The sequence below is a fragment of the Vigna unguiculata genome, chromosome 11 (assembly GCF_004118075.2).
Source record: "Vigna unguiculata cultivar IT97K-499-35 chromosome 11, ASM411807v1, whole genome shotgun sequence".
In the NCBI taxonomy this organism is placed as follows: Eukaryota; Viridiplantae; Streptophyta; class Magnoliopsida; order Fabales; family Fabaceae; genus Vigna; species Vigna unguiculata.
Genome location: NC_040289.1, coordinates 5,791,227 through 5,900,595, shown reverse-complemented (window position 1 = coordinate 5,900,595; position 109,369 = coordinate 5,791,227). Strand labels below are relative to the sequence as shown.

The following is a 109,369-nucleotide window of genomic DNA, read 5'->3' as shown; positions in this document are numbered from 1 at the left end:
TTATCCAACACATAAATTATTTTGTATTTTTTTTTAATTAAGTGAACCCGTGAGCCAACCCTTTTAACCTGCCAACCCGTGGTGGGCCGGGCCAAGTTCGAATTTTTTTGGCTCGCTAAAAAGTGAGCCGGGTTGGGTTGGCTCACTAAATCATCAACCCGTGATGGGTCGAGCCGGGTCGGGCCAGGTTACCCGTTTTGACAACTATAGGTTTAATTACTTTTTTGTCTTTGTTTTTATTCAAAAGTGTCAAATTGGTTTTCTAGTTTTTTTAAGTTTCAATTTGATCCCAATATTAAAAAAAATGGTGCAATTTGATCCTTTTCGTTAAATTTCTTGAAATGGATAAATAATTTTTCATTAAAATTAAAGTTGTCAATAAGGATGTTTTGCTTTATTGATGTAATTAGCATAATCATAATGCTAATTTTGATAAAAAAAAACATTGAATCGCTTCAAGTAATTTAAAAATTAACAAAAAAGGAATAAAAAAATTATTTGTAAATATATTTTAGGGATAAATATGTTTTTTGTCCTCAAACTTTTAATGGATTTTGAAATAGTCCATGTGTGAAATTGTAGCCAATAATCCTCCAACTTCTGTAATGTTTGGTTTTAGTCCTTTATCTGTAACAACGTTAGTAGCTTGTTAACCTGTACAACAACGTTCCATGTTGTACTCTAATTTTTTACACGTCATACACATGTGTTGGAATTATAATTTGCGTTTATTTAATTAAAATCTCAATTTGAAAAACCTAATAACCCTAAAAATAGAATTAGAATTAGAATTTAGAATTAAAATAACAAAAGCGAAGGGTATTGACGAAAGGCCATTGTTGTGAAAGAGTGTGTTGGTGAAGAATAGTGGTCAAAATACTACAATCCCTTGAAATCGTGATTACTGTCCAAGTAAGATTTGGCTTTCTATCTTTATTTTGATTGAAAGTTGTAGGGTTTTTATCGGTGAACAAAATCATATCCCTTGAAATCGTATCTTGATCTTTTGTGTGCTTTAGAATATGATTCCATGTTTCGTTCCCATTAAGGATTGTTCATGACTATAGAGGCGTCAATTTGGCTCCTAGCCCATGGGCCAACCTTGACCCACTCTTCATAAAATCCCCTTTTAGGGGGGTCCCAAATGAAGGGGTCAAAAAAAAGCCTTAGCCCCCAAATCCCCCTCTCTAGTGGGTTAGGGCTAGGGCTAAGGTGGGTTAGGCCCCCCCAAACAATAGTACATCAAATCAAAGTCAAAGATCAAGTCAAGCGAGCCGGACGGGTTCGAAGACACAAACAGGCCCGATGAGCCAAACATGTCCAATCACCCGGAGGTCCGAAGCCCCAGACGGGCTCACCGACCTGGACGGGCCCTAAGGCTCGAAGACCCAAATCAGCCCAACAAACTAGACGAGTTTGAAGACCTAGACGTGTCTGACGACCTAGATGGGCCTGACTACCAAGACGACTCAAAGACCTCGACGGGCCTAACGACTAGGACGGGCCCGACGACCAGAACGAGCCCGATGATCCAGACGGGCTCGACTACCCAAACGAGCTCATCGACCCGGACAAGCCCGACGACTCGGATGGACCCGATCACCCAAACGGACCGACAACCCAGACGGGCCCGACGACCAGAACGAGCCTGATGATCCAGACGGGCTCGACTACCCAAACGGGCCCATCGACCCAGACAAGCCCGACGACTCGGATGGGCCCGATCACCCAAACGGACCGACAACCCAGACGGGCCCAACAACCCAAACGGACCCAACGACCTGGACGGGCCCGACGACCTGGACAGGTCTGACGACCTAGATGGGCACAAAACCCAAGACGTGCCCAACTACCTAAACAAGCCTAATGACCCCGATGAACCCGATGATTGAGACTAGCTCAATGACCTGAACAGGCTTGACCACTCGAACGGTCCCAACGAACCAGACGACTCGGATGACCCAATGACCCAAACAAACCCGACGACTAAGACGGGCTCGACGACCTAGACGGTAAGACTACCCAAACAGGCCCGACGACCCAGACGAATACGATGACCTATCTTGGTCATCGGGTTCGTCTGAATCATCGGTCCATCCTGGTTTTTGGGTCTGTCCGGGTCGTCGGGCCCGTCTTGGTTGTCGGGCTCATCCAGGTCAGCTACTCCGTTCAGGTAGTCAGGTACATTCAGGTCATTGGGCCCGTCAGGTTCGTCGGGCCCGTCCAGATCATTGGGCCCGTCTAGGTAGTCAGGACCGTCTGGGTCATCGGGCCCGTTCGGGTCGTTGGGTCTGTCCAGATCGTTGTATCCATTTGGATGTTTGGGCCCATTTGGGTCATCGAGTTCGTCCAGGTCGTTGGGTTCGTCTAGGTCATGGGGCTCGTCCTGGTCGTCAGGCTGGTCCCGGTCATCGAGTCTGTTTGGGTTGTTGGGCCTGTTCGGGCTGTTAGGTTCATTCGGCTCGTGTGGTCTGTCCAGGTTGTCAGCCTATTTTGGTCGTCGGGCCCGTCCGGGTCGTCAGGTCCGTCCAGGTCGTCGAACTCGTCTGGGTAGTCAGGCCCTTCTGGGTCGTCAGGTACGTCTGGGTCGTTAGGCTCGTCCTGGTCGTCGGACCCGTTTGAGTCGTCGGGCCCGTTTGGGTCATCGGGCCCGTCTTAGTCATTTGCTCGTCCAGGTCATCGGGCCCATCTGATTCTTCTGGCCCGTTCGAGTCGTCTGGCCTATTTGGGTCGTTGTGCTTGTCTAGTTCGTTGGGCCTGTCCCACAGATAATAATATATTTTAAAAAATAATATATTTTTTGTGTTGAAGATGAAAGCCCATGGGTTGGCCCTAACCCATAGGGCTTTTGTGGAGTTTTTGGCCTTTTGGGCTTCTTTGAGGGGGGCTTTTTTTCATTGTGGGCTTTTTTAGCCCTAGCCCACATGGGTCAGGGCCAAGCCCTGTGGGTTGGGCCAAATTGACATCTCTACATGACCATGAACAATTTGTGTATAAAAATATAGGGCATGGGTTTCAGTGTTCTCTTCCATCACATGGGGAACTTCGTAAAGATTAAGGGGCGGAAGGTTGAGAGAAGCATTTGGTGAGCGGTATAGATCCAAATATGTGATCTTATTTTGAAGCTTTGGGGATAGTTCAAGAGTTTAAATATGTGGGTGAAGTGAAGCTTTGGTGGAAGCCAATTAAGAAGATAGGAAGTACAGATAAAATACTGAAGCCTTTGATTTTAAATAGTCATGCAATGGAGTTGGCTATGTATGCAGAAAATACTAAAGAGGAGGTTGACATTTATGTTGACCATGTTGTTAATTCTGTACAGGTAGTTGAATTGATTGAAGGCTCCACTAGTGAAGGAGTAAATGTGGATGTGCAGGATTAGGGTACTGAGGCTATTATGAATGAAGAACATGTTGTTGAGACTGGTGGGAATGAAAAAGGGGATGTTGAGGATGGTTATGTGAATGAAGAAGAAGAGGGTGTTCAAGGAGATGGTGAGAATGAACATGAAGAATAGGGTTTTTAGGGTAGTGGTGAGAATGAAGATATACTTCTAAAAGATAGTGAAGAAGAGAGATTTAAATGATGATGATGGATTTAGAGTGCATACTACCCCTCGTAGAAATTTTGCAAATGTGTTAAAGAGGTGGGAAAATTGGAAGAATAAAGGAAAGAAAAAAGTTTCTAAAGATGTTGGTACTGGTTGTTTTGAGATAGACATTGGTGTTGATAACCATATCATGGATGACAATTACAATAGTGATGAGCTTGATTCTGATATGGACATTGATGTGATAATGGTTGTCATAGAGGGCAGAAATTTCCAAGGTTCAAAGCTGAAGATATGTGTAAGGAATTTAAGTTCACATTAGGTATGGAGTTTTGTTCATTGAAGGACTTTAAACAATCTATCATGGAGCATTCTATTTTAAATGGGAGAGAAATTAAGTTTGTCAAGAACGCAACATGTAAAATCAAGTTGAATCAACCTTGTCCAACTTTGTAGCCACATTTTGGAAGTTTCTATGTGTCTGGATGGGTGCAAGAAAGGGTTTTTGAATGGATGTAGACCCTTTATATGATTGGATAGCTGCCACCTAAAAACAAGTTATGGTAGGCAGTTGTTAGTGGCAGTCGCAAGAGATCCAAATGACCAACATGCCTTCTGCCCAGCCAAATGGGAAGTTGTCAGCTTCTTCAAAAGTCGCAAGGAAAACAACACTAAATAGAGGAGGAAATACATGTAAGAAGCCAACTGACCCTAAATTAGTGAGAGGAACACAACCTTAATGCTCTCAAGGGAGTTCCAACCATCCTACAAGCGAATAACCCATATGAATGAAACAAGACTTTCTCTTTATGTTAATTTAATGGTTGGCATTGCTTTAGGTTACTTTATTAAAGGGCATGATTAATTTATTAAGTGTATATGGTATTGATTTGTGTGCTATGGAAAGCCAACACGAGCTTCAAGTATTTTAAATTTGGTAGGTTGAATTGCCTTTTTATTTTTTGTCAACAGCTAAGGTAAGATTGGTTTTTGTGTAGAACTTGAGTGGCGGTGGTGATTGTATATTTTGTGTAGAACTTTTGACTAGTTTTCACAAAAGGGAATAATTAAAATGTAGTGTTCTAGAACTTCTTCTGTGCAATGATACTTTTGATTGGTTTTTAGTTTGAAACAAAAATGGAGATTATGCATATATTTTCCCTGTCCAATTATGAACAATGATTCATTTTGTTTCTCTCTTTTGGTTTCAATTATGCAGACATATGATACACCTTTCATTCAAAAATGGATAGATGCTAGAAGCAACACTTGCCTTGCCCTCGAACGCATAAAGTTATTTCACACATTGTTCTTACATCAAATCATCTAATAAGAATTTGGCATATGTGGTGTGAGACATGTTAGTCTACTATAATGCCCATTAATGTAGAAGAAACCCATAGTACATGCCAAAGTAATGATTATCACGTACATGCCAAACTAAATGCATATGTATTTAATGAAATTTTAAATCCAAACTTAAACTACATAAAAAAAATACCTTCAAATTTCATACAGTTAAATAGATGCAAATTAATTTGTATTGGGTCTTATAATGTGCATTGCATATTAGAGGAGTATTATACAATTTAACCAATACTAAAAATTTGCACTAGGATAAGTCATATGATTACAACAAATAAATTCGTTTAGGATATTGGCTATATTCAATGTTTTATTCGCAGTTCATCATTAGCTAATTCACAAATAGTGTATGATGGATTCCCTTGACAGTTTCAAACAATAGAGTCTTTCTGAATACAAAAAACTTCTCAATAAAAAGTATAAAATCCTTCAAAAAAAGTATTGGATTCATAATGTGCAGTGCATATTGGAGGATTATTCTACATAAACGATCAAATGGAAATCAGGAAAGGATGGCTACAGACAACAAATACAACTTAGTTCCACTGAGATTAGGCGCACATTATCCCTTACGATTTCTTTGTAGCACAAATATGGCACAAACCATGAATGTAAATGCCCGGGACAAAATGAAAAGAAACATTTTAATTTGTCCAACTTTTCTTTCTATAGTTAATTTTCTCTTCAGCTTTGCATTCTTTTTCAACAACTCATCCACTCTTGTGTCCAATTTCTTCTTATGTTCCTGCCTTTTCTTCAAATTCATGTCCTACTTCATCTATCCCTTGGAAAAAGTTATAGCGTCCTTCGATCTACAATGAAAAACAATACACAAATAACACAAACAAACCACACACAAACGAAACATTTCGCATACATACTTCCGAGTTCTGACATCTCCAAAACTTTCTCTCATTATTCTTCACAGTGCTTGCTTTGAGAAGTAACAACTTTTACCCACAACCACAAATCTTACTTCCCATATGTGAGGATGCAGAAGATGTTTATGAAAATGTAGATTCACTATTCTTTCTCCTAGCTCCAACAAATCCTATTGGACAACCATGGCATTTCATCTCACCTAAGAACATGGCCAAATGTTAAACTCTAAAACACATAAATCTCCAATTCAATAACACTACCCACCTTTCAAATCACCTACACCCGATCGCGTAAACAAACCACCTCTCACAAGCCCACCTTCGTGTGAGTTTTCGCAAAATGACCACCAAAGCTGTTGCGGCAAGTTTTCTTTCTCCACGTCTTTGGCCATCTTCGAAAGCACCATCAAAGACTCCCGTTATGCTCCACTCTAAGTTCTTTTATTTAATTTTTTATTAAAAATAAAGTATATTATTTTCAATTGACACATGTTTCATGACGTGTCAAAAAATAAATGGTCATTCTGAAACACCGTTAAACATATTAACAAGCTGATAACGTCGTCACATATAAAGGACTAAAACCAAACATTACAAAAGTTGGGAGACTAAAATAGGCTCCAGTTACACAGGGATTGATTACAAAATCCATTAAAAGTTTGAGGACAAAAAACATATTTATCCCTATATTTTAATATCATGAACATCACATTCTCATGTTGATGGTATCTCTATTTCGTGAGGATGACTAGAAATATTACTGAAGAAAAGAAAAAAATTTATTTTTTCTAAAATAATAATTAATTTATGGAAAAAATTATAACATACCTATTTTATTTTTAACACTTTAAATTTCAACAATTTATTTGTGACATTTTTAAAAAGCTTAAAATTTTAGTAATTAATTTATTAATTTTCATTGTAATATTTAGTTTCTTTTCTTTTCTTATTTATTTTTCATAATCATTTTCATTTTTTGCTCTCTATTCCCCGCAATCAATTATAATCTCTTATGGACTTCTCATACTTTGCATCTTGAATTTATTATTAAGCTCTTTGTTACTTTTAATCTCATGAGGAAAAGTGGTATTTTATTTTACTATGGAAACTTAGGATTAGGTTTAAAATCACTCTTATCATAGTTTTTGTAAGAGAAGATACAAGTAATATAAATATTTTATTCAACATAAAAATGTTAGTAAACTTAGTGTAAATTATTAGGCAATTAAAAAATAAACTTAATGCTAGTAGTGTTAAGGAAGAAATAAAAGATTTTCCAGCTTAGATATGGTACTTGCTAACAATATGGCAGATTTCAAGTCTAGTAGTGGAAAGAGTTGACCAGGAATATTAGTCATCCAATTGTCTTAATTTACTCTAGTTGCAAAAAGAGAACGCATATTATTGTAGACCCATTTTTTTGAAAAATGCATTAGACCCAAATGTTAATAAGTTTAGAACTTTCAAGTAGGGGTGGCAAAACGGGCCAACCCAGCCCGTTTTGACCCGGCCCGTTGGTGACCCGTTTTTTTCGGGGCAGGCCGAGCTGGCCCGTAAGGTAAAAACGGGTTCTGTTGGTGAACCCGGCTCGTGGGCTGGCGGGTTCGCGGGCTGACGGGCCAGTCCGCCAGCTTTTTCCCAAATGTATCATTGGAGGTCCAAAATCAGATTTGAAGGATTTTTATTCCAGAATTAGTTCAGTGAACAATATCCCAATAGATAACCAAATAAAATTCTCCTTTAATGAAGAAGACAACAATGACCTGTTATAAAGGAAATTAAATTATCACAACACAAAATACCAACCCTTTCAAAAGGGATTTGTTTCTGTTCCTCCACCCTGAACTCTATAATTAATCACAAAACTTCAAAGTAAAATTAAACAGAGAATGTTAACCTATAGAGTGAAAAGATAACTGAACAGTGCAGTTTTGACACAACCACAAACCAATGGGGGAGCTAACTCGTACACAGAGAAGCAAAACATCAAATTTTTAGGCTTATATAAAATCGGGTTCAAAAATTAGCATACAAAAGACGAAGGAACAATAATTGAATAGAAAGCACTGCAGTCACATTTGTAAATCAAATCTGCAAAGAAAAAAATGAGGAAGGAAGCAACATTACCTAATCGGGCAGTGAATGGAGTTCCTTCGTTGTAGAGGTGAAGTATGACAGAATTAGGGGGCAACATTGTAATTCCTTCGTTGCAGAGGTGAAGTATGACAAAATCACGGGGTTGCGCGGTTTGGGTTGGGAAAAAATTGAAGTGTGCAAACCCTAGAAAGGGTAGAGGAGGAAAACGCGAAGACGTAGGGAGGCGACGTGGTGGATGTCACGGTGGAGGAGAAACGTGACGTGGTGAATGAGCTTCGTGCTCCTGGCCAGTGACAGTGGAGGAGAAACGTGTGCAGGGAGCACTAATTTCGAGCGAGAGAGAAACTGGGCAGTGGATGGAGAATGGAATGGAACTGTGTGCGGGAGGAGAGCACCAAAATTAAAACACAAGAGCTGCATTGCACGTGTTGTTTTAGAGTAAGTTAAACGGGCTTCAGGCTGGCCCATTTTGGCTTGCGGGCTGGCCCGACGGGCCAACGGGCTTGGCGGGCCGGGTTGTTTCGGGCTGACAAGTTGATTTTCTTGACCCGGCCCATGAGTTTTTTGTCGAGTTGGCGGACCGGCCCGTCGGGCCCGACCCATTTTGACACCCTTAGGGGTGAGCAAAATATCTTAGCCCAACTACACCTGAAGAGACTGAAAAAAAATATTGATGACAAGTTGGGTTTTCATGAATGCGGGTATAAGTGGATAAATAAAAGTGGGTAAAACAGGTATTACTGGTCGGGTATGGATTTGAAAAAAAAAATAAAAAATACATGACTCATAACATTATATTATTTTCTACGAGTTAAAACACTCATTTTCTAACCCTAGTAATACCATCGTCGCTACCCTTTTTCTTTTCTCTTCACAGCAAAGCAATCTCTCCTCTTCATTTCACAAAGAACAAAAACCCCAGTTCGTTGGTGGTTGTTGTGGATTTCATGGTTGATTGAAGGTGCCTTTTGTAACATCCATACCGAATATTACGGATTTAAATAATAAAATAAAATAAGAAATTAAAATCTCATTAATTGTAAATCCATTTCCCAAAAACACGGGAAATTTCAAAATTTTATTTACTTCAATAATAATTCCAAAATCCCTGAATATAATTACTATTACCATTATCAAATAGTCTAGTAATATTAATAATTACAACTTATTTGAAATCATAAAGACAATGTAAAAACTCTGAGAAAATCGCCCCAAGACTAGCCCCACTCTGGCTCTACGCCTCACTAGATCCACCTGCAACACCATCTGTTCACGTATACCGCGTATACGATCATCGCCAAACACAAGCAGATAGGGTGAGCTAACAAAATAAACATATAAATATAAACACACACACACACACACACATATATATATATATATATATATATATATATATATATCACACAAACACACCAAAGGAATCCCTTCCCTTGATTCCACACCACATGGCCACAACCATGTCAATCATGTTCTACATCTTCTAGTGAGTACCCCAAGGTGTCTTGCTGTCATACCTATCGGCCACAACCGATAGAACACGTGCGGGAAACCATTATTATGGATCATACACTGTAACGCAGGTGGAGTTCCCAAATACGAACATAGTTCGTAACATCCTAAGACTACCAAACTCGTTAGCTAACTACTGAGGAGGGCAATCTATCTGGACCCATCCGTACTGGCCACAACCAGCACACTCACATCGGCCACACTCGCCAACCTGAGATCAACTCAAGGGTTCCTCGTGTTCATCCGCCATCCCGAGCTCAACTCGAGGAATGTCACGTGCTTAACCCCTATCTCGAGCTCAACTCAAGGGATACGTTTCGAGGCACAACTCAAGGAACAACAACAAACCCACATTTGAGGTATCAAAGAAGCCTTGTAGACCATGCAAACAAATACCAGTAAAGACACATCATTCTGTTGCCACCAGATCTCTTGGCGCTGCTCACGAGGCGTCAAGCGCTGTTGCTTCCAGATCGCCTAGCGGGTGAGATGTATCGCTAAGCGCAAACACGCCTCTAATGCCCATGCCTGCAGTTATCGCCTAGCGGGACACATCTCATCGCTAGGTGCCACGCATTCCAATAGCCACTGGTTTTGAAACTACCGCATGGCGGTTCCAAAACTTCCGCCAGGCGATACATCAGTACAACGAGTTGTACTGGTTATCCCTCTGTAGCCTGATTTTTCCCAAGTTCGTGTAAGTGCTACAACAAAATTTCCACCTCTTTTCCCATAAAAATTCCTTGTACCCATGTGCTACTTTCATATACATGTAAGGGTATCCCCAACTCCAACCATATTATTTCAGCCATTTGCCACAAAGTTATTCCCTTCCAAGGGCTCTAAAACAATTAGGTAACATTCATGTGTTCCCCACCTCAAACCAATACATGTATATATTCATTTATGGTTCTGGCAGCATTTTAATATTTACATTATCTATGATATCTCCCTGTAGTACCCCTTAACGTTCCATAACTCTTTTATACGCACATATGATCAATTCGCTTACAAGATAAACTATGAAACCAACAATCGTGCATAACATATATCTCTCGCTAATGACCTCGAAATAAAATCTCCACCGTTCAAAGTGAAGAACTACATGTTATGGACCACCTGTCAAAATTTCACCTAAATCGGACGGTTAACGAACCGGAAAATGCAGTTTTATGAAAATTGCACAAACTAGAAAAAATGGTGACGCCTAGCGCCCAACAATTAGGAGCCTTGCGCTTGGCGGTACAAAGCCAGCGTCGGGCGGTTTCTGTTCCACAAAAATACAAAAAACAACGTTTTTTTGTGAATCAGAACACCACACATCTCTGGTATGGCGCCTAGCGACCAATTGGGCGCCGCTAGGCGATTCCTGTTGTTCTAGGAACCCAAAAATCCTCCCTTTGCACCTGCAAAGCCCCAACACTCCTTGGTCTTCCTCCATTGCAGATTTCACCAAATCCTCACTCGAATTCACTTATATTTATAAGGATTCTCATCCCAAACCCATCCATTCGCTCTTTCCAATACAATTGAACCATCAATTTCCTTAGGACATCAAGAACCCAATTTCCAACCCTAACATCATCTTCCCACTGTTCCATTCAATTACACCTCCAATTACATGAATTTAAATGCCGCTTGACATCAAATCATCCTTTAACAATTAAAATTGGCTTTCCCTCTAATTAGAGTTATCCCAAAACATCAAGAACATCAAAATCTAACCAAAATTGGTTTGCGTCGCTTGGCGGGTGTTCATCACTGACAGGCAGTTCATCAAAAACCCAGAAATTAGGTTGGTCAGCTTGTGTCGCCTACGACACATGGCTTCACCGCCAGGCGATTCCTCATAGGAACCCAGAAAACCACAAAAACCAGCATGCATCGCCTGGCGGCTATGAATACTCGTCAGGCGTTTCTGAAATTTTTCCAAAAACCCAGAAAATTAAACGTAGCAGGGGGAATCATGCAATATCATGTTATATGTATATCAGGCAATATAAATTCAACCACAATACTAACGAGTTCTAGCTCCCATAACCTGGTTTCCTTAGCTTATTTGGAATTGTTGTGAGTTCCCCTTTGATCTTCCTTTGACTCTCTCAATGCAGCTCCTTACCTTACTCAATCCTCACTAAACTCTCAATTTTCGTACTCTATTTTCTAAGCACAATGACAGCCTTGCAAAACCCTTCTTCTAACCTAGAATTGGTCTTTTAATGGTGTCTTAATGCTAGGTTAAGGACCAAAAACGAAAATGAGGCTTAATGGTAATGTTAATTACCATTCAATGGTTCATTATAGTGAGAAGGGTGTGGATGGTGTGGGTGTGGAAAGTGACATCGTATAGGTTGTGGGTGTCATAGGTGAGGCAGTGATCCACCACGCTTATATTTACAACTGACCCAAACCTAAATGGCAAATAATATCCCAGCACAACATATAGCTCATGAAATTTCCCATCATAGTTTATATATCAAAACTAAATCGATTAACACAATGTAACTATTAACACTAAAACTATCAAAACTAAAACTATTAACACAACTAAAATTTTCATAATCAAAATCTTGTCCTAGATAATTTTCAATCAAAGTAACTAATGTTATAGCAGGTCCTAACTCAATTGTTCCAGTAGATATGGTGTCCACTCTTATTTTATTTTCTTCATTGTGTCATTTGTTATGGGTGATGGATTCTTGAATCGTTGAAAAAAACAACACAACTTTATTATGTATGGATATTAATATTTAAAGTTTGATATGATTTCTAATATGTGAAAGGTATATATTATTACATTTGTCCAATCGTCTCCAATTCTTGCTCGAATGATGATTTTCATCCAAGACATGACATAATAGCCGCATTTTCATGAATCTTTCTGCTTGACAAAGAAAATAATCACACATTTTTTTAAGATCATTCATTGACATGACAAAATGAATAACTTATAAATGAAAATAGTTGTAACCACTACAACAAAATAAGCCTTTTAAGTCTGTTTTAGAAAAGACTTAGATTCAACATACTTAAATTTTAGGTTTGTTATGGACCAACAAACTTAAATTTTAAATTTGTTGTTGACCAATAGACTTAAATGTTAAGTCTATTGTTGTCTAAAAAACTTAAATCTTAACATATTTCTAAATAAAAAAACCTACGAATTTAAGTTTGTTGTGACCATAAATAACTTAAATTTGATGCTTTTTTTGTTAATTATTTTTGCTTTGGCACGGCTTACCTATCAACCATAGCTATTAGATTGTCCCAAGAAGGATTTTAACATTTTCATCCAACATTGATCACCATACTTTGTAGTAAAATAAAATGGTGATCAACTTTCGGGACTCCAATTTCAATCATTTTATAAGTGGAATGTATCTTCTTATCAGATCGCACACATCATATATAACAATTAAGATGAAAGAATACATGAAATAATCAGACATGTCAATTGTTACATTATATTGGGTCACATAAAATCACATAATACATATTTTGGCCTATTGTTTAGTTTCTAGTCACAATGACAACCTATCCTCTAATGAACATACTAGGTGCCTAAACCATGTGATATCTTCTAAGAGGAATCCAACGAAATAGTGTTAACACATAAATTAGGAACATATCAAGTGCATAATCAATTTTTTCCAATAACAATTACTTATTTCCCTTTCGCTCATGATCTTTTGTATTTTCCTCGTCCTATAAAAACATAAACCTTAATGCATAAGTTGAGTTTTTTTAACAAAGAAAAAGTTTTGCGATGCATTAGTGGGTAAAAAAGATGAGAGAAAAACCAACATATATTTGTATCTAATAACAATCTACCTAAAAAACAATGACAAATGATTCAAAAAGGGAATTATTATGTTACTAAAACAAAAGTAATTATTTTGCTATGCAGATAAAATAACTATCAATCTTAAATAAAAGACATCAAATAGCCAAATATAGGAATATGGTTGATAGGTAAAGCAACAAAAATTATACCATTTTCCTTTTTATTATTGCTTTGAGTTTAGGAATACCTTCATCATTACCATATCAACTAACTACAGGATTAGATATAAGTTCTTCCACCTTTTCCTAAGCCTACTCGGGAGGTTGCCAATGAACCACTATCTATAATAGATAATCTTAAAAAAATTCATCTACAAATTGCAACTAAGGAGCAAATAGTAATACATCAATCAAAAGAATTCCACCAATCAAAGCAACAACATTTAAAAGTTGATGGATGATAAGTGTCTGTGTAAAGTTTTCATATAAACATGACACTTATCATGCTTTAATTGATCATATTTTTTAAGTAAACAATCCATTGTAGCTTATAATTATAGAATGAGGTATTAAAAAGAAGGAAAATAAGAAATTGATGAATTTTTGATGATTTTGCAGCAATTTCTTGAAGAATTAAAAATGGTGCAGTTGAGCCCCAAAATTCATGACTAAGCTCCTGTAAGGCAATCAAGGAAGAATCCAGAATATAACTTTGGGAGCTTAGCCACAAAAAAATGGTCCTTAATGTAAGACCCGGGAAAATTAAATAGTTATTTAATTAATTATTTAATTAGGACGGGTAATGAGAATATTTAAAGTAATAAACGTGGAGAACTATGACGTGGAAAAGTACTAGCTCAAGTGGTTGAGAGTACCTTCTTGTGTGTGAGGACTTGGGTTCAAGTCCTATGTGTGCCACTTGGGTGTTATTTAAATTATGCATTTTTGTGTGTTTATATATTGAATGCGTATGGATGATGATAAATCCTTAAAATTGTGGGAGTCATCATGAAACATGTGTTGGTTGAGTGGTTTGGCCTTGGCTTGGTATGTGCATGAGAGTGGGTTCAAACCTTGTTGAGAACTAAATAGTTTCCTTTTTGCTAAATTTCTTTTGAGCATGAATATGAAAGGATTGGGAAACCTAGCAGATATTGGAGAGGCAATGTGGGGGGGGGGCTGAAAAATTAATGGGTGATAACCATTGAATGGCCTTAACCATATTTTTATTTAATAAAATTCGTTTTAGTAAAATAGAGAATAATTAGGGTACATTAGGCGTGGGAGAGAAGAGAGAAGGAGAGGAAAAATCAGTCTGTGAAAGGTGCAAATAGTTCTGAGAGTGAGAAGGGACAATTCTGGTGCGTGAAGGAGGCCAGCGAGAGAAGAATTAGAGTGGTTCTTTTAGCAAAGGGAAAAGGTGTGCAAGGAGAGTGGGAATCTCAATTTGGAGCGCGAATTCCAGGTAAGGGGAGTTGTTTTCGCGTGCCTTTTATTACATTCATCATAATATACCTTGTAGGATCATAAGAGTATGGATTTTGCCTTGAATGTATCGTTTTGTTGCGTTTTCTGGGTTCTGCCCAGAAATCGCCTGGCGGGCTTGCATGTGCCGCCAGGCGGTTCATCAATTTATGTGTGGTTGTGGCTTCTGCTAACTTAAACCGCCTGGCAGGGATGAATATCCGCCAGGCGGCTTGACAGTGCTTGTAGTGCTTGACTGATTTTGATGTTGTTGGGGAGAAAAGTCATTGCAATTTCTGAAATTCCAACTTGCTGACTTTATTGCGTGTGATGTTGATATGAAAACTGATTAGAATTGCATGATAGTGGAATTTAGACCCAATTGGGATGGGTCGCTCATGATGGTACGTATGAGGGTAGAGGTTAAGAACATGTATGAATTGAGTTACAAACTGAAGTGGAGCCATTGTATGTGTATTGTTGTATTTGAGTGTCGTAGACATAGGTCTGGACCTTGGTGATGGCGGAAAAGATTGCAGATAGAGAGAGAAACCTAGTCTTCGACTGGTTCTGATGCACCGCCCGGCGGTGGTAAGCCTACCGCCAGGCGGTGACAAGGCACATGGGCTGTCTATAATACTTGACATTGTAAAATGAAGAGAGGGTTTTAGTTATGTGAGTAATACTGGAAAATCATGGACGAAATAGTAGAAACGATATATTGGTACTAATGTGTGTAGTGAATTGGAACAAAGGTGGAGGTGAACGTAGCATGATAGAATTGAGGGAACATGCGTTGCAAGTAGGGAGTATAACTATTATGAATCAGCTGCAGGGTTGAAATACATCGGCTTATTGATGGAATAAAGAGGAGACAGGGGCTAGCGCGTTATCATGAGATACGGGGTGAGATAGAGATTATCAAATATGAATTTTAGGCCAAAGGAATAGAAGTAGTAAATTTTGGGGCAACGTAGCTTGGGTTGGTATGGTGTTGTAAGGTACTGTGTAACGACCTCAGTTTGAGATAAATTGGATCATTTGTTAATGATGGAGTAACTTGTTAAATTATAAATTTTATAGAGTGATTGAGAGGGAAGATTCAGAGGTAATGGGTTTACTACGAAAGTGCCAACGAGGCGAAAAGGTTGATTAACTTGATTGAGGCATGATCGTGTAGTTTTGCATTGAGTCATGAGGATTGAGAAAAGTGAGGCTTGTGGTAGTGTGCTGGTCTAGAATCAATTAGGGAGTATGCCAAATCAGTTGCAGACTGCTTCTGGTATGGCGCCTGGCGGCCCACTACAGACCGCCAGGCGATAGCCTTTGTGAGAGAGAGCGCTGTACAGAGGGGCGCCTGGCGGCAAGACGTGCTCCGCCAGGCAGTAGCGGTAAAACAGTGACGCTGGGAGGTCTCTGGCCCCTGGCGGTGAGCTGGTACCGCCAGGCGGTCTGGAACAGTTTCGCCTGGCGGCGTGTGGGCTGAGCCAGGCGGAAATGCTGTTGTTCTTTGCTTTCTGGTGTGTTGTTTTTAACTGACAACGATGCTTTGCTTGGATCGGGAGATGTTGTGCCATGAGCGGGTAGGTTCATGGATGGTGTTTGACATGTGATGATATGAACGGGGAGGTTCATATTCAGTTACTCTCACGTGGGGATACGAGCGAGGTAGGTTCGTATGTTCTGTGCTCACGTTGAGAGATGCCACGTGCGGGGAGGTACGAGGGCTGGTGGATCACATGTGTTGGACTACGGGCGGGCAGGTCCGTAGAGTAGGACTACGAGCGGGGAGGTTCGTAGAGCAGGACTACGAGCGGGGAGGTTCGTAGAGGCAGGACCACGAGCGGGTAGGTTCGTGTGAGCATCAGATTCCCGAGTTCAAGGCTAACAAATTGTATGATTTGAAGACTGATAAGTCTTGGGGTTAAGGTCTTGGCCAAGAATTATAGATAATGAATAAAATGTGTATATGATTTATCTTGTGTAGTATATGCTTGTTATTTTATTTTCTCGGCTCACCCTTTCTGTTTGTGTGTGGCGATGATCGTGTAATTCGTTACACGGGAGCAGATGTTGATACAGGTGATGCTGAGGATGCTCAGATGGCGGAGTGAGGGCTAGCATGAGATTAGAGCTAGGATTTTGCTAATTTGTAATTTATGCCTTTAAATACAAATTTTGGTAACTTGTAACCTTTTATGGATTTAGTTATGAGTTATGGCGCACTATTTTAATGAGTTTAAACTTTTCCCGCGTTGGGATTTTTATCGAGATGACTATTAATGTAATTATTTCTTTTATTATTTATTTTTAAGTAATATTCCCTAGGGATGTTACACTTAACATTTAAGGCGATGCATGGCTGAGCCACGAGAGATGTGCTTAACACTTAAGGCGATACATGGATGAGCCACAAGAAAATATGCTCAACACTTAAGATGGTACATGATTGAGCTACGAAAGAATGGGCTCAGCACTTAAGGCAGTACATGGATGAGCCATAAGAAAATTTGCCCAACACTTAAGGCGGTACATGGTTGAGCTAGGAAAGAATGGGGTCAGCACTTAAGGCAGTGCATGGACGAGCCACAAAAGAATATGCTTAGAACTTAAGGCGGTGCATGGCTGAGTGCCAAAAGTTGGGCTGATCACCGCCCAAAAATTTCTACAAATAAAGACCTTGGGTTCTCATTTCAAGCATTGAATGGAGGTTCCATAATGTAGTAGTATGATAGAATAGGGTTTGTGAGGCATAAAGGAGATGCTCTTAGTGTAGATCTTATGTGTAGATACTGTTGGAATTGCATTATAATATTCTATGAGTAACTGAACTCACTCGTGTCCAAATTTGATGTAATCAGTTCTGATTCTATTCACTTCTTATTCTTGGGTATTTATCTTTGCTTTCATTCAATTGTTTGTGGTTTGATTTATGCTTAATGATAACTTGATCACTCATCTTATTTCACGGGTTTGATTTGAGTTGGAAGATTGGTCTCAACTTGTGTGGATGAATTGACGACTCATCCTATTTCACTGGTTGGGATTGAGTTGAAAAAATGATATCAAAATAAGGTCTAATCAATCATCATAAATGTATTGAATGCTTCATGGCATACTAGAGTGGATGTTGGAGGAGAAAGAGTCTTGCACATTAAAGTAAGGATTCATTCTACTAGGAGTTGATGAATCACACTAGGGTTTGGAGTCCTTAGGTTCTAATGTATTAGAGATGAACCTAGATCTACATAGAAAGAGTACTCTTAGGACATTGAATGATTTGAAAAGTAAGTAAACAAGATGGTAATGGTGTAGTAGAAGAAGATGAGAAGAAATCGATTCATAGCCCCTACTCCACTCAATCTATCTAATAAACTACTATTTATTTTTACTTACATTCTCAATCAACCAACAACCCAAAAATTAAACTACCAATATACTTGCTAAATCTCTGTGGATACGACACTTGTTGATACTACTACGTACCAGTACACTTGCTAAGAAATGGTTGTTGAGAAACAATCATCAATGGACAAACTTTAGTTAATTATTAAATGCATTAGACCAAAATTAAATTCAAAACCACATGGTCTACACTTTAGCTCACAATTCTATAAATGTAAGCTACTTCACATAAATGAGACCTTAAATTCAACTTGAAATCCACCTTTGAAAATTGTGGTCGCGATTAACCTTCAGAAATAAAACAACACAACCAAAACTATAATTTTGTTCACATCATTCCTCTTTCTCATGAAAAATATTGTGACCTTGCCATTTTGTAGATCAAGAAGCAAGTAGATTTATAAAACAATCTCCCAAGTGTTAGTGTTATGGTGCTTGATTTAGTCTCACATCGCTTAGAATTATGAGATGTGGTTCTCTATTTTACTATATAAGAGATCCTATGTAAAGCTTGAGATACACCAAAAATAAAAATACTTCCTAGTGTAGTCGTGGACGTAGCCATACACATTGTATGCCGAACCACGTTAAATTTTTTGTGTCTATTTTTCTCTCATTTATTCTTTCCTTTATTGTCTTGTTCCTAACACCAAGCATTTTAAGGTTGTGCCTATAATCAACATTTTACTAAAAGGAACAAACCCATCTAATTTGCACCAAAAGAAGTCCCAATTCTTAAATAGTAAGAAATAAAATTGTTTTCATTTCTCAATCTCTCCCTAAAGGGCACCAAACTCCCAAGCAAGTTAAACTAATGTATAATAAAGTATTGAAAACCCCATTCGCTTCTCCGAATTCCTCACAAAAATCACCAAGGAGTTAGATTAATTACTATAAACAATAATTAATTAGAGAGACAAAAAAAATACATGGGTCAAAATAACAAGTAAGTAATTATAGACATAAGTAATGAAATCAAACAATAAATCCAAAGATACACTAGGTCAAGCCATAATCAAGAGTAAGTAACAGATAGATAGTGGGAAGAGCGATAATGATGGGGTTCGATTGCCGATGGTAGCAGACGTGCAACGCTAGCAGTCTAAGCTAGTGCTCCGATCGGACTTGAACGCAAAGGCGATGAAGATCTCTCCACTCGAAGGTGAAGGTGGAGGGCGCTGCTAGTGCCAATGTTAGAAACAATGTGTGATGACGAGCAATGGCATGGATAGGAGCAAGAATGGAGGGAGGAAGAAATTCCTCACGTCTAAGAGAAAATGGAGAAAGCCTTTAAGGCTTTGTGTTTTGAGATGAGATGAAAAAGGAGAACCACTGCTTGTTCTGTTAAGGGAAGAAATTTAGAATTTAGGTTAAAAAATATAGGTCTGTTGAAAAAATGAACAAATGCAAAATTTAAGTCTATTTGTAATTGAGCAGGCTTAAAATATAAATTTAAGCATGTTATAAGATTAACAAATTTAAAGTATTGTCTTTTATTTACAAAAATATCACTGCATATTTTTTAAATTTATTTCTTTGTGAACAAACTTAAATTCAAAGACTTAAAAGGTCATTTTTTTTACTAGTGAAACTTTGGATAAATTACTTAAATTTGCATTGATTTGGGCTTAACCATAACTCTAATTAAATTGGAAATGTATGTTAGTAGCAATATATAATAAGTAAATGATATGAAGAAAGTAAAACTTACGTTTGTAGTAAGGATTTCAAATCATTTTTCATCTTCCTATGCAGAGAACAAAACCAGAAAACTATACATTCTCTTGATTTGATAACCATTAGTTGCCAATGGGACATATGATGAATCAAAAATAGTTACACGAATAATTAGCATTACTTCATAAAATATTGCACTCAATATGACTTACCCATCAATGTAGGGCAAGAAGTACATCTCTCTTTATCACTCAGACATCCATGTTTTCAAATATGTTTGCATATACTCAACTGTGTTTTCAAAATTTTGAATGGTCTAAAGTTCAATAAATTCATACATGGAAGTCCAACCTTGGTGTGAGATCCAAGAAATTTATGAAAAATTAATAATTAATGGAATAAAGAAACGAGGGGTTGAGACTACCTTAGGAGAATTCTTTGATAAAACCTAGACAAGAAATAATGGGAACCTAAGCGGTTTGGAGCACTTAACTATGTTGAAGGGACTTGGGTTGTGCAGTAATAAAAAATAATGGTCATAAAACCTTGAATTTAAATTAATTTCGTTTTATTATGTGTATTATTTATTTTGGGCTGAAGTTGGGGGGAGAGAGAGAAGAGTGAGTGGGGAAAATAAAGAGTCATAGTGTGTGTGTCAAGTGAGGGCTGAGAATTGCAATCCAGAGAGGAAATTGGAGTGGAGGCAAGGAGGGGAGCTTTGGGAACAAGGAAGAATTCATTGGAAATTGTTTGAAGCTAAGAAACCGGGTAAGGGGAGTTGATTTTTTTTAAAATTCTTTTCTATTTGGAGATATCTTGGAGTTGATGTTTCTTTGATTGCGCCTCTATTTCCTTGTTACCGATATATATATATATATATATATATATATATATATATATATATATATATATATATATATATATTTTATATACAGGGGTGTGTGTGGTGAAATTATTTTGTTTGGTTGTCGCGTTTCATGAGTTTAACTAATAATATGGAGTTGTATAATTTTTTGTTATATTTGGTGAGGCAGAAGTCGATTTTTAACGTGCTGGCTTGGTATACTATTTAGCAGAAGAATTGTGGGGGTGCTGGGTTTTCATTACATTTTCTTATGAAAGGAAATTGTTTGGTTTAAGGGTTGTCAGTGGCAAAGGTAGATTCAAGTGACACGTTTGGGTAGTGATGTTACGCAATGTACATAATTTTGTTATTTATTTGCTGATAGGAGTTCTTTACCTTATAAAGGTAGAAGGTTTTAAGGGGTTGAAAGATTTTAACATGATATTTTGTTTTATTAGCACAAGTAGACGACGGTGTAAGACTTTCAGTCTAATTAATTAGGCAACTGTGGATGTGTTTTCATAAGCGTGAATTAGAGGTGGCATTAGGTTATTTTGGTTTCGGCATGAATATAGGGAATGGAAGTTTTCCGATTTTGTTAGAATAATATATATAATGTAGGTTATAAAATTTTATAATAGTATTAGAATATTATATAGCTTATAGTTGATAATGATTTATATAATATTCCATTAAAATGTCAGTACGGGTTGGTGTACAAAAAACTAATAAAATTGAAACCAATATATTATAATATATGGGTTGCATATTAAATATATAATCAATGATATTTTTACATGGTATGAAACATTAGAGTTACGTTGGTGATAGTCTTGCTTTATCTTAAGGGTAATATGATGGGAATAATTAAAAGTATACGGTGGTCATGGGTTGGACTATTTTATATATGGATTATGATTCTTGTTTTATTATGGTGTTAATTTTATGTCTTTGGTTGTTTCTTTTATTTACGTAAATGAATGGTTGCAATTATTAGTTAGGATTCTTGTTTTTTTTTTACACGACAACAATTCTAATTGGTGATGCTAAAATGATGTGCCCATGTGATGCAGTACTAAGGAATGATTTCGTATATATATAAGTAGCCAGTTTCTTTTATTAGATGAATTAGTAGAGTTCTGTTTTTTTCTATAACAGTTGCAGCATTTTATTATTATGCGTTACAATACCGACAAAAAGAAATTGTGAGGAGCTTTAATAGTGTGGTTTTTCTTTAGGGCAGCAACGAACTAATTTGAGAGGTTTATTATTTTCAATTGAAGATTCTTTTATTAATTGAGTTGATTTTAAAATGTTGTTCCTGCTGCTGGAGTTAGATTGATGTTGTTGTCTTTTTAGTTCATATGTGCAATGTGTGTTACTAACCAAACTCAAGTGATGCCATGAGTTAAATTGTGAAGGTACGAGTGTTTCTTCATGTTTATGCTTGTGATTTGTGGAGGTGCAATATGATTTTGAACCAAATTGAGTGAATACTCAATTGGGTGTTTTAAGGAGTGCATAGGATGATTTGAGAGGGTGTTACAATTTCACCTGGTGGCGCTCAGGCATCACCAGGCGATAGTGCATGGGCATGGATCCATTGCAGATGGATTTGCATGGATTGGTTTGATAGCTTGGTCAGGGTTATGCTGGATTAGTTACGAGCGGGGAGGTTCGTAATGGAGATTTGAGATGCGTGATTGATACGGGCGGGGAGGTCTGTATCTGTTGTACTCTTGTGTGGGGATACGAACGGGGAGGTTCGTATGTTCCGTGCTCACACTTGAGGCTACTATGAGCAGGGAGGTTCATAGTAGGTGTTCACGCATGTTGGACTACGAGCGGGCAGGTTCGTAGAGTTGGACTACGGGCGGGAAGGTCCGTAGAGTTGGACCACAAGCGAGTAGGTTCGTGGGAGCATGATAATCCCTAAGGACCAAGGTTGTGAATGGATCTTTCTCATATAGGTTATGAGATTGGGGGTATAATGTTATAACAAGATTACCAAACTAAAATTAACTAAGTTATATTGGGTAAGGGACAGTTTTTATTATCTTATGATTATATTGTTTTCTTCTCAGCTCACCCTTTCTTGTTTGTGTGTTTGTGTTTGGCGATGATCACGTGACTTGTTACGTGGGAGCATATGTGAATTTAGGTGGTAATACTGATGCTTAGCGACAGAGTGGGGCTACCGATGGGGGATTTTCATTATATTATGTTTTCCTACATTTTGTAATAGACATTATGATGTTTTATCTATTATGGACATGTAATAAAGATGGGACCATAGAATGGATTATAGCGAGAAAAGTTTTAAATTTTCCCACGCTTGGGAACTTATTATAATGTCTGAATTTCTTAAAGAAAATTTTATGAGAATAAGCTTTATCTAGTAATATCCATCTGGGGTGTTACACTTGGTCCACAATGACTATGTCTTTATACCTATAACAAGACAACAAAATATAAATTAAAAAGTACCAATTCCAAGATTTAAATATGGAAGACAATGAAACATGCACCATAGTTGTATGATTGAAATATTTATCATCATGTCTCCCGAAAATCACCTTTATTGGATCATTTAACGAAATGTACAATGAGATATGACACTGGAGACCAAATACTTTTAACTCCTACTATAGCTCTATTTGTCCTTTATTCAACCTGATTAATTTTGTCATGACCTTTGATAGAGCATCACCCTATACTTCTTCCATGTCATCATATTCATGGATAATAGGTTGACACATGACATGCTTTTTAGGACAAGAGAAGATTATCACACTTTCTTCCATCAATGTGCCATTATACATTCCCTATATCTTCTTTAATGGCAAACAATTGTTTCAACCTAGGTATTATAGACAAGTATCGCACCACCTTAGCAGGGGGACCATATGTGTCTTCATCACCACTATTTCCATCAATTTTCTTATCAAACCACGATTAACCACATGTTGGACACGCCTTTAGTGAAGCAAACTTGTCTTTGTACAATACATAATCATTAGGGCATGCATGTATCTTTTTGTACTCCAAACTCATTGGACATAGAATTTTCTTCGTCTCGTAATTACAGACAGGTAAGTTGTTATTTTCTTGAAGCATCTCCTTGAGTAACTTCAAGAATTCTGTGAAACTTTTTTGGTTCATCCATTTCTTGATTTTAAACTGAACAATTTCAAAGTTGTTGACAATCGTGTAAAGTTAGCGCATCTTGGGTACAACTCTTCTTCTGAATCGAACTTAAAAGAATCATATAAATGAGCTCTTCCAAAATTTTATTCACCAACATCACATACCATGTCCTCTAAATGATAATTCATTCATCCACAAAATTTGTTCCTCGTGACGTTGTAGGCTTGTGTAATAACTTTTCATTCCAAGTCCAAATTGTATAACTTCTCACTATACTGAAGATGATAGATGATCACACATTGTATCTGTGTGCTGACATATTTGATTAAGACAACAAACCCAAGGACAAAAGTATGTCATGTTCACAGAGATTGCGTGTTCTTTAGCATATTACAAGAATTCAGAAACTCCCTTTTCACACTCTTCACCGATGCGACATTTTCATCCAACTTTGATCCATACTATGATTGTAACAAACTCCATCGATCTTAAATTCTTAAGTCTCAAAGTCTAACATCATAAATTTGATAAAATTTCGGTAACATTTCACATTGGTTTCGAAGTACATGAAATAAAAGTGATCACTCATGGCACAATCGAGTATGCATCTAGAGAACAACACAAAATGGTATCAACCAAATTTATCAAATTTATGCATAAACTTCAATGTACGTGTTATAGTGAATTATGAAAAATAATTTTTTCAAACTATCTAATTGGACAATTCAAGATTTAATACAAACAATTAAAAGTTTAATTATTTGTACCAAGATTTGCTCAATGTTTAACTAAAATTATAATAAATCTTAATAAACCTAAAATTATTTAAACATACAACTTCTAATAACACTAAAATTAATCAAATATCTAAAATAAATTAAAAATAAAATTTAATCAATCCCCTATTAAATCTTAAAATAAACTAACAATGAACCTAATAATTAATCAAACACCTAAAATATTTCTTACCTAAATATCTATTTTAAGACTCAAATAAAACTAAATTTGATATTACAAATATTCTAAAAATTTAAATTAAAAAAAGTGCCAACAACACCTACTAAAAAAAGTTGGTGAAAACACCTTTTTATCTAAAAATGTTGTTAAGTATAAGGAAACATAATCAAAATCACATCTAACAATAACCAATCAACATACAAAGTGCAATGTATATGGAAACCAGAATAACTTTGTATCCAACCAACAACCTTGAAAAAAGTTGGAGGGTGGCCTTAAGATATCGTTATTGCAGCTAAAAAATGCAGAAGAGTCGTCATCGTTGTTGGAGAGTGTAGGAGAGTTGTCGTTGCTACCGTTGGAAGGGGTGGAGCTTCAAAACGCACTCCCTGCACAAAAACAATAAGTCAAAATGCAAAAAAAGGAAAATCCTCAACCAAGGCAGTGAAAGAACTTGCATTTGAGGTAATGAACAAAAAATCACCTTTTTTTGTCATCGCACACGTCATCGCAACTGTTATTTCACTTGGAAAGGGAGAGCACAAAGAAATAGTGAAGGTAAATGGGCTGGCACTTTTTTTTCTTTTAATATTTTGAAATACTTTTAACGTTGAAGGAAGGGATGGTCAACATCCTTTGACGTCAGATTTGGGGTAAGGCCGATGTCAAATTCAATATGGACGTTTGTTACATAAGTGTCAATATTGGCATTTTAACTTACAAAATTGCCTCCGATCATTTTTTATGTTGGATTTTTGGTGGTCTTATGTTGAATGGATGACATTATAAGTCCTTTTTGTGTTAGTTTCTATTGATAGCTTAAGGCCATACACAATCAATTGGGATTGATTTTTTAAAACTTTATCACCAATGGCTAAACTTACTTTTGTAAGGGTTTTATTAGTTCTTATTGGTGCGAAAATTTGGAGCTTGAACAATTAAATATCAATAATACATTCTTAAATGGTGAGTTATTTGAGGAAGTATGCATTGATATTCTCTAGGGTTACAAAACAAGAACAAAAGGTTTAGTTTGCTAGTTGAACAAATCTATATATGGACTAAGACAAGCATCTTACAAGTTTTCTTCAACCTTATTGCAACATGGTTTCGCACCGTCTATAAATGATTACTATGTGTTTACTCATGGTTCCAATTTTTCATTGGTCATTTTGTTGGTTTATGTGGACAACATCATCCTAGCAAGCCTTGATTATTCATGTGCCGATAAATTACAATTGACATGGAGTTCTTTGTTCAAACTAAAGATTCTTGGTTCTCTCCAATCCTTCTTTTAGGCTTTGAAATTGCTTAACCCAGTAAAGATATCTTCGAGTAAGAGAAAATATACTTTATCTTTGCTTAGTGATATTGGAATTTTAGGTAGAAAACCAGCTACATTACATATAGATCACAACTTAAAACTTAGCCGGTAATCCTATCCAGGATCCCTTTTGTATTGAAGATTAATTGAAACATTTATTTTCTTGATCATTACCAGATCAAACATCACTTTTGTTGTTCACAAGCTTTGTGAGTACATGCAGAATCCATTAACCACACATCTCACCGCAATTCACCACCATTACCAGTTAAGGTCTCTTTTTTCTCACCAACAACAAACTTCATCTTTCAACAGAAGCCGATCCAGACTGGACTAGCTATTTTGATACCAAAAAAAACCATGGACTTTTGTGGTTTTCTTAGTGATTCTCTAATTTCCTATAAGTTTGTCAAACAAGCTATTGTGTGTAAGTGTTCATCAGAATTAAAATATTATGCTTTATCTTCACTGGCCAACGAAGTAGCTTGGTAACAATGATATCAAATATTTTTATGTTTCAATTGACACAAATATGCTCTTGCGATAAGAAACTAGCCACGCAATTTGCTTTTAATCAATATCACCATGAGAGGTTCAAACATATAAATATTGATTACAATGTTAGAGTAGAACATCAAATACCTAATATATTCACAAAGACCATTCATGCTACTGATTTCAATCATTTCATCGAAGAATCATCGATATTTATTCTCCAACTTAAGTAAATATTAAAATAAAATATAATTAAAATATTATCAATATGATACATAATCAATTATTTAGTTTTCAAGCATTCTAGATATTATATCTAATCAATTTTTCTTTTTTCTTTTTTTAGCTTACTAGTATGTTTTATTATTATATATAACTATCACTTTGTTTTAAACGACACATTATAGTTCTGTTGCACGACGAAGGGTTGCTTTGTTGCTTAAGCGAATGCTAGTTTTGGTGGCATCAAGGCAAAAAAAGATACCACATTATAGTTCTACTAGAACTCATGTAAAAATTTATTATAAATTCTATTCATTTCAAAATTATAACATATGTATGAATATATATAATTAAGATCTTTACAGATATACTCAGTATCAAAATCAATATATCAATGTCGTTAACTCAAAAGAAACATAATAACAAGTAACCTATTAAATGATGGAGAAAAAAAAAAAAAAAAAAGAAGCTGAAGTTTTGTTGAAGATATGAGATTCAATGGAGTCCATCATCAACTTTATTCAACCCCTTACTGATACAAGGGTACGTACGTAGCTAGCCATGCATGCCCATTTTTCTGCACTCCAATAACAGTAATATTAATATAGTAACCTAAGAACTAACATGACCACAGAGACTCTCCCATGTTTGGCTGATCAACGACCATGTCCATGGCAAAAAGGGTTTTGGCAAGTTTACTGGATGGAGACAAGTTCTCTGAGGATGAATTGGATGGTGCAGGAAGTGCTTTGAGTTGTTCAAAGGAAGTTGAAACTTGGCTCAGTTTCATGTGCACAACCTCTGCTTGTGCAAGTGCCAACTGGGTTTGTAACACATCAACTTGTTGCTGCAGAGAAGATATGGCTCCCACACATCCATACACTGGATCCCTCACCCTTGCATTCGCTTCGTATACCATTGAACTAACAGCATCACTTCGTTGGTACTCTGGTAGTTCCTGCCAATGTTATATATAATCCATCAAACCAACTACTAAACGTTCACTCATAAATTAATGTTAACACTAAAGGAGTTATGCAGAATTTTCACAATTTTATTTTTAAAGTCATCATCAATTCACGTGACTTATCCACTAGTAATATTCTTTGGACTTATCATTTTTGTAATATGATAAACTTGTTCCATATATGTAAAAAAAAAAAATCTTAAACCGTCAAAACTGGCGTGAGGTATAATCTTTGGACACTTGATCACCATGTACCTTATGTGTTATTTCATTTGTAAGGTTAAGTTGGAGTTAAATTCCATTCCTGTACTATTTGGGTATTTCGTGATATTGGCTAATATGGTTGATGTTTACACGACAATTCATGATGTTGGTTAATGTTAGAGATTTATCTTACTAAAGATATTATGATTAAATATGTTTTTAGTTTCTTAATTTTGGACACAAAATTGGAATTCGTCAATGTCCCAAATTTTGATATGGTTTGGTCCTCAAACTTTAAAAATTAATAAATATAGTCGTTCTAACCCAACTGTATGAAATTTTTTTAACGTGTTAAATAAAAGGTTAAGTTGATGTTTGAGCTACCATTTGACATGTTCTAGTTCAAATGTCAATTTGAAATACTATTTAACATGTAAAAAAATATTAATATGATGGAGTTAAAAGAATTATATTTATTCACTTAAAGGGATGAATTCTAATTTCGTGTCCACGTTTGAAAAAATGGATTTCATAATGGTGTTGTTGTGGTGTTAGAATCCTAATGAATTCGATGGTAGGATTGAAAGTAATGTCCCACTTTGTTTTTGTCTTTGTTGAACAGGTCTGGTGCAGTATGTGTAGAGTCTAGTGCAACAAGACAAACAGGAAAAAAAAAGAAGAAAAAACTTTAACTTAAAGAACTCTTCCACGATTGGATTGAAGATTCTAAGTGACGTGTCTGAGATACAGTGCATATAATATATGTAACAGGACTTTATTATATAATGATTATTTTGAACAAATTGTGTGGTGAATGTGGAAGTTAGGTTGCTTACAAAAAGTTACATATCACACTCAACATTATCATGACATGTGTGAATATGTGTAAAAAAAAGTAAAGTTAGCCGTAACTTGAGTACAAGTAAAAGGAATATTCAGGTGGAAGCTCTATCGCTATGAGATGTTGTTGACCTAGATTCATGAGTGATATGATGAAAACCTTTTGAATAGAAATATATAGATCATGGTTAGTCAAAAAAGAGTTGCATGTATAATAAGGTGTATGTTGAAACTATGTGCTTCATAGAAAACAAAACAAGAAGTTGTTGACCTAAGAGAATATATAATAGTATGAAAATCATAACCCTAGTTTTAAACAAGGATTATAGAGTAGGACAATAATACACCATGTGATATCATAACGTGTATGAAAATTCAGCTAACAATTTTATCTTCATTCTACATATTCGTGTCTCAAAAGTTAACCTGCAATTATTTCTCTTGGCTTCTAGTAGGAATTTAAAATCATGGTTAATACTATATATTGTTTAGGGTTTATTGTTTATTTATGAATTTCTTGTCTTACTCATGTATGTGAGAGTTTTGACTTCATATATACTTAAATTCTTCATAAATATTGTTAGGTTTACATGGGTTTCACTGGAGCGACACAAACACCAATGAAACCTGAGTTCAACCGCATCAGACATTGACACCACTCTCAACTCAAAATCTTAAGACAATAAGTTTATGGGTTTTTATTTTTATATAATGCTCTACTTTCTCATTTCTAATCAATGTGGGACTTAGACTCACACTTGAATTCCTAACAAATATAAGTATTGCAAAATTTTAATAAAAAAAAAATATACATGTTACTATTTAACTAAAAAGCTAAATGAAAATGATATCATGGACATGACCCAGGTTTTCTTTTTCGATTGCTTCATTTGGTACATGAATATAATGAACATAAGTAAGTTCAAATATGTCATCAATGTGTCATGCTTACAAAAGAACATTTCATATATATATCATTAATTTAATCACCAATTGAAAAATATCTTGATCTGGGAAATCAACATCACTTTCAACATGCATAAGCAGTCTCCATCAATGTAACCCATGATTTTAAAGAGAAAAGAGAAAAAGATGAACTCTATAAGCTTTTTTTTCTTCTTCTTTCTTAAATAACATTGATTAACCAACGAACCCAAGACTTAAAAAAAAAAAAAAGCTAACTGGTCATAAAGTAAGAAAGGAATACAAATTGCCATACATGGCCAATAATAATTACGTACCTAGCTTCATATATCTTTTTTAACTTTATCTTCTTGACATGGGTGTAGCTTCTCAGCACTAAAGCTAATTTATATATACTCGATCCTTTGTCTTCTTTATATGTGCTAAGGAATCATACTTACCTCTCACTTTAATAAAGAAGAACGATTATTGTAGACTTGGTCATATTTTTTCCATTTTCAAGAAAGAAAAAGAAAAGGTTTCTTCATAATAAATTAAAATTAGTTAAATTTAGGTAAGACAACTTTTACAAAGTAGTCTATGTATAAATTAATAGAGAAATTTTTTATTTATTTTAAAAGTATTCATAAAAGAAATTGTATAAATAAAATCTATATATTATTAAAGTTATATAGCTTGGGACATCAACTGTAATTAACTACTACAACGGAAGTAAAAGTGGGAAAAAACAAAGAACAAGTAACCCCTTTAAACTTTTTTGGAAGACTACTTTCTTCTTCTACAATTAATAGCTATATATTTGAAAGGTTAACATCTCTAGTAAGTAATTATATAAGGAAAATATAGCCAATTTTTTTCTTGATAGTGTGATCTTGTCCCTATTTAAGTAAGCAGCAGCAGATACTATTAGAAAACCCTAGAGCAACTAATGCTTTTATGATATAATAGAATGTATAGCATAAAATACATGAATATTTTATATATATATATATATATATATATATATATTCATTTCTTTTTATCTGATCAGCATGTGATACTCTGTGTATGTTATGTTAACCTTGTTGATCAGATTCTTCTCAGCATAAATAAGCAACTTTTGACAAAGCTGCTATAAGATCTAGCAAGTGGGTCTTGTATTTCATCAGTTTCCTTGCTTAAATTCATCTCTCTCTCACACACAGTGCTTAATACATCAGTTTCCTTGCTAAATCACCTTTCAAATCACAGAATGTAAATCCAAGTAAACTATGTATATAGAATACACATCATACATATACATATATATATATATATATATATATATAGATATAGATATAGATATGTGTGTGTGTGTGTGTTTTTTAGGTTAAACTGCAATGGTGGTTTACTATAACCATTAGTATACTATACAGTTTGAGGCAAAAGTAGCTGCAGCTTCTTTGTGTAATACTTTCTTTATGTTGAACCTAAGCTATCAACTTTACCATATATTGCAGAAGTTTTGATCTCTGCTTTAAAAAAGTGCAACCTATCTTCCTAACAAAAGCAGAGAACTTGTAAGAAGGTTCAGACAAAAATCAAAGTAGACCAACCCTAATGAAAGTGATTGAGAAGTTTTTTTAACAGTATTTGACTGGTATATATATCAATGAAATGATAAATATATATATGATGATCAGAAGATAGTGAAGGGGTGGCTGAGAATTGAAAACCTGTAACATTTTGTTGACATTGCTAGCTCCAAAAACCTTGTGAACACTGGCAAACTTGTGTGGCTCATCTGCAGGAAAATAAGGAGCAAACACACAATCCTGTGCACATCTCCTTCGAAGAAGCTTGCATGCTGCACATGGTGACATTGCACCTTGTTTTCTGCCACCATCTTTCATTTCTTCAACCAGAACAAGAAGATGAAGAAGAAGAAGAAGAAGAAGAAGTCAATATGACAAGCACTTTGAGCTGAAAGATTTAGATGAAGCTTGGGTAGGGTAAGTTATTGTTGGAGTTGAAAATAATGAGCAGAGGAAAATTTGATCGATGGGAAGGGAGAGGGGGGTCTTAAGGAGTGTGGACATGATGTTATATAGAGACGTTTTGGGACAGAAAATCTTGGAAGGGTCCCATGAAAGACGAAACTCTAGATTTTGCTAGACAAAATCATGGATGTTGATAAGATCTTTTGCCCCACATGTACATTATTTATTTTTTTTTCACACTTTTTTTCTTTTGTTTTTCATGCTTAACATATATATCCTCATGCTTTCAACAGTCTACAGATTTTCATTCAAAAGGGACACATAGAATTTCCTTTTCTCTTCATCTTTTTCGTTGTTTACAAGGTAAACATAGAATGAATCAGTTTGTAGAACATCACTGTTGTTGCAGTTTCTTGTTTGGAGTTATGGTCGGATACAAGAGTTATTGGAAGGGCAATTAGTCATAGGAATGTACTTTACTTTGTTTTTTTGTGGAGAGTTTGAGCACAATATGAAGATGTTTAGCTTTGTATATAGGGTTGAGTACCCTACTTAGATTTCATCAATATATTTATTTCTTACAAAAATGAAAAAATAAAAGTTACCCCAAGTGATAGAAACAAGAGAAAAAGTGCATACAAAACAACGTGTTCGTTGCACGATCGATTTATAAATGTTGCAATAATGATAAAAAGTAATATGCAAATTGATCTTTGATACCGAGTTTCTTTTAAACAATTAACCACATGATCATTGTTTTTTAATAATAAATAGTAATGTGAATTGAGTCAACAAGCGTAATTCATAATTGAGAAAAAAAATCTTTGAAATTTAAGGATAGTGTGTAGTGGTTGAAGAGGAGAACCAGAAGCTTACTGGAAGATGAAACTTGTTGAAGTTATTATAATGAGCGAGGTAAACCAAAGTATAAAAGCTGAAGATTTTTTTTTTCAATATCAGATCAAGAGAGACATAAATACTTAGTTGGATGATGATGGATTATTATTTCCTCCTACGTGAAAAAAAAAATATATATATATATATATATACAAAATTTTTTGGAATTTTTTTAATATATATTTATATATATATTTTAAATTATAATTATATATTATTTATATTAAGTTTATATTATGGAAACTAATAATAATAAATAAAATAAAAATGTAATGAAAATATTAATTTATAAAAGAGATTAGGGTTTTGTTTTTGTTATAAAAATTTTCTACCATGTAAGTTATTATAAAAGTGTGTGAGAAGAAAAAATTACAAAAAAATAGATTAGAAACGGAGATTAGAATATAATCTTTAATTATGAAATTTAAGAATTTTGTGTTTTTCTACCTAAATTTTGCAAAGTTTTGAATTTATATAGGAGAGATGATAAATTTATATTAGAATAATTATGATAAATAGTAAAAGAATTAATTCTTTCTTTGAAGGAGGAAAGTTTGTGATAAACATGTAAAAAAATTGCATCTACGTTACATATCTCTAAAGTTTCTAGAGTTACATATAATGAATTTAAAAATTCATTAGAACGCGATTCAGAAAAAGTGTCATCAAATTTCACAATACTCACCAAATCAGATTGATGAGGTACGAAAGGTTTATCTAAAATGGTATTCATGGTTTGGTATCATATATAATAATGAATGATAATCATATTTGTCTGAATTATACTATTATGTGTGCTTGTTTTAAGTAGAAGAAATGAAGAGAGAATGAAGAGTTTTTTCTTAACTAAAAAAATAAAAAATATAATTTGGCATCCCCAAATTTTTTGTCCAAATTCTGCCAAAATATATATATATATATATATATATATATATATATATATATATATATATATATATATATTACACTAATACAATATTTTACACCGGTTTAATTAAAAACGTTTTAAAAAATCAGTGGTGACAATTTTGTATCTAAAGAGAGATATATTATATTAATTCATACTAAAATCCGAATAAAATATATAATGAAGTTAAATATTACATCGGAAAAAAACCGATATAAAATCTACTCAAGTTTGGTCTATTTTAGATGAGTTGTTTTCCAAGTTGTTATTGCTCTGGTTGTTGTCGCTTTTGGTTTGCTCACTGCTAGTACTATTCTCAAGAAAACACCTATGATTAATAATGAGTATTACTTTTTCCAAACACCTTTGATTAATTAATAATGACTATCATCATTTTCAAGTTACATAAATTTTAACTTTTTTAGGTAAGTCTATATAAATCTCTATAGCTTACACTCAGTATCAAAGTCTCCATATACACGGATATGTTGTTATGCTTTTTGTATTAATTGGTTGTCAACTTGGATGAATTGTGGAATAAAATTCGTATACTGTAAAAATATTCGTACCATGGGTATTTACAGATAAAACCCGCAATAGGTAGAGAATGTATATTGTAAATGGATACTCACGGATTATGGGTACATATAATTTGTATACTCACTTATTAACAGGATGGGTACGAATATCATAGTATCTATATTTGTGGATATCCATACCCGTTATACTCTAATTTAAATTAAAAAAAAAAACATGATTAAAATACTAACACATTGATTTTTGGGTTGTTTTTTATCAATTGGTTTTAAAATACAATCTCTTTTTCTTTGTAAATTGTCATTCAACACTATTTAAATGGATTATTTAAACTTTGTTTGAAATTTATGAATGTTATGTATTATATTTTATTTGAATTTATGGTTGTTGTTAAATATTTTAACTTTTTATTTTATAAATATCTGCGTGTACCTGCGAATATCCGTGAATATTAAAAAATATACGGGTACCCGTATAACGGATAATTTAAACAATTTTCAACATATATTTATATATTTATATTTGTATACAATGACATGTTCTTATTTATGAGCCAAATAGGTAAATCTAGGCTTTTTTGTAATTGAGAGTCTATTGTAATTCGAATTTGTAAAATAAGATTTTTTGAATTTTTTTTTTGCGAAACAGGATCAAGTCATCATGAGAAAAGACGATGTCGTCCTTCTCTCAACTGGTTTCATTTTTTTTTAAAAAAGAAACGATATTATTATGATAGAAACCGGTTTCTGCACATCTAAAATTAAAGTCGTGATGATGGATGCCGGTTTTAGTTTTGATGATAATCCGTTCCGATCTTTAATTAATATTTAATAGTAAATGATGTATTATGAGTCAGTGGCAGACTTAAAGGACATTACATCCAACTCAATTCATCAAATAGCAAGTTTTTTTAAATAGATAATGACAACAATAGAAACTCTGCACACGCATCACTAACGTAGAAATTCTAAAACCATGACTTTCTAAACATTATTAAGGATTTGTTCTGATGAAAAAAAAACAAACTAAAAGTAAAACCGTTCTTTACTCGGACGACTTCTCTCGTGCCGGCATCCATCATCACGACTTCTATTTTAGATGTGCAGAAACCGTTTTTTATGACGACATCACTTTTTCAGAAAAAAAAAATGAAATCGGTTTGGGGAGAACGACTTCACCTTTAATGTTGTCCTCTTCCATAACGATTTAATCTAATTTTGAAAAAAAAATTCAACGGACCCTGTTTTACAAATTGATGATATAAAAACCCAGAAATACAAAAATATCGTAAATCTACAACATAAAAATACAATTACTTGAAGATTAAAAGGTCTAAAATTTAAATTTTTCGCATATTAGATATTTTGTTTGTTTGTATTTTGATGTTCTTTAAATTAATCTTTAATTTTTGCTTTGTATTTATTGGTTTTAAATTACAAAAACATATGATTTTAATATTCTTAATGATATCAAATATTTAATTTTATAATTTAATATATTTACCAAATTTTAGTAACATATTTTTATCATTAAATTTTAATTTTAAAGATGAAAAAAAATCTTTAATAAAAAGAAAAATATTAAAAATTAAAAATTAAAAATTAAAAACAGCAAAAATAATCAAACAAAATCTTAAAAGTGGGTTTGGTTTAAAATTCTTTCTTTTAAATCAAACCAAATTGAACCAAACTTATTCATCAAATTTAATACAAATTTAACCTTTTATCACATTTAACATCAAATTTAATACAAATTTAGCATAAAAATGTATTAATTCATTAATACAAATTTAATTAAGTCAATTTACATTACATATTTAGGTACAAATCACACTTTACAAGTCAATTTTATAGGATCAAGTTAAGTTTAAAGTTTATTTTTTAATATAATATTAGAGTCATGGATTAACCTATCATAACGAAGTTTGTTGTTTGTTGGATATATTGTTCTACTCGTTCTATATTGGACAACCATTAGACCATCTATAAATATTTAGTCTTATATTTAAAATGTATATGCCTCACATTTTATCTTACATAAATTAAAAATAAAGTCAATTTATAATATAAAAATAGATGAATACCTTGTAAACTAATTTTATAAAATATACTTAAAAGTTAAGTTAAAACTAAATAGAAGTGTCTGATAAAATATTGAATGATACCCGTATTATGATTTAGTTGGAATTTATTTTAGGAAGAAATAACTTGTGGAGTGTAATCAAAGCACAACTACTACGTAGTTTCTCACACTTCTTTTCTTCTTCAGTCACTTCAATACTTTTTCAGCTACACTTAAATAACGACCCCAGTGCTTTACACTAGTCGGCAGGTACACAAGATTATTTTTATTTTTCTACAAAATATCACACTTTATTTATTTTTTTCTTCTTATTTTTATACCATAAATATTTTTGTGGAAAAGTTTGATGTTGTATATTTCGGCCATTAGATGATAACAAAAGAACGAAAAAATGAAGTGCTAGGAAATTTCCTTCTTTGCATTTGACAAAATAGGAATTTATTAGACTAACCTAAACCAATCTTAAACAATATTTGTTATTCCTTATAAATTTAACAGATATTAATGATTGAAGTATGAATTAAAAAGTTGGTGTCGAAATTTATATATAGACAATTTATATTTTAATAATTATAAATTTTCGTAATCTATAACCGAAAAAAGACCAAACAACCATCAATAAAGATATCTTAAAAAAAATATATTCCTAACATTTACTATATATATATACAATCTATTAGAAAAATATTTTTTTTTAAATATTGAAAAATATGTTTATTTTAATTTATCATTTTTTATTATCAATTAAAACAATATTAAAAAATAAACATTATTTAATACAAATGAATAAAATTATTAATAACAACTAAAATTATTACTTTTTTACTCATTTTTTCCATTTTTCAAATATGTAAAGGAGGATAACAACATCTTTCAATTCCAAATCTCAAAAACCTAGTTTAAGAGGTGTAGTTTTATTCTTATATCTTACTCTAAGTTTTTTTATTTTTGTTTAATATAACACTTTCAACTCATATTTTATTTATTTTTTATTAATTTTTTTCTCCTTTTCTCTTCCTTATTTTTTTTTGTTTAATTAGTCGAATGATACCTATTTTCGTTCAGATTGTCAATTGAGTTTCAACTTTTGAAAAAATGTAAATCCCTTCCGGAAAAAAATTATTAATACCGTTAACGATATTGATATTTAAAATGACTTACAAAATTAAGTATTGATATTTGTATTAAAATTTAGTTGTGAAAGTCATGAATACAATTAACAAGGTTAATAATTTTTGTCTAATTGAGACATTTAAAAAAAAAATGGAACTAGATTAACATATCTTTAAAAATTGACACATCTAAATAAAATAGATATTATTTGACTAATTAATCCTGTGTTTTTTCCTTTACAAAACTAATTGAAATTTATAGTTTTGGAGAATTTGAAATGGTTGAACACAAATTTTAAGTTCAGAAAAAAAAAAAAAAAGAGAATGATTGATGTGATTTGCACATGAATGGAGGAATTAATGTGGAGTTTGGTGTTAAAAGGGCTTCCATAATTAAAGCGTTGGCTTTGGCTTTGGCTTGGTTAGGGCTAACACACGCAAGCGACCTATGGTGGAGATTCAAGTGGAATAAAAGAACGTGGTAAACCAAAAAGCAAAAAGCAAAGGTGCATGAATGAAACCACAAATCTACTTTTAATAATGCTATATATTTTTTTTATTTTCATTTTTATTTTTACAATAAATTATTTAACAAATAAATATATAACTTCATCTAATGAAAATGAAAATAAAATATAAATTGTTGAATTCTCGTGGGTAGTATGAGAAGATGCGGTAACAAGAGTGGTGGAGAATCCAAATATAAATATAAGTTTAACACTAAGTAAAATTAAAAAATAAATCATAAACTTATTATCTTAAAAATTTTGAGTTGAAAATTGTATTGATTTTTTATAAATTATACTGATGTTTCTTTAATAGCATATCTCTCTCCTACGAATTCTCTTCATGGTATCATCGTAAGTTTAATGTTTATTAAGTATTGGAAATAAAAATAACCATATATATATATATATATATATATATATATATATATATATATATTATGTGTTTTTAGAGATAAGAGAAAGATATATACTTACTTAACTTATACCGATTAGAGTGTTTTTAACCAAATTGATTGAAGGAAATAAAGATGGATGATGGTGACCTAATAACCTCTGCTTCAACATGATCATGTATGTTTTCGTGATTATGATTTTGTTGTGTGTGGTGATTAAAAAAAATGATTTTGTTATTTGTATATTTGGCAATTGAAAATAAAGGAATAGGATAGGTGCATGAACAATATCTTTGTGAATTTGATCTTTTATTTTGCCACTTTTTTGGGTTGTTTAAGCTCATACATATACGATTAATAGGATTTTATTAGATTCTCTCCAATTAATTAATAAAAACAACTTTTGTTTGATAAATTTGTCTCATTAATGACTTTATTATTTAATGTACACTACTGAAATATAACACCTACCTTCAATTGAGTTTTTTTTTTTTTTTTTTATGATAACATAATGAATGATTATATTTATTAAACAATACCTGTCCCATTTATTAGGAGAGATTAAGTTTGATCTGATATTCAAATCTTGCAATTAATATGCATTTATAGGATGAATTATCATATGAATAATGGCAACAGGTGCCTTTCAGTAATGAATATTGAATTTTTGTAAAGTTTATAAATAACCGTAATATTAAATGAATTCTGATTTTAATAATTATTAGTATATTTTCATCTAGAGGAGAAAAATATCTATAAGTGTTATACATATATAATTCATAATTATTTGTTAAAGAAATGCCCAAAACTCTCTAATTTTAATTTTTTGTTAATTTAAGTTTTTCTATGTTTAATTATATTTTAATTTTTAACAACATTAATATATAGTTATTTTATTATTTAATTAATTTTTAACATCTTTTGTATCAAATAAATTATCAATTATAAATATATAAAATTTATGATATTTTTGTTCTTTAAATAAAATAAAAATACATTAATAATTATTAAGATGATAACTTATTTAATATCACAATTATCTATAAATTTTTATAAAAATTCAATGTTCATTAGTTACACGTTCTTAGTACTATTATTATAAAAATTATCTAATATTCATATATATTGCAACAAACCATATTAATAAAATTTAGCATTATGTGACTGCACACAATCACATCTACAAGGTCACAATTTTTAATGTTAAATAGATTGACACTAATTTTAATATTTATTTTATTGCTTATTGGAGTTATCATTGATTAGATCAACGGTAATTTAAAATATTTTTAATATTTGTTTAAATTAGCAACGGTTAAAATGACGTTAATTTATATATTATGATATGAATTTGTACACTATCATGACAATAAATAGGAATTATAGACTATTTTTAATCCAAAAGTCCATATTTAAAAATCATAGATTTATGCTCTCATAATTTCTCTCTCTCATGTTTCTATGTTAATATGCTCACATCTCCTTCAACCCAACTCATCTCTTTTGTCGACACACATCTTCTCCATCCACTCTCATCTCTCATCTACATTGATAACATTCATCCACACTCATCTCTTGCATCTGCACCCATCTTTTCCATCCATACTCATCTCTTTCATTCATACTCATCTCCTTCATCCACCACTAGCACAAAAAGGAGTTATTACGTCTAGTTATTTACATCCGACCAATGGATATCAGACGTGAAAAATGCACAGTGGCCAATGAAATAAAATTTAAAATAAAATACATTAGTGATGACTTGACACACACTAAACTATTTTAATTAAAAATCAATTTAAAAATTAATGATGAACTAGCGTTATCTTAGCCAACTCTACTTAAAATTGACATTCAAAGGTTGACACTTATTGCTATTAAATGTATGCATGTGTGATGTGCTATGTTTTTTATGATGCCCATAATAGATTTACATTGTTAATTTGACATGGATGTGATATCCTAAAAATATCAATTTGTTGTCCCGATAGTTGACTAGGTTACTAATATAGTTAACTACGCATATCCTGGAACTTGGTGTTGGACTCTATCATAATATAGTTGACTAGCCAACTAATGTAGTCGACTAAGTTTGTGCTTGTAGCAGTTGTTACATAAAAAAAGTTTTTGCACTTCCCGATAGTCGACTAGCCAACTAATGTAGTCGACTAGGTTCGTGCCTGATTGCAGCTGTTATATAAAAACAGTTTCTGCACTTTCTGCAAACAAGAATCTGAAAAACCAAAAGAAAGAAAGAGAAGTGCGACACAGGTTCTTGGAGCTATCTTGGAAGGTCCTCTTGAAGATTTCTATCAAGACACATTCAATTTTGACTTGGCAAGATGAAGAAATTTCAGTCTTGGAAAAGGTGTACTCAATCCATTTTGTAGGCTTTGTTCTTGTGTTTTGATACAATTTGAAACTATGTGTTTCTGTTTTTTTGTCCTAAGCAAGTGTGTGATAGCCTTGCTGTTGTGTGGTTGTGCAAGTGTGTGGATGCCTTGCATTTGTGTTCCTTTATCTTAGAATTTAGATTTATCAAGTGTATTTGTAAATCTTGAAATTCTTGTGATATAGTGAATATATCTAGTTGTGGTTTGCTAGATGAACTGGATGTAGATTCGTAAGAATCGAACCAATATAAAAATTTTGTGTGCTTTATATCTTCCTCTCTTTATCTTGTCATAGTATAAATGCTCCATACATTAAGCATCAAACCATACTATTTCAATTGATTCAAAAGCAAATGTTATTATCAAAACAATTTCAAAAGTGCTAAAATTGGGCAAAATTTGTTAATACCAATTCACCCCCCCCCCCCTCTTGGTTGTGAAATATTGGAGCATCAATTCTAACAACACTAATGAATTAGCATGTATGATGTTAGAGTTTGCTCTATGACATTAATTTAAAGTAATTAACCACTAACATCAATTTTTACTTATTAGCATCGACTTCTAACCAACACTAAATGTTTATTTTAGTAATTAAATTTTTATTTAATGACATATTATAAAATATTTCCTAGGGATGGCAAAGAAATCCACCTATGGGTATTGTTTGAACTCGATCCCATTTTGACGGGACATGGAATCTCCACATTAAATGAATATAGGTATGGGGAATATTCGACTTTTTCAATTGGGTATGAGAATGAAGATAAAGATGTACATATATGTCCCGTCACCGTCCTCATACTTGCCATAATATTCATCCTTGTCATATCTCTGTCCTCTTCTAAGTTATTAAAATACTCATTATCTATCAAGTAACCTAATATATATATATATATATATATATATATATATATATATATATATATATATATATATATATATACACACACACACACACACACACACATTACACACTTTCTATTTTTTATTTCTTCTAATTGTTTGGATTGTCATGAAATTCATTCACATCTCCAAGATATTTTTTGTCTTATCACCACCTTAATGCAATTATATTCAAATGATGTATGTCAATTAAATATTTTTTTTGTCTCATATTTGAATAATTCTACTCTTTTTTAATATTTTTATTTATTGTATATTTTCTTTTCACATGAGAATGTTTAACATTCTCAATTTAAGTGTTCAATATCATAAACCTTTCATATACTAGGTATTAATTTTTCTTTCATTTGAATAACTATTTTATTTCGCTAAACCAATTTTTGTTATCTCTAAACTATTAACTAGGTTGATATTTTGAAAAGTTTTCTTAGATATCTAAGCTATTTTTAATCTTATCATACCCTTAAATGTACATTTGTTTTCTTTAGTGTGATTTTATTCAATAGTCTCTCAAATTTTTTAAGACATACATTTAATCATTTTTTTAATTTTTATATATTGTTTATTTTATCATGTAGAAAATTATTTTTATATTTTTTATAATTATTTTTACTTTCTAACTCATTATCATACGTGTAATTTTATCATTACAATTGCATAAATAAACTTTATTTACTATAATATAATAATTTAATGTAATTGTCACGATTCTTTTTTATACACCATCCAACATATATTGAGATTCAAAAGATGAAATATATATGTTAAAATTCTATTATTATTAGTTTAATATTTGTTCTTTATGTGATTTAATCAAGTAATGTATTATAAATTTTATTAGTGTATACAAAAAGAAGTTTATTAGAATTTAAAAAGTTGAAGTAAAGAGACATTTAAAATATTTTTTTAATTTGAATATTTGTTTTTTTATACTTTTTAAAAATATTTTTAAATTTTACCAACTAGATTTTATTAATGTTTGCAAATTTAATAAATATTTTAGTTCTCATGAAATTTTATTTGTTATTTTAATTTAAAATGTATAAATTATATTTTTTTTAAATATGTGATATTGAAAAAGCAACTATCCTTTTAGAATTGAATATTTGATAATATTATATTTTTTTAATTTTTAATTATTTTATAAAAATTATTTAATTGATATTAAAATAGATATGGATATGAGTATAAAAATATATTCGTTATCCGATGAAGATAAGAATGTAACAAAAATTTGATAAAGTTAAATATGAAAGCGAAAATAAACTTTTTTTATCTGAAAATGGGTTCGAGATACCGTAAAAGTGAATGTTATATAAATGAATGTCAGGAAAATTCTCAAAACATCTTCCACGTAGTGGGGTGGAATAATGCTTCTCTCTTGTTTCATACTAATAAACCCAACAAGTTGAAGCACTAATTAGTAGTGTTCTTTATCGAGTGTGACATTGCAAGCATACGAGGATAAAGAAAAAAAATTGTAAAAACCAAATTCTGGTTCTGGCTGACTTTCACTCCCTGATTTTATTAAATTTATTATTAATTATATAAAATAAAATCATTTTTTTCTCTCATTTTATGCATTTGTCCATTTAGCATATTGTCCCCAGTTACAGAACCTTAAATATGCTGCATGGAAGAGAAAGTGTAAGAAAATGGGGTCTGGCCCAATGCCTCAAAAGTATAGAACGGGGTGGAAACAAAAATATGGGGTGAGAGTGTTAAATGAATTGGGTTGCAGGCCCAAGAAAAAGAAAGGTGGTTTAAGAGTAAAACACAAATTGGGGTTGGACTTCTAACATAACAAGGTGTAAAAAGAAAATTTGAGTGATGGATGACGTGGGAATGAAAATAGACTTGTACTCGTCATCACTTTTTTGTAAGAAAAAAATTTCCTAAATTTTTATTTTCTTGTTTTCTTAACTAATTTTTAATCTAAAATTAAAATATTTTTCATTTTTTTAAATTTTAAAAGTTTTAAAGAGACTTTTATTTCATTCCTTTGTGTTTATTATCTATTTTCTAATTTTTTGGAAATAAAATTTATTTACTCGAATAAAATTGGAGCTAACACAAGATATTCCTCTTGCAACTATCACTTACACTCTTTAGGTATTATAGAAAATGAGAAGCCATGTTAGGTTTCAATAGATAATCAATTTGGATATGACCATGCACATTATTCAATGGTGCATAAAATTCGATTTTTCTATTTTGAAGCCTTTTTATGCACATGATTAGTTTTAGAGGAAGATAGAGACAATGCATTAAAAAATGCAAAGCTATAGACTTTGAGATATCTCACAGTTTTCATAAAGGCAACCATTATAGGAATAAGCCAGCTAATTTAAGATTGATAATAGACTTCATTTTGAATGGTTCAATGTTTTACATCCATCTTATGTAATTTAATCGTTCATTTTCTTCCTACAAATTTCTCTCTCTCCTTTTTTCATTTTCTTTTTCCCCCATTTCTCTTTAAACTTTTGCCTCCAATTATGATCTCTTTCAAAATTTAATCGCACCTTATAATAGTTAAGGACCACCAATAAACATTTTTACTCAATCAAATTTTCAAACGAAGTTTTTGTCTAATCCAAAGATTTCTTCTTATCTCGTTGTTTTTCCTTATGATTTTGTCACCAATCTTGTTGGTCAATTGAGAGAAGTTATCCTCTTAACTTGTTTTATCATATATTGAAATTGGATACTTTGGTTTAGTTCTTAGGTTTCCAATAACTTTACTACTTGAATTTAGAAATTTTAATATGAAGATAGACATTGCAGGTAAGCGAAACTATTTATGTTTTTTTATAGAACATTAGGATAGATGATTTGGATGTGAATGTGACATGATTACAATATATTGAGTTTTATTTATATATAAGGATATTGGTTGGTTGACATTTTTTTAGAATGCTTGAACTTGAGTCTTCTTGGACTTGGTTTGATAAGTGACTTTTTAAAATGTTTTGAACTGGATGTTCTTACTAATAAGTTGATTTAGTGACTGGATTATGCATGTTAAGTATAAAGTCTCCTTAAATTTAGTTTTGAATATGGTTTGGATAAGTAGATTAAATTTATATAACTTTTCTTATGATAGATTATGAATTTGATGTGAGTATAAATATGCATACTTTGAGTTAAGAGACTAAGGTTGATTTGAAATAAGTAAAGGATGATGTTTGGACAAATTATAGTTTAGATTGATCATTTAAGTTGTTTAAAAATTCTAGTATTAAAATGTTTTTGAAAGGATCTTTGAAAACTAATTTGGTTATGTTGTTGAGACTAATTTTTCTAATATTTTCATAAAGGGGAGGATTTTTTTTGAAACGAAAATAGAACAAAATTTTAGACCTAACTCTCGATTTTATTTTTGCTCGAGCATAAATAGAACTAAAAATAACCTTGCTCTTAACCTTATTTTCACTCAAGAAAGAGTTTTTCACTAAAGCAAAAATAAAAATGAAACTCAACTCTTAAATTTGCCTAATTTTCACTCAAGCGAGCACATATTCACTCAATCAAACCCATTTTTGCTCAAGCTAATTTTTTTTCCTATTGGTCTCTTTAATTGATTGACTATATATGTTTTTATAATTGCAAAACTTTTATTTTCATATTTGATTTATTTGTAATTTTTTTAATAAGTTATGTTGTTTGATAATGCTTATCGAGATTGATGAAATTGTTTGAATTTGGAGTTATATATATATGGGATGATATGTTAATCATTGCTTGAGTTGTGTATAAAGCATTAACACCAATGTTATAACAAAACCCCCTTGCTTCAATAATGATTTAAGTCACATAAACTGATATATGAGGTGGTGAGAAGCTGAAGATGAAGTCTTTACATACCATGACATGTAGATATTTTGGATTGTAATGATTCACTTATAAATCCAAGTATTGGATTAGATCAAATATCAGTCTTTGGTAGAACATATTTCATATGAAGATTTTAGAAGACATTAGTTGATATTTTATTTGTCAAAAATCTTTTAAAAAAACTCATGTGTCATCTATATAATTATTGTATATATGTGTTTGTTAATATTTAATTGTTTATGTATTGCGAATAAAATTGTTTCTTTAATTTATCATTATCTTATATTAGAAATTTATTTTCATACCTTATGTGTATTGTTTGTGTGGTGATCCATCATGATTGTACATATACATGATTAGATATATGAACAAGTTTAGGAAAAACATGCTTAAGTACAATAAAAACTTGTTTTGAACTCCTTTTTAAATATTTGTGAATATATATATATATATATATATATATATATATATATATATAATATTTTGAAATACTAAATTATTTATAAAAACTCTCTTTTAAGTTTAGAGTAATGCAGATAATTTTGTAAGAAGATATTACACTTACAAATCTCTTATATGAAATTAAAAAAAGCTTGTAAGAGTTCTCTTATTTATATATACTTAAATTTTTTGTCTTATACTTTTGATATCTATATTAAAATATTTTAGTACAAAAGATAAAATTCATAGGAATAATTACTTTTTTAAAATCAAGTAAAAATTGTAAAAACACATACCTAATATATATAATTTCTTGAAGAAATTTATAACTTCTTAAAATTTTGAACAAAAGCTTTTGAATTACTCAAATTCTCGTCTAACTTTAAAAAGTATTTTTATTAAGAATATATGTGTCATCATAAATTTAAGACAGATTCTATGTTAATATAAGGCAAAAGTTGAGTCTTCAAAGAAAAAAAAAAGATGTATTTTTAACTTAAAAACATATATTTTTACCCAAAATAAAGTAAAACATTATAAGGAGAATATGTTTTGTAAAACTTTTACCTACTCTTACTCTTGTCATATATATAACTCAAAACTAAAATTCTTAAATTTATTTTTACTTTTCCCATAATTAATAATACTCGTATCATTATAAGAAGTTCATGCCTCAATGTTTATAACCATACTTGTAAAGTCCTTAAACTAAAAAATCACTTATATAAAAAGTAAAATTCTTTGTCAAAAGAAGGAATTTATTTAGAATCCTCAACCTTGGCAAGAGCTCCATTGCAACCTCGGTCTTTCACACGCAAAGACTCCTTCTTCGGTCTACCATTCTTTGATTCTTCTAAGCACTTCAAATTTTTGCATCATCTCAACTCTCTCTTCAACGAAAACGGTATCAAGATAGCTTCTTTTTTTTTAAACTTTTTTTTTTCCTTTTACCCTTTCATTTCTCACTAGAGCTCAATTTGCTACCACGTGTACTGTTATTGCAAATTTTGCATAGATGCGATTTTGGCTGCTTATGCTATGTATTCTCTCTATTTTTTGAACTTCCGATCTATCACAATGGTAAAGATTCCCTTTTCGCGAGATTTGAGATGTGGGTCTTCAATTGAAGATCTTGTTGTCTCTGTATATACTAAAATCTCTGTAAATATGTGTGCTTTTTCCTCACCCAACTAACTTTTTTTTTCCCTTTTTTGCTTGCCAATGTCTGAAGGAGAATTATTTGGGCAGAAATGTAGAAATTTGCATGCACCGCTTTGATGGCATTTGCATAATTTTGCTGATGTAGACGTGTGATCTTTGTGTTTCAAATGTTATGTAGCCAGATGTTTGATGGCTGGGTGTGTGCTTTTCTCTTGGTGCTTTCGCTTTCTTGGTCTGCGGAGGTAATTGATGCAAGTGCTGGTGATGCTGATCCCCGCTACAGGTTCATCACTTGTTGCCTTTTGCTGCTTTTTCAGTTTTGCCTGTTGTAGTAGTACCTTGGAAATCTTCATTGCATCCTAATATTCGAAGATACTATTTGCTCCATGAGTTAAGTGGAATTTTGTTGGATTTCTTCAATCTATTTTTTGTTTATTGTTTGGTTTGGATATCAGGGGTTGTGTAACACAATGTCAGCAAAGTGGATGTGTTGGCCAAAGATGCTTTCCAAACTGTAAATTTTCTTCAGATGGAGAACTTTTTGATCGCCCATGGTACATGCAACAAGGACCACTCTATTTACAATGGAAAAAATGGGATTGTCAATGTGACTGTCGGTACTACTGCATGGTTGATAGAGAGAAAGAAAGGGAGTCACAAAACCTTGGCCCTGTCAAATATCATGGCAAATGGCCATTCAGGCGTTTATATGGGATGCAGGTATGTTGGCAAAGAAGCCATACTTAACTTAAGTTTTTCATTCCAATCATTTCAACTTCCTTTGTTTGATAACTGCCATGTATCCTTTTAACCAGGAGCCTGCTTCAGTGGCTTTTTCTGCTCTAAATCTTGCAATGCATTTTCATGGTTGGGTCTCCTTTTTGATTCTTATATACTATAAATTGCCTCTAAAAGATGGAAATAAGGCATATTATGAGTATGCTGGTCTGTGGCATGTGTATGGGCTCTTATCACTAAACTCCTGGTTCTGGAGTGGGGTTTTCCACAGTCGGTAAGTTATGCAGATATTTTAAATATTTTGAACTGAATCTAAATATCTGTGTTTACTAATGTCATTCTGATTTGTTTAATTTGACCATAAATAAATAGTGATTGATTTTAGGTGGTGTTAATCAGCTTGTCTATTGTGTTGTTTGTTAGTGAAGATAGAATCAAAATATGTGCGAATGAAATGTTAATGCAGAAAAAGTTTCTTAATTTAATTTAGTATAAGAATATTTATAATGCTACCCATTTGGAAGATATGTTGCTATTTGACCATAAATAGTACTTAGTTTTAGGTGGTGTCAATCAGTATGTATTATTTTTTTCTAGTGAAGTTATACTTTGTAGCTCTTATGTTGAAGTCTGAATCAGCTGGCAAAAGACATGACTCAAATTGAATCACTTGTATGTATACAAATGAAATGTTAGTGCAGAAACAGTTTCTTAATTTTATTCTTGGTTTAAGAACATTTCTACTAATACTACCCGTTTGGAAGATTCATTGACGTCTTTGAAGGCTTTCTTCCTTGGAAAATTAAAAGCCTCACGTAAAATTCTTTTTTGGTTATATATAAGTGGTTTTAGTTAAACTTGTTACCACGTTGTTCTGAATTATGTAGATGTTCCAAGAAATTTCCTCAGTCTTGTTTTAAAATCCCACTTTAACATTGAGAAAGAAACAAAATATAACTATTTATGTATCCTAAAATTTCCCTTTCATCTTAAGTTCTTTTCTATTTTCTTGTTTTCCTATCTTTTATGCTTAAATTTAAATTGTTTGCATTGTTTTGTACTGCAGAGATGTTGATCTAACAGAGAAACTAGACTACTCATCTGCAGTGGTTCTCCTTGGATACTCCCTCATTTTAGCCATCTTAAGAACCTTCAGTGTTCGGGATGAGGCTACCAGAGTTATGGTTGCTGCTCCATTGATTGCTTTTGTGACCACCCACGTAATGTACATCAACTTCTATTTACTAGATTACGGTATGTTCTGTCATGTAATCTTGATATTATTATTGCCCAGAGAGAAGTTAAATGCAGGATCAATTTGTTGTTGATCTCCTTGACAAAATCACTTATCTTGAGATGTCTGTTAATTATATATGTCATTCATCTTTGTGGCTTCTGCTTCCATTACAAGATTATTGACAGCATTGTTAGCTTATCATTTTTCTTTCCAGTTTCAACCAATACTTTGAACATAAGCATGTGAGACTGACTTTTGAGGGGGGTGCCAAGATTGAATTTCTCTTTTCTCTTGTGCTGATTTTGATAACATTGTCAACCAAACTGTAGGATGGAATATGATAGTTTGCGTAGTGATGGCTGTGGCACAACTTTCCATGTGGGCAGTTTGGGCTGGTTTTAGTAAGCATCCTTCGCGTTGGAAGCTATGGTTTGTAGTTTTTTCTGGTGGCCTTGCAATGCTTTTAGAAATCTATGATTTCCCTCCATATCTTGGACTTTTTGATGCACATGCTATTTGGCATGCCACTACTATTCCTCTGACCTACATTTGGTGGAGTTTCATCAGAGATGATGCTGTGTTTCGAACCTCTAATCTTGTTAAGAAGGCCAAGTAACTTCCTTTTCTGCTCACTCAACGCTTTGAAGATCATTCTTCTACTCACAGCCAAGGCTTAGTTTGATGTTGTACTTGTGAGTGCTCATTTCACTTTCCACCATTAGTATAATTTAGTTGCGGAGTTTTGCCTTTACATTTGGGTGAAAGATGAACTTGACATTCTTGATTATCACTTCAAGACTGAAAGATCATTTCAGGATTTTGGCATATTTATATTTAGATTACTTAAATGTGTACAAATTCTTACTTGTATTGGTTGAGTGATTCAATTTTGAAGGATTCTTTGGTAGGTTTGCATGTGTACTATGGACAGAACGAAATGGAACTGTTATATCAGTTCTCTTTTATTCCATGCATTTTAGTTGCATCGAAGTGTGCCATTTTTAAAAAAATCACATATTCTACTATGTTCTGTTTTTGAAGTTAATCAAATGTATAGAGCTAAACTCATTTCATTGCCTTAATAAGTGGGTTTATACTTAATTCAATTACACAAAATTCACTTGTAATGTGAGATTGTACATCACTTATATATTATAACTCAAATTTATTCTTATTTGATGTGAGATCTTTAACATGCCTTTGTACGTTGAGAATCAACATCTCGAGCTTGAAATTAAATATTTATCAGTACATGAGTCATACGGTAACAAGCTCCAAAGAATTGGAGTGGGATAAAATCTCAATAACTATAAACCATCTTAGTGCGTACATGAGTCATACGGTAACAAGCTCCAAAGAATTGGAGTGGGATAAAATCTCAATAACTATAAACCATCTTAGTGCTAGAAATTCATGTGTAAGTCTAACACTCACATTTAGTAGAGATGAGAAAGTTGAGTATCATTTTACGAAGAAAATTTGCAAATTCATTGGCTTAAGGCTTTAGGTTGGAAATTGTGTCAATCTGTTATGTGAGTTGAATTTATGTTTCATTGGTGTTGTTTTTATCTAATGAATCCTTTCTCAAAAGATCCATCAATGATATCAAAGTCGAAGGTCCATCTTGGTGATTAGTTTAAACGAATTCTCGTATCGAAAGTCTTTTTGATGGAGACAAGTAAAGAGATACTCGTGATTTGTTAGAGAAGAAAGTTCCAATATAAAGGGACTCATACTTGAGGGAAAGATAGTTGGGAAATCCAAGTGTGAGTATAACTCTCACATCGAGTAGACATTCGAAAGTTGAGCACTAAATAAGAAAAAAGATCCAAAAATTCATTGTTTTATATATTATAATGTGGTCTTGTTGTTATTTTATGTGAGATTTGCTACTCATTCTATTATCACTAGTGTAAAATGATGATATTAGAACATGAAATAAGATTGGTTGAAGCGAAACCGATTTAATTTAAAACACGGTGGCAATTTTGTAAATAATGGAAAGTATTTTAAATCGGTTATAGGGAGAACCGATCTAATATATATATATATATATATATATATATATATATATATATATATATATATATATATGTATATATATATATATATATACATATATATATATATATATATATATATATATATATATACACACACATATTAGATCGGTTAAAAAAATAACCGATCTAATATGTTTTCTGCACTATAAATTGTGAAAACCCTTTTCATTTTTCAAACTTCGTCTTCTCTCTCATGCCTCCTTTGGTCTTCTCTCTTGCGTCTCCACTGCTTCTTCTTCTCTTCCAAGCGCCAATGACCATTGTCGTCGTGCCCTACCAACATCGCACTGTGCTTCAATAAGCTTCTTCTTCTCTTCCATGCCACTCTTCAACAACCAATGCAACAAGTTAGTGTTTTTTTCCCTCATTTTCTCATGCCTAGGGTTTTTGTTTGTGGAGAAAGCTCACTTTGTAGTTGTTTTTCTCGGTGCTTGGTGTTTTCCCATCTCTTTTGCAAATGAAGCAAATTTGTGACACCGCTGCTTTACCGAATGTGTTCCGCTGGTCCCCATGGTGTTTCGTGAAGTCTTTTAGTCAAGTTTGCGGTTGGGGTGCGGTGTTCTCTATGGTGGTTCGTTGGTGGTTCACTTGGTGGTTCGTTGGTGTTGGTCTGTGGTGGTTTGTTGGTGGTTCGTTTCTCCTTTGCCCATTCGCATGGTCACTTTCGAAAATGTTTTTTTTTTCTTTTCAGTAAAAGATATTAGATCAATTGTTTCAGAATCGATCTAACATGTCTTTGACATATTACATCAGTGTATATTAGATCGGTTGTAGAACCGATCTAATATGGGCTCCGAAACCGATCTAATATATTTATTTTGCACTAGTGTATGATATATCAACTATGTTATAAGTTTTGTCGTTTCAAAATTGCAGAACCCTTCTAGTAACTAAGTTGTTTACGATGTTTGGATATTTTCGAAGTAATTATTAGTTACAATATCGTGTCAAAGAATATATATATATATATATATATATATATATATATATTAGACTTGGTAGTTGAAAAGTCTATTGAAGACTTTTTGGTTAATCTAGTTTCGTCAGTTATAACTTTCTAGCAAGATTACTTGTTCGGTGAATTCGATGAATTAATTCATAAATGTAAAATGAACTTTACATGTTAATACGGTGTTGTGTGCAAATTTTATTTTATTGATAAATACATTTTTATCAATAAATTGAATTTCTTATTTTTATTTTTAACTTTGAAGCTTTTTTATAAATTAATTAATTTTTTTTCAATTGTCATATTTTTCATATTAAGCATTCTACTATTTATCTTAAAAAGATTTTATATTGTTTTGAATAAAAAATAACATACATTTTAAGTAGACATTATTTCAGTTTCCAAATAAGCTTAAGTTGAGAATTACATGAAATATTTTATTAATAAATAAATAAATAAAAAATATGAAAGATCACACTAAATTTAAAATAAAATTATATTGCGACTAAAAATATTTATTATGAGAAAAATTCACGATTTTCTTTATGTAAATTATTTCATATTTTGAATTTCATATACCAGAAAAAAAAAATCTTCAACATATTATAAAATTTGTCAATCAATCATCTCAGATTTCAAAAAAGACTTTTGATATTTAGAAAGCTTTGCTTCGGAGAATTTGGTATTAACTTTTTTTTTTTGCGAACAAACTCCACCACCACTTGAACTAAAGAGTCCTTAGTCTCATCCTGTACACCAACTATCTTAAGATGATAATATTGTTGTATTTTTGCATCAACTGTTTTCTCCCTACCATAGATAACATGGACATCGTGTTGTAATTGTCTACAATTAGATAAATTATGACTAATCATTTTACAATTTGAATAAAACAAAGACAATTTTTTCATACTCTATATCAACCATACATGCAAATCCTTGTCTTTCCACCAAAATTTGATTAAGAAAATCAAATGACAAATCATCATCAACAAAGATAGCAAAGAAGCTTCGAGACTTATTCTTGGTATAATCATCTAAAGAAAGATGTACCCATTCCATGTACTATTGAGAAAATTGCTTTCGGCTATCAATACTCTAAGGGAAGGCCATGGACGTGAACCCAACATTGAGTTTTTGTAAGTTTCATGGAAGTCGCGACAAAATACTTTGTCCAAGAAAAAACACGAAGAATGTCAGAAGATAAATTGAAAGTTCCAACAACCAAAATCCTCAGTATGTCTTCTAAAAAAGAAAAAGCAAATTCATATAACCATTTTACATGTGGAATTGCCTTCCATTGACCCAAATACTTTCAAGTCACATCAGACTTTTTACAAAATGGCTAAATGTGTAAGCAATTTATCTATTTCTTAATAACAAAATACACCTATGCAAATAATTTTTGCACTCTTCCAATACAAAACATGTTCAACCTTTTAAGTCAGGAGATATTATACACAACAAACATAAGAACTTGACCATTTCCCCTTAACATATCTAACATATTCAATGAATTTTTATCATCTACCAACATTTACAACTCATTCTCCAACACATTACCACCTTCAAAATACCATAACTCCTCATCGAAAGATAACTAATAGCTTTAATAATTCCTAATACTTCAATGTAACTTCATATATCTAGGTCATGAGAACAAATGGCTGTGTTACCATCATACTCATGCTCCATCCTATTTAAAAACTTCCCCGACTAAAATATAAAAACTATCTCTGCATGTGATTCAATATTACAAGAAAAAAAATCCTTGTTCAAATATAGAAATGAACAAATAAACTACGAGTAATATAAAATACTCAACACAAAATATACTAACACAAGTCATGGGACTTGTACCCACGGTATGTGTAGATAAAATTCGCAATGGGTGGGAAATTGGTTGGCTGATGAAAATAATACATCTTGAAAAGTCCTACATCACCTAGGATAACCTAAGGGGTGAGTGTTAGTAACTATATAATGGGCTTTAAGTCCATGATGTTCTTTGCCTCGAGTCAAAGAGACTTCAAAGCTTGTATTTGACTCTTCTTATTCTTATTTCTTATACTCTTGTAATAAGTGAGTTGTGAGGTTTGAGTTAAATTATTTTTTTGGAGGGTGTGGATGTACTCGGGGTCAAAGTGCATGACAAAGTTGTCTATGTGTTTTCTTGTGTTTATTTTATTTCTCTATTAATAAGTGATTGTCGGAGGTTTTCTCAATAGTGATATCAGAGCTATGGTTCGGTATGATTTTTTCTTAGTATGCTTTGTGGTTGCAGAGTAGTTTGATCTTCCACATAAGAAAAGATTAATTCGTTGTTGTTGGAGAATCATCCTTGGATGCTGAAGTTGTAATGAGAAATTTGATAGAAGGATCATTGTCATAGTGAACCTGCAGTTGGGTTCGTGGAGGTGCAAGGATTGTGAGTCATGCTGAATTTGTAGTGGAGTTCGTGTGTGGTGAGATGCTCCTGGATCTGTGAAGGACATCGTAGTTGGTGCTCGCATGTGCGTGGAGGAAGTGCTCTATGTTTTACAGATCTACTTCAACGAGAGTCAATGGTGGTGCTACATTAGTAGGTGTTACGTCGACGAGTGTTGCGTCTTTGGCGAGGGAGTCAAATGGCACGACGGTTGTGAAGTGCAGATGTTCGATCTGTTGCTTTTCGTAAGGTTTGATGGTTTTGCATCATGGGTTGCGACAATGTTTTGATGAAGGGTGTATGATGTTTATGCGTGAGCATTGACTAGTATTTATGCAAGATGTGTGGTGATTATATACGGGCATTGGTTAGCATTGATGTAGGGTGCATGGAATTCTTGGGACGATTTTGTTCCAATTGATACTATTTATGGGAGTATGATTGTAACATCCCAATTTTAACAACTTAAGAACTACTAAATAAAACATTTTATTATGAATATTCAGAAAGTAGATAGTCCAATGTATATGGTATATTAATACAGTCATATCATATAAGACTACAATAATATTATACATTTCTCCAGCTATTATATTATCCTTCTATTTCCAAATTATACCTAACAGGATCTAATCTCGCTCGACCGCCCAAACTGATAACGCCTCAACCACAAAAAGTACCACTACATCTACATTTTCATATGCTCACATCAATAAGATGATCATTGCAAAAGAAAATAAACAACAAAGGAAAGAACATTGAAGAATGGTAAGCTAACCATGGTTATCGAACTCGCGGGTTGACTTGTAAACCCGTACGAGTCTGCAAGTCAGTGCACTGTTCACGAGTTAACTCGCTCGTAAACTCGTTTTTTTTCAGACTCGGAGTGGACTCGGAATAAACTCAGTTGACTCGTAACAGACTCGCGAGTTCGAAACGAGTCATCGAGTTTGTAATGGGAGACAAAACGACATGAAAATATGTCGTTCCTATGCAGATTTTAAACCCAAACAAAAGCCCCAACATCAGAAATTGAATACTCATATGAAATCAGTGATTGAAGCCCAAATAAAAAACCCCACAAACCCTAATCAAAAAAGAAGCAAAGATCGAAGCAGCCCCGACGAGATTCAGAAGGTGAAAGCGTTGACATTTTCGCAACCTCGCGACCTATGATTGTAGCCTTGTGACCTCCGACCAGCCTTGCGACCTCCGATTGCAGCCTCACGACCTTCGACCAACTTCGTGACATCTCATTTCACATTTCTCATCTCTGATCTCTGCGTCCCGTAGTTGAGTGGTAAGCAAATGGATCTTCGCAAATGGGTTTTCTGATTTTGCAGTTTGCATTTTATAATTTCATTTGAAGAAATAGGTCACAGTGGTTATTATTTTAAAAGTGTTAAAATTGAAATGGGTCTTGAATCATGATATTGAAATGGGTCGCATAGTACCGCTGAAATGGGTCTTTATTTTTTTAGGTTAAATTATACTTTTAGTCCCCATTTTCATAGCAAAATTTGAATTTGGTCCCTCAATTATTTTTTATCTCAATCTGGTCCCTATTTTGGGAAATTTGACCCAATCAAGTCCTTTCCGTTAGGGCTGAAGTAACGGTGTTAAATGGGGTGCCACGTGTCAGCTTCTGGATTTTTTGAATTTTTTGAATTTTTTATATTTTATTAATTTTTTTAAAATTTTTAAAAAAATTAAAATTTTGCCACGTGTCAAGTGGACATAGTGCCACGTGGCAGTGACAGTGCCACGTATCACTATTTGGGAGTTGTCATTTTCTCATTCTCAATTTGGTCCCTTTATTTTATTTTTTGTCTCAATTTAGTCCCAATTTTTGTAAAAATTATGCAATTTCGTCTCCCTCCAAATTGAAACCAAATTTAATTTCTATATAAATAGGCACAAATATTTCTATCAAAATTGATATTTCAAGTAAATATTTTTAACAAGATTAAGTTTATTTTAATTTATATTTTACGTTAAACTTTATTTAAAATTGTTTTAAAGTTGTTAATAGAAAATAATGTTAATAAAAAAATTCATAAATAATATTGATATTTTATTACATTATACTTTAATATTGTTTTTTATTTGAATTTATATTTTAAATAATTGCATATTTTTAAAATGTGTAAAATTCAATAATTTCTATACAAATATTTTAGTTAGTATAAAAATAACAATTATATAATTTAAGAAAAATTAACTAGTTTATGTAACAATAAAAAACAAATAAATTTAAAATTTTAAAACAATTTTAAGTAAAATTTAATGTGAAACAAATTTAAAGAAACTTGGTTTTATTGAAAATATATAATAAAAATATCAATTTGAATAAAAAAATCATTTAATAAAAATATTTGTATAACATTTTATAATTTTTGTTTCAATTTGGAGGGGGATGAAATTGCATAATTTTTACAAAAATTGGGACTAAATTGAGACAAAAAATAAAATAGAGGGACCAAGTTGAGAATGAGAAAATGACACCTCCCAAATAGTGACACGTGGCATTGTCACTGCCACGTGGCACTGTCACTGCCACGTGGCACGATGTCAGCTTGACACGTGACAAAATTTAAATTTTTTTAAAAATTTTAAAAAAGATAATAAAAAATAATAAAAAATTCAAAAAAAAATAATAAAAAAAAATCCAAAAAATCCAGAAGCTGACACGTGGTACCTCATTTAACACTGTTACTCCATCACTAATTAATTGAGGGACCAAATTCAAATTTTGCTACGAAAATGGGGTTTAAAAGCATAATTTAATCATTTTTAATATATAATTTATTCTTTTTATTTATTGTTTCTTAGTTTCTTAATTATTATTATTACGTATGTTTATATGTTTATTTTTTTATTTAATATCTTTTTTTTTATTTATGGTTTTCGAAAAAGACAAATAATTTTATTTCTAGTTGATTGCTATTTTGCAATGTCTGGAAGTGGGACAATTTCAAATTCTTGTGAGCCCAATGCTAGACCTCCTAGACCTAGAAGTAAGAATGCTTCAGGAAACCGTACTAACATTGGATGGAAACATGGAACAGATGTTTTGGGCAATGGAAAAAAAGTTAAATGCTAACTATTGCTAAAAAATATTCAATGGAGGAATTTTCAGATTTAAGCATCATATTGTCGGTACTAGATATGATTCTGAACCATGTGGCTCAGTTTATGAAGAAGTGAAAGTTGTAATGATGAAAGTTGTGGCAGAGGTGGATACCAATCAAAGTAGTAGTAGCATGATGTTCAAAAATAAAGGAATGCAACTATTGCTCAAAAACATTCAATGGAGGGATTTTCATATTTAAGCATCATATTGCTGGTACTATATATGATTCTGAACCATGTGCCTCAGTTCCTGAAGAAGTGAAAGTTGTAATGATGAAAGTTGTGGCAGAGGTGGATACCAATCAAAGTAGCAGTAGTATGATGTTCAAAAATAAAGGAATGGAAAAATTCAGTCAAGGTGTTCAATCTACTTTAAATTAGTTGTACAAGAAAGGGGATAAAGAAAAAGTTGATGCTCAAATGGCTGAATTTTTTTACACAAGTGCTATTCCATTCAATGTTATTAGAAATCCTGCTTTTGCAAAAATGTGTGAAATGATTGGAAGATATGGAGTTGGCTACAAACCTCCATCATATCATGATATTAGAGAAAAACTTTTGAAACAAGCAGTGCAAAAAGTCGTGTAATCCTTGAAGAGTTTAAGGAGGAGTGGAAAAGAACTGGTTACACAATCATGTCTGATGGGTGGACTGATAAGAAAAGACGTTCAATTTGTAACTTTCTAGTGAATAGTCCTAAAGGGACCGTATTTCTTTATTCATTGGATACATCAGATATCTCAAAAACTGCAGATAAAGTGTTTAAGATGTTGGATGATGTAGTGGAATTTGTTGGAGAGGAGAATGTAGTTCAAGTGGTTACCGATAATGCTACAAATTTCAAGGCAGCTGGGGACTTATTGATGAAAAAACGGGAGCATTTGTATTGGACTCCATGTGTTACCCATTGCATTGATTTGATCTTTGAAGATTTTGAGAAACATTTAAAGGTCTATCAAATTACTATCAAGAAGGGGAGAAGAATCACTACCTACATTTATGGTAGAGCAATGCTAATTAGCATGCTGAAGAAGTTCACCAAAGGTAGAGACTTGATAAGTCCAGGTATGACTAGATTTGCCACATCTTATTTAACTTTTGCATGTCTCCATGAATTGAAAGCATCGTTAATGAGCTTCTTTAGCTCTAATGAGTGGAAATCAAGAAATTTGGAACTTCAATAGAAAGGAGAAAAATTGAGCATGTGGTATTAGATAGCCGATTTTGGAAGAATGTAACCACTTGTCTCAAAGTTGCTACTCCTTTGATGGTGGTCATTCGACTAGTGGATTCAGATGTAAAACCCGCAATGGGTTTCATTTATGAAGAAATGGATTCTGCAAAAGAGAAGATCAAATTTAACTTCAATAATATTAAGAAAAGGTAATATTTATATACCTTATCTCTTTTAAATTGTCAATCCATATTTTGTGTAATTATTTCTAACATTGCATGATTGCATAATTGTAGTTATGAACCGATTTGGAACATAATTGATGAGAGGTGGAATAATCAACTTCATAGACCTTTGCATGCGGCTGCATATTACCTTAACCCTCACATGCACTATGAACCTAATTTTAGAAATGATGATGTTGAGGTAAAGGAAGGGTTGTATGAATGCATGAAAAGATTGGTCAAGGATGTTGTAGAAAGGAAAAAAATTAATTTGCCGCTTATAGAGTTTCATTTTACAAAAGGACTTTTCTCAATGGAAAATGCAAAAGATTGTAGGAAAGTTATGCTTCCTGGAGAATGGTGGGAGATGTTTGGAGATGGAACTCCAGAGTTGAAGCGATTTGCCATTCGAGTTTTGAACTTAACTTGCAGTTCTTCTGGGTGTGAGCGTAATTGGAGCTCATTTGAAATGGTAAGTCAACTTTGTTAAGTTATTTTTTGTTTCTAATTTTTAGCTTGTAAACATTCATATTTGTTTATAGGTGCACACAAAAAGAAGAAACCGTTTGCATAAAAAAAGATGAATGACTTGGTTTATGTCATGTACAACTTGAAGCTCAAAAGTAAACAAATTAGGAAAATAGTTGCTCTCTCATTTGATGATATTGAGTCTGATGATGAATGGATAACAAAAGATGGAGATAATGTTAGGTTTGAGCTTGTTCAAGGTGAAGGTGACGAGGGAAATGTTGACATAGTTGGGCCAAGTTCAGTTGATCCTACTTTAGAAGCATTTGATCTTGATAATATAGTTTTTGATGCCAATGTTGATGATGCACACTTATCATATGATGAAGAGCTTGATGGTGATGGAGAAGATGATGTTGGAGATGATATAATTAGAGGATTGGAGCCAGAAATTTGAAGTTATTTATGATGTGATTTGTATTAACTTATGTATTTGGTGTACTTTGAACTTATATAACTTAGGCATGTGTGTTGAACTAAGTTATTTAGAATTATTGAACTATTGTTTACTTTTTGCATTAATTGTGGTGATGAAATTTTGAATTTGTATGGTACTATATATAACTTTTCAGATGAAGTAGACTCTTACGAGTCTACGAGTCAAGTATGCGAGTCGAGTCTACGAAGCTCTCACAAGTCTACGTAGACTCTCAAGTTTGATAACCTTGAAGCTAACTAAAGAAGAGAATACAGATGCATACAAATTTCCATATTCATCAAATATAGCACAACCACATAGCATATCATATTATGAATCAAACTCTTCTAGACTCAATATTATCTGGATACGTGCTCTTGTGTCAGACTAGTGAAGCCATGCACCTGTGGTGAAATAATGAAATAACTTGTTTGTCCGAGCTGCTCTCCTTTAGCTACCACACATAAGGTTAATCTCTTTTATAGTCATAAGAAAAATGGAACCATCATGCTACTCTCACCACCTAACCATTATCCTCCACATGAGTATGAATAACTAGTAGAGTTTAGGATATCTTCACAAAAATGGAACAATACTGACTGTTAAGGCACACCCTAATGAAACACATCACCAATGGGATTTCCTCCCAGGAAATACCTTAAACAGTTCACTACATACCTTTGTTTCATAATATAAACCAATCATATACATCTTTAATCACTTTTTCATATTCACATATAAAACAATTACAATCTCAAACATATACAAACATAAAGTACATCAAAATGGTGAAAATCATTTTCGTAACCACAAACTTCAAAACAAAGATCCCACAGGTTAAAATAAAGAATCACGTGCTTAGGATCAACTATCAAAATTTCAGTTTGATTTGACGGTTAACGAAGCGGGAATCTTCATTTTACCAAGAGGACGTAGTGGTGAAAAACTGGGTAGCACCCAACACTGATCAATTCGTAAAACCCAGCGATCAGCGCCACCTGGCCAACGATCAACGCCAATCGATTCGTAAAAACGAGCACTTAACATTGCCACGTGAGGCTTAGCATTGTATTAAATATCAACAACATCAATTTTGCAATTTTTGGCAATCTAGGCATGTTTCATAGCTCAAATTAGTCTTTAAACCATAAAGTTGATACCAATTTGATCAATGAATCAGATCCTAAAATTCCCAATTACTACCAATTCAAGCAACTTCCTAGAATAAAGAATCACACCTCAATTTAAACACAAAAACAATCAATTAAAATCATATCAATTTAGAGCACCAACAATCTAAGGAGAATTTCACAAATTAGATATTACTCAGTTCAACACAAGCTTAAAGTTAGCTTCCCTTACTAGTTATCCAGCTTAAACATCTCTAAAAATGCCAAATATCACTAACTTCATAGGATGCTCTATCTACACATAGAAACATCACAAGAACAATTAGGACATGCCTTTATGATCACTGATCAACAAAGACTCATACAAATGATTAAAAGAACACATTCAAGAGGAAGATGACTCACATGCGACAGAAAAAAAATTGACCAAAAAGAGGGCATAAACTCAACTTACGCGAACAGATAAACTAATTAGTCCAACTTGAAGAGCTTGCCGAGAGGATCAATCCTACGATCTCAGTTCTTCAATCAAATGACCAAAGAGACATAACTTCTAGAGAGAAGTCAGAGAACTCTAGAAAAGTGGTTTCTAGAGAGATGATGTGTTTTAAACAATGAAACTCGTTTATAACAATTCTATTTATATTAAAACTTTTTAATATTAAAATAATCGTCTCACTATTTTTAAACCACTATCACTTTTAAAACGTCATTTTCTAAGGTCTTATAATGATTGGTGGTACATGCAATGAAGATGTGTTTATTTTAATTAGGGTGGAGAATGTTGGGCTGATGAAAATAATACGTCTTGAAAAGTCTCATATCGCCTAGGATAACCTAGGGGGTGAGTGCTAGTGACTATATAATGGGCTTTAATTCCATGATGTTCCTTACCCCGAGTCAAAGACACTTCAAAGCTTGTATTTGACTATTCTTATTCTTTTTTTCTTATACTCTTGTAATAATTGAGTTGTGAGGTTTGAGTTAAATTATTGCTTTGGAGGGTGTGAGTGTACTTGGGGTCAAAGAGCATGAGAGAGTTGTCTATGCGTTTCTTTATGTTTATTTTATTTCTCTATTAATAAAATGATTCTCGAGACGTTTTCCCAATATAAATGAATATTGTAAATGGATATCGATAGATAACGAGTATTTTTATACCCGCATGTTAAGAGATCGGGTACGAGTATCATAGTATTCGTATACCCATACTCGCTATACTCTAATTAAATTAAAAAATAGAAATAAAAGAACATGATTAAAATATTAACCCATTAATTTTGAGTTAGTTATTTTTTATCAATTGGTTTTAAAACATCTCCATTTCTTTGTAAACTATCATTCGACACTATTTAAACGAGTTATTTAAAATTTATGAATGTTATGTATTATATTTTATTTAAATTGATGATGAAAATATGTTGTGGTACTTGTGAATATCCATGAATATTAAAAAAAACATGCATGTACCCGCATTATAAATATTTGCACAGATATAAAGACGAATACATGACAAATATTTATCCAACGAGTAAAATACGGTAAAACTATTACTCGTATCCTACTCTCCTTGTTGATATCCCTAAACATCATATATCTTTATCATCCGGTTGGCGAGACTTATAGTCAATTTGACAGAAAAAACAACATTGATATATTTTTATAAAAATAAATAAATATAATAAAAAATCTTTAAAATTGTGGGACGAAATTAAAGTCAACCTAACATTAATAAAACAAACTAGGACCTATAAAAATTGTACCTGATCGATACTATTTCGGTGCGGAACCAGACGATCTCAAGAACCCTCTGTGTCGAACCTCCTCCTGTTCCTCCATGTCTGTGTCGAACCTGCTCTTGTTCCTCCCTGGACTCCTCCTGAGTCTCCCTACCGTCTGCACTCCGGGGGTGGGGGTACCTGCAGGCACTCCGATGCTCAAGTCAGAGAGTGATTGATATGGGGTGTAATTGGTTAGTGAGAAAAACGTACATTTACCTGATCACTAGGCCTTAATTTATACTAATTTCTTAATGGACCTGTTATTATTATTTGCGGGCCGTTTGTATTCAAGGATCGATTCTTTCCCTTTCCGACTGAGGTTGCACGCATCAGTTCTTTCCTTGTTGGCTGAGATTGTTCGTCTGTGTCTTTGTTAAAGATCAGCTCTTTCCATTCTGAGATTTGTCCGTCTGTACTTTTTGTCAAAGATCAACTCCTTCCTTTTTTGGGGTTTGGCCGTCTGTACTTCTCAAATATCAACTCCTTCCTTTTTGGGGTTTGCCCGTCTGTACTTCTCAAATATCAACTCCTTCCTTTTTGGGATTTGCCCGTTTGTACTTATCAAATATCAACTCCTTCCTTTCTGGGGTTTGATTGCACGCTGCCCCTTTGTACCTCTGCGTCATAACCACATGTTCCGCCTGCCACCCCTTGGGCCGGGATGTACTCGACCAAGAGGACCGGGATGTACCCGGCCATACACTAACACAAATTAAATGTTTATAATTAAAATTAAAAAATTACTCTTTATTTTTGTGAGAAAATTATTTGTAACTTCATATTTTAAATTATTAAAAGTTCTGATTTTAATTTTTATTTAATTATTTTGTTGATTGATTTATTGGTAAAAGATATCATTAATATCTTTGTTTTCTCATCTTCATCTAACTATTTGTTTTTAAATCTCTTTCGATTCTTCTTTTTGTTCGAAATTTTTTAATTAATCTCTTAACTTATTATTAAAAAAATGATCGTCAAATTAAAAAAATTAGAAAAAAAAAATTAATCAACAAATTAAAAACAAAAAGACAAACAACAATTACACCATCTTCCTTCATCATAATTTAGATGTATATTTTACATTGAATTTTATTTAAATTTTGTTTTAAATATTTATATATTTATAATTTATAGATAAATTTTAGAGTTATTTTAAAAATAAAAACTTTATAAAAATTTAAAATAAATATATTTAAAATTTTACAATTCAATTTATAAAGTTGTTATTTTTAAACCAATTCTAACATTTGTTTATAAATTATTGAATATAAATATTTGAAACAATATTTAAATAAAGTTCAATGTAAAATAAAAAATTAATCTTATTAGAAATACCATTGTGACATTTATATAAAGGTAAAATTTTGTCTTAACTTGAATAGAGACTGAAATGGATTCAGTTTTACAAAAAATGAACAACCACTTAGAGGAAGGGCTAAGCAGGGAGGACAACGGGTAGACGAAATGGAGGTTTGGGCCTTGGAAGGATTTGGTGTTGCTCATATTTTACAAGAGATGCTTACTTATAAATCTGATCATATTCAAACTCGCCAAGAAGTACTCGGGACTACGATCATTGGAGGAACAATACCTAAACCTACAGACGCTCCAGAATCTTTTTGATTGCTCGTTCGAGAATTATGATCTTTAGCTATGGAACTGAATCATTTCCTTATATCTGAGAAGAACTTCCGGATTGATAGGAAGGAAACTTAATTGGACTGAATCCGAATTTTTATTCTAATACAAAATAAAAAATATATAAATTACATTGAGACTTTTCACATCCAATAGTGATATGTGGCATTATCACATCACAATATCTTTGCCACATAGCACAATGTCAAATTAACACATGACATTTTTTTTTAAATTATAACAAAAAAAATCACGTGCTAATGCGTGATGCATAATTAACACCATTAATATACTAATGACATAAAAAACTTATTTACAACGAATTTTTCAAAATAAAAATCCAATAATATCAAATAAAAATAATACTTAAAGTTTCGATAAAAAAATATAGGTATAACTTTTTCTAATATATACATCAAATTATTTCACCTAAATACTTAAATTATTTTATTTTTTACATTTTAACCTTTGTAATTTTTACACTTGTAAAAAATTAAATAATTTGAATATTTAGGTGTAGTGATTTGATGTATAAATTCAAAACAATTATTTTAACATGTATATATAAGTTATAATTAAACTTAGTTATTAATTTGGTCTCAAATTGGAAAGGACGAAATTGGATTATTTTAAAAAATTGGGTACTAAATTGAACCAAAAATTTAAATTGGGTACTAAATTGAAAACAACTAATACCACTGCCATGTGTCATGATTGTAAACTGCCACGTGACAAGATGATAAACTGACACGTCACAGTTTTTAAATTTTTTGGAAAAAAAATTATTATTTTTTTAAAAATTAATTTTTTTAAAAAAAATTAAAAATTTCATGAATTGACATATGTCGTGTACGGACACGGTATTAATTCTAACTTGACACAAAGAATCAAATTGAATCTCCTTATATAATTAGGGTACTAAATTAAAGAAAAAAAAATATTGATACCAATTGAACTTAATCACAAAATTCGGGTACCAAATTAAAAATATATATATATATATATATATATATATATATATATATATATATATATATATATATATATATATATATACATCTAAATTTAATCTGAATAAAATAAGTAGCAAAAGATCTTAAACCACTTCTCCGCTCGGAAGCTCTCACTTCCCTTTCAAAATTCTTCTTCGCCATGCTCCGCCGCGCCATTCCTTTCTGCGTATCAAGAAATGCGCGTTTCGGCGTTAGGCACAAATCCAGTGGCGGAAGAAGGCCGAAGAAGAAAACGTACCACAGAGTGGCTGAACTAGACAGAGTGATGGAACTGCGAAAGAAGCCATTGATGATTCTCCAGCTCACCTCCCTCATCCTATCTCAGCCCCATCACTCTCCCCTCTTCCTCCGCGATCTCGAGAAGAACGTCGGCTTCGTTCGAAAATGGGCCTTCATGGCCCTCATCGACAAACACCCCTCCGTCTTCCGCGTCGCCGGGGCGCCCCCTTCCGTCTCCCTCACTGGCCGGGCCCGAAACCTAGCCCAGGAAGAGGCCCACGCCCGAGCCTCCATGGAACCCCTCTTGGTCACCAACCTGCGGAAGCTGCTCATGCTCTGCGTCGATTGCAAGCTGCCGCTTCAAACGGTGGAGCTCGTTGGGCCTCAGTTGGGCCTTCCCTCCGATTTTAAGGACTGTTTGGTTCCGAAGTACCCTCAGTTTTTCACGGTCAGGCGCTTCCGTGGAAGGGATTGTCTTCTGTTGGAGGATTGGGATTCCACCTTGGCTGTCACTGCCAGAGAGACTAGGTACGTGTTTGGATAATAGTTATCACATACATTGTGGAAGTTTTTTCATATGAAAGCTTTACATTATGAAAAAAAGTTTATTTTCTTATTTGTTCCAAAATGATTTTTGCTGAAAACTCTGCCAAGCCAACCAATGTAATACAATGTAATAGTTGCATTTTACATGTCTTGGAATTTGCTATATTATAGGACTTTTTGTTTTTAAATATTGTATATGTTTTTATCTCAAATTGTCTCTGCTGCTAATCAATTTGTTATTAGAAAAAGAGAGCTGTAATTTATTACTAAGAGAGAAAAAGAGAGACAAGAGAGAACATCAAGGAAAGGGATAGACACAACTCTTAAGAAGAAAGTTAATTTGGTTGTTGATTTTGGTGTTTGTGTCCATTCATCCTTCTCAAAAAAATATCGTAGTATGTTAGAATTTGGGTTATACTTAACTCAATTCTATAAAACTAGCTCATTAGATGAGATTTATATCCCCTTAAAGATTCTATTTTAGTCTATCATTAGGTAAAATCGACTTATAAGATGGAGTTTATGTTGTGTTTATATACGTTATATTAATCATATCATTGGTCAATAAGGGATCCTCAAGGTATCCTTTTATTCCGAGGACCAGCTGTCTCAATCATGCAAGTTGGACGTGAATGTTCTCATGACAACCAGATAATGAGTACCATAAAAGGTCAACGATTATTACTGGGATAGATTCTCAAATCATATTGAAGTTTGGTTTGAATCTAACTAAACTTTGTATAGTCGACTTGTTTGATAAGATTTGCATTTTATTTATATAGTTTATTTAAAGATATAATTATTGCTGATGAATGGAAGATCTCAAACATAGTCCATGATTCTTAACTTTAGTACCCTTCTGCGAATATGATCTTCCATAACATTATGAAAATTAAAGTCTCTACTGGTTACTTCTCGTAATATTACGGATCATAGTTTTATTTAAAATGTATTGATTTTTTTAGTATAATAATTGTTTTTTTTTCGTTTAAGTTGCTATTCTAGATACATGTTTGGATTTGTTAAACTTTTAAGAAATTGTCTTCTTAGTGAGTTAGAATTAGCTTATTTTGAATGATTAATTTAATTTTTTGCAGCTTTTAAAAGTCTTTTTAATTTAAAAAGGTGATTATTTCTCAGTGAAAAGGTGTTACCTTACAATGACATAAATAGTGAGACTTTGAACATAAATTCTTTTGGGTACAAAATGAGTTAGTTTATACACGAATTAGGTTGGCACAGGAAGGAGTTTTGGACCTGAAGGCAAACGGGGATAGGAGGAAGGTGAAGATTTCGAGAGATGGGAACTACCTTGGTCCATTTGCATTCAAAATGAATTTTCCTGCTGGTTTTAGGCCTAATGTTGGTTACCTTGAGCAGCTTGAGAGGTGGCAGAAGTTGGAGTTCCCTTCTCCTTATTTGAATGCAAGGAGATTTGATGCTGCTGATCCAAAAGCTCGAAAACGATCTGTGGCGGTGCTTCATGAGCTCCTGAGCTTGACCATGGAGAAGAGGATGACATCTGCACAGCTTGAGGCATTTCATTCAGAGTGTCTTTTGCCATCTCAATTACTGCTTTGCTTGATAAAGCATCAGGGAATATTTTACCTCACTAATAAAGGTGAACGGAGTACTGTGCTCCTCAAAGATGCATACATTGGTTCCAACTTGATAGATAAATGTCCTTTGTTGCAATTTTATGATAAATTTATGGCACTCTGTGGAAGAGGAAATATTGATCTGTGTGACAAGAATTCCATACCAACCGTCATTTAGAAGTTGAATTCGATTGATTTTTTAGTCATAAGGGAATTCTGCATCTCTTCCTAGTTGGTAAAGGGTAAGGGAATTTAACTGGAAAAGTATTCAGCAGTAAGAGTATCATTCCTTAAAGAAAAAACCAAGTACAATCTCCTCATACTTCTACATCAAAATTGTTGATGGATTAGGAATATTGGTTACAGCTAGAAAGGGTGTGATCAGATCAGAAGTGAAAGTTGACTTCATCGAATTAGAATATTTTCATTGTCCCTTGCAGTCAGAGGTTGAAGTCATTCAGAAAAGTCTTATCGTTTAAACTTCTGATGCTCATAGCTCGCCCAATATTTATGCCCACAGATAATTTATTGCTCTTAAGGCCTTTTCAGCGTGATGATAAAAGTGACAATTAGGAGTTCATCAAAAGAAGGGGCTAGGCATGAAAGTATTTACAACATCATTATCATCGGATGCTTTAGTGTAAATTTGCTGCCTTAATCTTATAATGCTTCGATGGAGATTTTGGCACTCCTATGATACATTTGTGGCTGACTAGTTAAAGAGCTATAATCGCTTTAAATGCACTAAAGCAACCATCAGGGTTTGGTGCAGAGATTGTTCTAATGCTGTCTCACGTGTGTATACTCAGGCGTCAGTGCTGGTGTGATATTTGTTAGTTGTTCTCGAGGTAATATTCCCTCACTCCATATGTTCATATATTATTATCCTCAACATGTAAATTGAAGCTTCTGTTTGCATGAAATGATTGAAGATTTGTAGAATGGATTTATGATGCCATTTGTCTCTATTGATTTGGAATTCACCATGATCTCAAATTTTATTCACTTCCAGGACAAGGGTCTGATTGGACAAACTTTTCTATAAATACTTTTAGAAAATAAAAATAAGAAAAAATTGAAATTAATTTCACTGTAAGTTAGATTTAGTTTATGCATAAGTTAACTCAGAAATTCTCCAGTGTATCTTAACTTAATTTTTATTTTAATTTATGTTTAAGCTAATTTTATCTCTTATAGAAATTTATTTCATTTTTTTTTTGTATTTTTCTCCTATAAGTGTTTATGAAGAAACTCGACCACACATACCCTGAATGAAGAGCTTCAGATTTGATGAAAATATATATTTCTTGGGGACTCCCACCTAAAGAAGAAACATATGACTTCTAGTAGCAGTACACTCATCATACTACTTTGGATGCTATTTCATAATTGTATGTATTATAAAACTCTACATGAAATGCTAATTGGCTTTACAAAAGATGGATTACTTACTATACATCTATAACCAATTATAGCCCATTTGTTTTGAGAGAAAAACAATTGTTCTATTAATCAGACCGTATAGTCTGTACATTTCATCTGCAAGTTAAAGTGAGGATATTTTGAGGATACTCCTTGACCCAAACTTTCTCCTCAATAAACTTGAAAGCTAACTGTATAAATGTGTGAGCAACTGTGTTTGCATTACGATGAACTTAGTAGAAAGTCTTGAATTGTGTTTTGAGCCTGGTGGGAAGGCAAACCAAACAGGTTTCATAAAGCAGTGAGTTGGATTCTCTCAAGTGAGATTTTCTCTGCGAGTGTCTAAAGTAAAAATATCCACAATCAAAATTCCTTATCTCTTTCTTTATTATTTAAGTTTTCTTATTTTCAATTCAGAGTTGAGATTTCACTGAACAGAAATCTCGCATGAGAGGATCCAAACTCTTGTTTTATGACCATTTCTTTTAAGCCAATTAAAAGTATTTATAACAGTAGTTTATTGGAAACCTCTTCTCTTCCTTTAATCATGTCTTTTCGTACACTGACTTGTAGATTTAATGACTGATTACATGCTTAATGGACATAATTATCTGCCTAATATAGCACTATGTTGATAAGAAACCCACCTTTTTATGAAAACAATGTTCTTGGGAAGTAAAATGACTTTGGCTAAGACTAGATAAAGATAAAATATTCTACAAGCACCTATATGGGAAAACAAGAGTTCATAAATTAACCTTAGTTTTAATACACAAATTTGCTGATTAAACTTTTGATCACATTCTTAATGGACATAATTGTCTATTAAACATATTACATCGTGTCAATAAGAAACCACCTCTCTGCAAAAACAATTTGGTTGTTGTGAAATAAAATGCTGTGTTAAGATTCAGTGTTGATATATTTTTTTAATAATCAGTAGCAGGAAAATCAAATGGAAAAAAAACTTCTCTAGTAACTGAAACTATTTATTTAAAGAGATTAATATAAGATGTTTTTGCATAAGCTAATACATAAACTAGTAATGTAACAAATATTTATTTAAACTTCTCTCTATTTTTATTTTATTAATTTCAGATCTAAAATGATTCAATGGTCAAACTTAATTTAATTTAACGCAATGGTTATTCACCTTGTAAATTGGAGGGAGACAACTGTTGGAGATTGTAGTATAACATGCAAGCTGTAAAATCAATAAACTAGGTAACAGTACAAGTAGGTGAGAACTAGTTGGGATGCCAAAGTCTTATAGTCCCATTGATATTTCACACTTGTGCACATTCTATATCTCAAGTTTTAATTTGGCAAATTTCACCATTGATGCTTTAAAATTAAAACTGTGTACCTCGTCAAATGTTTAATGTCGTGATGATATGATACAAATGTGTACTGACAAACTAACTGTATGTATCAGAGAACGTGACAGAATCATTGGAGAACTCAAGAGTTGAAGATGGACATCCATGCAAGCTTCAAATTCTGGAGAATGTTTGTTGTTTGGCAACGGTGGTTGTGGAAGCTTGTTTTTCGTGGAACTTTGTAACCAATTATCCACTTATGGCAAAGATGATGGTGGGTCTTAGTGCCCAAAGGTTTCAAGGATTGAAGAAAAAGCTTTTTACAGGAAGAAGAAATTGAAAATAACAGTAGCTAGGAAAGGAAGGAAAAGACCAGAGTGAAAGAGATGCATTTGAGAATGAATGAGTTTGCTTTTTGAAGCTACCAAGAACTCCAAAGGTGTCACTTCTGACTTTCTTAAGTATTATTTAATTAATACTTCTAACTAAATAAAAGACTTTCTTAAGATACAAGGATAACTATTGAAGAGAGGGTATACAAAGAAATACTCCTTCTTGAGAGATAGCTTCATTGAGTGAAGCTTTTACATTTGAAAATGCATCTAGTTTTGAACATGTCTTTCTTTTACTTGAAATAAAATGTCAGTTCTAGAATGAGGGGTAAAATAGAACTTATAAGCATATTTTTGAAAAGTTTTCGTAGCAGACTGTATATTAAACATTGTAATAGGATTATTTAATAGTTTTAGAATATGTTCACAAATACATCCACCAGCTTTTATAAAATTGTCAAGAGCTTATACTCATGTAATAGAAATAGCAGTTATAACTATTGTTTTTATATTGGTTCATTTCAATCTAGACTACATTTATATTTCTTTTACCAACTATTTATGACTTTATGAATCAACCAATTATTACAAATATTCTCTGTCCCATCTGGTTTACAAGAAGTATAGAAATTAACTCTTGTATGCCCTTTTATCCCCCTTTAGTATAAAGCATGAAGACACAACATCACTCTTAACTCTAAATACATAGTGCAACTCCTAGTCAAGTTCACAATTTCAATCCTGAAAATAAAACAAATTTGTAATTTTCAAGAGAACATATGGTATAACATGTACAATAACATATATTAATAATAACATTTACATTTACAATAAAGAGACATTTGCAAAATACAAATATGCATCAAAACTCAAGATTCGTTTCATACTTTACACCGAATAATTTAGTTATGGACTTATTAAATTAATTATAAAATTATGTTTAAGAATAAAAATTGAAAACAAAGTTTTTTAGGTACTGATATACATAACCTCTATCAAATTAATTATAAGTTTATGATTAATTTCTATTGGTATTAAAACTTATATTTAATGAGTTAAAACAGTTTTTTAGTAAAAGAATATTTTGTTTAGGAAAAATAGAATAATTAATTATTTTTATTATCTTATAATCAATTTTGATTATATTTTCTTCTTTTATCTTCATGTGACTTTTTTTGTCTCTCCTTGATTTATTCTCTTCTAGAGTTTTGGTTTTAGGATTTTGACAATTTACATTCCTTAAAATGATTGTAGAATTTGATATAATTATGCAAGAATATATTCGTCGAATTAAAAATGATGAAATTCATAACCAGTAACTTGGGTATAATAAACAAAATGAGTTGATAATTCTTTTAGTAAGTGAAATCAAAACAAAAATAATAGGAATGCAAAGTATTATTCAACCATACTTGACTGTATTCTAGATATAAGTCACCAAAAGCAAATGTGTTTTGTATTACGATGTGTAGATATTTCATTAACTCCAATACAAGTTAATGAGTATTTTTTAGAATTTTTAAATGTAGATGATACAAGTGGAAAAAGTACTTTTGATGTTATTGTAGATGAATTATAAAATCTTCAACTCGATATTAATGACCTTAAAAAACAAGAATATAGTAATGATTCTAATATGAAAGGAAAACATCAAGGTGTGTAGGAAAAATTTCTTGATATTAATCCTAGACATTTCATACTTCGTGTGGTTGTCATAGTTTAAACTTAGTACTTTGAGATATGGCTAACTCTTGTCCAAAACCTAGATATTTTTTTGGTGTGTTACAATGTACATATACTTTATTTTCTTCTTCTACAAAAAGGTGAAAAATTTAATAAGACCATATAGATAGTTTAAAAGCGTGAAAGTTGTAAGATTTCAAACTTCACAAATAAAATATGCTTTATTTGAATTAGCGGAAGCCAATGATAATCCTAAAATAAAAGGTGAAGTTGATTGTTTAGCAACTTATAAGCTAGAAAACTTTGAATTTTTGTTAAGGCATTAATATTTGGTATGACATTTTTTTTTTTTGCAGTTATCTTAGTTTGTAAGAATTTACAATTAAAAGATATGTGTATTGATGAAGCTATCCAACAATTAAAAGGTCTTCTTTCATATGGATTTGAAAATGCGTTGATTTTTTTTGCCAAGAAAATTCCTTTTGAAAAGAGTATAGAACCTAAGTTTCGTGAAAAATGTATTAGTCATAGAAAGAAATAATTTGATGAAAATGTTGAGAATGAAATTGTAAAATCTTTTCAAGAATCATTTAGAATTGATAACTTTTTTTTATATTTTAGATAAAACAATTATGACACTTCAAAGTAGATTTGAACAATTTAAAATATATGAAGATATTTTTGATTTTTTTTATTTAGTGTTAAAAATTTAAAGTCACTAGATTGTACATTTTTAAAAGGAAAAATACTTAAACCTTGAAAATCTTTAAAACATGAAAATTTGTTGGATATTGATGGATGTAATTTATTTTCATAATTAAATATCTTAAGGAAAATTATAGGTTTGGAAAATGAAAACTCAATTGATGTTCTTAATTATATAAAAATAATATCAACAATGTCTCAAGAAATATTAATTTCATTAGCCTTATTATGTATGGAAAAATAAATGTTAAATGAAACTAAATATGGCAATTTAATAAAGAATTTTGCTTCAATAAAAGCTCAAAAAATAAATTTTAAATAAAAAACCTCATCTTTTTATGTTTGTTTTAAGCCTCTCAAATTCTTGAGCCGCCCGTGCTCATGTCTTATTGATGTTCTGTCTACGTAGTAAATCCTCTCTCAAAAGATCCATCAAGTACCAACAATTAGTATTAAAATATAAATGTTTTATAAAAAGTATGCTTAATGAGTAATTTGCTCTCTATGTTTAGATTTTGTGCTTATTTTGGTCCATATATTTGTTTTTTACTCAATTGAGTGTCTATTCTTTTGTAGAAGGACACAGTGTGTTTATTAAATTGGCATTACCAAGTTTAGAAATGTCATGTGTCAAAATTTAAGTCTGTTATGTGTAAAAATATGGATTATTTTCTACCTTGAAACCCCTCTAATTTTGACATGTGACACATTCAAAGTATAAGAGAATTCAGATTTTGACACGTGACAGACTAAGATTTTGGCATATGATATGTGAATTTAAAGGAATTAGTTACATTGATTTTTTTTTACAAAAGTAAAGATTCCATTAATTTTTAAAAAAATAAAACTAAAAAAATATAATGATAAAAACTAATAAGAACCTAAATATAAAAACTAAAGGAGAATGTTAACTAGTGTCCTAAGCTAAGGGTGGCAATGTATGCTTGACCTGATGGACCGACCCGCAAGCTTGCCAAAAAAACATGGGGCGGACTGAGATATTGAGCCCGTTGGCCTGCAAAATCTTAGCCTGCATAACCTGCAACCGTGCGGGCTAGCCCTCGACCTACATAAAAAGAAAAAAAAAAACTTGAACTTGTGTATATATATTACTTTCCTTCTAGATTTCTGCATGAATGATCCAAATTCTTGTATGAATGAAAAATACAAGTGTTATGTATTTTTGAATATGCTAGAATTTGAAGGATACATCCTGTATGTCAAAGTACGAATATGAATATGATGAAAATATTGAATTATCATTTTATCATTCAACTCCTCAGTTTTTGCTAAATTTTGGGAATTTTTTAAAGTTTTCTAATTTGTTGAACATTGAAAGTTTTATCGTAAGATTTTTTTTTCTAAAAAAAAAGTGGGACGACTCATAGGCCATAACTTACGAGGGGTGGGTCAGACTTTCCAATGCGCATTTTTAACATGGGTGGACCAAGTGCGGAAGGGCCTAAACGGGTTGGGCCCGCTTGCATTGCCACCCCTACTCTAAGCACACTCCTTAAAGAATAATTAATGCACATTAGTTTCATAATTTTTACATTGAAAATTGAAATAATTAACTCCATTAATTAAAATAATATAAATGCATATAACAAATTTTATAAAAGCAAAAGTATTCTTTGAAATTTTTAAGCAATAACTCTCTAATACAAAATAAGCATTTTGGAAACTTAATAAAATTTCAAATTGATATTTTAATTTTTTTTATTTTTTTAAACTTCTTAAATGTTTAACACTATTTTTTATTGATTTTTTTTGTTAATTTAAACTTTTTAATATTTTGTTATATTTTACTTTTTAGCAACATTAAAATATAATTATTTTATTATTCAATTATTTTTTAATTTTTATAAGTAAATATTAAATAAAATATTAATCCAACTATTAAATTTTTGTGAATACTTTTGTTCTTTAAATAAAATAAAAGTATATTGATGATAGGTCAGATTTCATTAAATATGATAATTAATTTTTATAAAATTTAATATATATTAATTATTTTTAACCGATCCCAAAATTAAATTATTAATTATACGTACAAACCAATTATCAATAACTTCATCCCACACGTTAAAGTAGTTGAAAACGGTGGTAGTTTCAGGAAGCAAGGTTTGAATGAACGTTAATTCATAAAAAATATTAAATGCTGCATAAGTTAGTATTGATTGCTTCTCTTTCATCACAATAAATGCTTCTCTATATGTGAATTGAAATAGAAACGATTATGATGACATATTTAATTGAAGTTTAACTATGTTTTATTTCTCTCATAAATTTATAAATTTAAGTATTTTAGATTGAATCTTTAATTAAGATTATTGTGACACAATTTTCGTGAAATAGATGGTAAATTTTGAACTAATATTAAAAAGAAAAATAACAAAATACTTTTAGAACTAAAATGTTGTAAAAGACAAACAAATATATTGAAACTTTTCTTCAAGTTGTTTTATCACAGAAGCACTCTAATAATATAATTTTTAAAAGACAAAATACGTCAAAGAAAAGAGAGGAAGGTTAAGAAGGTTTTGTGACGTGCACCACATTCAACATTTTCTTTTCCTATCGTATTATTATTTTTTTCTTATATATATATATATATATATATATATATATATATAAAATCATCAAAATAATATTCTACGTGATAAAAATAAACAACAAATAAAAATATATATAAAAAAGGTAAAAATATCAAGTGTGTGCCTTGGAAATGATTTGATACACTATTGAATAAAATTACACTAAGAAAAATAATGTATAATTAAGAGTATGATTATATAAGAAAGTATCTTGAAAATCTAAGAAAACTTTCCAAATATCAAAGTTGTCAAACCATTGAAAGATAATGAAAATTGTTTTAGAGAAACAATTTTTTTAAAAAAATAAAATAAAAATTAAGGATCAAAGAGAATAAAGAATAAAAAATTTTACATTATCTAGTAAATAAAGGATTACGCGATTGAATACTTGAAATTGAGAGTGAAATATTCTTATTGAAAAGATGATAAACAAAAACAAAAATATTAGAATGAGTAAAAATAATCAAATGTGAAACTTAAAGTTTATTTAATTCATTGAAATTGATAATATATCATTTGAACATAACCAAAAAAAAGATATGTAATCAAAGTTGTGATGGAGAAAATATCTCGGAGAAAAGAGTGAATTTAAGCAATTATAAGGAAGAAAAATTATATATATATATATATATATATATATATATATATGTATATATATATATCTTTGTGTGTGTGTGTTATGTGTGTTGTGTGTGTGTTCAATTTGAACATTTTTACTAACGATGTTTACATAGTTAATGTTTTTTAACAGTGCATGCCATGTGTCAACTCCTGTTTTTTTTATCTTCTTTTAATTTTTCAAAATTTTAAAATTTTAAAATTTTCCACTATTGTGTCACGTGTCAATACCAGTATTACATGTCAGTTTGTAGTTGTGTTATTTCTTTTTGTTCAATTTAGTCCTCCTATTTATTAGTTTTGTTCAATTCAATCTCCATATTCATTATTTTTGTTTATTTTAGTACAGTTCTGGTTAAAATGGAAAAACGTTGTCCCTTCCAGATATAAACCAAATTTAGACCAAATCTAAATCATTTAATATTTTTAACGTGTTTTAGATATTAAAATCTAATTTTTTTTATATTAAAATGTTAATTTTATAAATATTAATATACTTTTCTAAAATATTTCTATTGTAACATTTTTAAATGCCAATTTTAAAAGTATAAGTATTTTATAATATAATTATTAGAAGAAAAAAATTAATAATTATATTCTAATAATATTTTTAATAATTGTATTCTATTTAACAATTAAATCTAAGACTTATATTAAATTTATAATTAAATTTAAAAAATAATTAATAAAAATACCAATTTTAGAAAAAATATTAGTCTAATATTTATAAAAGATATTAATTTTATTTCTATTGTAATATTTTTGAATGTAAATTTTAAAAGTATAAGTATTTTAGAATATAATTATTAAAAGAACAAATTTAATAATTATATTATGATAATATTTTAAATAATTATATTTTATTTAACAATTAAATCTAAAAATTATATTCAATTTATAATTAAATTTAATAATTTATAGTTGAATTTAAAAAATAATTAATAAAAATACCAATTTAAAAAAAATATTAGTTTAATATCCATAAAAGAGATTAAATTTGGTCTCAATTGGGAAGGGTCAAAGTTTCTCCATTTTAACCAAAACTAAGATTAAATTGAATAAAAATAACGAATATAGGACTGAATTGAAAAAAAATAATAAATGTAGGAACTGAATTGAACAAAAGGAAATAACACAACCACAAACTGACACGTGGACAATTCTGACTTGACATGTAGACAATTTAAAAAAAATTAAAAAAATAAAGAAAACAGTTGATACGTGATATGTAATGTTAACAAGTCTTAACTATTTAAACATCATTAGTAAAAATGACCATAGTAAAAATGACCAAATTAACAAAAAAAATGACGAATATAAGAATCTAATTGAACTCAAAACGAAAATGAGGACCATCAAAACATAAATTAGTTTGAATATTTTGTTATTTAATTTTTTTTTGCAATCATAGTACATCCTTTTATGTTTATTTTGTTTAAAATTATTTGCTATGATATATTGGTCCACATTCAACTATTCATTTAAAGTTCTTGCTTTAATTCTTAATTTATTTTATTTTTTATTATTTAAAATATTTTTTTATAATTCAAGCAATTTATATAAGACAGAGAACATACAAAAATTTTAATATAGTAAACCTGGATATATAAAAGTTATTTATGGATTTTATTATTATACTTTAAAATGAAATTTATTATAAAGATGTAAATTATATGTAAAGATAGTTTTAGAGTATATAGATAACTTCTTTTATTCCAAAGTTAATTAAAAATTTATTTACTTCTTATCTTCAGTTTATATAAAAAATAATTATAAAAGAATAATATTTAAAATAATAAAAAATAAAAATAAAATAAAATAAGAATTAAAACAAGAACTTTGAATGAATAAATTGGATGTAGACAAATATATCATAAGAAATAATTTTAAAATGAAAAAAACGTAAATGAAAGGGACCAATATATTATTGGAGACAAATTAAATAACAAACAAATTAATTAATTAATTAAAAAATTAAAATAATTATATATTATTTGTAAACAATCAAATAATAATATAAACGAATAAAATGATTAATATATTATTGAACATTAGTGTAAAATAAATATATTAGATCAGTTGTAATGCAGATATTACATCAGTTTTTACAACCGATTTAATATTTGTCGATGTAATATGTCAAAGACATATTAAATTGGTTTCAAAATAACTAATCTAATACCTTTCGTGGAGCTTTAGTGACGTTCATGGTGGCGAGGCACATTGGTTGACGGTGGTAGCAGCATTGAGGACGAATCTAGCATCATCGTAGTGATGGAGATCTAGCAGACCAATATTAGTGACAAAGGAGAAAGGGCTGCATTGAAAGAGAAGATTTTGGGACTACGAAAATCAGAAAAGAGTTGAATAGTAAAAAAAAAGTGAGGTTTGCGTTGCAGGTGGTGAGAAGAGGTTCTTAGATTGATTTTTTTTAAGTGATTTAAATGCACATATTAGATTGGTTCTTTTTATAAAGAAAACATGAGGGGTCAAATCAAACCTATATTCAAGAAATATAAAATAAATCTCTTTAAAACTTAAGCAAAACAAAAAAGGAAGTTGAAATCTATAATGAAAGAAATTCTAACCTAATAACCAGATATGGGACTCAAACCATTGAAACTCATGTCTTTTATCAATCCCAACATATTGGAAAGTTTAGGTTAAATTATTCCATTGATTTCCATTTTGTTACGAAAATTTTAAGTAGGTCCCTTTTTTTTTATCTCAATTTGATCCTTATTTTAAAAAATTTGTTGTCATTAAGTCATTTTTATTATTAGTACACTAACAATGTTAATTATGTGTCACGTGTCGGCACGTGTTTTTTTAATTTTTATTTTTTTTATAATTTTAAAAAAATTGTCATGTGTTGAGCTGACGTTGTGCCATGTGGTAAAGATAGTGTGATCTGGCAGCTATAGAATGTAAAATGTAAAAATTCTCAATTTAGTTTATGTATTTGTTATTTTGTCTCAATTTTGTCCCAATTTTTTTAAAACGAAAGCAATTTCATCACTTTCCAAATTGAGACAAAATTTAACCTTTATATAAATGTGACAATGATAATTTTAACAAGATTAAGTTTTTATTTTATATTGAATTTTATTTAAATATTGTTTAAAATATTTATATATCAATAATTTATAGGAAAATATTAGAGTTGGTTTAAAATTAACAAGTTTATAAATTGAATTGTAAAATTTGAAATAAATATATTTATTTTAAATTGTTATAATATTGTTTTAAAATTTTATATTTGAATTTATAAAGTTGTTATTTTTAAAACAACTCTACCATTTATATATAAATTATAGACAAATAAATATTTAAAATAAAATTTAAATAAAGTTCAATGCAAAATATACATTTAAATAAACTTAAGTTTATTCAAAATATCAATTATAATATACCATTTTAAAATTGGTATAAAATGTAAATTTGATATAAGGATAAAATTGATTCAGTTTTAAAAAAGTTAGGAGCAAATCAAGACAAAATAACAAATAAAGGGATTAAATTGAGAATTTTCACATTCAATAGTTACACATGACACTACCATATCACATCACATTAGCCATTGAAAAGCTGCAAAAGTAATTATAAATCTTAATTAAAGACAATTTAAACATAGTAAAGTTAGTGATGGTAATTGTGGATCAACTATGAACCTTGTCCATAAATCTTTTACTTGTTTATTTTTAATTTATGATGTATCATGTGCTTACTTTGTAAATGGTTTTTCCTCTGCAGATGTCTAGAGGTGAAAAAGCAATTCTATAGAATATCAAAAAGTAAGTTTATGCTATGCATTCCCTATTTTTTTTTTCTTGTTTAGTTTTTTTTAATCCTCTCACTTGATTAATGGATTATTTGTAATGTTATTCTTAATTGGATTGTAAGTATTTATGTTCTTAAGGAACTCCATTTCTTAATCTAAGTCTTCATGCTAGTATTTGGGATTATTACTTTGAAGGATGGAGATAACTAGTTTTGTTTTTCCTTGAAGGTTGCAAGATTTGGTGATTTGGTTTCTTATTGTGCTGAAGAATGGGTAAGGATTCTAGGAGAGGGAAAGTTCATGGTGTTGGATTGCTTCGTGGAAGTGTTGTTTCTCTCTTAATAGTTGATCACAAATTGGAAGATCATGAAGAGGAAGAGCATCAAGAGACATTTCGAGCTTTTAATCAATTCTTGAAGACTTTGTGTTTACTTCTACTATAGTGATGTTTAATAGTTAGAGTAAACAATTGATGTTTTCTATTGGTGATGTCTATATTTACTTTATTTACATTACTTTTGGATTTATGTTTATGTTGTATAACTCTTATTGGTTTCAATATAATTTGAAATTTGGATTATTTTAGTTTCATTTGAATTTTGGATTAAGTTGTAATTTGATTTCATTTTGATAAAGGTGAAAAAATACAATAAAAAGCACCAACATGAAAAATTATAAAAAAATCAAATGTATTACCCACAAATGGTGGTTTGTATGTATTAGGAAGAAAGTTGATCTGTGAGAAATTATCCACGAGTTCGTATGTATTACCCACAGATGTTGAGTAGTAGGTAATTACTCACGGATGGTGGTTCGTATGTATTACCCACGAATTGATTTTTCCCACGGACCAAAAGTTCATAGGTAATTTACCTACAAGCTTATTACATACGGATCTTATGTCGTCGATAATCTGTGGGTAATTTTTAATTACCCATAGATTTTTGTCATTACCCACAGATTTTTGTCGTATGTAAATGAAATTTTTTTTGTAGTACATGTGGCACAACATCAATTTGAAACGTGACATTTTTTTCTTAAAAATTATAAAAAAAATTATAAAAGTCACGTGCTAACACGTGGCACAACGTTAGCTTGAAACATGACATTTTATTTCTTAAAAATTATAAAAAATTTAAAAAAGTCACGTACTGACACATGACACATAGTTAACGTTACTAGTGTATACTAATGGAAATGACTTAATTGCACCAAATTTTCTAAATAGAAACCTAATTGAGACAAAAAAAAATAGACATTATCACAATCGAAATCGCGACGGGATGACGAACCAAAAATAAAATATAAAAAAAAGGGTTTTGGAGTCGCCACCATAGTTATTATAGAAAACTATGGAAAACCATAAAAAGGAACAAGGTCTACGAAAACAGAGTTTGAGAGTACGAAAGTTAATTACGCGTAGGGAAGGTGTTAGTACCCTACAATGCCCATCCTAAGACGGTATCTTTAATTAAAATACAAATTGATGCGGTCTTCTTTAAATGTTTATTTTATAAAAAAATATAAAATAAAATAAAATAAAAACAAATACATAAATAAATAAATAATAAAATAATAAAATAAATAAATAAAAATAATGAAGAAAAACAAAGGAAACAAAAAAGATTTTTTGTTTTTTGGGTCTGACAAGGATTACTCCTTACTCCTACGTATCTCCATTCATAATGGAGAATCAGGGTCACGTAGTTCTTTATGAAAAAACAATTTGTTCGAAGATGTTGATATCACTTTCTTTTTTAATATTTGAAAATTTTGTATTTTTTCTTTTAGTAATCTTATAGCAGAACAAAGGTATTAAGTACTAAGACGACGCGAGCGGTCACACAAGCACTTATAAATTTTAAAAGTTTAAAGGGTATTTAAATTATTTATTTGTTATTACTTCCTTTAAAGAAGAGAAAAAAAAACTTCTGAAGTAAGATATGATACCCAAAACGTGACTATTATATATCCATAATTTATGAAAACATTAAAAAAAAGGAGATAACATTTAGGATTAAATATATTATTTTATTATAAAAAAAAGTTTTAAAACGCTTAATATGAAAAATATGGCACAACATATTCATACAATGTTAAAAACATGATATCTCTCACTTATTCATGCAACAACGTTCACAACCCAAAGCAATCAACCAACATTAATTATAAAACTAATGAACCCAAAAAATGCATGATAGTAATATTTTTTCCATATAAAAAAGAAATAGTGAAAACATCAAATTCAACCAAGATCAAAAACACATCTCGAGAAATACTGCATAACATAATAAAAAATTAATTTTGCGAACCTGAACGGGAGATCAGACTTACAATAGTTGTGTTGGAACACCAAGAAGCACGTAGGGGTAGCGATCGAAGGTGGGTGGGTTTTTTATGTGCGAGGGTTAAAACAGAATATGTGCTTAGGGTGAGAGAGGTCTCCAGAAATTTTTGAGAGAGAAAAATTAATATCCCTTTCTTCTTTTTCTGATGGGTTTATATACACAACATTATAAATCTAATGTAATCTCGTAATAAAGATCTGCCTTAATTACAACGAATTTTAAAAGGCAAGAACCGGTCTTAATATTATCACAATATGGGAATCAAATCATAGAAAAAAACAGAGCACAAAATCAAACGTGATCAGCAAAATTGATTCTAATTAGTAAAAGAGATATTGTTTTGAATTATATTACTACTTTCTTTATCTGGAAAAAGAGGTGTCATAAAATCAGAGTACAAAATCAAATGTGATCAGGACAGATTAATTATAATTACAGAAAGATATTCTTGAGAAACATATTACTATTTTCCTCATCTGGAAAAGGAGATGCCACAAAATCGGACTAAATGATTCTAAATATTAGAACATATTCTATTTCTAATTATTAGACTAACTTCTTAATCTGGAGTAGAAACGACAAAGCATAGAGTGGGGGTGCGAAAATTAAATGTTGGGTTGTCGTTAGTTGCAAGAAAAACGATGTAGGTGTATAGAGTATTCTGGGCTAAAATAGAAACAAAACCTAAAAAGAAAATACATACAAGATTAAAACAAAATTTTTTCTTTTTATTTATTTATTTATTATTATTATTATCCTGTTATTGTTATTATTTAGACAAAGAAAAAACCAAAGAGAAAACTTTTTTTATTTTTTTATTTTTTATTTTTTATTTTTTACCTTTTTTGAAAAAATAAATTATTATTATTTTTTCTATTATTTATTTAGCCGGACGAAATCGGGTGTTAACAGCTGTCCCTCTTTACTTAAATTTTGCTTGATAATATGATAATTTTACATTTTCATTTTCTCAAAGAAATATAAGTAAAGATAAAGACACTAATTTCGTCCGGTTTCAAAAGAAACAAAGGCGAAACATGAAATCAAAGGTCACAAACCGACAACCACACTTCCAAAGGGTTCAATGACCATTACCACGTATAGGGCCTTATCCAGAAAGTCATAAACTTTTTGCAAACTAAAACTTTTTTGAGAAAGATTATACCAATCCCGAGGAGAGGGTCTACATCTAAAGGATTCGGCGACCATTACCACGTAGAGGGCCCCGATACCAAAACATATACTTTTTGCCAATATAATTTATTTTTGAAAAGATTAGACCAATCCCGAGGAGAGGGTCTACATTTAAAAGATTCGACGACCATTACCACGTAGAGGGCCTCGATCCAAAAACATAAACTTTTTGAAAATATGATTTCTTTTTGAAAAAGATTAGACCAATCCCTAGGAGAGGGTCTACATCCAAAGGATTCGACGACCATTACCATGTAGAGGGCCTCAATCCCAAAAACATAAACTTTTTTCAAATATGATTTCTTTTTGAAAAAGATTAGACCAATCCCATGGAGAGGACCTACATTTAAAGGATTCGGTGACCATTACCACGTATAGGGTCTCGATCCAAAAACATAAACTTTTTGCAAATATGATTTCTTTTTGAAAAAAATTATACCATTTCCGAGGAGAGGGTCTACATCCAAAGGATTCAGCGACCATTACCATGTAGAGGGCCCCGATACCAAAACATATACTTTTTGCAAATATGATTTCTTTTTTGAAGAAGATTAGACCATTTCCGAGGAGAGGGTCTATATCCAAAGGAGAACCTGAATATTGATTTGAGCATAAACAAACACAACATGAATGCCATGTGAAAAACTACCCCTATAGGCTCTTAAAGTCTTGATGGTATGATGTGATGAGGGTGCATGAATGCATGCATAAAACTCATATTTTTCCTTCCTTTCCTTTCCTTTTTTTTTTGGCATTTAGTGAATTCATCATAAATATACCCATTTTACCAATATTTTTATTATTTTTAATTATCAGCTCAATGTGACACTTTTACAACACATTTATTAAATGATATATATTTTTTTATCAAATAAAACGAAATACAAAAACTTGAAAATAATGTCGATATCTTTAGTTGCATCCCCTATTATGGAATCATCATGCATAGAATTTTTTAACCGCATCAAAATTGACTTGCAATGGTAACTCCTCCCCATCCATCCTTATGAGAATTAATGCCCCACCAGAGAATGCTTTCTTCACCACATACGGGCCTTCATAATTTGGAGTCCATTTGCCTCTATGGTCCCTTTGTATAGGTAAGAATTTTTTTTTTCAAAACTAGATCGCCTTCATGCAACTCTCTGGTACGCACCTTTTTGTCAAACGCTTTTTTCATTCTTCTTTGGTATAATTGTCCGTGACACACCGCAATTAACCTTTTTTTCCTCAATGAGGTTAAGCTGGTCAAGTCTGGCTTGAACCCATTATGCTTCTTCTAATTGGGTTTCCATCAATACTCACAAGGATGGGATCTCTACTTCAAAAGGGAATACTACTGCCATTCCATATACCAGAGAGAAGGGTGTTGCCCCAGTTGAAGTACGCACTGACGTACGATATCCATGCAAAGCAAAAGGAAGCATCTCATGCCAATCCTTGTACGTAACCACCATCTTTTGTATAATCTTCTTTATATTTTTATTAGCAGCCTCAACTGCCCCATTCATCTTCGGATGGTAAGGAGAAGAATTATGGTGTTGAATCTTAAATTTTGTACACAATTCCGCCATCATTTGATTATTTAGGTTGGTAGCATTATCAGTGATGATCTTGTTAGGCAAACCATATCTGCAAATTAACTCTCTTTTTATGAAATTCGTCACTACTTTTCTGGTCACGTTGGCATAAGAAGCCGCCTCTACCCATTTGGTGTAGTAATCGATTGCAACTAAAATGAAGCGATGTCCATTTGATGCTTTTGGTTATATGGCTCCAATAACATCTATTCCCCACATTGAAAAAGGCCATGGTGATGTCAAAACATTTAGGGTTGTGGGTGCCATGTTAATATTGTCAGCATATACTTGGCATTTCTCACACTTCCTCACATGCCTGCAACAATCATTTTCCATGGTTAACCAAAAATAACCAGCACTTAAAATCTTTCTGGCCATTGAATGCCCATTCATATGTGTGCCAAAAGTACCTTCATGAACATTTTTCAATATCACTTCGGCTTCTTTTGCATCCACACATCTGAGGAGAACCATATCATGATTTCTTTTGTACAAGACATCCCCATTTAAAATGAAACTAGCAGCCAGTCTTCTTAATGCTCTCTTATCATTCTCGGTTGCCCATTCAGGATACTCTCGAGTTTCAAGATAATGTTTGATATCAAAATACCAAGGTTTACCATCCGACTCCCCTCGATGAAATGATAATACACTGCATCCTCATAACTCTCCATTTTGATCATTGCTAGTTCTTTGTCTGGAACAATCTCAAACATTGATGATAGGGTGGCTAAAGCATCGGCTAATTGGTTATCTTCACGAGGAATGTGCTGGAATGTTATAAAATCAAAATACTCTATCAACCCCTTGATGTAAGCTTGATAAGAGATTAATTTCTGATCTCGGGTCTCCCATTCTCCTTTCAACTGATGGATAACCAAAGCTGAATCACCATACACCTTCAAAACTTTTGCTTTTGATTCAATTGCGGCTCGAATTCCCATGGCACATGCCTCATATTCTGCGATATTATTTGTGCAATTAAAACATAGTCTTGTTGTCATTGGTATGTATTGACTTTCCGGAGAAATAAGCATTACCCTTTTTTCATACCCTAATGCATTAGATGCACCATCAAACAACAATATCCATGCCTTTTCATCCTGGCCTCCCTCATTCTCTTCAAACAAATCCATGATATCTTCATCCAGAAAATCAGGCTGCATTGGTTGATAATCATCAATGGGCTATTGAGCTAGATACTCAGCCAAAACGCTACCCTTGATGGATTTCTGAGTGACATATACAATATCATATTCTGACAAAAGCATCTGCCACCTTGCTATCCTCCCAGAGAGAGCAGGCTTTTCAAAAATGTATTTTATAGGTCCATCTTGGATATCAACCATCTAGTATGACTCAACATGTATGGTCTCAAACGATGGGTTGTCCATGCTAGTGCGCAACAAGTTCGTTCTAGCATAGAATATCTTTTCTCGTAATCTATGAACTTCTTACTCAAATAGTATATTGCATGCTCAATCTTCCCAGTTTTCTCGTGTTGGCCCAACACACAACCCTTGGATTCCTCTAATACAGTTAAGTACAAAATAAGGGGTCTTCCGGATTCCGGTGGTTGCAGTACTAGCGGGTCTTGTAAGTACTGCTTGATCTTACCAAAAGCGGTCTGACAATCCTCGTTCCATTCTAGAGCTTGATTTTTACGCAACAATTTGAAAATCAGTTCACAGGTAGCGGTTAACTAGGAGATAAATCTAGCAATGTAATTCAGCCTGCCCAGGAAACCTCGCACCTCCTTTTTCGTGTTGGGAATTGGCATTTCTATTATTGTGCTCACCTTGTCAGGATCGACCTCTATCCCCTTTTGGCTAACAATGAAATCCAATAACTTTCTCGATTTCACACCGAATGTGCATTTAGCCAAATTTAATCGAAGTTTAAACTTTTGTAACCTTTCAAACAATCTTCTTAAGTTGACGAGGTGTTCTTCTTCAGATTCAGATTTAGCGATCATATCATCCACGTAAACTTCAATCTCTTTGTGCATCATGTCGTGAAAAAGAGCTACCATCGCCCTTTGATAAGTTGCCCCAACATTCTTGAGACCGAAAGGCATCACCTTATAGCAAAAAGTTCCCCACAATGTAATAAAAGTAGTTTTTTCCATATCCTCAGCCGCCATCTTGATCTGATTATAACCCGAGAAACCATCCATAAATGAAAACAATGAGAATATGGCCGTATTGTCCACCAACGTATCGATATGCGGTAATGGAAGATTATCCTTTGGACTAGCCCGGTTCAAGTCTCGGTAGTCAACGCACATTCAAACCTTCCCATCTTTCTTAGGCACAAGTACAATGTTTGCTACTCATTGGGGATATCTCACCACAGCCAAAAAAACCAGCATCAAATTGCGTTTTTACTTCTTTAATTTTCAAGGACATTTTTGGTTTCATTTTCCTCAACTTTTGCAAGATAAACTCCCTCTCAAGCCAGAGTCGTCATCTATCGCAACCGAAAACGTGACGGGACGACGAACCAAAAAATAAATTTGAAAAAAAAACAAAGTTTGGAGTCGCCACCATAGTTATTATAGGAAACTATGGAAAACCATAAAAAAGAGCAAGGTTTGCGAAAAACCAGATTTTGGGTCCAGGAGTCGGTTACGCGTGGGGAAGGTATTAGCACCCCAGAACGTCCGTCCTAAGACGGTACCTTTAATTAAATGTGCAAAAGTATGTGGTTTTTTCAAAATATTTAATTTTCCCCAAAAATATTAATAAAAGAATGTACAAAAAACAACAGAACTATTTTTTTGATTTTTTAGGCCCGACGAGGATTAATCATCGCTCCTACGTATCTCCATGTGAATGGAGAATCAGGGTTACGTAGTTCTTTTTGAAAAATCTATTTGGAAAATTCTTTGAAAATGATTTAATTTGTTTTATAATTTTGAAAATATTTTTATTTAAATTTTAGTATTATTTTAAAATTGGTGTCATGAGACGCGAGCGGCCGAATAGACACTTCAAATAAATTCTTTTTTTTTCTAATCTTTTATTTTTTATTTTTTTAATCATTTATAAATTTTTAATATTTTTTTTAAAGTTATTGTAGAGTAGTTGTGGATGTCATTGTGACATGAGCAACCAAATAGATATAAAAGAGTAAACAAAGTTATATTTTATTTTTAGATCATCTGTATATATCTTTAGAAAAAGCAAAAGTCTAAATTGAATATCATGCAACGCGAGCGATCGGGTAGACAATAAAGAAAGGGGAAAAAATATTTTTTATAATTAAAAAAAAAGAATGAAAATTGAAAAAACTAAATCAAGAGCCGAAAGAATTAAGAGTGACATACCTTAAAAAAATTTCAATATCTCCTCACCTTTTCTCTTTTCTTTTTTGTTTTTGCTTCCTTTTCTTTTCTAATTTGTGTTTGTTTTTCCAATAGAGATAAAGATGAGAGGTGTCTATGTGGGTGGTAATGAGAGGAAGAGAGAGTGTAGAGAATGTTTTCTTCTTTTTCTTCTACCTCCTTCAATATGTTTTTTTAAGAGAGATAAAAAAGGAGGTGTGTATGTGGGAGTGGTGATGGGAAAGAATTAGAGAAGTGTAGAGAATCTTTTTTTCTTTGGTCATGACACAGTGCATACTTATATTCACACCTTGCAATATCAATGCAATCTCAACCTTAATTGTTATGAACAATATAAGGAATTGGTCACGATAGCAATACATTATAGAAATCAAATCATAGCAAATCAGAGCACAAAATCAATCAAGATCAGTAATATTGATTTAAATCGTTAACAAATCAGAGTACAAAAATAAATCCCAATTAGTAATATTGATTCTAATTATACGAAGAGATATTGCTTTTAATTATTAGAATCAAATCATTAATTTCTCTATCAGACCAAAGACCAAAAGTAGAATATATGTTGAGTTATTGGGCTCATGAAGAGGAGTGTGATAACAAATTAGGTTCTTCCTTCTTCTTTTTTTCTTCTTTTTTTCATCTCTCTTTTTTTCCTTTTTTTTTTCTAAAATTAAAGTTTGAAAATCTTTGAAGAAAATTTATTTCACATTTTTTTTATTTTCCATTAACTAAAAAAATTTATTACTTTTTATTATTTTTTTAAAATAAATTTATTCGTCCGGACGAAATTGGATGTTGACAAACACATTTAAGATTTCCTTAAAAAGGGGACTAATGAAATTATTTAACTCAAAAGTTTATTTGCACAAGATTTTGCTTCGTGAAAGATGTGGATTATTTTAAACTCTTTAGCATCGTAAGTCTTCATGCATTTTTGCCATCTCCCTTGTAGTGTGACCATCGAACAACTTGAGGAGTTGAAAAAATGTTATTTATATAATTTTGTGATAAAATAATTTTAAAAAGTTTCCATATTTGTATGTCTTTCACAAAGTTTTAGTTTTAAAAACTGTTTGTTTATTTTTTTTTAAAATAGCTGAAAATTATATATTGTGATATCCACTTTTATACAATGTCTATTTCTTACCCTCCACGTCATATCTATACTATTATATAAGGTGATTATTTTTTGGTATACACATTTTTTTTTTCACTTTTATCCTTTGAATAACAATTTTTTAAAATTAAAATATCACTTTGCTGATTATACCTTTAGGTGACATTTTTAAAAATTTATTATTTTTATTTCATATTTTTTTTAAATTTAACCGATTTCTAAACTAAAATAATTATCGTGAAAATTATTTATATTTATTTTTATAATTATATTAATAATAATTTTATTATTTTTTATTATCATTAAAAGAAAATATTACTTTAATTTTTAAATATAATTATTATTTTATAAAACATGTCCAACCATAAATCTATGGATCAATCCAACGTAAACCCATTTAGGTCACGAATCAAATAGGTATAGTTAGACATTGTTCAATTTACTTTTTTTTACATGTTAAATAGTAATATGTTATTTTTTTTCTCTCTAAATACCACGTACAAATAATATAAAATGCAACCAATGAGTTCACACCAACTATAATACCAATATCTCTAAACACAAAGATCAAACTTTTAAAGAATGTCTATATATCATCACTTTAATTATACTGTGTTTTTTATGATTAGATTTTAAACGTGATTTGATTATTATCAAATTTTCTTTTAGTAATTTTTTAGATATGTGTCATTTTTTTTTACTTATTATTATATTAAATTATGTATTTATTTTTATTGTATTAGTAACAATAATTAAATGTATAAATTTTTAGATATATTATTTTGATTCTTTCAACGATATTGGTGAAGATCCGTGATATCTATATATCATCACTTTAATGCTATTCCCATAAATGTTTATGATATTTGGCATTCACTTTTTCCTTTTGAGCAAGTTGGCGAAATCCATCTCCATTCAGTGAATTAATTTAAGAATTGAATTTTTGAAAGAAGGGTGGAATAATGATGAGCACCCTAACATTGCACCCAAAAAGGACACCATGATGGATTCATAAAGAAGCAAAGTTGAAAATGGCCAAACCATTCCGCGAGTGAAAGACTTGTGGCAGTAATAATTGTTGTTGACACATTTATCATCGTTTAAAAGTCAAGCATTAAAGTCCATCTTCTCAGTATTTTTCAGGTCCAAAACAAAATTGCATTCATGTATGAAACCTTCAACGACACCATCTCTGACTACCAAAGCCACTCATTTAAAGCACACCTCAAAAGTACTTCCTAGTGCCTCTTCCCATCAAAACCAACACTTCAATAATAAGCACCCTTCATATCTACACTAATGTGCTCCTTAGTGTTTAAGAATCGATCAAGTGAGAAAAAAAAAACCATTTTGACTTGAAAGTTAAATCATAAGAGAGTGGAGAGTGGTGTTTAAAGAAGAAATATCAAGCGGAAAGGGTGTGAGAATATGAGTGTATAACAAGGTTCTTCCACTTTGGAATAACATTTGTAGAACATTGATTGAAAAGCTTGGCGAATCTGATTATTGTCATGAACTTGGGACTCTCTCGCATGTTCTTGTTGGGTGGATTTGTGGTCATTCAAATTCTTCCACTTTGGATTCTGATATATGATACTTCACAGAATAAAGGAATTTCTATATTCCTTCACTCTCTCTCTTTTTTCTTTTTCTTTTTTAATTATAACCTGGTATATATCCATAGATTTTGCATTATTCTCCACCGTTAAAATTGAGTGGAAACAACCCCATTCCACTCATGAATTGACCTTTTAGTTCTGTGGGACACCAAAAGAATTTTTTGAAACTTACTTTGTATAATTTTCAATATTAAAAAAATTAAAAACACCTTTTTGTTGTAACCTTATGAAAAAAGTCATCAAACTGTTTTCAGAAAAACACATCAATTGTTTCATACTGGTAGTATATATATACCATAATCTATTTGAATTCTTGAACTGAGTTTAGATAAATATACATAGTTTGGTTCTGATATGATATGTCTAATTTTGCAGAATTTAGTGTAAATTCATAAAGGCTTTTTTCTCCAGCATCAACAAAAAAGTGGACCTCACCAATTCATCATATATCTAAATCAACTACAGCCTAGACAGCAAATGTACTGGAGAATTATGGTTTGTCTTGGGATCATTTTATTTGATAGTGACATGCAATGAGTATGAAAATGTATATTCTAATCTTCATAATTACTAACTTCCTAAATCAGTTTTGCATAATCAAATACGATACATATATAAATATAAATACGATATATGTATTAAATACGTGTATTAAATACGATACATGATTCGATTATAAGTGTAATAACTAAAAGCTAGCTTCCACTTCACTCTTTGATTCGCCACCAGTAAAGTGTACAAAACCAAAGTTGTTTTCTTCTTTCTACTATGACTTTTTTGATGTGCATATCATCAGTGGCCCCAAATATTAATGTTGTTCAAACAATATGATAAATGTAGTTGGTTTGAACACACTTTTGCCCTTTTGATTATTCCTTCCTCAATCAACAAACTTCATGTAATCAAAGTTTTTGCTTTTACTGGTATACTTATACAGTTTTTCATGACCTAAATTATCTTTATGATTAAATGTTATTGCAAGAAAGTTTATGCATAATAGACCACTTAGACTGTAACAGAAAGTTATGAGATATAGGTTTGATTATTTTCATATATAAACCAGAAATCCCTGTATAAATAATGAAAATGATGTAATAAAAACTCATTTATGTCATCAATGATATAAAGATATTGATGCTAAGTGTTTCTGTTGCCATTGTAGAGACAAAAACAAGCCTCCACTTCAATCTTTTATTACCAGAAAAATAAACAAAGTGGTTCTTTATTTTTCTACCATGCCTTCTATGGTACATATCAGTAACTCCAAAATTAATGTTCAATCAAACTGTTAACTGTAGTTGTTCAGAGCAAACTTGGTTTTGAATAAAACTTATGCATTAAAGTTCACTCACTACGAGTTTCATGTTTGAAAGCAATATATATCCCAAGGACATATACATGTAACTGAAAGAGGGTCATTTAGACGTTACCTCACACTGGTTGTATTGACGTGTGTGTTATGTATTCTTGTATGTTTTTGTGGCACACTTTGTCTGCTTCACATGCACAATGTTTTCAGATCTTTCGTCAAAACTACTATATATCAAACAACGGTGTCTTTTTCAACATCCAATGATTCAATGTTTGCTTCACTCAATTCAACCCCTACCTTAGTATTTTTCTTATACCAGTCCATGTGTTTTCACACATGTAACTGTATTTTAACTCCAACAGTAGCAGGTGATACATGCATCACTTGTGTAACATAACATCATTTTATCAGAAAGAAAAATACACATTATTCATTTCTCTCTCTGACAGATGTTTTAGTTCTTATTTTCTGTTGGTATAGGTGGTGAATCACAATTGAATTTTGAGTTTATGTATGAATGTGAAGGAATTAACTAATTTGGATAGAAAAGAGCAACAATGAATGTGTATACGTAGGTGGCAGCATTAATTGCTGGGATATCACCCACATAACATCAATGAATGATAAGCACATGGAGGAGAGTGTAGAGGTCATTACACTTTCTGCTATGACCAGGTAAGGTGGGGACAAGTCTCAGCTGTGTAGTCACAGTCTAATATTCCGTTACAACCCTTACATCTTTGTTAAATAGAGGCATTGCTTGATCAAAGGGGTCAAGTTGTTGTTGCCATATTCAAGTGGACCTCAGTGTTGTTTAGGCCCAACATTTAATCACACATGCCCTCCTTTTTCAAGGTGGCCCTATATATTTTGTCAGATTTAGGGTCTCTCGTATGGAAGTACATCAACTCACCTTTTAGCTTCCTGCAATATCATTACATGTGTCAAGTGCCATGTGGGTAGTTGCTGCACCAGACCTTAATTATGGCTCCATAAAAGTGCTGGAAATTCAAAACACACACACCTTCACCAAAATGGTAATTCCAATAAAATACATTGGAAGTCCGCATCGACTAAAAATTATTTATAGTATTTATTGTTAGGTTGAGTTAGATTTAAAGTTTATTTTTAATACTGTATATTTCATTGTTGATATACTTGGCCTCATTCAAGAGAGAAAAAAGAAAAGTAAAACAAACCAAACACATATTACCAAGACCAAAATTATGGGTCTAGTTCCATAAAGTTGTTGAGGTAGAATATCGGAACATCAAACATGTTACATGTTACCATTTTAGTCCACATGCACCAAGAACACTGTACCTGGGATTCAAATCTGTCATATGAATATGAATAATGTCTATGATATTTCATATGATGAACATCTTTTGATGTTTCTGCTAAATTATTGATTGGATTCGCCAATAGTGGAATGAAAATTCAGCAGACAAGTGTGAGGTGTGTAAACACTGCAACTAACCATCTTTCAGAATCACTGGGAAGAAAAAAGTAAATATGATACTGCACATGCTCCCGGTTATAGAATAATGTCATGGCCTGTGGCTTTAACTTCTTCCTTATATTTCAAGAAAGAAAAGTGAATAAACAGAAACTTGAAAGTGATTACAGAAAAAACTAGAGAGAAAGCAACAGAGTCATATCATACTCATCCAATTCAAGTTTCTGCCTCAGCAACATAAAACTAGGGTCCACTTCAAGGGTGGGCCAAATGTTCCTCATTTACAACAAGAATTGTGGACACCACACTATCATGCACTCTCACATTGATGATAACACCAAATACATTTTCTTTTTTTCTCTCATACATCTTGTCTTGGAGTGTTAGCTGGAAGATTTCTGTAATGTCAATCTCCTTTCTCTTCAACATGAAACACTACTAGCCATCAGAAAGCGTTGGGAGAAAAAAAAAAATCTGATGGGTCTATTTCATATTCATTAGAAGACATTATTAAACCTAAAAATTTCAAGACAATGAATTTATAGATTTTTTAACTTTATCATTTTTATCCGATATTGAATTATTTCCAACAAAATCTTCATATATCAAACTGATTAAATTTACTAGTGTTCATACTCAAAGTTCTTCATGCACAGAATATTTTCATCTTGAAATCTATGAGGCACAATACAACAAGATTCTTGACAGTATAACAAAACAAGGACTTGAAATCACAGATACAACAAGCCTTTGAGTTGACACACCAATCAAGAAAATTAGCACTCATTTCAATTTAAAATAAGCACTCTTGAGTAAAAATGATAACTTAAAAATGGCTCTTTTTATGACATTGAAGATTGAACTAAGTGATGCTGATAATAATTGTAGTGATTAAGAGAGTAACCATCCACATATAAATTAAAAAAGCATATCTATTAAGAACAAGTGGGTTAAGAGGATAGTTTGTGTAGGAGTGGCTAATGTAGACAACAAGTTACTATTAAAAGACTTTTAGGCAATGTCCCCACTCACAATTAAAAGGGGAGAGAGGCATAATGATTTAAGGCAAGATGTGGAAGTTGGGTTTGCAATCACAATCCCAAAGAATCAATTAATGGGATGGGCAAGACTCTAAGTCATTGACACATGGATATTATGTTAGTGGGAGGGTGATGTTTACACTTGAACACTTCAATCTTGTCAAAAGGGAAGAGAAAAAAGAATAGTTGCAAATGTTCCTACTTTTCATATGTATATAGTATTTTTTTTTTTTTCTTATTTTCTTGAGTTCCTCTCTCTCCCATGTTTCATCCATAGTGGGGGGTGTTTGTTTGTGCCTTCAAAATTGCAATAAATATTGTCCCTTTCTTTAGCCTTATACCACCACACCCATCAAACCAAATCCCTTCTTATAAAGTAGATTCATGGCAGGTCATTGAAATTCCCCCATAAAGTAAATTTAATTGCGTGAGATATGATTTCAAGGTGAATGGTTTGTGCCCTCTTTCTTTTGGGGGTTTGTGGGTTTCTTGACCCACCATGCCTTTTCCTAAAAAACAAAACATGTCACTCTCCTTATCCTTACACATTCAATCCGGAATCAAACCTTGTGAAAATTGTAAAAGATATATAAACGTTAGCATCTTGCCAATGGGGGTTGCATCATTCCAAAGCAATGCATAATTGTCATAAAGAGGAAAAGAAAAAAATAAAAAAACTTTTAAGAGGAAAATTCACAATATCACGGCAGCTTCAAGCTTTATCACCTTCTTTTTCCCAACATTTCTATGACAAAAAGTCTCCTTCACCACTTCAATTTATGAAAATGAAGAGCGTGAACATGGGTTTGAAACCAGATTAATTAAAGATAACGTAAATTTATAGTATATAAATAAATACAAATTTTACCTTATAAAACAGTTTTATACTGTTAAATTAGATTTAAAATTTAATTTTTATAAGTAAACTTAACTCAAGTTTAAAGTCCTTAATATTAGAAAAACTTAATTTAACTTTATGTTTTTAATATTAATGTAAAATTAAATTAGGTTTAAAGTTGGGATAATTCGAGTTGACATTTGAAGACATTGAAAGGAAGAATTACATGGATGAATTTTTTAACTTATTTTTAGTGTAGCACCTTTGGACTTTGTGATTCACATTTATTTTGGAGAAAAGAGTTAGATATGGCACTTTGGGTGGCAGCATGATGATTATGATGATGTTGTTCATTTGATTTGATTTGAACTTGTATCTAACCCAATGTCTCATCATTTAAATTTTCTCCTCCTCCTCCTCAAGGGACTTGTGATGTGTGGGGTCATGTGAAGGAAGCATGTATTAGGATAGAACAAAAGGAAGCAACAAAATCAATTGTAAGATGATGGAGTAACATGAGTGCCCCTTTCACAAGGTAAGAAAAGTTAGGGTCCCCATCATGGACCCTAATGCCTTCTTTAATTAGACCCATGTTATTTGCTTTGCTTTGTTTGTTCTATATCCCCCCAATACTAGGGGTAGGTCCACCCCAACCTTCAACTGAAATTTTGGAATATGTAAACACCGATATAGACAACTTACGTGACACACATCCCTAACCCCTTTTGCACCAAGTTTAACGCATTTACACATTTTTAGAACCATAAAGATTCAGAAAGCAACAACAAGCATGGGCCAAGGTACATACCCTTAGAACACGAACAAGCCTTTCATTTTCCTATGTCATTAGGTTAAGTGTCATTCTCGTAATAGGTGAGAGGCTATGGCTAGGTGCGTAGTGCGTACGTGACTATGGATTTTTTTAATTTTGAGTTTTAATTTGATGTTCGATTTTCAATGCTATAATTAACCATGTACATAGATAATGATGTTTAATGAACAATTCATTATCCAAATGAATATCATTGGAGAAGGTGGTGGGAGAGAAAAGGTGGGTTACCCCACATGAAAAGGATGTGTGATTCTATGCGAAAAAGAGACCAAATAGGAGTGAAAGTGGGTTAGTTTATTCACACGTCTCTTTCTTAGAAAGGGGACATGGAGCATAGTGGGTTAGTGTTGCTTTGTCTTTCACTTTGTTAATAATGTTTTATATTACATGGGTTTTTGTTCTTGTTCCTCATTTGTTTAATTAAGGTCATTTCCAATGTTTCAACCAAACACACCTTCACGAGATGTGCCATTTGACAAAACTCAAAGTACTTCAAATCACTCTTTCACAATCCCAATTATCTTTTTAATAAATAAATAAAATAAAATAAACCTTTTTTATTTTATTTTATTTTTCAAACTTGTCGCCTTTTCTTTAATCAGAAAAATGATGTCTCTATTGTTACTTTCTTAAATTAATCGTTGCATCATCACAATCTCTTTTTCTTCTATCCGATGAGGATACCCAAAGGGTCCCATTCATCAATTTGGATGCACTATATAAGGGATTGTACTCATTTGGTGTTAACTCAACCATTCTTCTCACTTGAAAGTTACACTTCCATATCATTATATATATAATAGATTCCTATTACTTATTCAACTATTCTCAACCATAGTTGGAGTTAGTATAAGAATTAATAAAGTATATCATTAGGAATGGTGATTTCAATAAAAAATATGTGTTTTAGGTATAGGAGACAAAAATAAATGTTTATATGATCCATTTGGCATAGTCTTGAGATGTCTTGATTTTTTTTTTTTTGACAAATGTTGATCACTCTAAATTTGGTTTCATATAAACCAAATTTAAAAGAGTATCTTAGTAATAAGGAATCATTTCTTATTTAACTAAATTGCACAAATTTTGCACAGATGACAAAATTTGTTTATGAAAAAACAATTTTACTAAAATTATAGATAAAGAATGATTAAAATTATAAATCAAATAAAATGAATTTGGTTAAAAATCATTATAACCAAATTGGGTGATCAATAACATGAGAAGCAACTTATCACCACCTCAAGAAAAAAGAAACAAAAGAGAAAAGAGAAATTGTGACAATCATTTATTACACATGTACCAAACAAGTCCCCCAAATAAAAAGCAATTTTTGAATAATCATCCATAAACACTCAAGTGCTAAGTGACACTTTCTTTTACCTAGAGAGAGACATGAATGATGGGTGGAAGGAAAGAAAAAAAAAGGTCTATGTGTATTTTTACTCACCTACTATTTCAATGCACTCTTTATAGGTCATTAGAAAACAAACAAAGATTTGACCTAATATTGAGACATCTCTCTCAATTACAAAGTACATGCAACAAGTTAAAATATGCAAAAAAACACAAGTGATTGATTAATTGTTTGAACATTCTTGAACTTTGATTTGTGTGTAAAATTAGGGCATTCAAATTCCACACGGCATGTTGATGGTACTAGAAATAGATTAAAGTGATGGAAGATCATGCATTTGGGTGCATGATGATAATTGAATGAGTCAATATTTTCACCCTTAAGCAATGGTGGAGTTGCGTCCAATCAAATGCTTCCACCATTGCCTATAATTGAAAATGGAAAAGGAATAATTAGTCAATTTCATGGGCAGAGCGTGACCCCTATAGGAAGTAGTGGGTGGTGTGGCACACACAATTTCAAAGAAGAAACAAAATCTGCTTCTTCTTCATCAAACCCTAATAAAACCTAGAAAAATCAATATTACAGATTAATGGCCCTACTCACATTAATTGTGAAGGAAAAATCAATCTATTACCCTACCCATTTTCTATTGTGATAGGATACTCTTCCTATTAATATTAATATAAGTTATTATGACATAAATTACATGTCCTCTTATCTTCTTTATTAAATTGAGAGAGACACGTGTTTTCTAATTTATATGAAGAAAATTCTAATATTCTAATAGTAGTGTAGTTATAGTTTTGAAAATATGTATATAATTTTAATTATAAAAAATGCATTAAATACCTTTATGTACCAAATGTTACAATTTATTTGAAGGAAAAAACTAAAATATATTTTATAGGATAAAAGAAAATCGACTATATTAAGGATGTCAAAATAATTTGTTCAACCAGTAATTGTATTTTTTTTATATCATGTAGGTGTTTACTTGTGTAAATTAAAATTAAGAAAAGAAAAATTTCTAAAAAAGTATGTTGCATTATCTTCTTGAAAGCATAATAAATAAGTTGTTTTCTTACTTTTCCCCACACTCAGATAGAAATAGATTGATTGTGCAAAAATATTCATTCTGACTATATAAAAATGATTTTGATATTCAATATTGGTTAATAAATATGCTAATACAATATTTATACTTATATGTATTATCATGATCAAATTAATGCATATTTATAAAAAAATTGTACAAAAATAATTTAGAAACTGAAAATAAAAAATATTCGTGTTTAAAGTTTAATCAATCTTATAACCAACCAAATTAATTATAGTGTATTTTGAAGCATTGATATGGTGAAGGGTGGAATCAGATTCACGTGATGTGGAGGGCATGCCGGTGATAAAGGGACAGATGGTCCTGATCCTGTGGGCTCCACAGGAGTGTCCAAGATCCTTTCCCACACAAACAAAATCCCTATTATTTTGTGTTGTCCTTTTTTCTAAACTCTGTGTGGGACCCTCTCAAGTGAATCAAATCAATAAACACATGCCTTTCCTTCTTTTTTTTATCTGTCTATAAATTTCTTTTGCCCCATCACACTCTTTTTGCTACATCATTAATTACAAAATCTCATGCTAAATAAATAAATTATTTCTCATATATTCACTTCTCAATTTCACCTAATTTAATTAATAATAAATATATATATATATATATATATATATATAATAACTAAATGATTCTATTATTATATACTAATAATGTAAAAGAAAAAATTATTGGTTGTAAAACAAAATATTTTTAGAGATAGAGTTAAATGTATAACCAAATTATAATATATAGATGAATGTAAATTTTATTTGACTAATGTGATTTTGATGTGAGGTTAAATTAGGTTTAAATTTTCTCAACTTAATATGGTAACAGAATCATTAAGAGTTTATCCTAATGGATATTAGTTGGTTTTCAAATTATATTTTTATAGTGGATGTCATCAATATGAGGGAGTGTATTAGTATACTATACCAGTAAGGGATAATCACTTTATTGAGTCAGTTGTATAAAATTGAGTCAGGTTTAATTGAATTAAAGTCATGGTCTATTTAAATCAAGACTAGGTGGACTTGTTGTGTTACTTACTATTAGGTGAAAACTTCACTATGAAGTCAATTTGGTGAGATTGAATTAGACTTAAATTTTACTATCTTAATTAGTATGAATTAAATTATAACTTAGAAGGAGGATGCATTGGTTAAAAAAAAATAGTCTTTTGTGATTTAAAAACTTCTTGAAAACTTTGACACAAAGAATAAAAATAGACAATGATAAAAGCTTCAATGAATCAAAGAAGAATGAAATATTATGATTAAGATGAAAATATAAGAACATACAAACTTTTATATTGGTTGTATTATTAAAACATCTACATCAAAATTAATCAAGATAATCTTAACAATTTTTTTTCCTAAATTCTTGAATTATCTCATTACTATACAAGATGTGTAACTAAAATAAGAATTACATGACACTTCTTAAAACACCCTTCAAGAAAAAATTAATAGGTAGTGAAAACATTCAATTATTTACAAACACACCACACTACCACACTGGTGTATAACAATTTGCTAAAATAAAAAATAAAAATAAAAAACATCAGCCAGAGGGGCAAATAATTTCTAAAAGATTTACAACACACAACTTATAGCGTAATCAAACTCTTTGATTGATCTTGAGCAAATCTTTCTCAACACTTATGTAGTGTTCCTTTGACCAGATTTTACAAATCCACTAATTTACACTGATGAATTGTTGTTGCTTTTCGTGTTCCTTTACAGTAATTTAAAAATATATGCAGAGACGGATTTGCAAGATTGTATAAAATCTTCATCCATGCTAACATTACTATAAATTCTCATATTACATGATATTTTTTTTACAAATTTGTTAAAAATTTTTTGCAAGAAATAACTCTTTTTTGTCATTTTTTTCAAGAATTTTAATTGACAGATAATTCTTTCATGAGTAATTATTTTCTACAAAATTATAAAATTTGCAAATATTTCCTACAAAATTTGTTACGAAAAGTGTTTTATAAAAAATATTTTGCAAAAAAATTGACAGCAATTTATTGCAATTTTTTTTTCACAACAAAAATTTGTAAGTATTTCCTACGAAAAACATTTCAAAACAAAATTGGCAGGAAATATAATCTTTTTAGTAGTGTAAAATGCGAAGATTTACAAAAATAACATATGATTTTACTATTTTAACCATACTAAAATAATTTCTTTTTTCATAATGTTTCAAATATTAATAATTACAAAATATATTATTCTTAAATTATAATTAAAATATATATTATTAATAATTATATACAATTATTATTATTATTTTGATTATTATTATTAATTTTTTTATCTATTATTATTATTATTTTATTTTATATATATATATATATATATATATATATATATATATATATATATAATAAAATAATAATAATAATAAATAATATATTATATGTATAATAATTATTAAAATTAATAACATATATTTATAATAATATATATATATAATATAATAATTAATAATATATGTCTAATAAATTATTAATATTATATATATATATATATATAATAATAATAATAATATTACTTATTAACTAATCTAAAAATTATTTAATATGTTTATATATTAAGGCTATTTTAGTAATTATCAAATTTTATCTATTATAACTTTTTATTTTATCTATCACATCACTCAAATCACTCACTAATTTTTATAAAAATTATCTTCAAACTCACTTACTTTACCTTCTAAATCCACATAAAAAAATTCACATATTCATGCACATAAATTTACACAAATCGATTTTCACACTCTCCCCAAGTCCATCTATCCATAAGAACACAATCTTATGGTGTGTTATTATGTGAGTGATGATTTGAGGGAGAGTGAGAGGATTCATTTGAGTTGATTAAAATGTGAGGTTTATGTTGTTCTTTTTTAAGGATTTGAGGATGATAGTGGAGTGGATTTGAGAATAGTTTTTATAAAAGTTTGTGAAGAAATTGACCGATGTGACTAATAAAAAATTAAATTTAATAGATGAATATGTAAAATAACCTAATTATCCTTGATGTTAAAAAAGTATAATAAAATGATATTTAGATAAGTTGTAATTAGTTTTTGATATATTATTATCATAAATAAAAATGTTAACAATATTTATTAATTTGAAAAGAAATAATATTAAAATATATTTTATTTAAAAAATTTAATATTAATTTACAAAAACACCACAAATGGGAATGGAATAGGTTACTTGAAAATGGAACCGATTAAAACGAAACCATGCATGTGCTTGATAAAGTTGGAATCCAATCCAACAAAAAGGGAACAGATTCCATTAAATACCCACAAAAACATATTCGGTTCCAAAGAAAAGATATGCACAGATCCACTCCGTCAACCCTCCATCGTGCTACTATCGTCGCCACCATCCCTCTTCTCAACAACCAACAGTGGTGGAAAGGTAGCAAGTCCCAATGAATATTCAAAGGAAGAGAAAGAAATAAAAAAGGGATGAGAGTGGTATGGAAGAAACTCACCTGCTAGAGCTGAAATAACGAGGGCATAAGCATAAAATTATCTCAATCACTCTCCAATCTCACCATGCTAGCGGGATGTGATGCAGGGAGGGGTGCCTTAAATTAGTGTCATCCTTCGCTTTCAAATCTACAAAAAAGAACACAAAAACTCTTTAGAATCATCGTTTCCCATCATCTCTAAATAGTAAATACTTTCATAAGAATACGGTCTTGGTGAATAATATTTCAAGAAACTTTCTTTAGAAGACTATTTTTTTTTAAAAAAACCATTTAAAATAAGTTACTTTTAAACGTAATCAATTATTTGTAATATATATATATATATATATATATATATATATATATATATATATATGAAAACTTTTTTTATCAAAATAATTAATTAAATGTGAAACAAAAGAGAAAACATTTTGAACAATATAATTTAATACTGCTTCAAACAATTGAATATTTGTGAGACCAATAAAAAACTAGTTTTGGTTGAAGATAAATTGATTATGAATTTAACATGATTGATTATGTGCTTATGAAAGATAAAAGATAGACAAAACCGATTTAAAGCAATTTTTGTCAAATACTTCCTTATAGATTGAATTTTGATCATATTAACCAATAGACGAGACGAGATAAATGATGTGTAAGAAATACATATATTATCAAAGTACTAGGAAATTTATATATTAATTTATTTAAAAACAAATATTTAAAGGTTAAATTTAAAAAATAAATATGAACATAAAAAAAAGGTTTAAATACCTTTTTGGTCTTCATTTTCGTAGTGTTTGTTGCGGATGGTCCTCATTTTTTACCGAATGTTTAAAATGGTCCTCATTTTTGCAATTTATGTTTTATTTGGTCCTTTTCTGTAACGCTGTTTAAATCATTGACAGAGCATTGTACATGTGGTACAGTTTGTATTAGGGTTTGTTATGTGTACTGTACATATTGCTAATTAACGTTAATTTTTTTAATTTAGGGGAAATTTTGCAATTAGCGAAATCTCTTCATCTTCGTCTTTCTTGAACTCGGATTTGCAGAGGAAGCAACTAATACTTGTCATTCCATCATTGGATTGTCGTTGTAGCTAATATTTTGCATGAGGCATCTGTATGCAAATAAAAGATTCTCTGGCAAAAAATTAAACATACTGTGGAAGGCTGCTAGGAGCACACACCCAGCAGTTTGGGAAAGAGTGATGTTAAGGATTAAAGAGTTAAATATTGATGCTTACAGATACCTTATTGTTATACCTCTGTAATCCAATGATGAAATGACAAGTATTAGCTGCTTCTCTTGCAAATCCGAGCTCAAGAAAGACGAAGACGAAGAAATTTTCCTAATTGCAAAATTTCCCCTAAATTGAAGAATTAACGTTAATTAGTCATATGTACAGTACACATAACACACCCTAATACAAACTGTGCCACCTGTACAATGTTCCGTTAATGATTTAAACGGCATTACAGAAAATGACCAAATAAAACACGAATTGCGAAAATGAGGACCATTTTAAACATTCGATACAAATGAGGACCATTTTAAACATTCTGTCAAAATGAGGAAATATTACAAAATTGAATTCTTAGTAAAATGAAGTTCAACTCATTTCTTTTAGAATTCATTAAATGAATTCAATAATTCATAATAATAATAAAATTCTTATTTAATGAAGAATTCAATCAATTCAATATTTTATTGATTTGTCAAAATAGACTCTCATGATAAAGAAGAACCTCTATACAGAAGCCTTGTCTTTTGGTCAAATAAAAAAAAAGGTTCATGTCTATTTTATTTACAACACACAGTACAACTAGTAATTGATGTGATTTGTACATAAATAAAACATTATGATACTTGAATTTCTATTTGAATTTTCTATTTGCTTTAGTTGAATATCTTCTTTTATTCGATTTTTTGAATTGTTTATTTTACAATAGTCGATGATAGTCACAATAAAATTTTCAACCCATAACAAACACTACGAAAATAAGGATAAAAAAATATTTAAGCCTAAAAAAAAATTTTCATACAGAAGTGTAGATAAAATACGTTATTAAATTATAAACAATCTTTACTTTGAAAGACAAGTCAAGAAAACATCATTTATATTTTGTTCCAAGTAAAAGTGTAACTATTTCTTCCTTATATCAGTTCACGTTATATTACTAAAAATATCAAAATAAATAATTTAAAAGTGATTAAAATAATAAATTAATAATAAATAAAAAAAGTTGATAAAAAAATAGGTCAAAATATTATTATTCTTTTATTATTTAAACATAAATTGATAGCATTAATTACTTTTTGTCAATTTATTAATGTTTTATTAATTTACATTTACATATTATTTCGAAGTAAAAGTAAAAAAAAAAAACAAACTAATTTTCATTTATACAATATTAATTTTTTATTAATTTATAACTTTTTTTAAAATTTTATAATTTTTTTTATCTATTTAAAATTATTTTATACGAGTTACATAAATATAAGTTTATCATTTAAAATATTATAATGATGTTAACATGTTTAAAATAAAATTAATTAACTTAAATGGTGGTATTTTCATTAGGAACTTATTTTACAATAGATAATATTTTAATTGTTTTCTATTTTATCACATTGTTGAATTATTTATAATTCCGTGTATATATTCTCTTTAATTTAAAAAAAAAAATCAAAGGCATATTTTTTCACACTATTTTTTCTAAAAGTAATCCAAACAAAGGTTTAAAAAATAACATTAATTTTCAAAAGGGGGAGAATCTAGACGATAGAAACTCCTATTTAAAAGACTTTAAAAAAAATAAATTGACGAATCCGTCATAATTTTAATTTTATTTATTTATTCAATTTTATAATGGTAATTATCCTCTTCCAACATTATCCTTATCTTTTCTTTACGTGATTATATTCTTTTCATCATTTGGTTTCGAATTATTTACTTGCACCTCTAAAATATTTTTAGAAATAAAAAAAAAATCAAAATACACATATAGTACATATCATTTTAAAATTTTAGAATCAAGAAGAAAATCTTAAAAAAATAGAAAAACATTATAAGTATTAATATAATAATTAAATTGTTATATAAAACTTAAAAGAAAATATATTAAAATTGTTGAATGAGTGTACGTTATTTGTTACATAATTTTGATGAAAATCAACTTTTTGTTTTATAAAGTTAAATTTTATTTTTTAATATGATATCAAAATTTATTTTAAATTAATTTTAAAGATATTTTGTATTTATTAGATGTATCGTGTTACTCTGTTGTATTGTATGTATTTGAGATGGATATCAAACTATATAATATATGGATCTGGACTCATAATGATCTAGATGACTGTGTTACATATATGGCTAAGAATACCTCAGTCCATACTTGTCTTGGATCATCTTGGACAATCATTAATACCTGTAGATATTATTTCGCCCTGTGATAATTAATATCACATTGGCCTTATTGCATTAAGGAGAGATTAAGAGTTAAAGCATATTATTAGCATTATTAACTAGATTAATTATGATAATTATCTATGATTTTTATATCAATCAGGTAAGAGCTCATAAACTTAAAGCATTATTCATAGGTTAGTTAATTATGTATTCATTATTATAATATTGATATTGTTCTCAGATGCACACCCTGGCTTGTGCTCCAAAGTGTTTTTTTTTTTAGGTATACCTCCTATCTAAGGATGGCTCAAGAGGTTGAGACCTAAAACAAATTTAAAAAAAAAAATAGTCTTTTATTTAAAATTTATTTTTTGAATTTGTATTATGTAAAATTATTTATTAAATTGTCATAATTAATTTCATTTAATATATAATAAGGTTAATCCATTTAATTTTCTGAAGAGACATTGTTAATCGATCTATATTTTTTAATTCATTTTTTTATCTATTTTTATAAATTTAGTCATAGTTCCTTTTTGTAATGCAATTAAAACCTCAATTCTTCTCTTCTTCTGAATTTTAAATTTTCTAGTTGACATATTTTTATATTTAATGTGAAATAAAAAATTATAATATATATAAAAAAACACTACTAAAATAAGTATATAAAACGAATGAGTTAAAACAATAAAGTCGATTTCTAGTTGTCAAGAGAGTAAGTTAGTAGACTTGTAGTATCTTGGAGTTTTATATCTCTTTCTCCTTTTTCACAAACCTGCAGAGTTTATTTTAAGATTAATCATTAATAAAAATAATTTAAAAAATATTGTTCTTTTTAAACTCGTAAGCCTTCTTTTCCTAAATTTGAATTGTTTTTCTACGAAAAACTCAAATTTGAATTATGCTCCAATTATTCGATTATCTACCAAAAGACTAAATCCTAATCTAATTAATAGCTTTGTAGAAAAATTACAATTCATCGTCAAGTTATACACATAAAAACACTCAAAACTCGTTAATCGAAACATACCAAAAAACAAAACTGGACAAAGAAAAACTCATTTTTAATTCTAATACAAATTCAAAATAGAATAAAAACAATAGCAACACAAATAGAAAGAAAAAATATACTAATCAAAGATGAGGATGGAAAAATTGGTATACACGGACAATACGAGATTCAATAATATGTCAAAATCCTAAAAGAGTTATTCTTAGAAGAGAAGAAAGTAAAAAAGATAAAAGAAGTCACAAAGATATAAAAAGATAAAGGAAGAAAATATAATCCTGATCTATTATAAGAGAATAAAGATAACTAATATTCTCTTTATAGTAAACAAAATTATAATTTACTAAATAAAAGTTTTAACTAATTACTTATCATTTTTAACATCAATAAAAATTAATAGACACTAATAATAATTAAATTAAATTTTATTCTCAAACATAAACTTATAATTAATTTAATAGAATTATATTAATTATACATTTTTTTTCTTAAACATAATTTTATAATTAATTTTAAAAAAACATTAATTATAAAAAAAATGAGATTTTTCTTTAAAGACTTAAAATAAATGTACTACTCGTTTTACTCTTGAATCAGTTTTATCCTACCTAAATTTAGAAACATCATTGAAGAGTGAAAGCAAAAAGAACTTCTTATTGAGTCTTTACAATAAAGTTTAAACTTTAAATCATGTAAAAACATTCGATATTTGAAAATTTTATTATTTATTAAATTTATTATGATGTCTCTGTCGATATATTAATATCAAATATTTGTTGAGAAGTTAAAGAAAATTTATGTCCCACAATTTTTTTACATATATAAAAATAATGAATAATTTATAATTTTCTTTACTTTTAATATATTTTATATATTTAACATCTGTAAACAGTTTATATATTTGTATAAAAGTTTTAACATCCAAAATATTTATTAAAAATATATCATCACGTCAATAGATAATAAAACAAACTTACAACGTAGAAATATAAATTAACGTATAAATATGAAACAAACCTTATGTTATATATTATTGTATAGAATTAAGTTAAACTTAAATTACATCACTTGAAAAAATACATAAAAATAAAAGTGATAAAAGTAGTTCTGAAACACTTAAATGTAAGGCAGTGGTTAGTAGCACACAGTACAATGAAACGTTGCAGTATTTTTTAGTGTTTATTTGATGTTTTGTTGGAGGTGAGGTGGAAACTTAGAAATTCGGAATGAGTCAGAGCAGAGAGACACAGAGAGATGAAAAAAAAAGAAAAGTAATAATAACAACACAGACCACTCAATCTGCCATCACAGCCCTTACCTTATTTTAACTGGGTGCCGTGAAATCCCAACCACCCTATCCTATTTCTACCCACACACAGTAATAATAATAAATTAATTATTTATATAAAAACGATGCACCAGGAAAACGCCGTCGTTTTCTGCACCTATTCCGAATCATGCATTGCTTTCACAATAATTACCCTTCGCAGATTCCCAGACACTCCTGCGTCCTTTTACTTATTTTTTTCTAAAATAAATATTATTTATTTATCTTATTATTTTTTTGCCCAACAACCAGTTCCGGTGTCGTTTTGCGCTTAGGCTTTTGGCCCCAGGTGCGTGGGTCCCCAACACTCTGGTCGCGCATAAGAGAAGAGAGAGAAATTGCTGTTGCAGCCACTCTTCATCCAACAGCGACATTTGCGCGCGTCCTACGTGTCAGATTTTGCCGCACACCTTTCGCTTTCACATACTCGTTGACTCCACGCGCCACTTTCACGCTCACTACCTAGTTTCTCTATTGGGGTACTATCAGTAGCTGTCGGGTAGGTGCGCCCTGGGTCCCGCACTCTTCCTTCGCGTTTTTACTCTTTTACCCTTCTCTCTCATAATCTAAGATATTTCAACTCATAATCTAAATCCTCATTTTTAATCATGACTTTTAAGATTCCATGTCTCTCCACTCCGTGTCGTGTCTTCTCATCCAAATCTCGTGACTCACCACACCCGTTCATTCTCACTCGAAACAAAGCCAAAAAATTTCATAAAATAAAAAATAGATGAAATTCAAAATTAATCTTTTTCTTTTCTGATTCCATTTTGAGAAATTAATGATATAATTATAATGTCATGTTTACATGAACACTGGCATTTTTGAAGGATTTACAAACAGGACAAGAGTCTAAACTAGACCCGCAACCTGTGCAGACACATAGGTGCCTGCACGGTAAGATTAGC

General features: G+C 31.0%; 5 protein-coding genes across 8 annotated transcripts in view; 3 read left to right on the top strand and 2 right to left on the bottom strand.

Moving 5' to 3' along the window:
- Positions 1–27,102: 27,102 nt before the first annotated feature.
- On the bottom strand, positions 27,103–31,702 carry LOC114168603 (LOB domain-containing protein 4-like). Its single transcript, XM_028053489.1, has 2 exons — positions 31,353–31,702; positions 27,103–27,681 (listed from the first exon to the last, which is right to left on the bottom strand). The coding sequence occupies exons 1-2, from the start codon at positions 31,527–31,529 to the stop codon at positions 27,343–27,345; spliced, it is 516 nt and encodes a 171-aa protein (XP_027909290.1). The 5' UTR covers positions 31,530–31,702; the 3' UTR covers positions 27,103–27,342.
- Positions 31,703–46,337: 14,635 nt separating this feature from the next.
- LOC114168126 (post-GPI attachment to proteins factor 3-like) lies at positions 46,338–49,750 on the top strand. Of its 4 annotated transcripts, none has more exons than XM_028052849.1 (6): positions 46,338–46,533; positions 46,969–47,073; positions 47,246–47,510; positions 47,606–47,802; positions 48,595–48,782; positions 49,095–49,381. In XM_028052849.1, exons 2-6 carry the CDS (start codon positions 46,973–46,975, stop codon positions 49,379–49,381), a joined length of 1,038 nt encoding a protein of 345 aa, XP_027908650.1. In that variant the 5' UTR covers positions 46,338–46,533; positions 46,969–46,972. The 4 variants fall into 4 exon arrangements, with proteins under 4 accessions (XP_027908650.1, XP_027908651.1, XP_027908649.1 ...); XM_028052850.1 differs by having other exon boundaries at positions 46,381–46,533; positions 46,973–47,073; XM_028052848.1 differs by lacking the exon at positions 46,338–46,533 and adding an exon at positions 46,596–46,709 and having other exon boundaries at positions 46,973–47,073; positions 49,095–49,750.
- Positions 49,751–57,972: 8,222 nt separating this feature from the next.
- Positions 57,973–59,660, top strand: LOC114170133. Its single transcript, XM_028055616.1, has 4 exons — positions 57,973–58,402; positions 58,522–58,720; positions 58,808–59,207; positions 59,352–59,660. The coding sequence occupies exons 1-4, from the start codon at positions 57,973–57,975 to the stop codon at positions 59,658–59,660; spliced, it is 1,338 nt and encodes a 445-aa protein (XP_027911417.1).
- A 5,653-nt stretch (positions 59,661–65,313) lies between these two features.
- LOC114168142 (protein WHAT'S THIS FACTOR 1 homolog, chloroplastic) lies at positions 65,314–71,204 on the top strand. The gene is made up of 4 exons (XM_028052876.1): positions 65,314–65,990; positions 67,241–68,454; positions 68,844–68,997; positions 70,464–71,204. The coding sequence occupies exons 1-2, from the start codon at positions 65,383–65,385 to the stop codon at positions 67,782–67,784; spliced, it is 1,152 nt and encodes a 383-aa protein (XP_027908677.1). The 5' UTR covers positions 65,314–65,382; the 3' UTR covers positions 67,785–68,454; positions 68,844–68,997; positions 70,464–71,204.
- Positions 71,205–109,204: 38,000 nt separating this feature from the next.
- LOC114168414 (probable BOI-related E3 ubiquitin-protein ligase 3) overlaps positions 109,205–109,369 on the bottom strand; it is a 1,804-nt gene continuing 1,639 nt past the window's right edge. The window contains exon 3 of the mRNA XM_028053209.1: positions 109,205–109,369. This exon is cut by the window's right edge and continues 500 nt beyond it. Within this exon, the coding sequence (XP_027909010.1) occupies positions 109,252–109,369 (118 nt within the window). The 3' untranslated portion in view covers positions 109,205–109,251.

Excerpts from the sequence above, each read along its gene's own strand:
- LOC114168603 (XM_028053489.1), bottom strand. The coding sequence starts at position 31,529 with ATGAAAGATGGTGGCAGAAAACAAGGTGCAATGTCACCATGTGCAGCA. Across the intron at positions 27,682-31,352 it reads ATGTCAACAAAATGTTACAG|GAACTACCAGAGTACCAACG; the intron begins GTTTTCAATTCT and ends TAACATTGGCAG.
- LOC114168126 (XM_028052848.1), top strand. The coding sequence starts at position 46,668 with ATGTATTCTCTCTATTTTTTGAACTTCCGATCTATCACAATG. Across the intron at positions 46,710-46,972 it reads ACTTCCGATCTATCACAATG|ATGTTTGATGGCTGGGTGTG; the intron begins GTAAAGATTCCC and ends TTATGTAGCCAG. Across the intron at positions 47,511-47,605 it reads GGCGTTTATATGGGATGCAG|GAGCCTGCTTCAGTGGCTTT; the intron begins GTATGTTGGCAA and ends CCTTTTAACCAG.
- LOC114170133 (XM_028055616.1), top strand. The coding sequence starts at position 57,973 with ATGTCTGATGGGTGGACTGATAAGAAAAGACGTTCAATTTGTAACTTT. Across the intron at positions 58,721-58,807 it reads TTCAATAATATTAAGAAAAG|TTATGAACCGATTTGGAACA; the intron begins GTAATATTTATA and ends GCATAATTGTAG. Across the intron at positions 59,208-59,351 it reads ATTGGAGCTCATTTGAAATG|CTCAAAAGTAAACAAATTAG; the intron begins GTAAGTCAACTT and ends TACAACTTGAAG.
- LOC114168142 (XM_028052876.1), top strand. The coding sequence starts at position 65,383 with ATGCTCCGCCGCGCCATTCCTTTCTGCGTATCAAGAAATGCGCGTTTC. Across the intron at positions 65,991-67,240 it reads GTCACTGCCAGAGAGACTAG|GTTGGCACAGGAAGGAGTTT; the intron begins GTACGTGTTTGG and ends TACACGAATTAG.